Source organism: Tachypleus tridentatus, chromosome 12, assembly GCF_004210375.1.
Source record: "Tachypleus tridentatus isolate NWPU-2018 chromosome 12, ASM421037v1, whole genome shotgun sequence".
NCBI lineage: Eukaryota > Metazoa > Arthropoda > Merostomata > Xiphosura > Limulidae > Tachypleus > Tachypleus tridentatus.
This window is the reverse complement of record NC_134836.1, coordinates 116748475-116856095: the sequence shown is the minus strand read 5'-3', so window position 1 is coordinate 116856095 and position 107621 is coordinate 116748475. Positions and strand designations below refer to the sequence as shown.

At 38.3% G+C, this 107621-nt stretch overlaps 1 protein-coding gene across 1 annotated transcript; it reads left to right on the top strand.

Annotated features, from left to right (window-relative positions):
* The first annotated feature begins 17535 nt into the window (after nt 1–17535).
* On the top strand, nt 17536–82942 carry LOC143235740 (calcitonin gene-related peptide type 1 receptor-like). The gene is made up of 8 exons (XM_076473946.1): nt 17536–17737; nt 45628–45762; nt 47359–47447; nt 72509–72621; nt 75384–75513; nt 79287–79443; nt 81434–81564; nt 82853–82942. Exons 1-8 carry the CDS (start codon nt 17536–17538, stop codon nt 82940–82942), a joined length of 1047 nt encoding a protein of 348 aa, XP_076330061.1.
* The last annotated feature ends 24679 nt before the right edge of the window (nt 82943–107621 follow it).

Sequence of the window (107621 nt, the reverse complement as noted above, 5' to 3'; positions counted from 1 at the left end):
GCACCATCCAGTAGTAGTGAGGAGGTGCTTCCATCTTATAGCAGAGAGGAAGTGTCCATCTCTGCAGCAGTGGGGAGTGCAACCATCTCAGTAGTGGTGGGGAGGTGGCTCATCCGAAATGGGAAGTAGTGGGGAGGCGCTCCATCCAGCAGTGGTGGTGGGGAGGTGTCCATCTCAGAAGTAGTGGGGAGGTCAGCCTCCAGCAGTCAGCAGTACCATCTTGTAGCAGTGAGGAGGTGTCCATCCCATCCAGGCAGTGAGGATAAGTGCCCATCCTTGCAGTAGCAGTGAGGTGTCCATCCTGGTAGCAGTGCAGGAGGATAAGTCCATCCTTGTAGTAGTGGGGAGGTGTCCATCCTTGCAGGCAGTGGGGATAAGTGTCCATCCAGGTAGCAGAGGGAGAGTGTCCATCTCAGTAGTGAGTGAGGTGTTCCATCTGCAGGCAGTGAGTGAGGTGTCCATCCTGTAGCAGCAGTGAGGAGGTGCTCATCCTTGTAGCAGTGATGAGGCGCTGCATCTCAGGAAGAAGTAGGAACCAAGGTTCCTTGTAGCAGTGGGGAGGCAAGCATCATCTTGCAGCAGTGGGGAGGCACTCATCCAGAAGTAGTGAGGAGGTGTCCATCCAGGCAGCAGTGGGGAGGTGTCCATCCTTGTAGCAGTGGGAAGGTGTCCATCCTCGTAGTAGTGAGGAGGTGCCCCATCCTTATAGTGGGAGGTGCTCCATCCTGGTAGTAGTGAGGAGGTGTCCATCCTGGTAGCAGTGAGGAGGTGCTCATCCTTGTAGCAGTGAGGAGGCACCCATCCTTGTGGCAGTGGGGGAGACGTCTCATCCTGTAGTGGGGAAGTGTCCATCCCTTAGTAGTAAGTGGGGAGGTGTCCATCTAGGCAGTGGGGAGGTGTCCATCTTGCAGTAGTGAAATGTGCTCCATCTTGTAGTAGTGGGGAGGTGTCCATCCTGTAGCAGTGGGGAGGTGTCTGTCCTTGGTAGTAGTGGGAAGGTGTCCATCCTTGTAGTGGGAGGTGTCCATCAGTAGCAGTGGGAGGTGTCTACTTTGTAGTGAGTGAGGAGGCACCCATCCAGTAGTAGTGAGGGTGTCCATCCTGTAGTAGTGGGGAGGCAACCCATCCTGGTAGTAGTGGGAGGCGTCCATCTGTAGTAGAAGTGGGGAGGTGTCCATCTTGCAGTAGTGGGGAGGTGCGCCATCCAGAGTAGTGGGGAGGCACCATCCTTGTAGCAGTGGGGAGGCGTCCATCTTGCAGCAGTGGGGAGGTGCTCCATCCTGTAGCAGTGGGAGGTGCCTCCTGTAGCAGTGGGGAGGTGTCTCATCCCTTGCAGTAGTGAGGAGGTGTCCATCTCAGTAGCAGTGGGGAGGTGTTCCATCTTGTAGCAGTGGGGAGGTGTCCATCTTGTAGTAGTGGGGAGGTGTCCATCCTTGTAGTAGTGGGGAGGTGTCCATCTCAGTAGCAGTGGGGAGGTGTCCATCCAGTAGCAGTGGGGAGGTGTCCATCCTTGTAGCAGAGGGAGGCCCCATCTCAGCAGTGAGGAGGTGTCCATCTGTAGCAGTGAGGAGGTGTCCATCCTTGTAGCAGTGAGGAGGCAACCATCCTGCAGCAGTGAGGAAGTGCTGCATCCTTGTAGCAGCAGGAAGGTGTCCATCCAGGTAGTGGGGAGGTGCAGCATCCTGTAGCAGTGGGGAGGCAGCTCCATCCTTGCAGTAGTGAGGAGGCGTCCATCTCTGCAGTAGCGGGGAGGTGTCCATCTGTGCAGTAGTGGAAGGTGTCCATCTTGTAGCAGTGAGGAGGTGTCCATCCTGTAGTAGTGGGGAAGTGTCCATCCATGTAGCAGTGGGGAGGCAACCATCTCAGTAGCAGTGAGGAAGTGCTGTATCTCTGTAGCAGTAGGAAGGTGTCCATCCAGGTAGTGGGGAGGCAGCATCCTTGTAGCAGTGGGGAGGTGTCCATCTCAGCTAGAAAGAGGAGGTGCCCATCTTGTAGCGGGGAGGTGTCCATCCTTGCAGTGAGGAGGTGTCCATCCTGGTGGCAGGAGGAGGTGTCCATCCTTGCAGTAGCGGGAGGTGTCCCATCTTGCAGCAGTGTGGAGGTGCCTGATCCAGCAGTAGTGGGGAGGTGTCTCCTCTTGCAGTAGAGTGAGAAGTGCTCCATCCAGTAGTAGTGAGGAGGTGTCCATCCTCAGTAGCGGGGAGGTGCTCCATCTTGCAGTAGTGGAGGAGGTGCCTGATCTTGTAGTAGTGGGGAGGTGTCTCCTGTAGCAGTGAGGAAGTGTCCATCTCAGTAGTGCGGAGGTGCTCCATCTCAGTAGTGAGGAGGTGTCCATCTTGTAGTAGTGCGGAGGTGTCCATCTCAGTAGCAGTGGGAGGTGCTCCATCTTATAGCAGAGAGGAAGTGTTCCATCTTGTAGTAGTGGGGAGGTGCAACCATCTGTAGTAGTGGGGAGGTGCTCCATCCAAGGTGGCAGTGAGGAGGTGTCCATCTCTTGTAGCAGTGAGGAGGTGCCCATCTTGCAGTAGTGGGAGGTGCTCCATCTTGTAGTAGTGGGAGGTGTCATCCTTGGCAGTGAGGAAGTGTCCATCCTGTAGTAGCAGGGAGGCCCATCCATAGTAGCGGGGAGGTGTCCATCTCTGCAGCAGTGGGGAGGTGCCCATCCTTGTAGTAGTGGGGAGGTGTCCTCCTGCAGTAGCAGTGAGGAAGTGTCCATCTTGTAGTAGTGGGAGGTGTCCATCTTGTAGTGCAGTGGGGGGAGGTGCTTCATCTGTAGTGAGTGAGGAGGTGTCCATCTTGCAGTAGTGAGGAGGTGTCCATCTTGTAGCAGTGAGGAGGTGTCCATCTTGTAGTAGTGGGGAGGTGTCCATCTTGTAGTAGTGGGGAGGTGTCCATCCTGTAGTAGAGGGAGGTGTCCATCTTGCAGTAGTGAGGAGGTGTCCATCTGTAGCAGTGAGGAGGTGTCCATCCATGCAGTAGTAAGGAGGTGCGCCATCTGTAGCAGTGAGGAAGGCTGCATCTTGTAGTAGCAGGAAGGTGTCCATCCAGTGAGGCAGTAGGGGCAGTAGTGCACATCTCAGGTCCATCTTGTAGTAGTGAGGAGGTGTCCATCTTGTAGCAGTGGGGAGGTGCCCATCCTAGGTGTGCAGTGGGAGGTGTCCATCCTTGTAGTAGTGAGGAGGTGTCCATCTCTCAGCAGCAGTGGGGAGGTGCTCCATCTTGTAGTAGTGGGAGGTGTCTGACCCAGTGAGTCCATCCCATCTTGGTAGCAGTGGGAGGTGCTCCATCTTGTGGCAGTGAGGAGGTGTCCATCTTGCAGTAGTAGTAGGAGGTGCTCCACTCCTGTGCAGTAGTGGGGAGGCACCCATCTCAGTAGTGGGGAGGTGCCCATCTTGTAGTAGTGGGGAGGTGTCCATCTTGTAGTAGTGAGGAGGTGCTCCATCCTGTGGCAGTGAGGAGGGCTCCATCCTGTAGCAGTGAGGAGGTGTCCATCTCTGTAGTGCAGTGGGGAGGTGCTCCATCTGCAGCAGTGGGGAGGTGTCCATCCTAGTAGTAGTGGGGAGGTGTCCCATCTTGTAGTAGTGGGAGGTGTCCATCCTTGCAGTGGGAAGGTGCTCATCTTGTAGTAGTGGGAGGTGCTCCATCTTGGTAGTAGGGAGGCAACCATCTCAGGCAGTAGTGTGGAAGGGTGCCCATCCTGTAGCAGTGAGGAGGTGCTCCATCTTTGCAACAGTGAGGAGGTGCTCCATCCTGTAGCAGTGAGGAGAAGTGCCTCCATCCTGTGCAGTGGTGGGGAGGTGCCCATCCTGTAGCAGTGGGGAAGGCCCAGACTGTAGCAGTGGGGAGGTGCTCCATCTCTGTAGCAGTGGGGAGGCTCCATCCATAGTCAGGGGAGGAGCAACCATCCTTGTAGCAGTGGGAGGTGCTCATCCTTGCAGTGCAGTGAGGAGGTGTCCATTCTGTAGCAGTGAGGAGGTGTCCATCTTGGTAGCAGTGGGGAGGTGTCCATCTTGCAGTAGTGAGGAGGTGTCCATCTGCAGTAGCAGTGGGAGGTGTCCATCCTTGCAGTAGTGTGGAGGTGTCCATCCTGTAGTAGTGGGAAGGCACCCATCCTGGTAGCAGTGGGGAGGTGCTCATCCTTGTAGTGCAGTGGGGAGGTGTCCATCTTTGTAGCAGTGGAGAGGCACCATCCTGGTAGTAGTGGGAGGTGTCCATCCAGTAGTGGGGAGGTGTCCATCTTTGCAGTAGTGGGGAGGCACCATCCCAGGCAGTGGGGAGGTGCCTCATCCTGGTAGCAGTGGGAAGGTGTCCATCCTTGTAGTGTGAGGAGGTGTCCATCCTTGTGCAGTGAGGAGGTGGCTCCATCCTGCAGCAGTGAGGTGCCCATCCTGCAGTAGTGGGGGTGCTCATCCAGTAGTGAGTGAGGCACTCCATCCAGCAGTGTGGGAGGTGTCCATCCAGTAGTGGGGGAGAGTGTCCATCCTTGCAGTAGGGGAGGTGTCCATCCTTGTAGTAGTGGGGAGGCAACCATCCTTGTAGTGGTGGGGAGGCAACCATCCAGCAGCAGGGAGGTGCATCCTTGTAGTAGTGGGAAGGTGTCCATCCTTGTAGTAGTGGGGAGGTCTCATCCTGTAGCAGTGGGAAGGTGTCCATCCAGGGCAGTAGGGGGTAGGAGGGCCTCATCCTGTAGTGGCAGTGAGGAGGTGCTCATCTTGTAGCAGTGGGAGGAGGTGCCCATCCTTGCAGCAGTGGGAGGTGCTCATCCTGTAGCAGTGGGGAGGTGTCCATCCTGTAGCAGTAGGGAGGCGCTCATCCTTGTAGTAGTGGGGAGGCAACCATCCTTGTAGCAGTGTGGGGGTGCTCATCCAGTAGCAGTGGGGAGGTGCTGTAACCTGTAGCAGTGGGGAGGCAACCATCCTGTAGCAGTGAAGGGAGGTGCTCCATCCTGAGCAGTGAGGAGGTGTCCATCTTGTAGTAGTGGAAGAGGTGTCCCATCCTGTAGCAGTGGGGAGGTGTCCATCCTGTGTAGTGTGAGGAGGTGTCCATCCTGTAGCAGTGAGGAGGTGCTCCATCCTTGTAGTAGTGGGGAGATGTCCATCCTTGCAGTAGTGGGGGAAGTGTCCATCCTGTAGTAGTGGGGAGGCAACCATCTCAGTGGTGGGGAGGTGCAACCATCCAGGAGGTGCTCCATCTTGTAGCAGTGGGAAGGCTGCATCCAGTAGTAGTGGGAGGTGCTCCATCTCAGTAGTGGGGGAGGCGTCCATCCTGTAGCAGTGGGGAGGTGTCCATCTCAGTAAAAAGTGGGGAGGTGCTCATCTTGTAGTAGTGGGGAGGTCCTCTGTAGCAGTGAGGAAGTGCTTCCATCTTGTAGCAGTGGGAGGTGTCCATCTTGTAGCAGTGAGGAGGTGCTCCATCTTAGTAGCAGTGGGAGGTGTCCATCTGTAGTAGTGAGGAGGTGTCCATCTTGTAGCAGTGAGGAGGTGTCCATCCTGTAGCAGTGAGGAGGTGTCCATCCAGTAGCAGTGGGAGGTGTCCATCCAGCAGTAGTGGGGAGGTGTCCATCTTGTAGTAGTGGGGAGGTGTCCATCTTAGTGCAGTGGGGAGGTGTCCATCCTTGTAGCAGTGGGGAGGTGTTCCATCTCAGGTAGCAGTGAGGAGGTGTCCATCTCAGTAGCAGTGGGAGGTGTCCATCCTGCAGTATGCAGTGAGAGAGGTGCTCCATCTCTGCAGCAGTGAGGAGGTGTCCAGTGAGGTGTCGCATCCTGTAGCAGTGAGGAGGTGTCCATCCAGCAGTGCAGTGGGGAGGTGTCCATCCAGTAGTGGGAGGTGCAACCATCCTTGTAGCAGTGGGGAGGTGCTCCATCCTTGCAGTGGGGAGGTGTTCCATCTGGTAGTGAGGAGGTGCCCCATCCAGTAGTGCAGTGAGGAGGTGTTCCATCTCAGGCAGTGGGGAGGTGGTCCATCCAGTAGCAGTGGGGAGGTGTCCATCCAGTAGTAGTGAGGAGGTGTCTCCCTTGGTAGCAGTGAGGAGGTGCCCATCCTAGTAGCAGTGGAAGGCACCCATCCTGTAGTATCTGGGAGGTGCTCATCCTGTAGTAGTGGGAGGTGTCCATCTTTGCAGTGTGAGAGGCACCCATCCTGTAGCAGTGGGGAGGTGTCCATCCTTGTAGTAGTGGGAGGTGCCCTCTTGTAGTAGTGGGAGGTGTCCATCTTGCAGTAGTGGGGAGGCATCCATCCAGGCAGTGGGAAGGTGTCCATCCTTGTAGCAGTGGGGAGGTGCCCATCTCAGTAGTGGGAGGTGTCCATCATCTGTAGCAGTGGGGAGGTGTCCATCCAGTAGTAGAGTGAGAGGTGCTCCTCTCTGTAGCAGTGAGGAGGTGCTCCATCTTGCAGCAGTGGGAGGTGCTCCATCTCTGTAGCAGTGAGGAGGTGTCCATCCAGTAGTGGGGAGGTGTCCATCCTGTAGCAGTGAGGAGGTGTCCATCTTGTAGTGTAGTGAGGAGGTGTCCATCCAGTAGTAGTGAGGAGGTGTCCATCTTGTAGCAGTGGGGAGGTGTCCATCTCAGTAGCAGGGGAGGTGTCCATCCAGTAGTGGGAAGGTGTCCATCCTGTGCAGTGAGGAGGTGTCCATCCTTGTAGCAGTGAGGAAGTGTCCATCTTGTAGTAGTGAGGAGGTGTCCATCCAGCAGTGAGGAGGTGTCCATCCTTGTAGCAGTGAGGAGGTGCTCCATCTTAGTGAGGAGTGGGGAGGTGCTCCATCTGAGTAGGAGGAGGTCTCCATCTTGTAGTAGTGAGGAGGTGTCCATCTCTTGTAGCAGTGGGGAGGTGCAACCATCCTTAGTAGTGTGGGGAAGTGTCCATCCTGTAGTAGTGGGGAGGTGTCCATCTGTAGCAGTGAGGAGGTGCCCCTTCAGTAGTAGTGAGGAGGTGTCCATCTGTAGCAGTGGGGTGGCACCATCCCAGTAGTAGTGGGGAGGTGTCCATCTTGTAGTGAGTGAGGAGGTGCCTCCCAGTAGCAGTGAGGAGGTGTCCATCCTTGTAGTAGTGGGAGGTGCCCTCCATGTAGCAGTGAGGAGGTGCCCATCCTGTAGCAGTGGGAGGTGTCCATCCAGTAGTGTGGGGAGGTGTCCATCCTGTAGTAGTGGGAGGTGCTCCATCCTTGTAGTAGGGGGAGGTGCATCCATCCTGTAGCAGTGTCCAGGTGCTCATCCAGTAGTTGTGTGGAGGTGCAACCATCCTCAGCAGTGAGGAGGTGTCCATCTTGTAACAGTGAGGAGGTGCCTCATCCTTGTGTAGCAGTGAAGAGGTGCTCATCCTTGCAGTGGTGGGAGGTGTCCATCTTGCAGCAGTGGGAGGTGCTCAGATTGTAGTAGTGGGAGGTGTCCATCTTGTAGCAGTGGGGGAGGTGCTCATCTTATAGTTGTGGGGAGGTGCAACCATCCTTGCAGTAGTGTTCGAGGTGCTCATCCTTGTAGCAGTGAGGAGGTGTCCATCTTGCAACAGTGAGGAGGTGTCCATCCTTGTAGCAGTGGGGAGGTGTCCATCCTTGTAGTAGTGAGGAGGTGTCCATCTTTGTAGTAGTGGGGAGGTGTCCATCTCTGTAGTAGTGTGGAGGTGTCCATCTTGTAGTAGTGGGAAGGCACCCATCCTTGTAGTATCCCGGGAGGTGCTTCCATCTCAGTAGTGGGAGGTGTCCATCTTTGTAGCAGTGGAGAGAGGCACCATCCTGTAGTAGTGGGAGGTGCCATCCTGTAGTAGTGGGAGGTGCCCCTTTGTAGTAGTCGGAGGTGTCCATCTCTGTAGTAGTGGGAGGCATCCATCCTGCAGTAGCAGTGGGGAGGTGCTCATCCTGTAGCAGTGGGAAGGTGTCCATCCTGTAGCAGTGAGGAGGTGTCCATCCTTGTAGCAGTGAGGAGGTGCTCCATCCTCAGGCAGCAGGAGGAGGTGCTCCATCCTTGTAGTAGTGGGGAGGTGCTCATCCTTGTAGTAGTGAAAAGGCACTCATCCTTGCAGCAGTGGGGAGGTGTCCATCTCAGTAGTAGTGGGGAGGTGTCCCATCCTTGTAGTGGGGAAGTGTTCCATCCTGTAGTAGTGGGGAGCCGCAACCATCCAGTAGTGGTGAGGAGGCAACCATCCAGCAGCACCAGGAAGCTGCATCCATGCAGGCAGTGGGAAGGTGTCCATCCCTGTAGTAGTGGGGAGGTGCTCATCCTTGTAGTAGTGGAAGGTGCCCATCCTGTAGTAGTGGGAGGGCTCCATCTCAGTAGCAGTGAGGAGGTGCTCCATCCTTGCAGTGGTGGGGAGGTGCTCCATCCTGGTAGTAGTGGGAGGGTGCTCATTTGCAGGCAGTGGGGAGGTGTCCATCCTTGTAGCAGTGGGAGGTGCTCATCTGTAGTAGTGGGGAGGTGCAACCATCCTGTAGCAGTGTGGAGGTGCTCATCCTGTAGCAGTGGGAGGTGCTCCATCTTGTAGTGTAGTGGGGAGGTGCAACCATCCTTGTAGTAGTGGGGCAGGTGCTCCATCTCAGTAGTGAGGAGGTGTCCATCCTGCAGTAGTGAAGAGGTGTCCATCCTTGTAGCAGTGGGGAGGCTCCATCTCAGTGAAGTGAGGAGGTGTCCATCCTTGTAGCAGTGAGGAGGTGCTCCATCTTGTAGCAGTGAGGAGGCACCATCTTGTAGTAGTGGGGAGGTGTCCATCCTTGTAGTAGTGGGGAAGTGTCCATCCAGTAGTAGTGGGAGGCAATCCATCTTGTAGTGGTGGGGAGGCAACCATCTCAGTAGTAATGAGGAAGGCTGCATCCTTGCAGTAGTGGGAAGGTGTCCATCCTTGTAGTAGTGGGGAGGTGCTCATCTTGTAGTGCAGTGGGGAGGCACCATCCTTGTAGTAGTGGGGAGGTGCTCCATCTTGCAGCAGTGGGGAGGTGCTCCATCCTGTAGTAGTGGGGAGGTGCCTCCTGTAGCAGTGAGGAGGTGCTCCATCCAGTAGCAGGGGAGGTGTCCATCCAGGCAGTGAGGAGGTGTCCATCCTAGCAGTGGGGAGATGTCCATCCTTGCAGCAGTGGGGAAGGTGTCCATCTTGTAGTAGTGGGGAGGCAACCATCTCAGTGGTGGGGAGGTGGGAACCATCCATGTCAGCAATTAGGAAGTGCCCATCTTGTAGTAGTGGGGAGGTGTCCATCCTCGTAGCAGTGGGAGGTGCTCCATCCTTGCAGTAGTGGGAGGCACCCATCCTGTAGCAGTGGGGAGGTGCTCCATCTTGTAGCAGTGGGGAGGTGCTCCATCTTGTAGTAGTGGGGAGGTGCTCTCCTTGTAGTAGTGAGGAGGTGCTCATCTCAGTAGCAGTGGGGAGGTGTCCATCTTGTAGTAGTGAGGAGGTGTCCATCTTGTAGCAGTGGGGAGGTGTCCATCTCTGTAGCAGTGAGGAGGTCCATCCTTGCAGCAGTGAGGAGGTGTCCATCCTGTAGCAGTGAGGAGGTGTCCATCCATGCAGCAGTGGGAGGTGTCCATCTTGCAGTAGTGGGGAGGTGCCCATCTTGTAGTAGTGGGGAGGTGCTCCATCCAGTAGTAGTGGGAGGTGCTCCATCCTGTAGTAGTGGGGAGGTGCTCCATCTTGTAGTAGTGGGGAGGTGTCCATCCAGTAGCAGTGAGGAGGTGTCCATCTTGTAGTAGTGAGGAGGTGTCCATCTTGTAGTAGTGGGGGTGGCAACCATCTCAGTAGTGGGGAGGTGTCCATCTTTGTAGTAGTGAGGAGGTGCATCCCTCTGTAGCAGTGAGGAGGTGTCCATCTTGTAGTAGTGGGAAGGCACCCATCCTCAAGTAGTGGGAGGTGCTCATCTGTAGTAGTGGGAGGTGCCCATCTTAGCAGTGAAGAGGCACCCATCCTTGTAGTAGTGGGAGGTGTCCATCCTGTAGTAGTGGGGAGGTGCCTCTTTGTAGTAGTGAGAGGTGTCCATCTTAGTAGTGGGAGGCGTCCATCCCCAGGTAGCAGTGGGAAGGTGTCCATCCTGTAGCAGTGGGGAGGTGCTCCATCTGTAGTAGTGGGGAGGCACCCATCTCAGTAGCAGTGGGGAGGTGTCCATCTCTTGTAGCAGTGAGGAGGTGCCATCTGCAGCAGTGAGGAGGTGCTCATCTGTAGCAGTGGGGAGGTGTCCATCCAGCAGTGAGGAGGTGCTCCATCCTGTAGCAGTGGGGAGGTGTCCATCTTGTAGCAGTGAGGAGGTGTCCATCTTGCAGCAGTGAGGAGGTGTCCATCCAGTAGCAGTGAGGAGGTGTCCATCTCAGTAGTGGGGAGGTGTCCATCTCAGTAGTGGGGAGGTGTCCATCTTGTAGTAGAGGGGAGGTGTCCATCCTGAAGCAGTGAGGAGGTGTTCCATCTTGTAGGCAGTGAGGAGGTGTCCATCTTGTAGCAGTGAGGAGGTGTCCATCTTGTAGTAGTGAGGAGGTGCCCATCTTGTAGTAGTGAGGAAGGCTCCATCTTGTAGCAGTGGGGAGGTGCCCATCTTGTAGTAGTGGGGAGGTGTCCATCCAGTAGCAGTGAGGAGGTGTCTCATCCTGTAGTAGTGAGGAGGTGTTCCATCCTTGTAGCAGTGGGGAGGCAACCATCCTGGTAGTGCAGTGGGGAAGTGTCCATCTCTGTAGCAGTGGGGAGGTGCCCCATCCTGGTAGTAGCAGTGAGGAGGTGTCCTCCTTGCAGTAGTGAGGAGGTGTCCATCCAGTAGTGGGGAGGTGCAACCATCCTGTAGCAGTGGGGAGGTGCCCCATTTGCAGCAGTAGAGGAGGTGTCCATCTTGTAGCAGTGAGGAGGCCCATCTTGTAGTAGTGGGGAGGTGCCATCCTTGTAGCAGTGAGGGAGGTGCTCCATCCTTGGTAGTAGTGGGAGGTGCCCATCTTGTAGTAGTGGGGAGGTGCTCCATCTCTGCAGTGGGGAGGTGCTTCCATCTCAGTAGTAGGGGGAGGTGGCAACCATCTCTTGGCAGTAGCAGTGTCTCAGGTGCTCATCCTGTAGTAGTGGGGAGGTGCTCCATCTTGTAGCAGTGGGGAGGCAACCATCCTTGTAGCAGTGAGGAGGTGTCCATCCAGTAGTAGTGGGGGTGGTGTCCATCTTTGTAGTAGGGAGGAGGCACAACCATCCTTGCAGTAGTGTTTAGGTGCTTCCATCCTGTAGTAGTGAGGAGGTGTCCATCTTGTAGTAGTGAGGAGGTGTCCATCCTAGTGCAGTGGGGAGGTGTCCATCCTTGTAGTAGTGAGGAGGTGTCCATCCTGTGCAGTAGTGGGAGGTGTCCATCCTTGTAGTAGTGGGAGGTGTCCATCCAGTAGTAGTGGGAGGTGTCCATCTTTGCAGTAGTGGGAAGGCAATCCATCTCAGTAGCCAGTCTCCGGGAGGTCCTCCATCCTGTAGCAGTGGGGAGGTGTCCATCTTTGTAGTAGTGGAGAGGCACCCATCCTGTAGCAGTGGGGAGGTGCCACATCCTGTAGTAGTGGGGAGGTGCCCTCTTGTAGCAGTGGGAGGTGTCCATCTTGTAGTAGTGGGGAGGCACCCATCTTGTAGCAGTGGGGAGGTGCTCCATCCCAGTAGCAGTGGGAAGGTGTCCATCCAGGCAGTGAGGAGGTGTCCATCCTTGCAGCAGTGAGGAGGTGCTCCATCCTGGCAGTGAGGAGGAGGTGCTCCATCTCAGTAGTAGTGGGAGGTGCTCATCCAGTAGTAGCAGTGAAAAGGCACTCCATCCTAGTAGTGGGGGAGGTGTCCATCTCTTGTAGTAGTGGGGAGATGTCCATCTTGTAGTAGTGGGGAGGTTCCATCTCAGTAGTAGTGGGGGAGCTGCAACCATCTCAGTGGTAAGGAGGCAACCATCCTGCAGCAGGAGGAAGTGCTCCATCTCTTGCAGTGGGAAGGTGTCCATCCTTGCAGTAGTGGGGAGGTGCCCATCCTGTAGCAGTGGGAAGGTGTCCATCCTTGTAGCAGTGGGAGGGCTCCATCCTGTAGCAGTGAGGAGGTGCCCATCCTTGCAGTGGTGGGGAGGTGTCCATCCTGTAGTAGTGGGCAGGTGCTCATCCTGTAGCAGTGGGGAGGTGTCCATCCTTGCAGTGGGGAGGGTGCTCATCCTCAGGTAGCAGGGGGAGGTGCAACCATCCTGTAGTAGTGTCTCAGGTGCTCCATCCCAGCAGCAGTGGGGAGGTGCTGCATCTCTCAGTAGCAGGGGGAGGCAACCATCTTATGTAGTAGCGTTTAGGTGCTCATCCTGTAGTGCAGTGAGAGGTGTCCATCTTGTAGTAGTGAAGAGGTGTCCCATCCTGTAGTAGTGGGGAGGTGTCCATCTTGTAGTAGTGAGGAGGTGCCCATCCTGCTTGCAGTGAGGAGGTGCTCCATCCTGCAGTGCAGTGAGGAGGTAATCCATCCTTGTAGTAGTGGGGAGATGTCCATCCTGTAGTAGTGGGGAAGTGTCCATCCTTGTAGTAGTGGGAGCCGCAACCATCTTGCCAGCAGTGGTGGGGAGGCAAACCATCCTGTAGCAATTAGGAAGGTGCTGCATCTTAGCAGTGGGAAGGTGTCCATCCTGTAGTAGTGAGGGGCACCCCATCCTGCAGTAGTGGGGAGGTGCTCATCCTTGTAGTAGTGAGGAGGTGTCCATCCTGCAGTAGTGGGAGGTGCCTCCATCCAGTAGCAGTGAGCAGGTGCTCCATCCTGGTAGTAGTGGGGAGGTGTCCATCTTTGTAGTAGTGGGGAGATGTCCATCTTGTAGTAGTGGGGAAGTGTCCATCCTTGTAGTAGTGGGGAGCCGCAACCATCCCTGTAGTGGTGGGGAGGTGCAACCATCTTGTAGTAGGAGGGAAGCATCCAGTAGTGGGAAGGTGTCCATCCTGTAGCAGTGGGGAGGTGCCCATCCTGTAGTAGTGAGGAAGGCTCCATCCTTGTAGCAGTGGAAGGTGCTCCATCTCCAGCAGTGGGGAGGTGCCATCCATCCTCAGCAGTGGGAAGGTGTCCATCCAGGTAGTGTGGGAGGTCCTCCATCCTTGTAGCAGTGGGAGGTGTCCATCCTGTAGCAGTGGGGAGGTGTCCATCTTGTAGCAGTGGGGAGGTGTCCATCCTGTAGCAGTGGGGAGGTGTCCATCTTGTAGCAGTGGGAAGGTGTCCATCCTAGTAGTGGGGGGTGTCCATCCTGTAGTAGTGGGGAGGTGTCCATCTTGTAGTAGTGAGGAGGCACCCATCCTTGTAGCAGTGGGGAGGTGTCCATCCAGTAGTAGTGGGGAGGCATCCATCCTTGTAGTAGCTGGGAGGCGTCCATCCTTGTAGCAGTGGGGAGGTGTCCATCCTTGTAGTAGTGGGGAGGTGTCCATCTTGTAGTAGTGGGAAGGTGTCCATCCTGTAGCAGTGGGGAGGTGCTCATCCTGTAGTAGTGGGGGGAGCAATCCATCCTGTAGTAGTGGGAGGTGTCCATCCTGCAGCAGTGGGGAGGTGCTCCATCCTTGTAGTAGCTGGGAGGTGCCTCCTTGTAGCAGTGAGGAGGTGCTCATCTGCAGCAGTGGGGAGGTGTCCATCCTCAGTAGCAGTGAGGAGGTGTCCATCCTGTAGCAGTGGGGAGGTGTCCATCCTTGCAGTAGTGAGGAGGTGTCCATCCTTGTAGCAGTGAAAAGGTGTCCATCCAGGAGTGGGGAGGTGTCCATCTTGTAGTAGTGGGAGGTGCTCCATCTTGTAGTAGTGGGGAGGTGTCCATCTTGTAGTAGTGGGAGGTCTCCCATCCATCTGTAGTAGAGGGAGGTGCTCCATCTTGTAGCAGTGAGGAGGTGTCCATCTCAGTAGTAGTGAGGAGGTGTCCATCTTGTAGTGAGGAGGTGCCCATCCTTGTAGTAGTGAGGAAGTGTCCATCCAGTAGCAGTGGGGAGGTGCCCATCTGTAGTAGTAGTGAGGAGGTGCTCCTTCTTGTAGTAGTGGAGGAGGTGTTCCATCTTGTAGTAGTGGGGGAGGTGCAACCATCTTGTGTAGTAGTGGGGAAGTGTCCATCTTGTAGTAGTGGGGAGGTGCTCCATCTTGTAGTAGTGAGGAGGTGCTCCTTCCTGTAGTGCAGTGAGGAGGTGTTCCATCCTGTAGCAGTGAGGAGGTGTCCATCTTTGTAGTAGTGGGAGGTGTCTCTCTTGTAGTAGTGAGGAGGTGCTCCATCCTTGTAGTAGTGGGAGGTGTCCATCTTGTAGTAGTGGGAGGTGTCCATCCTTGTGCAGTGGGAGGTGCTCCATCCAGGTAGTGGGGAGGCAACCATCCTGCAGCAGTGTCCAGGTGCTCCATCTTGCAGCAGTGGGGAGGTGCTGTGTCTCAGAAGTTGTGCGGAGGTGCAACCATCTTGTGCAGTAGTGGGAAGGTGCTCCATCTTGTAGTAGTGGGAGGTGTCCATCTTGTAGTAGTGGGGAGGTGCTCCATCTTGTAGTAGTGAGGAGGTACTCCATCCTTGTAGCAGTGGGGAGGTGTCCATCTCTTGTAGTAGTGGGGAGGCAACCCATCCAGTAGCTGGGAGGTGTCCATCCTTGCAGTAGTGGGAGGTGTCCATCTTGTAGCAGTGGGGAGGTGTCCATCTTGTAGTAGTGGGGAGCCGCAACCATCCCAGCAGTGGTGGGGAGGTGCAACCATCCTGCAGCAATGAGGAGGCTGATCCTGTAGCAGTGGGAAGGTGTCCATCTTGTAGTAGTGAGGGGGGTACCCATCCTGTAGTAGTGGGAGGTGCTCATCCTTGTAGTAGTGAGGAGGTGCTCCATCTTGTAGCAGTGGGGAGGTGCTCCATCTCTTGCAGTAGTGAGAGGTGCTCCATCTTGTAGTAGTGGGGAGGTGCTCATCCAGTAGTAGTGAGGGGGGCACCCATCCTGGTAGTGTGGGGAGGTGCTTCCATCTTGTAGTAGTGGGAGGTGCTCATCCTGTAGTCAGGGGAGGTGCAACCATCCTTGTAGTAGTGTTTCAGGTGCTCCATCTTGTAGCAGTGAGGAGGTGCTCCATCTTGTAGTAGTGAGGAGGTGTCCATCCTGTAGTAGTGGGGAGGTGTCCATCTTGTAGTAGTGAGGAGGTGTCCATCCTTGTAGTAGTGAGGAGGTGCCCATCCTTGTAGTGTGGGAGATGTCCATCTTGTAGTAGTGGGGAGGTGCAACCATCTTGTAGTAGTGGGGAGGTGCAACCATCTTGTAGTAGTGAGGAAGTGCTGCCATCTCAGTAGCAGTGGGAGGTGCTCCATCCTAGAGCAGTGAGGAGGCACTCCATCCTGTAGTAGTGGGGAGGTGTCCATCTTGTAGTAGTGGGGAGATGTCCATCTTGTAGTGGGGAAGTGTCCATCCTGTAGTAGTGGGGAGGTGCAACCATCCTTGTAGTGGTGGGGAGGTGCACCATCCTTGTAGTAGTGAGGAAGTGCTCCATCTGTAGTAGTGGGAAGGTGTCCATCCTGTAGTAGTGGGGAGGTGCTCCATCCTGTAGTAGTAGGAAGGCTCCATCCTTGTAGTAGTGGGAGGTGTCCATCCTTGTAGTAGTGGGGAGGTGCTCCATCCTTGTAGTAGTGGGGAAGGTGCTCCATCTTTGTAGTAGTGGGGAGGTGCTCCATCCTTGTAGTAGTGGGGAGGTGCTCCATCCTGTAGCAGTGGGGAGGTGTCCATCCTTGTAGTAGTGGGGAGGTGCTCCATCTTGTAGTAGTGGGGAGGTGCCTCCTAGTAGCAGTGAGGAGGTGCTCCATCCTTGTAGTAGTGGGAGGTGTCCATCTTAGTAGCAGTGAGGAGGTGTCCATCTTGTAGTAGTGAGGAGGTGTCCATCCTTGTAGTAGTGAGGAGGTGCTCCATCTTGTAGTAGTGAGGAGGTGTCCATCTTGTAGTAGTGGGGAGGTGTCCATCTTGTAGTAGTGGGAGGTGTCCATCTTGTAGTAGTGGGAGGTGTCCATCCTTGTAGTAGTGAGGAGGTGTCCATCTTGTAGTAGTGAGGAGGTGCTCCATCTTGTAGTAGTGAGGAGGTGTCCATCTTGTAGTAGTGAGGAGGTGTCCATCCAGTAGTAGTGAGGAAGGTGCTCCATCTTGTAGTAGTGGGGAGGTGTCCATCTTGTAGTAGTGAGGAGGTGCTCCTCTTGTAGTAGTGAGGAGGTGTTCCATCTTGTAGTAGTGGGGAGGTGCACCATCTTGTAGTAGTGGGAGGTGCTCCATTTTGTAGTAGTGGGGAGGTGCCCCTCCTTGTAGTAGTGGGGAAGTGCTCCATCTTGTAGTAGTGGGAGGTGTCCATCTTGTAGTAGTGAGGAGGTGCTCCTCCTTGTAGTAGTGAGGAGGTGTCCATCTCAGTAGTAGTGGGGAGGTGCAACCATCTTGTAGTAGTGGGAGGTGTCCATCTTGTAGTAGTGGGGAGGTGTCCCATCCTTGTAGCAGTGAGGAGGTGCTCCATTTTGTAGTAGTGGGGAGGTGCTCCCTCTTGTAGTAGTGAGGAGGTGCTCCATCTTGTAGTAGTGGGAGGTGCTCCATCTTGTAGTAGTGTGGGAGGTGTCTGTCTCAGTAGTGAGGAGGTGTCCATCTTGTAGTAGTGAGGAGGTGTCCATCCTTGTAGTAGTGAGGAGGTGTCCATCCTTGTAGTAGTGGGGAGGTGTCCATCTGTAGTAGTGAGGAGGTGCTCCTCTTTGTAGTAGTGAGGAGGTGTCCATCTTGTAGTAGTGGGGAGGTGCTCCATCTTGTAGTAGTGGGGAGGTGTCCATCTTGTAGTAGTGGGGAGGTGTCCCTCCAGTAGTGGGGAGGTGTCCATCTTGTAGTAGTGGGAGGTGTCCATCTTGTAGTAGTGAGGAGGTGCCCATCTTGTAGTAGTGAGGAGGTGTCCATCTTGTAGTGTAGGGGGAGGTGCACCATCTTGTAGTAGTGGGGAGGTGCTCCATCTTGTAGTAGTGGGAGGTGCTCCATCCCTGTAGTAGTGAGGAGGTGCTCCATCTTGTAGTAGTGGGAGGTGCTCTCTTGTAGTAGTGAGGAGGTGCTCCATCTTGTAGTAGTGGGAGGTGCTCCATCTTGTAGTAGTGGGAGGTGTCCATCTTGTAGTAGTGGGGAAATGCACCATCTTGTTATAGTGGGGAGGTGCTTCATCTTGTAGTAGTGAGGAGGTGTTCCATCTTGTAGTAGTGGGGAGGTGCTCCATCTTGCTGGAAGTAAAACTCCTCATCTCCAAGTTGCGCTCAGTGCGTGGCATGACAGATTATTGCAGGAAGTTCAAATAAATGAGATCAGTGACTGTGTTTTCGAAAAGGAATGGTCCAATTACCCCTAACGCTGATAATCCACACAACACTGTAATCCATGGTAAGTTTACGTGGTGTTCAACCGTAACATGCGGGTTCTGGGGTGCCAAGTAGGTGCAATTGTGGCGATTAAATGAGTCATTTAACTTAAATGTGGCCTCATCGCTCCAGGCAATCTTGTTTAGAAACTCTGCAGTTTCTGCAGATTTTGCCTGGTACCACTAACAGCATTCAACTCTCCGGTCAGGATCACCTTCATTGAGGGCGTGGAATAATGCCGGAATAAAACTATTCCAATAAATGCACTTCAATATGCGATGGACGCTCGATTTTGGGCTTCCTGTCTCACGGGCTGTATCCCGAACAGATTTTCTTGGAGATCGCTGGAGACTTTTCAACAGCTCTGCTTTTCGTGTGTGACTGATGGACGACAGCGATCTTCCAGAACGCCCTTTACGGACATCTTGAACAGTTCCATTTGTTTCAAACTTATCTCTGATGCGAGTAATGGTGATTCACGTTGGTGTGTCTGTTTGAAACTTTTTTCTGAACCGTCTTTGCACTTCAGCTACTTCCTCGCAATTCCAGTAACACTTTAAGATGAATTTCCTTTTCTCAAAGCTTTGTCTTGTTTCTGCGAATACTCCAAATGAGTTACACCTGTAGAAAAAGAAAGTTTGAGTGAGTTATAATCATTCAAAGTGTGTATATATTTATTTTTTTGGCACCCTGTATTTCTCTGGCTCATTTAGCATGTATGAAGGAATTTTTTGCTTTTGAAAATGAAACCATTAAAAATATATGTATTTATGTGGCACATTCATTGTTTAATTCCAAAAAAATTGTGCTAAACAACCTCGTGTGATCAGAATTGTTTAAAAGACCCTATTCTTCAGTCATTTGACCAGTACGTTTATCCTTCAGTCATTTGACCACTACGTTTATCCTTCAGTCATTTGACCACTACGTTTATCCTTCAATCATTTGACCAGTACGTTTATCCTTCAGTCACTTGACCAGTACGTTTACCCTTCAGTCATTTGACCAGTACGTTTATCCTTCAGTCACTTGACCAGTACGTTTATCCTTCAGTCACTTGACCCGTACGTTTATCCTTCAGTCATTTGACCAGTATGTTTACCCTTCAGTCACTTGACCAGTACCTTTATCGAAAGACCAAATGAAATCTATTCGTTCTCTTTAAGACCTTTTACTCTTTGTTCATTACAAAAACAAACGAAAAAAAACACGTTCCACATTCTAAAGCTACAAGTGCGTCATAAAAGTAACTGCTAGCTCTCACTCCAGGAAAAGACAAAACTAATTACAACAGCTACTATTTACTGTGGTACATCCGTTCAAAATTAGGGTTAGACCTCTGTAGATATCTTTTATGTAGTGTTACGAAGAAAATCCTGAAAAACCCGAAACCACATTAAACAGTTCGTGTTTCTGTATGAAAACTCGACCAAATCTTAAATGAGAATAAGTGTTAACTGTTGAATTCGACAGGTTTATACGAAAGTCTCGTATTGGTTTTTGTAGTACGGAAAAATAAATAAAAAATTAATAAAAACAGATATAAAACGTTTATGTTTTTATATGTATATATAAATACCAAGATCCTTATCTAGTTGGTTTGATATTAAAACATCCTTATATAGGTGTTTTAATATTACAAATAACTCAAAATATAAAGAAATGTCTTCACAGATGTTTATCTAAATTTGTGTTTTGAATGACAATATGAACGAGCCATATGAAATTTTTCATACATAATTTACCAATTTTTGTTATGGCTTTCCATACAAACATAAAAACACTTTGGTAAAACGATTAGGATTTCTAAATGTATTATGTTACGATGAAACAACACTGTTACTCTAATATACATCAGAAGTGGACACTACCATTTGCAATACGAAGAGTTTATTGTGAATGGAGCTTGGCAGAATGGTGAGTCGGTCTTTTTATAAATGTCGTTAGTAGACAGTCAACATTGCTGTCAAAACTTATAAACACACCCGAAAGTTGTTTCCTACCAAACAGTCAACATCACTGTCCATACTTATAACCGAAAGGTGTTTCCTACCAGACAGTCAACATCACTGTCAACACTTATAACCGAAAGGTGTTTCCTACCAGACAGTCAACATCACTGTCCACACTCATAACCGAAAGGTGTTTCCTATCAGACAGTCAACATCACTGTCCACACTTATAACCGAAAGGTGTTTCCTACCAGACAGTCAACATCACTGTCCACACTCCTAACCGAAAGGTGTTTCCTACCAGACAGTCAACATCACTGTCCACACTTATAACCGAAAGGTGTTTCCTACCAGACAGTCAACATCACTGTCCACACTTATAACCGAAAGGTGTTTCCTACCAGACAGTCAACATCACTGTCTATACTTATAACCGAAAGGTGTTTCCTACCAGACAGTCAACATCACTGTCCACACTCATAACCGAAAGGTGTTTCCTACCAGACAGTCAACATCACTGTCCACACTTATAACCGAAAGGTGTTTCCTACCAGACAGTCAACATCACTGTCCACACTTATAACCGAAAGGTGTTTCCTACCAGACAGTCAACATCACTGTCCACACTTATAACCGAAAGATTTTTCGTACTGTCGAGATTCACTTCTCGAACTTTATACGTACAGATATAGTTTACTAGTTATTAATTATAATTACCAAATAGTAGTTTATAATATGTCCAATTTAATATTTACCATTCCACTTATTTACTGCATGCTCTGTACCATGAAAATAAAAACACGTGTCATTATTGGATTGGAGCTCAATGGTTGACTAATTGTTTGACGACTTCAAGTGACGTCAATACTGAGCCCTCCACTCAACATGAAGTATCTGCCAGACGTAATAGGAAAGCCAAAGTAATGGGAAACTCGAGCTTTATTGAACAAAAATAAAACAACACAGTGTAAACTGACACTTCAAACATTTGTTAGTGTTGTACACAGTGTAGACTGATGCTTCAAACATTTGTTTGTATTTTACACAGTGTAGACTGACGGTTCAGTCATTTGTTTGTATTTTACACCGTGCAGACTGACACTTCAAACATTTGTTAGTGTTGTAAACAGTGTAGACTGATGCTTCAAACATTTGTTTGTATTTCACACAGTGTAGACTGTCGTTTCAGTCATTTGTTTGTATTTTACACAGTGTAGACAGTCGGTTTAATTATTTATTTGTGCTTAAAACAATATAGACTGTCGGTTCAATCATTTGTTTGTGTTTTACTTGTACACAAATATTCACTATAATTTATACACAGTGTAGTGTGTCGGTTCAAATATTTACTGTAACTTGTATACAGTATATTTACTATAATTTATACACAATGTAGTGTGTCGGTTCAAATATTTACTGTAACTGGTATACAGTATATTTACTATAATTTATACACAATGTAGTGTGTCGGTTCAAATATTTACTGTAACTTGTATACAGTATATTTACTATAATTTATACACAGTGTAGTGTGTCGGTTCCAATATTTACTGTAACTTGTATACAGTATATTTACTATAATTTATACACAATGGAGTGTGTCGGTTCAAATATTTACTGTAACTTGTACACAGTATATTTACTATAATTTATACACAATGTAGTGTGTCGGTTCAAATATTTACTGTAACTTCTACACAGTATATTTACTATAATTTATACACAGTGTAGTGTGTCGGTTCAAATATTTACTGTAACTTGTATACAGTATATTTACTGTAACTGGTATACAGTATATTTACTATAATTTATACACAATGTAGTTTGTCGGTGCAAATATTTACTGTAACTTGTATACAGTATATTTACTATAATTTATACACAGTGTAGTGTGTCGGTTCAAATATTTACTGTAACTTGTATACAATACATTTACTATAATTTATACACAATGTAGTGTGTCGGTTCAAATATTTACTGTAACTTGTACACAGTATATTTACTATAATTTATACACAGTGTAGTGTGTCGGTTCAAATATTTACTGTAACTTGTACACAGTATATTTACTATAATTTATACACAGTGTAGTGTGTCGGTTCAAATATTTACTGTAACTTGTACACAGTATATTTACTATAATTTATACACAGTGTAGTGTGTCGGTTCCAATATTTACTGTAACTTGTACACAGTATATTTACTATAATTTATACACAGTGTAGTGTGTCGGTTCAAATATTTACTGTAACTTGTACACAGTATATTTACTATAATTTATACACAGTGTAGTGTGTCGGTTCAAATATTTACTGTAACTTGTACACAGTATATTTACTATAGTTTATACACAGTGTAGTGTGTCGGTTCAAATATTTACTGTAACTTGTACACAGTATATTTATTATAATTTATACACAGTGTAGTGTGTCGGTTCAAATATTTACTGTAACTTGTACACAGTATATTTACTGTAACTGGTATACAGTATATTTACTATAATTTATACACAATGTAGTGTGTCGGTTCAAATATTTACTGTAACTGGTATACAGTATATTTACTATAATTTATACACAATGTAGTGTGTCGGTTCAAATATTTACTGTAACTTGTATACAGTATATTTACTATAATTTATACACAGTGTAGTGTGTCAGTTCAAATATTTCAAGTTCAAGTTACAGTATATTTACTGTAACTGGTATATAGTATATTTACTATAATTTATACACAATGTAGTGTGTCGGTTCAACTATTTACTGTAACTTGTATACAGTATATTTACTATAATTTATACACAATGTAGTGTGTCGGTTCAAATATTTACTGTAACTTCTACACAGTATATTTACTATAATTTATACACAGTGTAGTGTGTCGGTTCAAATATTTACTGTAACTTGTATACAGTATATTTACTGTAACTGGTATACAGTATATTTACTATAATTTATACACAATGTAGTTTGTCGGTGCAAATATTTACTGTAACTTGTATACAGTATATTTACTATAATTTATACACAGTGTAGTGTGTCGGTTCAAATATTTACTGTAACTGGTATACAATATATTTACTATAATTTATACACAGTGTAGTGTGTCGGTTCAAATATTTACTGTAACTGGTACACAGTATATTTACTATAATTTATACACAGTGTAGTGTGACGGTTCAAATATTTACTGTAACTTGTATACAGTATATTTACTATAATTTATACACAGTGTAGTGTGACGGTGCAAATATTTACTGTAACTTGTATACAGTATATTTACTATAATTTATACACAGTGTAGTGTGACGGTGCAAATATTTACTGTAACTTGTATACAGTATATTTACTATAATTTATACACAATGTAGTTTGTCGGTTCAAATATTTACTGTAACTTGTAGACAGTATATTTACTATAATTTATACACAATGTAGTGTGTCGGTTCAAATATTCACTGTAACTTGTACACAGTATATTTACTATAATTTATACACAGTGTAGTGTGTCGGTGCAAATATTTACTGTAACTTGTACACAGTATACTTACTATAATTTATACACAGTGTAGTGTGTCGGTTCAAATATTTACTAGAGTTTTGTATCAATTATTGGAGTCCGTCTGATACGGTACAGTACTAATTATACGGTACAGTACTAATTATACGGTTCAGTAATTATCACAATACCTCTATAGTTATCCCGTTGGTGATCGAAATGACATTTATTTGTTTTTTACTTGCTTTATTTTATATTACTCAAAAGTTATGTAACTGATATTAAGTTCTTATAGTAACAGTGTAACTGTTTTCTTTTGGCCATATTAACCATGTGATCTGTTTTATATTAGCTACAGTACTACGTAACCTTTTTATTGGTTTTAGTAACTAAGTAATCCGTTACAAGGAGACTATACGTGACTTTGATAATTCTGCAACTGTTTCCTTAGTTACTGCAGTTGTTACGTTGCTGTGTTTTTCAGTTACCACTGCTACTGTGTAACAGTTTTATTTTTTTTATACGTTTAGTTTGGTTGTTATCAGTTCTCTCTCTGACGCTGGGATCTAAACCCAATTTACAGCTTTCAAACTAAACGTTGTTATAGTTAGAAGTTATGTATTTAGTTGTTTGTTTACAATGAAGTACAAAACTACCTAATGAGCTATCTGTGCTCTCTCAACCACGGGTATCGAAACCCAGTTTTTAGCGGTGTGAGTCCGCAGACCCGTTGCTGTGCCACTGTGAGGAGGTAGCAGAAGTTATCTAACAGCATTTTTACTTGCTGTGGTAGATATACAGTTTTGACTCTTTTACGATGGTAGTTATATTGTCATATTTCAGTTACTGTCGTAACCATGGAAACATTTTCTTATTTTAGAATAGTTCCATTTATTTATGTTCTGCTATTTTGTTTCTATTTCAGAATCACTAAAAATATAATCAATAAACATCATTATCCATATTAAAACCTATACTGTGGAAGTGTAGGATAATATTTGTAATTATTTCATTCACTTTTAACCTTTATTAGTAGTTCACACACTACGAGTCTGTATGTGTTTATTAGTAGTTCGTGCATTTTGAACCCTGACGGTGATATAAGATTTTGTTTTCATACACTATTAAAAAGTTGAAATTAGTGCTCAGAGACTTTGTTTTTACTTACACCCATTACCAGCACTGTGTGTGTTTAAATTAAAAATGTTTTCTCGTAAAGATCAAAACTGCTCTGGAAAGGCTAGGATTAACATAACCTCCAGCTAGTTTAGATTGTTTGTGGATTCTTTGTTTTTTGTTTTTTGCCCACTAGTTATCAAGTTTTTCGGAAAGAAACCTTAGGGAGTTTCGAAGTTTTAACTGCTTCTGATGTGAATTGCCTATGACTAATTATTCACCAACTAAGGATTCACCAGCGAGAACATTGTATCGAACGTGACTCTTGTAATATTATTGTCTCTTTTTTGTGTTCCATAAGAACGTTATATCAGTAATGTATAATTATACTAAAAGTGACATTGCCCTACGTGTAACAAGACTATGCACGTGGCAAAACTATGCGCGTGACTTTCCTTATTATAGATTAAACAATCGTTTAAAAAAAAATAAAGTCAAGAGTAGATTTATATTACAAACTGAGCTACCCAACTAGAGTTAAAACCTTTTTATCCTAATGTGGTGCACGTGTCTTCTGTTATTTTAAATAATCAAAGAGTAATTACTTTGACATTAAAAGTTTCTAAATGAAAAATAAACAAAAACTGAGTTTTGAGAAACTCTGATAATTATTTTTTTATTGTTTTCATCATCGAATATCAATAACAACAGTAAATTAATTGATTTGTTTTTGTTGTGTTTTTTTTTTTACTTTTGTTTGAACATGTTAGGCGTTGTACTGTGTTTGTAATGCTTGAATTATAACTTCGAGGGCTCAACGTTTGCGTCCCGTTGCCGTAGAAATGTGCTATTCACTTTGTGGTCGTGGGTAAGCTATAGAAGTGACTGTCAAATTTCCTCCTATTTAGCAAGAAAATAACAGCCTAACTGGTAGCTGAGGGTGTTCTTATATTGCTTCCTTTCCTCTACTCTATGACTTCAAAATTACGAACAACTACGCATGTTTAGCCATTTTGAATCGAAACTTCTAAACTGGGTTCGTATTTGTGTGTTTGGTTTATTTTGAATTTGGCGCAAAGCTACACAAGGAGTACATGCGCTAGCCGTCCATACTTTTGCAGTGTAAGACTAGACAGTAGGCTGCTAGTCATCACCACTCACCGTCAACTCTTGAGCTACTCTTTTACCAACTAACAGTGGGATTGGCCGTCCTATTATAGCGCCCCCACAGCTGAAAGGGTGAGCATACTTGGTGTGACGGGGACTCAAACACTCGACCATCAGATTACAAGTCGAGTGCCTTATCCATACCGTGCCCTTCTTAATTGAATACTTTGTTTTAGTGCAAAGCTACACAAGAACTAAGGAGAAGCTTTCCTCGCGGGGATGAGACAACGAATTTTAACATGATTAGCTGTTAGCTGAGCCACTAAGGTATAAATCAGCTACATTTTTAATTTTGTGAAAATAAACACAACAAAACTGTTAAAAATTAGTTTATTTAATGTGCAAGTTACTTTTATAGTAACTATTATTCATATGACCACTAAACTGGTCTTCTCTTAACGCGATACGTTCGCATGCTCATACTTGACTTTGGTACGAAACCCCAGCAGCATGTCTGCGGAGTTACAACATCAGAAATCCGGTTTCGATACCTGTAGAGGGCAGAGCACATATAATCCACTACATAACTTTGTGTTTATTGTAAAACAAATAAGCAAACTTCTGTACAATTTGCCCCTTAGTGACACAGCGATATGTATGTCTGCGGACTTATACTGCTAGAAATTGGGTTTCGATACCCGTGATAAGCAGATCATCACAGATAGCGCTTTGTGTAGCTCCGTGTTCGATAACAAACAACAGGCCCTGGATGGCCAGGTGGTTAAGGCACTCGACTCGTAATCCGAAGGTCGCAGGTTCGAATCCCCTTCGCACCAAACATGCTTGCCCTTTCAGCCGTGGGAGCGTTATAATATGACGATCAATTCCATTATTCGTTGGTAAAAGAGCAGCCCGAGAGGTGGCGGTGGGTGGTGATGACTAGCTGCCTTCTATCTAGTCTTACACTGCTAAATTAGGGACGGCTAGCGCAGATAGCCCTCCTGTAGCTTTGCGCGAAATTCGAAACAAATCAATCCAAACAAGAACTTTACAAACTATTGAATATCATTTAGTACTAAAAGCCCACTTCCGTCATATTCACCTTGTTTGTTGTGAAAATATAGTTCTCCGACATTTGTTTGTTTGTAGTTAAATAAAGCTACACAGAGGGCTACTTGTGTTCTGCCCACCACAGGGGTAAAAACTCGGTTCCTAACATTGCAAATTTCTGAACATAAAGATCTCCGTTGTTATGATACATTAACGAATTTCTTTCCCTTAAAACAGTGACGGTTTTCTTAATAGTTTAATTAATGAAATACGAAATACTTTAATAAGTTACTACCATTGTTTTAAAACGTCTTTCAAATTGGTTTTCATTAACTTCAAGTTTATTTTAAGGTTTCACAAAACTCTGTTTTTGGAGGGCTACCGACTTCGCAAGCTTAGAAAGAAAACATGAACTTGTTTTCCAAGAACATCCGAAAAGGTTCGATTCCACGCGGTGACCACAACACACATAAATAAGCATTACTATGAATGTTTATTATAACCTTTCTAAGTAACGTGACCACCAATATATCTATAGTATTCGAGACCGTCAGTTACCTCTAAATTAATTTCAAATCTTTAAAAAAAAACAAAAAACTTTTTCAATATTATTGTTGATATGTTTTAACTGAGCGGAAACGAGAAACGAAATTTCCAGAGAAATCGATCGCGGGTTGACCGCACCTAATTTTAAACAACTGTCCAGTGGGAAGGAAGCGTGTCATTAGTACACGCCGCCACAAGAGATCTGTCTGTATTTGAAACAAATAACAGAACTGATTGTTACTTTCATCAATGGGGCGTCTTCAGCAACTTCGCGGTACGAACCTTGGACCTTTTTATTCTTTTATAAAAAGAGCCAACCTTCATTTAAAGATTTAACGGATAACTGGTTGCGGAGCTGTCTTTTACAACTTGTTTGTTAATATCCCACGTGATGGCACTTCTATCACAAGAGATGGAAACCTGTCTGTTACGACTTGGTTGTAAGTGCCCCACGTTATGACATTTCTAGTACGACACTTTGATATTGTTCTACGAGTACAAGATCTCACACATAATTCCAAGGTGTATCCGTGTCGGTTGCGTTTTTACAAAGTCAATGCTTAAATACTGGAAATGGAAGCTCTCAGACTATGAAATCGCGAAAGTGCACGAGGGGGTAGGCCAGATTTTTTTTGTTCACGTTTATTTATGTTATTTTTTAGAGAGAGTTTGGTGGTTTCAAAAACCAAAAAGCTGCTAGAAAAATAACACGACTAACTTCTATTTATCTTCCCAGGTGGCGTTTTTAAGCAGCCGTAACACGTAAGTCTTATGCAGCGCGGTTTTCCCGAGTAACTTTTCAAATCCTGAATTACTGGAAGGACTTTATTGATTTTGGTTTTGTTTTTTAGCTTCAGGGGGTTGGGGCTCATTATGACAAAGTATGGGGAGCCACTCTCTTAGTTATGAGATTCTTTCTGTTTCTTTCATAATACTATTTTCCTCGTTGTTCACCCCTCAAATAATCCAGTGTTTTGCGAACACTTGCTTAAAAGTACACACATTTACATACAGTTTCTCTTTCAGAAAGTACTAATATTATAGGTCCGGCAAGAGCAGATGGTTAGGGCGTTCGACTCGTAATCTGAGGGTCGAGGGTTCGAATCCCAGTCGCACCAAACATGCTCGCTCTTTCAGCCGTGGAAGCGTTATAATGTTTCGGTCACTCCCAGTATTCGTTGGTAAAAGAGTATCTCAAGAGTTGGCGGTGGGTGGTGATGACTAGCTTCCTTTCCTTCTAGTCTTATAGTGCTAACTTAGGGACAACTGGCGCTGGTAGCCCGCGTGTAGCTTTGCGCGAAATTCAAACACAAACGAAATAGACGAAGTAACTAATTAATTACTTTTCTCCTGAAGTAATTTTGATTGGCTAATCCATAAGTGTTAAAGGTTATGATACTATAAACCGGTAGTGACATTAATAAATAATCTTTGGTTTCACCTTACGAAAGTTATCGTTATTTTAACAAAGCAGAACACTTTTGTTCTTTTAAAGTTCACGAGCACTTCGGTTTAAACACTGATTTATTCACTGCTGCTACATCGCACCTGGAATTTAAGGCTAACTGATAATGATGACTTTCGACTTAGTTTACAAATTATAAACACATAATGGGCATGCTAAGGCTCATGCTATGTTGGAAAGTATTGATAGTAAACACTGTTTGTGTGTTTTTATTTAGCCGTCTACCATGGAAAATATTCACTATAATGATACTGCTGAGAGTCATCCTTTTTACCATAGAAACATTAAAAAGTAGATCATGCCATTTACCATAGAAACATTAAAAATTAGATCATGCCATTTACCATAGAAACATTAAAAATTAGATCATGCCATTTACCATAGAAACATTAAAAATTAGATCATGCCATTTACCATAGAAACATTAAAAATTGCATCATGCCATTTACCATAGAAACATTAAAAATTAGATCATGCCATTTACCATAGAAACATTAAAAATTAGATCATGCCATTTACCATAGAAACATTAAAAATTAGATCATGCCATTTACCATAGAAAGATTGATAGTTAGTTCATGTCCTTTACCATAGGAACAATGATACTGTAGTTAGTTCATGTCCTTTACCATAGAAACATTGATAGTTAGTTCATGTCCTTTTCCATAGAAATTATAAATATTACATTGTTTATTTTGCGACAATCAGAGAATGGACACCTCGATGATTTCCAATGAACCAACTCATTTTTAAGCAAGTTTTAAAACTGTATAAATATAAATACATTTTCCATTCTCTGTTGTCAGCACTTCAGCTTCACCCTTTTCCTTGATATGACTTATTGTGTATCATTCATCTATACAGAGGTCTCACCAGGTACATAAGTCTGCAGTCTTTTAACGCTAAAAACCTAGTTTCGATACCCGTGAAGTGCACGCGACAGACGCTTCCTAATTTCCTTCCTATTACTCAAAACCGTTTGCTGTCACCTTTGTCAACAGTTTTTAGAATCTAAACGACTTTGTATTTCCGCTTCCTAATAAGTTAGCTGAATTACTTCAGTGTTTCTGACATCAGTCTGGCTCGCTTATAACAAATGTTTCCAAACTGAACTCTTTAAAGACGTTCCGGAGTATATTTCTGTCATTTCTTGATAGGTATGTTCTGTCAAGATTATCTAACAAGCTGTCTTACTTTAATCGGGTAATATTAATTTCTAATCCCACGATACTCGCTCTTTTTAAACACAGTGCATAATTTTCTTTTCGGTGCTTCTATTTCATTAGTGTTTATTCAGAAGCACAGCACACGAGAGGTTTTCTGGTGTTTATTGTAGAATATATCCGTTTCCGAGACGAGAGCTGTGGTACGTTTCAGATTTTTGTGCGTTTAAATTGTGTTCATATTTTTCCTTACGATCACGTGGTTGTCATACACAACACGTGTCTCTGGCACTCTACAAAAATTGTTTTCTCCAGATAGTTTCAAACTGTTCAGTTTTTACTGTTTTGTTGAGGCGGTTGCTGAAAACCAATTTGGTTTGATAGCGTTCGATAAAATGTTCTGAAAAAAATTCTGCTCTTCCAATGGGGATCGCAATGCACAACCATAACATCATAAAAATATGTGATGAAGATGTAACGTTACAGAAACATGTGATGAAGATGTAACATTACAGAAACATGTGATGAAGATGTAACGTTATAAAATCCACTGTTGTAGTGCAACATTATAGAAACATGTAATGAAGATGTAGCGTTACAAAAACCACTGATGGAGTGCAACATTATAGAAACATGTAATGAAGATGTAGCGTTATAAAAACCACTGATGTAGTGCAACATTATAGAAACATGTAATGAAGATGTAACGTTATAAAACCACTGATGGAGTGCAACATTATAGAAACGTGATGAAGATGTAGCGTTACAAAACCACTGATGGAGTGCAACATTATGGAAACATGTGATGAAGATGTAACGTTATAAAACCACTGATGGAGTGCAACATTATAGAAACGTGTGATGAAGATGTAACGTTACAAAAACACGTGAGGTGGATGTAACATTATAAAAACACGTGAGGTAGATGTAACATTATAAAAACACGTGAGGTAGATGCAACGTAATAAAATACGTGATGAAGATGTAACATTATAAAAGAAGTAATGTACTGTAACATCTCAAGCACGTGAAGACGATGTAAATGAAACATCATAACAAAGTCGAAATTCTGAAGAGTTAAAACTCACTTCCTAGTTTGTTTATTTCTCATGAAGGAGGAAAAATTCATTTCAAAAACTAATATTTTGATGTATAGATATGAACTTTACATAAGGATTTGAAAACAGCGACACAATTGAATCTTTCTTTTTACACTTTTTTCAGAATTTACTTTTAACCAAAATCGTGTTTTCATTCAACAACTAAACGTTTCGTTTCGAGAAGTTACAATCACGTTTCATCATTCCTCGAGAACACATTCATGACATAATCACCCACTTACACTAATGGCAAGTTAACATATTGATGACGTAATGACAAGTTAACTTCTACACACACAAGTGGAACTCATCCCATCTATATAAATTCAACACTGGACACCAAAACTCTATCTTTTCTTACACAGTTCAAAAGCAATATTCACCATAAAAACACTAGCATATGGCCTCTTACACTCCTCGGAACTCAGTCCATAACCTCGAACAAACAAACCAGTTCATTGGAAACCTTGTTAATACGCTTTCAATATTATTTTCAACTGATTATATAGATGCAAAAACATTAACATAACAAAGCATTACTTTCAATTTTTTACCAGTTATTGTATAAAAATTCTCACACAATCGTCAGTTTTTTGTTTGTTTTGTTTATTTCGCGCAAAGCTACACGAGGGCTATCTGCGCTAGCCGTCCCTAATTTAGCATTGTAAGACAAGAGGGAAGGCAGCTAGTCATCACCACCTACAACCAATTCTTGGGATACTCTTTTACCAACGAATAGTGGGATTGACTGTCACATAATAACGCCACCACGGCTGAAAGGGCGAGCATGTTTGGTTCGACGGGGGTTCCAACTCACGACCTTCATAATCTTCAGAACAAAAAACATCGAAACCCAACTCATAAACGCAATAAACACTAATACACCAAATAACAACACAACATTTCATGGTAGTTTACCATCCATTCCTGAAATCAGTCCAAATATACGTGACACTTGGATAAAACTTGCCAGTAAACTTGCTGTTGACTAAGTTTGCTGAGAAACCTGAACCTAAAATCAAATGATTGTTTAATACAAATTACGTAGAATCAAACAGTACCATCGTTGTTTATAGAGTAAACACTGTAAAAACTGTCCAGAATTCTACATTGTAAAAACTAGATACAAACTGGTAACCAGATTCACTGTACGCAATAAAAAGAAAGAAAAGGAAAACCTACCATGTTTACCACTTTTGGAACTCGGACAACCACAGTATATCTATACAAAAAACTCATTTTGAACTAAGAACTAAACATTAACAAAATAGAGGAAACTTTATTTAGTTAAACAAAACAGTTCTGCTCTAAATCAACACTTCAGACTACCAAGATATCCCTACTACATTGTTAATCAGTTTCTGGTCATGTGATCTCTTTGTTCCATACTGTGTATATATATATATATACTGTGTCTATTTTAACCACTGTACCTGATGATGGTATAATATTGTTGAAACAGTGTACGTTTGTTTGTATGTTAAACAGGTAATAAAGTTTTCTTCGTTACCAATTCAAGCCCGCCACGGCCAGTTGGTTAGGGTGCTCGACTCGTTATCTGAGGATCGCGGATTCGAATCCCCGTTACACCAAACATGCTTGCCCTTTCAGCCGTGGGAGCATTATAATGTAACGATCAATCTCACTATTCGTTGGTAAAAGAGTAGCCCAAGAGTTGGCGGAGGTGTTGATGACTAACTGCCTTCTCTCTGGTTTTATACTGCTAAATTAGGGACGACTAGCCCTTGTGTAGCTTTGCATGAAATTCAAAAAACAAACCCATTCAAGTCCTTGTCATACTTGGTTTCTCAAGTAATTAGTGTGTGCGTGTGTTTTATTATAGCCACATCAGGCTGTCTGCTGAGTCGACCGAGCTCCGAGAAGAATCGAACCCCTGATGTTAGTGTTATAATCCGTAGAGTTACCGCTGTACCAGCACGTGACAAGTAATTAATTATTATGTTTAATTGTTTTTTATTTATGCAAGCTAATTACGCTAATGCCATCCATTTAATCTATTTAAAGTAAATAAAATTTATAATCATTTTAGAAAACCTGATAAATTTAATTATTTTGTAATAAAACATTTAAAGAAATTAAACTGTATTAAATACCAAATCTTCTCACAGTTCTGTTGATTTATTTGTGGTTTTTATCTTGAATTTTGAGATGTATGCAAAGAATTCACATTTCATTATAACAGCTGGGATAATTTTAAACGTCACGAGATAGTGATTGCTTTCTTTATTGGTGTTATATGGTGTCAGCTCTTATCCATGATTGGTCAACCTGTCCAGGCGAAGAGTTTCAGTTTAAGCAGCTTGACTTGAGAATCGATTCTATCCTAGATTTGAAAAACAGTAAATAACATTTAGGTTGTTTCTTCGAATGAAATATTCACCGTCACTAAAATGCATTCAGTCAGTGTGTGTGTGTTCCGCATGAGTAGACACGAGCTGAAACAAACATTAGTTCACGAGTGAAAGTGCCTGCACGCTATCTATTTTCCTACAAACAAGTTGATATTCTATATGCCACGTGAACAATTCTGAACGACTGGCCAATCTCAGTAGCAGCTGTTTCATGATATTCTACAAACGTCTCATGCTGTATGCTTCTACATATACAAACCCTAATCATATCGCACCTTACAGGCTTTCACGGAACGTTCTCTGTTTGACATGTCCGCTGTTCCGTGTGTTGACAAATTGCTAGTATTTTCTTGTGGAACTGTGAAAGTACAAAGTAACGCTTTCTAAGTGGTGGTCATTATAGAAATACACCAAGTACAACAATGTAATTCTCTCTAAGTTGTGGTCATTATATAAATAAACCAATTACAACAATGTAATTCCCCCTAAGTGGTGGTCATTATAGAAATAAACCAATTACAACAATGTACTTCCCTCTAAGTGGTGGTCATTATAGAAATAAACCAATTACAATAATGTAATTCCCCCTAAGTGGTGGTCATTATAGAAATAAACCAATTACAACAGTGTAATTCTCCCATAGGTGGTGGTCGTTAAAGAAATAAACCAATTACAACAATGTAATTCTCCGCTAAGTGGTGGTCATTATAGAAATAAAACAATTACAACAATGTAATTCCCTCTAAGTGGTGGTCATTATAGAAATAAACCAATTACAATAATGTAATTCTCCCCTAAGTGGTGGTCATTATAGAAATAAACCAATTACAACAATGTAATTCCCTCTAAGTGGTGGTCGTTATAGAAATAAACCAATTACAACAATGTAATTCTCCTCTAGATGGTGGTCGTTATAGAAATAAACCAATTACAACAATGTAATTCCCTCTAAGTGGTGGTCGTTATAGAAATGAACCAATTAGAACAATGTAATTCTCCCCTAAGTGGTGGTCGTTATAGAAATAAACCAATTACAACAATGTAATTCTCCCCTAAGTGGTGGTTCGTTATAGAAATAAACCAATTACAACAATGTAATTTTCCCCTAAGTGGTGGTCGTTATAGAAATAAACCAATTACAACAATGTAATTCCCTCTAAGTGGTGGTCGTTATAGAAATAAACCAATTACAACAATGTACTTCCCTCTAAGTGGTGGTCATTATAGAAATAAACCAATTACAATAATGTAATTCCCCCTAAGTGGTGGTCATTATAGAAATAAACCAATTACAACAGTGTAATTCTCCCATAGGTGGTGGTCGTTAAAGAAATAAACCAATTACAACAATGTAATTCTCCGCTAAGTGGTGGTCATTATAGAAATAAAACAATTACAACAATGTAATTCCCTCTAAGTGGTGGTCATTATAGAAATAAACCAATTACAATAATGTAATTCTCCCCTAAGTGGTGGTCATTATAGAAATAAACCAATTACAACAATGTAATTCCCTCTAAGTGGTGGTCGTTATAGAAATAAACCAATTACAACAATGTAATTCTCCTCTAGGTGGTGGTCGTTATAGAAATAAACCAATTACAACAATGTAATTCCCTCTAAGTGGTGGTCGTTATAGAAATGAACCAATTAGAACAATGTAATTCTCCCCGAAGTGGTGGTCGTTATAGAAATAAACCAATTACAACAATGTAATTTTCCCCTAAGTGGTGGTCGTTATAGAAATAAACCAATTACAACAATGTAATTCCCTCTAAGTGGTGGTCGTTATAGAAATAAACCAATTACAACAATGTAATTCCCTCTAAGTGGTGGTCATTATAGAAATAAACCAATTACAATAATGTAATTCCCCCTAAGTGGTGGTCATTATAGAAATAAACCAATTACAACAGTGTAATTCTCCCATAGGTGGTGGTCGTTAAAGAAATAAACCAATTACAACAATGTAATTGTCCGCTAAGTGGTGGTCATTATAGAAATAAAACAATTACAACAATGTAATTCCCTCTAAGTGGTGGTCATTATAAAAATAAACCAATTACAATAATGTAATTCTCCTCTAAGTGGTGGTCATTATAGAAATAAACCAATTACAACAATGTAATTCCCTCTAAGTGGTGGTCGTTATAGAAATAAACCAATTACAGCAATGTAATTCTCCTCTAGGTGGTGGTCGTTATAGAAATAAACCAATTACAACAATGTAATTCCCTCTAAGTGGTGGTCGTTATAGAAATGAACCAATTACAATAATGTAATTCTCCACTAAGTGGTGGTCGTTATAGAAATAAACCAATTACAACAATGTAATTTTCCCCTAAGTGGTGGTCGTTATAGAAATAAACCAATTACAACAATGTAATTCCCTCTAAGTGGTGGTCGTTATAGAAATGAATCAATTAGAACAATGTAATTCTCCCCTAAGTGGTGGTCGTTATAGAAATAAACCAATTACAACAATGTAATTCTCCCCTAAGTGGTGGTCGTTATAGAAATAAACCAATTACAACAATGTAATTCTCCCCTAAGTGGTGGTCGTTATAGAAATAAACCAATTACAACAATGTAATTCTCCCCTAAGTGGTGGTCGTTATAGAAATAAACCAATTACAACAATGTAATTCTCCCCTAAGTGGTGGTCGTTATAGAAATAAACCAATTACAACAATGTAATTCTCCCCTAAGTGGTGGTCGTTATAGAAATAAACCAATTACAACAATGTAATTCCCTCTAAGTGGTGGTCGTTATAGAAATAAACCAGTTACAACAATGTAATTCTCCCCTAAGTGGTGGTCGTTATAGAAATAAACCAATTACAACAATGTAATTCTCCCCTAAGTGGTGGTCGTTATAGAAATAAACCAATTACAACAATGTAATTTTCCCCTAAGTGGTGGTCGTTATAGAAATAAACCAATTACAACAATGTAATTCCCTCTAAGTGGTGGTCGTTATAGAAATGAATCAATTAGAACAATGTAATTCTCCCCTAAGTGGTGGTCGTTATAGAAATAAACCAATTACAACAATGTAATTCTCCCCTAAGTGGTGGTCGTTATAGAAATAAACCAATTACAACAATGTAATTCCCTCTAAGTGGTGGTCATTATAGAAATAAACCAATTACAACAATGTAATTCTCTACCTAATTGGTGGTCGTTATAGAAATAAACCAATTACAACAATGTAATTCCCTCTAAGTGGTGGTCGTTATAGAAATGAACCAATTAGAACAATGTAATTCTCCCCTAAGTGGTGGTCGTTATAGAAATAAACCAATTATAACAATGCATCTTCTTATAAATGAAGGTGAATATAGAATCTGACCAGCTGAAACAAATATTGTATTGTACTGTATTGTAAGCCACCAATATGAAAGTGATCTAGCTCTACGACTTTGATTACAATACAATAAGGCCCCGGCATGGCCAGGTGGTTAAGGCACTTGACTCGTAATCTGAAAGTGGCGAGTTCGAATCCCCGTCACACAAAACATGCTCGCCCTTGCAGCCGTGGGAGCGTTATAATGTGACGGTCAATCACACTATTCGTTAGTAAAAGAATAGCTCAATAGTTGGCGGGGATGGTGATGACTAGCTGCCTTCCCTCTAATCTTACACTGCTAAATTAGGGCGAATAGCTTTGTGCGAAAGTTAGAACAAACCAGTCAATACTAAAAAATATCTTAAACCAACTTCGTAGGAAGTTAAAAATACCCTGAGTTTTCCAAAACTGAGGAAACGTCACGTTGTCTTTATCTTACTCTTATAATAAATAGTTTTTATAGAATTTAACGGGTGCTCCAAGCCTGGTCAATATTCGCTACTCCTTTCAATTGCTATTGATGTGGGAAAGACCGTTCTACAGGGGTAATGAAATAATATATCTGTGGAAAACAAAATAATTTAAGGAGAAATGTATATTTCCCGACCACTTAGCATACTATTAATGGAAATGACAAGAACAAAACAAACAAAATAGTAGCATTTAATATGTTACATCGCAGGGTAACCAAAGTAAATATTCATGATATTACAGGGTAATGTAACGAAACTAAGTCTTTAATACGCTACAATATACAGTGGCATACCTAAATCTTCAACATACTACAATGTAGAGTTACAGAACCAAATATTAAATATGCTACAATGTGCAGTAACAGAACTAAATATTAAATATCCAACAACGTAGAGAAATAAAATTAAATATTAAATATGCTACAATATATAGTAACATAACTAAATATTAAATGTCCAACAACGTAGAGAAATAAAATTAAATATTAAATATGCTACAATATATAGTAACATAACTAAATATTAAATATGCTACAATGTGCAATAACATCACTAAATATTAAATATGCTACAATGTACAGTAACATAACTAAATATTAAATATGCTACAATGTACAGTAACATAACTAAATATTAAATATGCTACAATGTACAGTAACATAACTAAATATTAAATATGCTACAATGTACAGTAACATAACTAAATATTAAATATGCTACAATATACAGTAACATAACTAAATATTAAATATGCTACAATATACAGTAACATAACTAAATATTAAATATGCTACAATATACAGTAACATAACTAAATATTAAATATGCTACAATATACAGTAACATAACTAAATATTAAATATGCTACAATATACAGTAACATAACTAAATATTAAATATGCTACAATATACAGTAACATAACTAAATATTAAATATGCTACAATATACAGTAACATAACTAAATATTAAATATGCTACAATATACAGTAACATAACTAAATATTAAATATGCTACAATATACAGTAACATAACTAAATATTAAATATGCTACAATATACAGTAACATAACTAAATATTAAATATGCTACAATATACAGTAACATAACTAAATATTAAATATGCTACAATATACAGTAACATAACTAAATATTAAATATGCTACAATATACAGTAACATAACTAAATATTAAATATGCTACAATATACAGTAACATAACTAAATATTAAATATGCTACAATATACAGTAACATAACTAAATACTCCAGATATTTAGTGTACATTTTTCCCCCGAAGATAAACCTATATATTTCAGTCTATTTCGTAAAGCTTCTAAATCAAACATTTTACGGAAATTAAAGTTATAGTATATGTTTATATACCTGTCTTACCTACCTATATTGTAATAGACTAAACGTCTGAATATATTTTTATGTTACCAGATGTATTTTAAATTTAATAGTCGAGGGAACGAAGAATGACAAAGTCACTTTTACTATAATTGTTTTAATTTGCATTTAATTGTAGTTTCTCTAGTGTAATTTACTAACAAATCCAAGAATGTGTCATAAAAGTAATCACAATATGTTACTTTTACAATATTCTTATTAACAAAATATTTTAAAAAAGAAACATTTTCTCCAAATATGGTTGTATTTCAGGATCAAAGTATTAAACAAATAATTCCACGGGTAATTACTACCCTGAATATTTGACCACGTATTGGTTCTATTTGTTTACTATCAATAACATAAGCATCATGGATATATGGATAACTGTTATTAATAAGGTTTCTTTACATGTTTATATTTACCTTATAATCATCACACAAACGTTTCATTTCTTTGGTTTTCTATCTGTCATTCCTCTCCTATTTAATGTTTAGATCTAATTTGTTTAAGAAAGTTTTTTTTCTCTCTAAGATGTTTTCCACACACGTAGTTATGGTTTCCACTTTATAATTTTAATTTCTTCAGTTCTTTTGTCAATGTAATCGTTTCCTTCTTATTTGGATTCTGGACATTTCCACATCTATCTTTTTTTCTTTCGTCACAACATTGGTTATCATTCAACTACCTCATTGTCTCACTTATTTGACTATTATTGGGTGGAAGTCCTAGCAACGTTTGTGATGCTGTTGGAGATTCCTCATTCTTCCTTCCTATATATTTAAAACTCCGAATTATCGACTTCACTACCACCGTAATGATTAGTTGTTGCATTATTAATTAAGTCCAGTGTCAGGAACTGACCAAACACGTTTGAAAATGATATACTTAAAGGAATAATCAATAATTAGTGAGATTAATTGGAATGTTTGTGATATCTTATTTGTTTTTAGGCCCACCATAGCTTGGTGGTTAGGGTGCTCGACTCGCAAATCGCGGGTTCGAATCTGTTCTCCCAACATGATCGATTTATTGTGGCCATCTGAACGTTATAATGTGACAGTGCATAAATTGGTTAAACCGAATACATTTAAAACGTTGGTAGATTTTACACTTTCTGGTTTGTGAACCTAGGTTAATATAATCACATCCAACATATCAGTTCGTTTTGTTAAGATACTTTACGCTATGGCTTCATAACTTTCATGTTATATCAGTTGTGTTCTCGTCCGTTGTCAGGTGAAACAAAAACTTGTCTGTAACAAATAATAAAACACTGAACTTTTATTTTTGTTTTGCTAACACAATAAACATCAAAAGTGCAAAAGTGAGAAGAGTTTTTACTAGGATACGTCAAGTTAACATAAGGGTACCAATACTAAAAAGAAATATACATAATGTTTCTAATAATTCTATCATTACGAAATTAGATGTAGGGCTCCACTTCCCTCATGTCATCCCATGTCACTGTGTAAAGTTGTGCTGATTTAATTGTTATTTTTTCCGAAATCAGATATGAAATTAGATAGGGCGACCAGCCCCCTCATATCATCCCCCATCGCTGTGTCAAGTTGTGTTGATTTGGTAGGTTGTTTTTTTCGAAATCAGATATGGAATTAGATAGGGGATCCAACCCTCCCTCGTGACCTTTCTCATATCATCCTATACCACTGTGTCAAGTTGTGTTGATTTGGTAGGTTGTTTTTTTCGAAATCAGATATGGAATTAGATAGGGGATCCAACCCTCCCTCGTGACCTTTCTCATATCATCCTATACCACTGTGTCAAGTTGTGTTGATTTGGTAGGTTGTTTTTTTCGAAATCAGATATGGAATTTGATAAGGGATCCAACCCTCCCTCGTGACCTTTCTCATATCATCCTATACCACTGTGTCAAGTTGTGTTGATTTGGTAAGTTGTAGAAACTAAGCCTAACGCAGATGGTTAAGAAATACCAAGATTTCTCAATTAAGCCTAACGCAAACTTTACCAGCGAGAGTCGAGAAAAACCTAATTAAATGGAATAAAAAAAAACTACCTGTAGTTCAGTTATTTTAATAATTTCTTAAATTAAGAAACAAACAGATAAAAACAAGGACCGATTTACGATGCTGGGAAGTAGTAAATTTGAAATATCTTCGGTCATCTTTTTGCCTGTTATTTTTTTAGAGTTTTACAGTTTTTACGAAAATATATTTGATTTTTTGAAATAATGTGCGAACTTTATTTTCGATGAAAAATGATTATCTTTATTATTTCTACGACAACGTAAACTATCGATTTTTCAATAATATGTAAAATTAATATGTTTAATATCCATAATTATAGAAACTATTGTTTTTCCGTTGGAAATAAATACTTCAGGAGTTTGGAACGTTTTGATATTCGTCGGTTAGTTAAGGTTAGTTAATCAGCTATTACAAGCTTTTAATATCTTAAGAAAGTTTTACAAAACTTTAATATTCATCACAACTAATTCTAGGTTGTAGACAACAAATAAAACATGCATTTTATCCGTTGCGATCTAATTTAACACAAGCTATATTCCTGTTTTATAACACAAGTGTTCGTTTCTCTACTTTCGACAATTCGTGTCAGATCTAAATCCTTAACACTTGCTCATTCCTAACTTATCTTAAACTGAATTTCAGTTTTTTTTAATGAAACAAAATATAGGATTAAATTATTCCTGGCTAAGAGGAACATAACATTTTTACTATCTTGGCTTAACGTAGGCAGAGCATACCGAACTGAAAAAAAAAAAAAGAGTACTCTTAGTTTTTTTTCTGAACCAATCACAGAACACGATACAAATCATGTTAGCCTAGCCTAGCTCTATTTTGTATCGAGTTGTGCCACTTGATAATACACTTATCAAAATCGTCTGCGTGTGCATCTCTAAAAGGAAATCTCTGTTCTGACGAATTGTTTTTTTATGAAAGTTGTTCTTACCAAACAGTGAAAAAACATGTTTAGGATTTGTGATATCTTAATACCGGCTGTCTTAAGCCATCATTTTATTTTATACTAATTACTTAATTTACACCAACAACCCTGGATAATTAATTGAATATCACCGACAAGATACGAGGCTTTCGGGACTTTGTTTTTTTGTTTGCTTACTTTTTGTTAACTTCACATCCTATAGCATAATACAGTTGGATCTGACTTTTTATTGTGTAGGTTACAAAACTAGGTCATCACTAAATCCTAAAACAAACAGAAAAAAAAACGTTAAGACTAGCAGGAAATGATCCAGTGTCGTAGATTTCGTAAAAGCGTCAAAATGTTGGCGCCAGTTATTAATGAATAATGATAAACGCTAGCACTAAAAGTTTCCCGATTACATTAACCGCACAAACTAGTTTTAGAACTAGTTATTATCACCTCTTAAGTTAAAACAAATTAGTAATAGAAGTCCTGGATTATTTTTGAGATTGTCTGTTGGTTCAGTTTTCCTGAACTTGTGGAGATTGTGATCTGATCCTCACAGGGATCGTATCCCGATTTTTAGCGTTATAAGTCCACAAGGTCACCGATTAGTCACGAGGTGGGTTACGCTTTCACTTTGATAAGAAACTATTTTAAAATAGCCATGTCAAAAGTCAAACAAATTAAACATGTGTAGTCTTCAGATACCTTGTATAAGTCAATCGTTTTAAAGACTTCTACGAAATTTTGGTTTGGTTTGAATTTCGCGCATAGCTACACGAGGGATATATGTGTAAGCTGTCCCTAATTTAGTAGTGTGAGACTAGAGGGAAGACAACTATTCATCACCACCCACCGCCAGCTCTTGGGCTACTCTTTTACCAACAAATAGTGGGATTGATCTAACATTATATCGCCCCCACGGTTGAAAGGGCGAGCATGTTTGGTGTGACGGGGATTCGACCCCGCAATCTTCGGATTACGAGTCGAGTGCCTTAATCATCTGGCTATGCCGAGCCATTTTACGAAATTTACCACAATAAAAAAGTAAAATTCTAGTGCTCTTGACAAGAACTATTTTCTTTGGTAAAAAAAATAATTGATTTATGTAAATTGTTACGTATTAAACTTTATCCCGGATGAGTGTACGCTTTATTATATTACATATTACGATTTCAAACAGCTGCGGATTTAAATTTGAATATAGAAGCTAATTGAATATCAGCATGTGTTAAATTTATTATATTCGCCAAAAGATTGATAATTTTCTTTCTTAACATAAGTATATTTTAACATACAAACAACAATACAATTTATAATAGCGGTTATTACAAATACTGACATATATGTACAAAAATGTTACAAACGTATACACAATATTTAGGCGATAAGTCTACGGATTTATAATGCTAAAATCAAGGGTTCGATTCCCCTCGGTAGACTCAGCAGATAGCCCGATTTGGTTTTGCTATAAGAAAACACACACACACACACAATATTTAGTCTTATATCGGGTCTGGAACTGAATATTTTATCGACGTTCCACGATGAGCGAATTAATTCCGAGTTGATATTGTCACGTTTCGCTTAATAGCTGTAGCTCTCTATTCTTGGCTAATCTCATACCGTTTACAAGCTGAATTTTTTCAGACAAAGACATATAATGTTCTCGTAGAAATACTAACGCCCCAAGGTAATTCACTGAAGTTAAACGGTCTGTAATGCTCGAAACCCATAAACGTTACTGGTCAAATATCTATAGTTTTCTGATTAGTAAGCATTTGTTACAACTATTGTTTCAAAGGCTTATGTTTATCGTATACTAACTATAGCAAATCAACAATATTGTACTGTCTCTTGACGCGTCGATTTACAATCTTTCAGGTTGAGGTTCTAATAGTTCAGTTGGCAACAATGTAAAATATATATTGTCGATTCTTACACTCGAGAATCTTCTGCAAATTTAGTGAATAGGTGAAACTTTCACAATACAAATTTAACAGTATACGTTTCATGCATTTCTAAATATATTAAACTGAAACAAACATAGATATTAAAATAAATAAATAATAGTAAATCCGTTACACAATGAATAATAATCTTCAACAATTCTCAACCATTATTTTTTTAATTGTTATAAAAATTAATGGCAAACTCAGATTTGTTTAGTGAAATATCCCCTTTCTTGCTGTTTATTAATCCCACTCCCTAACACAGTAGTTGCTTATTGGTAAGAGCTTAATGGTTTATAGCGTAAGACTTTGTACTAACCTATTCAACGGCCTTATGTTTAACATAGAGGTTCCTCAAATGTAGTAAGAACATTTTCTGTCATAAGTTTTGAACACCTAACGTCCTGATGTTTTTTCTTTCGCAGCTTTACTTCGTTATTATTTTGTTTTTACTTCGTAAAAGCTAAACAGTTAAACTGGTTATGCTGATTACTATTACACTTCAGTTTTATTGTCTTAATTGTTAGTGATTTTGTCTGATTACAAAGGTTTCTGTGGTTTAGCCACTCAGGATTGAGTTTAACTAACCAACGTTGATCTTACCTCACCACAGTTGATCTTAGTTCAACAGGGTTGACCTGGTCTACCAGGGTTGAAATACAACCCACCATCTGCTTCATCTCGACATGTCATATTCATGGCGAGTTACAGATTCATACCATCATCAGCTCTTCCCCTCTAGTGGGTAAAAGACTTGACTTCAAATCCTACAAATCATTTTGTGTACCATTCGTTATACTCATTGTCAGTTCTGTATATGTTTCTATATAATTCGGAGTTTCGTTCCTGTTCATTACATATGTTTATATATAATTCGGAGTTTCGTTTATGTTCATTACATATGTTTCTATATAATTCGGAGTTTCGTCTCTGTTGATTACATGTGCTTTTATATAATTCGGAGTTTCGTCCCTGCTCATTACATATATTTCTATATAATTCGGAGTTTCGTCCCTGTTGATTACATGTGCTTCATATAATTCGGAGTTTAGTCCCTGTTCATTACATATGTTTCTATATAATTCGGAGTTTCGTCCCTGTTTATTAAATATGTTTCTATATAATTCGGAGTTTCGTCCCTGTTCATTACATATGTTTCTATATACTTCGGAGTTTCGTCCCTGTTGATTGCATATGTTTCTATATAATTCGGAGTTTTGTCCCTGTTGATTACATGTTTCTATATAATTCGTAGTTTCGTCCCTGTTTATTAAATATGTTTCTATATAATTCGTAGTTTCGTCCCTGTTTATTAAATATGTTTCTATATAATTCGTAGTTTCGTCCCTGTTTATTAAATATGTTTCTATATAATTCGGAGTTTCGTCCCTGTTGATTACATATGTTTCTATATAATTCTTAGTTTCGTCCCTGTTGATTACATATGTTTCTATATAATTCAAAGTTTCATATTTGGTGATTACATGTGCTTCTATATAATTCGGAGTTTCGTCCTTGTTGATTACATATGTTTGTATATAATTCGGAGTTTCGTCCCTGTTGATTACATGTGCTTTCATATAATTCGGAGCTTCGTCCCTATTGATTACATATGTTTTTATATAATTCGGAGTTTCGTTCCTTTTCATTACATATGTTTCTATATAATTCGTAGTTTCGTCCCTGTTGATTAGATATGTTTCTATGTAATTCGGAGTTTCGTCCCTGTTCATTACATATGTTTCTATATAATTCCGAGTTTCGTCCCTGTTGATTACATATGTTTATATATAATTCGGAGTTTCGTCCCTGTTCATTACATATTTTTCTATATAATTCGGAATTTCGTCCCTGTTGATTACATATGTTTCTATATAATTCGTAGTTTCGTCCCTGTTGATTACATATGTTTCTATATAATTCGGAGTTTCGTGTCTGTTGATTGCATGTGCTTCTATATAATTCGGAGTTTCGTCCCTGTTCATTACATATGTTTCTATATAATTCGGAGTTTCATTCCTGTTGATTACTTATGTTTCTATATAATTCGGAGTTTCGTTTATGTTCATTACGTATGTTTCTATATAATTCGGAGTTTCGTTCCTGTTCATTACATATGTTTCTATATAATTCGTAGTTTCGTTCCTGTTGATTACATATGTTTCTATGTAATTCGGAGTTTCGTCCCTGTTGATTACATATGTTTATATATAATTCGGAGTTTCGTCCCTGTTTATTAAATATGTTTCTATATAATTCGGAGTTTCGTCCCTGTTCATTACATATGTTTCTATATAATTTGGAGTTTCGTCCCTGTTGATTACATGTTTCTATATAATTCGTAGTTTCGTCCCTGTTGATTACATATGTTTCTATATAATTCAAAGTTTCGTGTCTGTTGATTACACGTGCTTCTATATAATTCGGAGTTTCGTCCCTGTTGATTACATATATTTCTATATAATTCGGAGTTTCGTCCCTGTTCATTACATATTTTTCTATATAATTCGGAATTTCGTCCCTGTTGATTACATATGTTTCTATATAATTCAAAGTTTCGTGTCTGTTGATTACACGTGCTTCTATATAATTCGGAGTTTCGTCCCTGTTGATTGCATGTTTCTATATAATTCGTAGTTTCGTCCCTGTTCATTACATATGCTTCTATATAATTCGTAGTTTTGTCCCTGCTAATTACGATTGTGTTCTTTGAGTACACAGAAACTAAAATAATCTAGTTTAGTCCTGGAATCCATTTTTACCGTGACTCTAGCTTTTTCACACACCAGTGTTAGAGTTTTCTGATACTTATTCACTGTCTTTGGTTTATTTCTACATCGTATAAAAACTGTAGTCCAATCTCTTCAAAGCTACCGTTGTATGTGTTTCTCTGTTTCTTTTTTAACAGGACCTGCTTGTCCTACGATATGGGATGAATTCTACTGTTGGCCAACGACCCCTGCCGGAGAACTGGTATCAAGACCTTGTCACGAAATTTTTGACCATCATGATGTTCCTATAGATCTAAATCCCAAGGAAGGAGGTAAGCTTTGTTTGACTTCTCAAAATAATTCGATTTTTAATACTCCTTGAAAATGATAACTAAACATAAAAGGTTCAACATATAAATCTCCAAATGTTGATAAATCTGATAAATATCCACAAGAATTCCCCATTCTACCATCGAGAGAGAAGTTACCTACAGAGAAAACAATAGTTCAGTTACCAAAGGTTGTCCAACCATAGATAGAAGACTGTCTGTTACAGAATAAAAACTACAGATATGAACAGTTTACATACTCTCTGGTCTGTAAAAACACGTTTTATTATTCTAATTATCAGACGTTTCCCAAAATCCAAAATTATCAGTATTTTTTTTGTATCCATTTGCTCACAAAAAGTGGAAAAAACAACAAATGAAAATCAAATTTAATCATGACTGGTGAACAATGAGATGGAGAGAGATTTCAAATATCGTTTTCCTCATATTTCTTAAACGATGTGTAAAACAGCAAATACTAACCATGGATGAGAGATAGGAACAGTAGACCTTTTAGAAAACAAGGAACATATTTCTTTACATATAAAAGTACAACAGAGTTCTTAGCTACTACATGGAACCAATGTTGATGTCAGTTGCGAATCGTGGACAATAAATAAACAAATGAAAAAAATCCCCTTTTGCGATCGGAATATGGTTCTGTGTAGAATGATTAGTTTCCTGTAAAGACCGGAAAACAAATGAAAAAAATTCTACAACAAACACGAACAAAAATAGAATCGACAACTAAAGTACGTGGAAGACAAATAGCATTATCTGATCATGTAGTGAGTATAGATGGAACGGAACACTTGATAACAAGTGGGAAATATGTGGGAGAACATCTGGGACAGTTTAACAATTTAATGACACAAGGAGAGTGTCAGTGATATAATCACTAGTGGTTGAGATGGCAGATGTAGTCAGAAGTGTCCAAGGATCAGTGATGTTGTCGCAAGTGACTGAGAGAGTCAATGGTATAGTCACCATTAACTAAGAGGGTGACTAGTGTAGTCACAAGTGACTGAGATGGCAACGGATGTAGTCACAGGTGTATAAGGTGGGTGACTGTAATCCAAGTGTCTAGGTCAGAGAAAGGTGGAGAGTCAGGATGACCTACACTACAGAGTACCAGACTTGATTGTGATATATATATGTCATATTGCTTTAGACTCTCTCTCCTCAGAAACATTCCTGTGGACACCCATGATACTAACACCAGTATTTATTTCATTTTTGAGTATCGTGTTCCCCTAACACGATGCTTTCTAAATAAGTTATTCTATCGAAAGTTATTTTAACAAATAAAGAAATAGACTCGTTGGCATCTTTGCTTAACAGTGTATTTTGTTATATAAGTAAATACAATGAGTTAACTGAACTCGCAGTTCTATCCTAGTTGATTTTGACTAAAGAAGATTTGATGTTTAAACAGAACAGGTCTTTAAAATATATTATTTCAACAATAGTAAATATTCTTACCCGTTGTAAAAACAGATATCCAGTAAAATATATGATAACAAATGTTAAGTGGTTACGTCAAGTGTCTATCGTTTCTTGAATATTTTTTTTTAACTTATCTCAAGTGACTTCTTTCAGCCCATGCCTTTAGACTCTGTGACGACACTGGTCAGTGGACTTGGGGGAACTGGACTAACTACACCCAATGTGTCCACCTCTTGCATCAGGTAAAAAATGTGAAGAGAGAATTTTAATGACAAGTAATTTCACTTTAGTTTCAAAGTTCAGAAACCATTTTATATGAATGTATATTTCTCTAATGAACCTGATCAAAACCTTCTTATATGATAAACTAAATTAATGAACAATTAAAACTTACGACAAGAGTAAACGGTGCGTTTAGTGTGAAACTTCAAATCAACGTGGCCACCAGTGTAACTAACTAAGTTCACTTTTCTTAGATGTCTATTATCAGAGAAGGTAATTAAATATACATTTCCTACATTTTTACTTATAAAGATTAGAATCCTTCATCAGTTGGGTGCCCTCGCTGTTAACGACGTTTTCGGCAGTAAACCCACTAATATCTTACGAGGTTCAGTCAGCTTAGGATATTTAGATTGCTTTCAAATATCTGTACTATACTAACGATGCAATACAATCTTAATAATGAAAGTATACTACTAAAAACAATATTGATAAATAATAACATTTAGACGTGTTAGAATTCCCAACCAGTACTATCAATGAATTTTAGAAAATTAAAAAAAAAAAAAAAAACATAAATAGTATCTGGATCAGAACTCATGGCTAAAAAGTACCTGATTGTAAAGAACGGTTAAGACTAAATGTTTTAATCAAGTTAGTTTGAATTAGAATATCTAACAAATCTAAGATATTTGTTTCGTATTCATCAGGGTAGCTACTGCGCTTATCAGATGATAATGTAATAAAAGATAAATATCTCTAAATCTATCTACTTTTCTTTCTTGGGTCATACGTCTGTTTAGCAAACTTTTCATGTTGTTCAACTGTGGCAGAACATTTAGGACGTTTTGTTCCCAGGCCGAATATAGGACATGTTAACTTGTAAACATGACAATAAAACTACTCTGATGCTTTACATTTGTCACATGAACATTCGTAAAGGACTGGTGTTTTACACTTATTACATGACTCTTCAGAACGGCTTGATGTTTACATTTATTACATGACTTTTCGAAACGGACTGATGTCTTACACTTGTTACACGACTCTTCAAAAGGGACTGGTATGTTACATTTATTACCTGATTCTTTAGAACGGACTGGTGTGTTACATTTATTACATGACTCTTCAGAAGAGACTGATGTTTTACATTGATTACATGACTTTTCAGAAGGGACTGGTGTGTTACATTTATTACATGACTTTTCAGAACAGACTGATGTTTTACATTGATTACATGACTCTTCAGAAGGGACTGGTGTGTTACATTTATTACATGACTCTTCAGAACAGACTGACGTTTCAAATGTTTTACATAACACTTCAAAGAGAATATTAAACGTATCAGAAAGAAAACAGATCGATTGTTACAAGTTTCAAGTAAAAAGAAAGCAGATCGATTGTTACACGTTTCAAGTAAAAAGAAAACAGATCGATTGTTACACGTTTCAAGTAAAAAGAAAACAGATCGATTGTTACACGTTTCAAGTAAAAAGAAAACAGATCGATTGTTACAAGTTTCAAGTAAAAAGAAAACAGATCGATTGTTACAAGTTTCAAGTAAAAAGAAAACAGATCGATTGTTTCAAGTTTCAAGTAAAAAGAAAACAGATCGATTGTTACAAGTTTCAAGTAAAAAGAAAACAGATCGATTGTTTCAAGTTTCAAGTAAAAAGAAAACAGATCGATTATTACAAGTTTCAAGTAAAAACAAAACAGATCGATTGTTACACGTTTCAAGTAAAAAGAAAACAAATCGATTGTTACAAGTTTCAAGTAAAAGGAAAAACAGTTCGATTGTTTCAAGTTTCAAGTAAAAAGAAAACAGATCGATTGTTACACGTTTCAAGTAAAAAGAAAACAGATCGATTGTTACACGTTTCAAGTAAAAAAAAACAGATCGATTGTTACAAGTTTCAAGTAAAAAGAAAACAGATCGATTGTTACAAGTTTCAAGTAAAAAGAAAACAGATCGATTGTTACACGTTTCAAGTAAAAAGAAAACAGATCGATTGTTTCAAGTTTCAAGTAAAAAGAAAACAGATCGATTATTACAAGTTTCAAGTAAAAAGAAAACAGATCGATTGTTACAAGTTTCAAGTAAAAAGAAAACAGATCGATTGTTACAAGTTTCAAGTAAAAAGGAAAACAGATCGATTGTTTCAAGTTTCAAGTAAAAAGAAAACAGATCGATTGTTACACGTTTCAAGTAAAAAGAAAACAGATCGATTGTTACACGTTTCAAGTAAAAAGAAAACAGATCGATTGTTACAAGTTTCAAGTAAAAAGGAAAACAGTTCGATTGTTTCAAGTTTCAAGTAAAAAGAAAACAGATCGATTGTTACACGTTTCAAGTAAAAAGAAAACAGATCGATTGTTACACGTTTCAAGTAAAAAGAAAACAGATTGATTGTTACAAGTTTCAAGTAAAAAGGAAAACAGAAGCAAATTGTTACAGGTTTGAAGATCAAATTACAAAACAGAAAACCATATAGTTTAGTGCATTACTCACATATTATATGTAATGAAATGATCTAATGTATTGTTTGATTGTTAAATTCTAGACCAAACCTACTCGAGGATTAACTGCCGTTCCTAATGTAAGATTAATAAAAATGAAGGAAAGCAACTAATCCACATCACCCATCACCAGTTTTTGGGATCACGTTTCACTCCACCGCCCCCACTGCTGAAAGAACAAGCATTTTCAGTAACGAGTTTCGATCCCGTGGCCTAATGTAACAACTTCGGCCCATAACAGCTGCATTGCTTACCTTAACGTTTCCAGAAGCATGGCCTTGTTCTTAATGTAACAATTCTGTCCGAAACGAAAGTTCTAGCGCCGTGTGTGATTTACTTTATAAAGTATTTCATCACCATAGTGCTAATAACAAGTTGTAACACCTAACGTTATCACTGTCTTAATAACAAGTTGTAACACCTAAAGTTATTACTGTCTTAATAACAAGTTGTAACACCTAACGTTACTACTGTCTTAATAACAAGTTGTAACACCTAACGTTATTAGTCTTAATAACAAGTTGTAACACCTAACGTTATTAGTCTTAATAACAAGTTGTAACACCTAAAGTTATTACTGTCTTAATAACAAGTTGTAACACCTAAAGTTATTATAGTCTTAATAACAAGTTGTAACACCTAAAGTTATTATAGTCTTAATAACAAGTTGTAACACCTAAAGTTATTACTGTCTTAATAACAAGTTGTAACACCTAAAGTTATTATAGTCTTAATAACAAGTTGTAACACCTAAAGTTATTATAGTCTTAATAACAAGTTGTAACACCTAAAGTTATTATAGTCTTAATAACAAGTTGTAACACCTAAAGTTATTATAGTCTTAATAACAAGTTGTAACACCTAAAGTTATTACTGTCTTAATAACAAGTTGTAACACCTAAAGTTATTATAGTCTTAATAACAAGTTGTAACACCTAACGTTATTAGTCTTAATAACAAGTTGTAACATCTAACGTTATTACTGTCCTAATAACAAGTTGTAACACCTAACGTTATTAGTCTTAATAACAAGTTGTAACATCTAACGTTATTACTGTCTTAATAACAAGTTGTAACACCTAACGTTATTAGTCTTAATAACAAGTTGTAACACCTAAAGTTATTACTGTCTTAATAACAAGTTGTAACACCTAACGTTATTACTGTCTTAATAACAAGTTGTAACACCTGACGCTATTACTGTCGTAATAACAAGTTGTAACACCTAACGTTATTACTGTCGTAATAACAAGTTGTAACACCTAACGTTATTACTGTCTTAATAACAAGTTGTAACACCTAAAGTTATTACTGTCCTTATAACAAGTTGTAACACCTAACGTTACCATAGTGTTAATAACAAGTTGTAACACCAGACGTTACCATAATATGAACAAAAAGTTGTAACACCAGTTGTTACTATAGTCTGAACAACAAGTTGTAACACCAGACGTTACCATAGTCTGAACAAAAAGTTGTAACACCAGTTGTTACTATAGTCTGAACAACAAGTTGTAACACCAGACGTTACTATAGTTTTAATAACAAGTTGTAACACATAAAGTTATTACTGTCTTAATAACAAGTTGTAACACCTAACGTTATTATAGTCTTAATAACAAGTTGTAACACCTAAAGTTATTACTGTCTTAATAACAAGTTGTAACACCTAACGTTACTACTGTCTTAATAACAAGTTGTAACACCTAAAGTTATTACTGTCTTAATAACAAGTTGTAACACCTAACGTTACCATAGTGTTAATAACAAGTTGTAACACCTAACGTTATTACTGTCTTAATAACAAGTTGTAACACCTAACGTTATTATAGTCTTAATAACAAGTTGTAACACCTAAAGTTATTACTGTCTTAATAACAAGTTGTAACACCTAACGTTACTACTGTCTTAATAACAAGTTGTAACACCTAAAGTTATTACTGTCTTAATAACAAGTTGTAACACCTAACGTTACTACTGTCTTAATAACAAGTTGTAACACCTAAAGTTATTACTGTCTTAATAACAAGTTGTAACACCTAACGTTACCATAGTCTTAATAACAAGTTGTAACACCTAACGTTATTACTGTCTTAATAACAAATTGTAACACCTAAAGTTATTACTGTCTTAATAACAAGTTGTAACACCTAAAGTTATTACTGTCTTAATAACAAGTTGTAACACCTAACGTTATTACTGTCTTAATAACAAGTTGTAACACCTAACGTTACTACTGTTTTAATAACAAGTTGTAACACCTAAAGTTATTACTGTCTTGATAACAAGTTGTAACACCTAACGTTACTACTGTTTTAATAACAAGTTGTAACACCTAAAGTTATTACTGTCTTAATAACAAGTTGTAACACCTAACGTTACTACTGTTTTAATAACAAGTTGTAACACCTAAAGTTATTACTGTCTTAATAACAAGTTGTAACACCTAACGTTATTACTGTCTTAATAACAAGTTGTAACACCTAACGTTACCATAGTGTTAATAACAAGTTGTAACACCTAACGTTATTACTGTCTTAATAACAAGTTGTAACACCTAACGTTACCATAGTGTTAATAACAAGTTGTAACACCTAACGTTATTACTGTCTTAATAACAAGTTGTAACACCTAAAGTTATTACTGTCTTAATAACAAGTTGTAACACCAGACGTTACCATAGTGTTAATAACAAGTTGTAACACCTAACGTTACCATAGTGTTAATAACAAGTTGTAACATTTAACGTTACCATAGTGTTAATAACAAGTTGTAACACCAGTTGTTACTATAGTGTTAACAACAAGTTGTAACACCAGTCGTTACTATAGCCTAAATAACTTCCAATAACCAAAGATTTTCCTGAAGCACGTGCTGTAAATCACGTGAAACCGTCCTTTACCGTCAGAGACGAATGTAACTGATGAAACTTTAACGTCCTTGTACGAGGGAAAGTAAATGATAATGTTACGGCTCGTGGATTCCGATGAAACAGATCTTTTGTCTTTGTTTAAATACACCAATCAGATCTAGAGAGGGGTGTTGCATATATCACGTGTCGCTAAATTAATGGTGTAATTTTATATCCTTAAAGGCAATACTTTAACAGAGCACCAAACATTTTTACAGCACGTGATCTCTTTGGAACGTGCTCTGACTCACGATTCTTTAATACACGTTTCATTAAAATAACAAATTGACCATTGATTCATGTTATAATAAAATGTTACATAAAGAACGACTGAAGACCGAACGTATTATCCTGTAATGTGTGATATAATAAACTGTTTTTTTGTTACAATAATTTGGGCCTTATTATACAATGTAATAAAATTAGTTGTTCGCTAATAATAAGTGTCGTTTTGCAAGAACTCCTGTTTATCATGTAATAAACTGGTTTGAAATTAGTTAACATTTCTCATCCGATGAATATGTTTATTATATATGAATAAAATTTCAATGAAACGAATACAGCATGTAAATTGTCTGTGTCATTTGACACTATGACCGTCTGGTGGCGCTTTTATCTAAAACTGGCACTCTGTACTTCGCTTGTTGAATTTTATAAAATAGTCGTGTGGCTAATATTTCTTTTCCCAGCACAGTATGTCCTTCTTATAGCAAGCCACTTACGGCTAACTGCCGTGTGCACCGTGGAGACTCGAACCATTTATCTTAGCACTGTAAATCCGAAGGCTTACCACTGTCCCACCGGGGGACTCTCCCAAGAGAAGTGTCCAAATGTGTTTCTCATCTGTTTGCTCGGGTAACTTCTGAATGTCTACCGTAAAGTATTCTAATCTTGTGGCTTAAGTTAATACTTCCAATAAAATGTATGAATTGCTAAACAATTCTTTCTCGGTGACTCAGCGATAGGCTTAAGGAGGGTGTAATTTGGAGTTCGAAACTCGCGACTGGCATGTCACAGATATCCCCTTCCGTAGCTAAGAGCATAACAATAAACTAGGTCAATTATCAAGTAAGTGAATCACCGTTGTTATTCTGAATTTAACTGTGTTGTTTCCGTGTGCTGTGTGGCGCCCTCTGTCGTAATATGTTACTCCTTTGCTACATGTTAAACAGACAATTAATGTGTAAGAATATTACAATACTTACTGTATTGTAAATTTATAGTGAGCATTTATAAACTATTTTCTAAGTATTTAGTCTCCAAATAAACTTCTAACTTAAATATTAGGTTGTAAACGTTTAAAATTATATGAATACTTGAATATGTAGAATTGCAGAAATCAGTTCAACCACAATATTTATAACAAGTTTATTTTGGTTTAGAATTTTCGAACAAAGTAACAACAAAGGCTATCTGTTCGTGGCCGACCCTACTTTTAATCTTGTCATCAGAGGGAACACAGTTAGTCATCGCTATCCACCATTAACACTTTAGTTACTCCTGTCTGAACGAAGAGTGAAACATGAAACTTACAGTAAATCCATTGCTTCAATGTGTTGATCGCATTTCATGAAACGGGTTGCAAACCGAGAATCTTCGTCTTTAAAGCCACGGCAAATTAACTAAAAGACCACACCCGGCCTTACTTGCGACTCAGACTAGAAACGTTTATTGCAACAAAGAGAAATGTATCCTTCTATAAATCTAATGACAACTGTAATCACAGTACTTAGTACGGCATGGCCAGGTGGATAGGGTGCTTAATTAGTAATGTGAGGATCGAGGGTTCGAATCTCCCTTACCCCAAACATACTTATCCTTCCAGCCATTGAGGCGTTATAATGATACGTTTAATGACACTATTCATTGATGAAAAAGTAGCCCAAGAGTTGGCGGTTGGTGGTGATGACTAGCTACCTTCTCTATAGTCTTACACTGCTAAATTAAGGACGGTTATAACATACAGCCCTCGTATAGCTTTGCGCGAAATTCAAAAGAAACAAACGAGCCATAGTACTTTAATTAATTTGACTTTTTTTTTCTGAAAGACAAATTACAGAGGCATAGTGTAGAATATTACCGTAAATTATGGTTTTTGTTGTTGTTCTAAGTTCATAGTTACTTAGAACGAATTTCAACACCATCGAGCGATAACTTTTAAATAGTATTGTTGTCTTAAATATTATTGCTTTTTGAAAGCGTAGAGGTTATTTCTTTTTTATGTATATTTGTCTACTAAATATAATTAATATTTTCGCTTGCTCATTGTAAACCACACCTTTTGAACAAACTAAATAATTATTCGTCCATGGCGACTGTTTTTTTAGCTACTTTACTAGAAGCTTTATAAGTGTAGCAACTAATTAACTTGTGAGCAAATGTTTTTGTTGTACCAAAAATACGTCAAGAAAACATTTACTAAGAAACGGTTAAAACAGATCTCTTCTCGAGCTGAGATATTTCACACCGACGAAACGTTCCATTGAGTTTGTGTTTTTACTTCAACGTCACTTTAAACAGATAGTCAGGTTCATTTAATTTTAACCGTTGATTAAGGTTAAACTTGAAAAAATGTGTTTTTAATAATTGGTTACATTTAATAAGACACAATAGTCAGTTACACCTCACAACTTAATTACAGTTAATAAAGATACAATGGTTGGTTACATTTAATAAGAATACAATATTTGGTTAAAGCTGTTAAGGGCACAACTAGTGGTTACATTTAATAAGAATACAATATTTGGTTAAAGCTGTTAATAGTACAACTAATGGTTACAGCTAATAAGAATACAATATTTGGTTAAAGCTATTAATGGTACAACTAATGGTTACAGCTAATAAGAATACAATATTTGGTTAAAGCTATTGAGGGTACAATTAATGGTTACAGCTAATAAGAATACAATATTTGGTTAAAGCTATTAATGGTACAACTAATGGTTACAGCCAATAAGAATACAATATTTGATTAAAGCTATTAATGGTTCAACTTATGGTTACAGTTAATAAACTGGGAATAATCAAACTGAAGAACAACTCGAGGTTTTGATAAGTTAGCAAAATTATAGATTTTAATTTTAACAGCTCTGAAACAGTATGGACTGGATCACACACTTCTTGATAACTAGAGAACAGTATGGACTGGATCACACAGTTCTTGATAACTAGAGAACAGTATGGACTGGATCACACACTTCTTGATAACTAGAGAACAGTATGGACTGGATCACACAGTTCTTGATAACTAGAGAACAGTATGGACTGGATCACACACTTCTTGATAACTAGAGAATAGTATGGACTGGATCACACACTTCTTGATAACTAGAGAACAGTATGGACTGGATCACACACTTCTTGATAACTAGAGAACAGTATGGACTGGATCACACACTTATTGATAACTAGAGAACAGTATGGACTGGATCACACACTTCTTGATAACTAGAGAACAGTATGGACTGGATCACACACTTCTTGATAACTAGAGAACAGTATGGACTGGATCACACACTTCTTGATAACTAGAGAATAGTATGGACTGGATCACACACTTCTTGATAACTAGAGAACAGTATGGACTGGATCACACAGTTCTTGATAACTAGAGAACAGTATGAACTGGATCACACACTTCTTGATAACTCGAGAACAGTGTGAAACTGGATCACCAAATTTCTTGATAACTGGATCACGAAATTGTTACTTCGACAACAACTGATAACTGGGTTGCCACAGTTGTTGAGCTACCTGTGATCACCTGTTACAGGTGAGAAGCTGTATTACCACAGTTGCCTATAGCCTGACACTTATTGAAAATGTGTGAAATGTTTCAGTAAACTTATGAAGATTTCATATAGCATGTTACAGAGCATTCAAAATTATACTGGCTCTCATTATAATTATAACGATGAAAGTGATAAATATGAACGGCTAACGTAGATAGGCCAGGTGGTTAAAGCACTCGACTCGTAAACTGAGGATCGCAGGTTCGAATCTCGGTCGCGCCAAATATGCTCTCCCTTTCAGCTGTGAGAACGTTATATCGTGACGGTCAATCCCACTATTCGTTGGTAAAAGAATAGCCCAAGAGTTGGCGGTGGGTGGTGATGACTAGCAGCCTACTCTCTAGTCTTTCACTGCTAGATTAGAGATGGTTCGCGCAGATAGCCCTCGTATAGCTTCGGTTTTGTTTTGAATTTCGCGCAAAGCTACATGAGGGCTATCTGCGCTAGCCGTCCCTAATTTAGCAGTGTAAGGCTAGAGAGAAGGCAGCTAGTCATCACCACCCACCGCCAATTCTTTGGCTACCCTTTTTATCAACGAATAGTGGGATCGACTGTCACATTATAACGTTTCCACGGCTGAAATGGAGAGCATGTTCGGTGTAACGAGGATTCGAACCCGTGACCCTTAGATTACGAATCGAGTGCCTTAACCACGTGGCCATGCCGGGCCTGCAGCTACGGATAGCAAGACAAATCACATGCAGAAAAATAATAATGAAATGCGTCACAAACCGAAACGTTACACAGATTCTAACAAGAAAAAACCACCACTTGAAGGATGATAATTTTTTCGGAAGCTGATAATTTTCCTTCCTCTCAACAGCAGCTCCAGTAACACCAGTTCTTACACAGAGGTACACACGAAGTAAGAAACGATCCAAGATGAAAGAGATTTACGTACTCTTATTTTCTGCAGAAAACCACTTGTTCATGACAGCTACTTTTCTCTCATCCTTGTAAAAAAAAAACTAGTAAAAGCCAATGGTCTAGACGGAGATCCAAAATTCAAGGTTCGATTCCCCTGGTTTGGACACATGAAAGTTCCACTCAAAGTACTACTAAATGCATTAGAATCCACGTGTATATTAAACCTGAGGTATATATAATCCGATATCCCACCTCCACTGTGGTACAATGGTATGTCTGTGGACATATACTTCTAGAAACCGGGTTTCGATAGCTGTAGTGGGCAGAGTACAGACAGCCCTTTGTGTAGTTTTGTGCTTAATAACAAAGAGACAATAATCGGATGTTAATACATCTGTTCATCAGTGTAAGTAACTGACTTTAGCTGACCATGGTACACGTATTGTTGTGTGGTATGGAATAACTCTTACAAATACTTATTAGTACCTTTAGCTTTAGTACAAGAGCCCCTTCTAACGTCTTACCATGCTACCAAAAATGTGTTCGACACGAAAACCTGGAACAAATTTCGGCAGTTTTCCACATTAGAAGTCCCGGGCGTAGCCCATCAGCAGTTTTCCATATTAGAAGTCCCGGGCGTAGCCCATCGGCAGTTTTCCACATTAGAAGTCCCGGGCGTAGCCCAACGTCTGAATTGCAGATCGAAAAATCTAAGGTTCGACATTCGATGCAGCTGAACACTCCCCACCTTTTAAGTGTGGGCGCGTGATGAAAATGACAGTCATTCCTGTTATTTTGTACAAGGAGTAGAACAAACCCCTAAAGTCCGCTGGCCAGATCAAATGGTCAGTAGTTTTAACCTGTGTGCGCACAAAGTTCAGTTCAGGTTCACAGTTCCGAATTCATAGTATAAGAATTGCAGTAAAGACCGAAACCCTAGTAAAACCACAACTGCTGTTCTTCAAGGTTACCTTTATTTTAATTAGGGTTTAGGAATTATTCCGCGTATAAAAAAGTATCCTTTTCAGTATATGGTAAGAAACTTAAACTTAGCTGATATTTATAGCTAGCTAGACTACTAACATTTCACGAAAAGTGAGAGTGGAGGGAATTATGCTGAAAAACTCATCCCTTGTTAGCATGGCATTCTCTTTCCTCTGAGAAACTCATCGCTTGTTAGCATGGCATTCTCTTCCCTCTGAGAAACTCATCCCTTGTTAGCATGGCATTCTCTTCCCTCTGAGAAACTCATCGCTTGTTAGCATGGCATTCTCTTCCCTCTGAGAAACTCATACCTTGTTAGCATGGCATTCTCTTCCCTCTGAGAAACTCATCGCTTGTTAGCATGGCATTCTCTTCCCTCTGAGAAACTCATCCCTTGTTAGCATGGCATTCTCTTCCCTCTGAGAAACTCATCCCTTGTTAGCATGGCATTCTCTTCCCTCTGAGAAACTCATCCCTTGTTAGCATGGCATTCTCTTCCCTCTGAGATGCTTATATTCGCTCGTTATTAAAACCTTTTAAAAATGCCATGCGTTATTATTATACATTGTATAACGGACTTTAAAATGTGTGGAAATGTTTCGGAATAAAACGTAGGTTCTAACTGAGGGAAACTTAAGACGTGTTCGGTACCGTGGGGAACACCCAGTAACGTCGGGTAATAACTTCACGTCAGTCTTGATTTTTGGTGACTTTAAGCAACAAAAAGTCCTTATTTTATTTGTTCTCTTCCGAAATTTTTCAACCAATAGGAAGTAACTGTTGGTGATGGTGTGAGGCTCGTGAAACGAGACGAAAACGAAAGTGCTGATAAAAACTGACTGACGAAAGCTCGAACTTTAGTAACACAGAAAATAAGAACAATAAAAAACACCACTTGGCTAGATGAATGTTGAGTCTGAGGAACGTATTGTACCCCATTATCTGTGACTGTGCTGAGAGTCGTGTTCAAAAATGTCGAAAAAACCGTTCAGAATAACCGGTACAGTGGCTCAAAAAGTCAGTAAATATATGTATGAAACTGTTATTATTATAAAGGCCTGAGAAAAGATCTATTTCAGACCGAGTAAACTTCCTTAAAAAAACAATGTTTTAAGGATTATTTTCGTGTTCAAGTTCCTTTATGGTGGGCCCATAGAGTGAACTTTAAAATTTCAGCAAAGGTCAAGAGGTCACAGCACGAATTGTGTTTTTTCTCTTCTCATACGAAATCACTTAATTGCATGTATTAGGTTAAAAAGAGAAATTTCTAATTTATTACTGAGTGTGAAATAAAACTTCCAATATCTTCCTTTACTGGATGAAATTCTAAAGACATCGAGCCTCAACCAAGATCAACTAATTCTATTATTAATCAACTAATATTATGTTTTTCAGTTGACAGTTAAAAATCAACTAATTCTGTCATTGATGTAACTGGTCAACTACTAACATTGTATCTTCACCTAGTAATTATTACACAACAAACCTGGTCAGCTACTAGCGTTTTTACAATATTGTGTCAATTATCAAATTATGTAAATGGTCTGGTGAACTACTGACGTTTCACCATATCGTATTAACTATCAGTTGATCCAACTGGTCAACTACTGACGTTTTTACCATATCGTGTTAATTATCACTTGATGTAACTAGTCAAATACTGATGCTATAGCATATCGTATTAACTATCAGTTGATCCAACTGGTCAACTACTGACGTTGTTACCATATCGTGTTAATTATCACTTGATGTAACTGGTCAACTACTGGCGTTTTACCATATCGTATTAATTATCAGTTGATCTAACTGGTCAACTGCTGATGTTTTATTATATTGTATTAATTATCCGTTGATGTAACTGATACTGACGTTTTACCTTATCGTGTTTATTATCAGTTGATGTAACTGGTCAACTACTGATGTTTTACTATATCGTGTTAATTTTCACGTGATCTAACTGGTCAACTGCTAACGTTTTCACCATATCGTGTTAATTATCAGTTGATTTAACTAAACAACTGCTGACGTTTTACCCTTTTGTGTTATTTATCAGTTAATATAACTAGTCAACTACAGACGTTTTAGCGTATCGTGTTAATTATCAGTTGATGTAACCGATCAACTTCTGATGTTTTACAATATATCTCCAGTTATCAATAAATCATTCAAGTTAAATATTGACATCTTAAACCTACAGGGTTAACTTACATATTTGTTGGTTAGTTAACCGGAATCAGACCCAGATTATATTATATGTGTTTATGTATTAAACATTTACAACATCAGAAATAACGTTCAATTTACAGTTACAGAACTGTTCCAAGTGAAACATTGGTTGTGTTATATCACAGTGAAGTGTGGGTGAGTTGTGTTTCGTCGTAGTAGAGTATGGTTGAGTTGCTGAGTTACATCACAGTAAAATATTATGAGTTATTGGGTTACATCACAGTAAAGTGTGGGTGAGTGGTTGGGTTAAAGTGTTGGCGATTTATTGGGTTACATCACAGTGAAATATGGGTGTGTTTTGGGGTTACGTCACAGTAAAATGTGATTTGGATTTTTAAGTTCTTTCTGTCAGTTAGCCATCAAACAACCACTAGTTGTATGTAACATAGCAAGGCAAACATTTCCTCGTTGTTGCTTAGCAGTTTGTGAGAAAAAAAACATACAAAGAAATGTCTCTCTGAATACAAATTACCCTAAGTTATATGTTTAAATAACTTTCATAGAAGTTTCAGAGTACATTTGTCAAGACGGCATTTTATTTTAAGAATCCTTTTGTTTATTTGGTTAATTGTCTGAAGAAACTCCTGGGCTGTTTTCCAGGTTCCGACTCCAGCCACTAGGTGTATAGTGTTGTTGTTGTTGTTTTGAATTAAGCACAAAGCTATACATTGGGTTATCTGTGCTCTGCCCGCCACGGGTATCGAAACCCGGTTTTTAACGTTGTAAGTCCGCAGAAAGTGTATAGTGATTTTCTGGATTCAGTTTATCGTTTCTACCCCAAAATGTGAAATATTCAAAATATTCAATGTCGTTACTTGTGCTTTCTTTAGGACTATCAAAACATGCTGAGATGTGAAAACGTAAACAAAACAAAGCGTTTGTGAAAGGTAAAAAGGAAGCACTGAAACAGTTAATCAGGTAGTTAATGTACTCAACTCGTAATCTGAGGGTCGTGGGTTCCAATCCCCGTCTCACCAAACATGCTTGCCCTTTTAGCCGTGGGGGCGTTATACTGTGACGGTCAATCCCACTATTAGTTGGTAAAAGAGTAGCCCAAGAGTTGGCGGTGGGTGGTGATGACTAGCTGCCTTCCCTCTAGTCTTACACTACTAAATTAGGGATGGTTAGCGCAGATAGCCCTCGAGTAGCTTTGCGCGAAATTCAAAACAAAACAGACGAAAACACTAAAACACAATTTTTAACCAAAATGTTAAGATCTTTAGAGCTATTGTTTTCGTTTGTTTTTAAAAAAAACCGTTATTATAAATACATGAATCTATTAAAACATAAAGAATATGTCTGTGGACTCACACTGTTAGAAATCGGGTTTCGATACCCTTTGTAGGCAGATCCAGATAGCCCACTGTGCAAACTTGAGCTCAATTCCAAACAACTCAGTTCTTCACTTCAGAGCCTTAAAGTAACTAAGAAGTATATTTCCATAACTGAACAACGAATGACAAAGAAACTGTCTGAAGTTATATTTTTATACGTCTCTGATTTTGAAACTGAAGACAAATTAAAAGAAGTGTGAGGAACAAACGTTTTCAGTTATGTGGTTTTTGTTGCGAGGTGTAAATCTAATGGCTTACAGTATCTCGTAACTTTCAAACGTTTTTAAAGACTCTTAATGAAATCTCAAATTAACAATGACAGCTGAACTCATGGTTATTTCTTTTATCACAAGATGTTTTAATAACTACCTAGGCTGTCTTTCATGTGTACAACTCCGTAATGGTACGTTTTGTTTGGCTTTTAGATGCAGTTTTCTCACGCCTCATTAAACTGTTTTACTTTCACCAAAACATGAGAAAATAATTATGCAGGCGACATTTGAAAAATAAGTAACTGAGTATGCGCAATAGCAGCGTATAAGAGCAGAACATAACTAATGAAACAATGCGTTCCAATCGTTATAACAACGAGTTTATGGATGACGTAACTTTACATATTTATTTAATTTAGAGCTAATATAAATCTAGATGACGTAGCGTTACATATTCATTTAACTTGTAACGAAAAGACTTTTAGGTGGTGTAGTGTTACACATTTATATAATTTGTAACCAAGAAACTTCTAGATGATGTAAAGGTTCACATTTATTTAACTTGTGACTAAGAAACTTGTAGATGATGTAAAGGTTCACATTTATTTAACTTGTGACTAAGAAACTTTTAGATGATGTAAAGGTTCACATTTATTTAACTTGTGACTAAGAAACTTCTAGATGATGTAAAGGTTCACATTTATTTAACTTATGACTAAGAAACCTTTAGATGATGTAAAGGTTCACATTTATTTAACTTATGACTAAGAAACTTCTAGATGATGTAAAGGTTTACATTTATTTAACTTGTGACTAAGAAACTTCTAGATGATGTAAAAGTTCACATTTATTTAACTTACGACTAAGAAACCTTTAGATGATGTAAAGGTTCACATTTATTTAACTTGTGACTAAGAAACTTGTAGATGATGTAAAGGTTCACATTTATTTAACTTGTGACTAAGAAACCTTTAGATGATGTAAAGGTTCACATTTATTTAACTTGTGACTAAGAAACCTTTAGATGATGTAAAGGTTCACATTTATTTAACTTGTGACTAAGAAACTTGTAGATGGTGTAAAGGTTAACATTTATTTAACTTGTGACCAAGAAACTTGTAGATGATGTAAAGTTTCACATTTATTTAACTTATGACTAAGAAACTTTTAGATGATGTAAAAGTTCACATTTATTTAACTTGTGACTAAGAAACTTTTAGATTATGTAAAGGTTCACATTTATTTAACTTGTGACTAAGAAACTTTTAGATGATGTAAAGGTTCACATTTATTTAACTTGTGACTAAGAAACTTCTAGATGATGTAAAGGTTCACATTTATTTAACTTATGACTAAGAAACTTTTAGATGATGTAAAGGTTCACATTTATTTAACTTGTGACTAAGAAACTTTTAGACGATGTAAAGGTTTACATTTATTTAACTTGTGACTAAGAAACTTGTAGATGATGTAAAGGTTCACATTTATTTAACTTGTGACTAAGAAACTTGTAGATGATGTAAAGTTTCACATTTATTTAACTTATGACTAAGAAACTTTTAGATGATGTAAAAGTTCACATTTATTTAACTTGTGACTAAGAAACTTCTAGATGATGTAAAGGTTCACATTTATTTAACTTATGACTAAGAAACCTTTAGATGATGTAAAGGTTCACATTTATTTAACTTGTGACTAAGAAACCTTTAGATGATGTAAAGGTTCACATTTATTTAACTTGTGACTAAGAAACTTTTAGACGATGTAAAGGTTTACATTTATTTAACTTGTGACTAAGAAACTTGTAGATGATGTAAAGGTTCACATTTATTTAACTTGTGACTAAGAAACTTGTAGATGATGTAAAGTTTCACATTTATTTAACTTGTGACTAAGAAACTTTTAGATGATGTAAAGTTTCACATTTATTTAACTTGTGACTAAGAAACTTTTAGATGATGTAAAGGTTTACATTTATTTAACTTATGACTAAGAAACTTTTAGATGATGTAAAAGTTCACATTTATTTAACTTGTGACTAAGAAACTTTTAGATGATGTAAAGGTTCACATTTATTTAACTTGTGACTAAGAAACTTTTAGATGATGTAAAAGTTCACATTTATTTAACTTGTGACTAAGAAACTTTTAAATGATGTAAAGGTTTACATTTATTTAACTTGTGACTAAGAAACTTTTAGATGATGTAAAGGTTCACATTTATTTAACTTGTGACTAAGAATCTTGGGCAGATGTCTACTACAATCTTAAGTTATTAAGCTATTTTAGTAGGTGTCCCCTACAGTTTTAAGTTATTTTTGAGTAGATGTCCCCTGGACCATAAGCTTTTTTTAAAAAAAACTTGAGACGTTTTCCAGACGAATACAAAATCTTTTCAAGGTCCAGGAATTACACAACGCCTCCTATCTCATCGCTAAAAATTAAACCACGTCAATTTATTTTTAGATGAATCCTTTAACCTTTCATGACACGTAATCCATTTACAAAAATTATCAAACATCTCTTTCTCACCACTCACGAACATTTTATTTATAAAAGTCATTCTATAACCCCATTCGGATTTGAGATGAAATATTTAAATAGTTATTAGTTCGAAACAAATAACAATAAAAAAAATTTAAAGCCTCGTTTAAATTGTCGTGTAGACTTAAAGCCGCCATGTCCAGAGACAGATATTTTTATACAAAGCCTGACTGTTAGAAACCTTTCAAGATTAAGCTATTAGAAAGCACTTACGTGCTAACATACCTAAATAGTAATATGTACGTTTCTCTTATGAAGGTTTTTAGCTATTAATTCTTTGTAAAATTGTTCTTTACTGAACCGATATTGTCGACTTGTTGTAAAAAAATCCGATTAATACTTCTATCAAATATATCTGTAACACCGTACTTCTGTTCTAATATTTGTAACACCGTACTTCTGTTCTAATATCTGTAACAGAAGTACGGTAATATTAGAACAGAAGTACGGTGTTACAGATATATTTGTATATATATTCTAATATCTGTAACACCGTACTTCTGTTCTAATATCTGTGACACCGTACTTCTGTTCTAATATCTGTAACACCGTACTTCTGTTCTAATATTTGTAACACCGTACTTTTTCTGTCCGTTTGTTTTGTTTCGTACCTACTCGAGAGGACCCCGCATGATTTTGTTCGTAGGGACGTCACTTTAAACACTGTAAACTTGTATTCTGTTAGCTTGATGCTTCGACAAGAGTGACAAACGTTAGGTTAAGGCACTCGACTCGTAATCTGAGGGTCGCGGGTTCGAATCCCCATCACACCAATCATGCTCGCCCTTTCAGTAGTGGGGGCATTATAATGTGACGGTCAATCCCACTACTCGTTGGTAAAATAATAGCCCAAAAGTTGGCGGTGGGTGGTTATGACTAGCTGCCTTCCCCCTAGTCTTGCACTGCTAAATTAGGGACGGCTAGCGCAGATAGCTCTCTTGTAGCTTTGCACGAATTTCAAAACAAACAAACAAACTCACTCGAGGGCTATCTGCGTCAGCTGTCACTAATTTTTAACTGATAAAAAGAAGGAAGGGTGCTAATCAGCAAAATACCCACCGCCAACTTTAGAACTGCTCTTAATGTGATAAATTACCACAGATGAAAGGGCAAACATGTTTAGAGGCGGGTTTCGATCTCTCAGACAGCGAATCAAATACCTTAACCATCAGGCCATAACAGACCTCTAGTGTCTAACAATCTTAATAAGTTTCTTAATATGCAAGTCTTAAAGCGCCAAATCCTCTCATTAAACCTATGACACCAGTAAAACTATTGTCACTTTAGTAAGCTATAACCCCCTGGTGGTAAGACTTACGCGAAATTTGCCATTTAAGAATTGAAAATACATATTCCAACGTGGATTCATTCATTTGTTTTTAATTTCTATATAATATAGTATCCAAAAGCTTTAAGTGTTATTTGTAACGAGTGAGTATCTATTGACTGAATAGGTTGTTTAGGTTTGTTGTTGTTGTTGTTGTATTTTCTAAACATACTCGCTTTTTCCCTTCCCAAACTCTAATTAACCGTATCTAAATAAACAGTGCGTAATGAAGAAAAAATGATAATGTGGGGTTTCATGTCCGCACTGATCCTCTTTAATTGGGGCGCGGGAAATAATAAAATCCAATTAGAGTGAGCTATATACTTAGAACGAAACTAAACAATAACATCGCCATCAGTGTAGCTAATTAAATATACTTTTATTACGTTTCTCCTTTAAAAGATTGGTGTTAATTACAAAGCTACATAATGGGCTATCTGTACACTGCCAGCCACGAGTATCGAAATCCCATTTCTAGCAGTATAAATCAACAGACATACCACTTTGCCACTGGAGAACTTAAAAAAGATTTGAAAGCATTGTTTCATCAGCTTGGTATCCTCGTTGATAACGATATTTTCGGCCGTAAACCCAATAATATCTAAAAAGATTGGGCCCGCTTAAGATATTATGACTAATCCTAACTAATTGTACTAGCCTAACAATTAAAAGATATATATATAATAAAAGTGTAGTGATAAACAACAAATGATAATAAAAATTAATTACATGCGATATGCAAACTAGAATAACCAATATTATCAATGAAGTCAACAATATATAAAATAGCTTTTTTTTCTTTCTTAGATAACTGACAAACACTAGTTTTGCTCTTCGACCACAGTGGTGAATTGTGCTCTCTCTAATACTGCACTTTACCAAAGAAACCATATTACACGTCCCCCCCCAACTATATTACGTCAAAGGATACTCTAATTGTAACACTTAAACCTATAGGTTAAGTTTAAACCGTTTGAGTTGGTAGCATCAGTTTTCCCACAGTGTAAATAAAACCCATTAGGTTCTACAAAAATAAAACACGAGGCTTAACACGACGAATAAGGTAAATATAAACTAATGTGACAATACTAAAAATGTAATGTCAAATTTAGCTACTATTAAACATATACATATAACTACGTCTTAAATTGATAACTGTTAAGACCAGCGGTGACCAATTTCAATAAAACTGTTGAGTTTCACCCTAAATAATACTTTAAAGAATTAAAGAGTAGACATGAAAATTTAAAGAGGTCGTGACAGTCTGTAAACCTTGTGAACAGATAGATAACCTTAGCAAGAAAATCGTTGAATTTTCCAAGAGAAATTAACGAACTTTGTGTTTAATTTTCGCAAGTAAAAAACAAAACCAGTTTTCTAACCTGTAAATAATACCAAGGCTTCTCTCTAAGTTCTGACGTCAAATCACTTTTCTACAACCAGTTGTATCCGGCGGTTCTCTATTCTGCAGCCAGTTGTATCCGACGGTTCTCTGAACTCTTTCGCTTTTGGGCAAAACGATTTTCGATAACGATATCGCAGCAGGAAAGGGTTGAAAGGGCTGAAAGGGCTGCTTGTCTTTGATGATATTTATATTTTTTTCTTGCTGTCAGCCTGAATATGAAACTTCTTTCTTTCCTCCTAAAGTTTTGCTTGCGTATTAGACTTTTCCATTAAGTGTTCACCCTAACTGAAGCGTGTTTCGCTGATGAATTCCAAGAAATAAATTTTAAAATATATATATATATAAAACCAAAAAGCACTCGGCCATTATTTATCACTCGCGTCGTCTCGTTACCGGGGTGGTGGAGTGGGGGACGGGGTATCACAGTGGCTACTGAGAATGTCTGTGCTATAAATAATTGAACTCCATATTTCACTTAGAGTGTCTCGATGTACAATTTTAATTGCCAATAAATGATTTTTGCAGCTTGTCTTTCATATCGACACGAAACGTTAATGTTTCCAGTTGGCTGAAACGTTTGATTGATGAAGAAACATCATCAAGAAGAAAGTGATTTTTATTTCCTTCTTTCTTTTCAGATAAGTTAAATTTTTTGCTGGTAGTTCAGAAGAACATTAGAACGTTAGAAACCCTGAATTTTTATCTTTGTATTTTCCTGTTGTACGACAGCAAGCCTAATGAAAACGGTTCGATTCTCCGCAGTGGCCACAGCAAACAGTACAATATAGCTCTCTCTGAAAGAACAAGTAACTCCCACCTTATGATGATATAACAAACAGTGAACCTATTTTTACTATTGCATCAACGTAAATAACTTGAGCCGATGTTTGAGTCAGTATAAGTAATCTGGGTAGGTTTCGAATCAGTATAAGTAATCTGAACAGGTTTCGAGTCAGTATAAGTAATTTAAGTAGGTTTTGAGCCACTATAAGTAATCTGAATAGGTTTCGAGTCAGTACAAGTAATCTGAATAGGTTTCGAGTCATTATAAGTAATCTGGGTAGGTTTCGAGTCAGTATAAGTAATCTGAATAGGTTTCGAGTCAGTATAAATAATCTGAATAGGTTTCGAGTCACTATAAGTAATATGGGTAGGTTTCGAGTCAGTATAAGTAATCTGGGTAGGTTTCGAGTCATTATAAGTAATCTGGGTAGGTTTCGAGTCAGTATAAGTAATCTGGGTAGGTTTCGAGTCAGTATAAGTAATCTGGGTAGGTTTCGAGTCAGTATAAGTAATCTGGGTAGGTTTCGAGTCATTATAAGTAATCTGGGTAGGTTTCGAGTCAGTATAAGTAATCTGAATAGGTTTCGAGTCACTATAAATAATCTGAATAGGTTTCGAGTCATTATAAGTAATCTGGGTAGGTTTCGAGTCAGTATAAGTAATCTGGGTAGGTTTCGAGTCAGTATAAGTAATCTGGGTAGGTTTCGAGTCAGTATAAGTAATCTGGGTAGGTTTCGAGCCAGTATAAGTAATCTGAATAGGTTTCGAGTCATTATAAGTAATCTGGGTAGGTTTCGAGTCAGTATAAGTAATCTGAATAGGTTTCGAGTCAGTATAAATAATCTGAATAGGTTTCGAGTCATTATAAGTAATCTGGGTAGGTTTCGAGTCAGTATAAGTAATCTGGGTAGGTTTCGAGTCAGTATAAATAATCTGAATAGGTTTCGAGTCATTATAAGTAATCTGGGTAGGTTTCGAGTCAGTATAAGTAATCTGGGTAGGTTTCGAGTCAGTATAAGTAATCTGGGTAGGTTTCGAGTCAGTATAAGTAACTTGAGCTGGTTTTTAATTCGGTTTAAGTAACTTGATTAGGTTTTTAAGTTCCTCAGTATTCAGTAAGATAAAAAAGATTCTGAAAATTTTTGACTTGAAGCGTTATTGTCATCGCCGAGGTAGCTTCCAGCCTCAACAAGGAAAACAGTCTAAGTGTTTAAGAAATCAAAAACGACCAACTCACGAGACAGTGATGAGTAACAGAACAAACATTCTGTAATAAAGGGTGTTTGTGGACAGCTGAAATAGCTCAAGAAAATAATATGCAGTAATCGTTAGTGGCTGCGAACACCAATAGAAGTTCAATGATACGGTAATTGGTAGATAACACGAACCTTAAAACAATTTAATCTTAAACAATGCGCAGGAAGCTCCAAACAATTCATCTGGGCAACTATTATTCTGCCCACAAACAACTAGCTGCAGTTGTTAATAGAAAGAAGTGACTACAATGGTCCAAAGACCATCGGCATTAAACTGTTGAAAGATAGTTTGTTTGTTTTGAACTTTGCGCAAAGCTACACAAGGAATATCTGCGCCAGCCGTCTCTAATTTAGTAGTGTAAGACGAGAGGGAAAGCAGCTAGTCATTACCAACTACCGCTAACTCTTTTACTAGCGAATAGAGGGATTGACCGTAGCATTATAACGCTCCTACAGATCAAAGGGCGAGCACGGTTTTTGTGACAGGGATTCGAAACCGCGACCCTCAAATTATGGATCGATCGCCTTGACCACCTGACTTTGCCGGACTGTTGACAGATGGAAATATATCACATGGTCAGATGAATCTCGATATAGATAGAAGAATCAAAGTTTGGAGCTCACTCCATTAACCTTTGTATCCCTCATACACTGTTTCCTTTCCGCAAATTACTAGAGGTGGAATAATGGTGTGGGGCGTATTTACATGGCACTAACTGGTATCCATTGTCTTTATGTATGATCTCATCAAATCATACGAATATCTGGGCATCCTCGATTAACATTTTGATCTTCAGGATGATGGGTATTTTGAAGATTACAATGCATCATCCGTCACATCCATCATATCGCGACTGTCCGTAATTGATTGGAAGAGTAGGAGGAAGAGTTTTACCATCCTCATTGCCATCCATAATCACCATATCTCAACCGAACTGAAAATTAGAGCATGTTATCCAAGCATAATTAACACAAATTACAAAGTACATCTTTTTTCACAGTTACAGACATATGTCTATAGAACGGGGAGCAACCATCACAATGTTATTATTATACACTTACAAGCATCTTTCTTGTATGTCAGTTGAACCTTATTATTGATGTTAACTTTCGTTAAAACTTCACTATGTGAGTTTCCTTGTAGGTATTCCTTCAAATGTTTGTTCATTAAATTATTAAATTCAAATAAATAGTGTAGTTTGAACCGTACTGTGTGTTTACAGTGTTGTCTTAATAGAGCGTTGTTTGTTTGCAGTGTTGTATTTTAATAAAGTATTGTATGTTTAGAGTGTTGTGTGTTTGCAGTAATGTGTCTTAATAGAGTGCCTCCCGATAGTACAGCGGTATGTCTCCGGATTTACAACGCTAAAATCAGGGGTTCGATTCCACTCGGTGTGCTGAGCAGATAGCCCGATGTGGCTTTGCTATAAGAAAAACACAAACTTAATAGAGTATTATATGATCACAGTTCTATGTGTTTACAGCGTACTATATGCTTACAGTGTTGTCTGTTTAGAGAGTGTTGCGTGTTTATATATTTCTTGAATTGAGGTAAAACTACATAAAAATGTCATTTTAAGTATTTTTGGTTTACACATAAATTTCACGTCTGGATTTCAAACTGACGAATATCGTTTCATCTAAAAAACTTTCGTCCAAACAAACGACTATTTCCAGGCGAAAAGTTTCCTGTTTTCCTGGAAACTTTATTGTAACCTGATAGACACTGTCTCCGAACAGAAACGACATCATGAGAAAAAAAATTGTTTGTTTTATTGCAAGCTTCCAGAACTATAGAACGAGGTCCCCTTGATCCGCCCTCGAGTATCGAACTTCGATTGTTATCATCCCAAGCTCACTTAGTTACCACTGTGTCACCATGTGGGGGGGGGGGGACTTTTCAATGGATTTGTTTGTTTGTTTGTTTGGAATTTCGCACAAAGCTACTCGAAGGCTATCTGTGCTAGCCGTCCCTAATTTAGCAGTGTAAGACTAGAGGGAAGGCAGCTAGTCATTACCACCCACCGCCAACTCTTGGGCTACTCTTTTACCAACGAATAGTGCGATTGACCGTCACATTATAACGCCCCCACGGCTGGGAGGGCGAGCATGTTTAGCGCGACGCGGGCGCGAACCCGCGACCCTCGGATTACGAGTCGCACGCCTTACGCGCTCGGCCACTTTTCAATGGAGAAAGATTCATCTGTAAATGTTAAAAGTCTCAGCTCTTTCTCTTTCAAAATAAATATACAATCCCTTTCGTTCTACCTTCTTGGAACTTATTTTTCTGTCGGACGTGATTTTAAATGTTTAATTAATCCGGTGTGACACAAACAAGCGTAAAATACATTATTTTGAGGATTTCAGGTTTACCTAACACTGATATTTTGTCGTTCTGTCTGATACAGTTCGATCGCTTGAAATTTATTTAATCGTGCATGAATAACAGAAAATTGTCCAGATTTTTTTTCTAAAACTTCTCGTGTCTTGTAATACGACGTGAATTTTTAAAATGAAGTGACAAAGTAATAATAATATGTAAATTAGTAGGACTCCAGCTTATACCGTTCGATATCAGTTACACAACCTTCGTTGTTTCTAATTTTATCTTGGATTAATAAAAAGTTCCAAATAATGAGAGACTTAGAACATAAAATTAGTACATCTTAGCAACGTGTTGACAGCTGCCATTGGCTAAATATAATTGATGACGCGTAAAAGTGGTGGAACCCGATATCACTGTATTTTTTTATTTAATTAGCCTGGTTTTCTCTAGATGATTATACCGTTCAAGACACTGATATATCAAAAGGAAATGTTAGTTTTTAATCAAATCTCTAGCATGCTTTAATTAACAGGTTGTGTCAAAATGTGGTAATACGGTTCGTGTGCTAACGTGCAGTTTCTTCCTTTTATCAACAGGAAGCTGGAGATTTATCCTACAGCCAGGTGGCGGTAACGTACATCTTGTTCGTCTGCTCGCTGTTATCCCTGGTGGCCCTCCTACTAACTTCGTTTATCTTCTGTTATTTCAAGTGAGAGTTGATACAATAGACGGAAGAAAGAATGGATGGACAGATACAGAGACAGACGGACAAATAATTAGTATATTAGTAGTAAACCTTGCAGCCCGCACATATATTTCAATGTCTTCTAATATTAACTAAACACCAAAGTCTTGCTCAAACCCAAATATCGATTTTGGGTTTTTATTCCGGTTTTTTTTTTTTTTTAGAAAATACTTTAAATATGAAAACCCGAACCTAAACTTACAAAATTTTGAATTATCTCATAACTATAAATGCTGGATAATAATGTTTCAGGAACATTGACTAACTCTTATATTGAAGTAACAAATCCTATTGGCTGGACCACATCGACCTACTTTTATAATAAAACATCAAATTCTATTGACTGGTTTACATCGACCTACTTTTATAATAAAACATCAAATTCTATTGGCTAGTTTACATCAACCTACTGTTATAACAAAACAACAAATTCTACTGGCTGACACCCATTATACCTACACTTATAATAAAACACCAAATTATATTGGTTAGTCCCACACCGACTTACACTAAAAATTTAACAATAAACCCTATTGGCAAGTACCACATCGACCTACTCTTATATTAAAATAACAAATCCTATTGGTCAGTACCACAACGATCTACTCTTATAATAAAACAAAAAATCCTATTAGCTAGCAATACATCGACCTACACTTGCAATAAAATAATAAATTCTATTAGTGGAGCCATATGGAAATACTCTTATAATAAAATAACAAATTATATTGGCTGGTCCATATCGGCCTACTCTTATAATAAAGCAACAAATCCTATTGGTTAGTCCCACAACGACCTATACTTATGATGAAGCAATAAATCCCATTGGTAAGCATCACATCGATCTACTCTTATAATAAAGCAACAAATCCTATTGGTCAGTCCCATAGCGACATATTCGTATAATAAAACAACAAATCCTATTGCCTGACACTATATCGACCTATACAAATAGTAATACAACAAATTCTATTGGCTGGTGCCACACTGCCATACCCTTATAATTGTTTCTTGATTTTTTTCTCGAAAAGCTACACGACAATAGTGGTTCTCAAAAAGAGACGTGTTTTAAAAACTCAATGCTAGGATTAAAACGTTAATTTCAAGATAAACTATCAGGTAAAATTTAAATAATTATTTGTCATTGTTTCATCAATCAAGGCGCAACCTCAACCGTCCTTAATTTAACAGTGTAAGACTAGATGGAAGACAGCTAGTCATCACCACCCACCACTCCTTTACCAACGAAAGTGGTTAAGGCACTCGACTCGTAATCTGAGGAACGCGGATTCGAATCCCCGTCACACCAAACATGCTTGCCCTTGTGGGGACGTTATAAGTGAGGTCAATCCCACTCTTTTACCAACGAATAGTTGAAAAGGCGAAAGGGCTGAAAGGGCGAACATGTCTGGTGTGACGGGATTTCGAACCCGCGATCCTCAGATTACGAGTCGAGTGCCTTAACCACCTGGCCTATACAATTTTAAGATTTATAGTTTACCTTTAGTATTGTTTCAGTAATCTCTAAGTTCGGCCACAGAGGCATTCACGATACTTGATTCTCGACTGACACTCACATATGTTTCAATATCTTTCACTTCAACAGTGGTTTTTAATCATATAACAAGTGTGTTTTTTTCGTTAGTTAAACTTCGTAAACTTGTTAAATAAAAGACTACCTGATCCAGTTTTATCATTTCTCTTTCACTGTTATTTTCACACACACACACGAGTATATAAAACTTTCTGTTCAGAGATGAGTGTAAAAAAATAGTTTATTAAGCTACCGTTAACAATACCGCGAAATATTTCAAATCTGATAGGAAGCCTAATTGGACAGGCTCGTATTGGATAATACGAAGTATATATAATTGAACTGTATATAACTCTTACGTTTGGATCGCTCGTGGTTACAGTACAAACATTCGTAGCATCATCATAGTTCGAGTTTGTAGCACAAAAAAATACACGGATCACATCAGAATAACGTTAATGAAACGCAACCACCTCCAGAAGGTTGCACTTTGATCGATGAACTAAATGACAAATAATTATTTAAATTTTACCTGATAGTTTATCTTGAAATTAACGTTTTAATCCTAGCATTAAGTTTTTAAAACACGTCTCTTTTTGAGAACCACTATTGTTCCTTTTACGTTAAAAATTCAAACTCTCTTTGTAGAAACATACCTGTAGGTGCTTTATTTTTTAAGGGTCAATGAACAACAGGCTTTGAGGGGTGCTACACTTACTGACGCTTTGACAGAATGTGTATTTAAATCTATAAGCCTAAATCTAGTTAGTTTTATTGTCAAAACTTACTACGAACTACTTTGCTAATTATTTATCATTATGTTTGTAATAACGACGTTGAGTTACTGAAATACTATTCCTATTTAAATTATAATAAAACTGAGCTTGTAAATTACAAAAAATATTCCAACCCAGACATAGTAATTCCTAAATGTGTTGGAAGTTTCATAAGTCGCCGTTTATTAAACAAATACGAATTAATATACTGTTAGTCCTATGTATAAATATCTAGTTAAAAACTTCAATTGTTTCAAAATATGTTGCTTTCATGTTAGTATAAAAATAAATTTGTAAAATATTTGTGTGAATTGTAACATTTCGCAGATTGAAGTAATATTTTACTTCGAGAGAGGGCGACCTAAAATCTGCCTTAACTGAATGAAGAACAAAATTTTTTTTGTTAATTATTTCAGATCCCTTCAATGTTCCCGCCTGCGAGTGCACCAAAACCTGGTGGTAGCTCTTATTATCCACTCGATCTTGCTTATTATAATCTCATCCCCAGGCGTTCTGTGCAGGCATTCTTTGACGTATGTTGACATTGTAAGTACGTTTCTCTGGGAACCACATTTATCCCAACATATGGTGGAATATTTAATTAAGTTTGTTTAAAGTAATGATACTGTCAGTGTTCTCGTACTCGGTTCTAGGTATCTGACGTGGTGGTTATTTGGCATATGCATAACTAGGCACAAGACTTGTACCATGGTTATTATCTGCCATGATATGGTTCTTGATGTATGATGTAGCTAGTTGTCCCCAGAGATTTATGGCAAGAGATCCTCCAGACTTCCCATAATGTATCTAATACTGGAAGCCATCTAGGTGTAAAATGCACATGCGCTAACATTTGACAAAGGTTTTACTGACAACATTTGACTCAAGACATTTAGCACTGGCGTAAACACTACAAAATGAGTGTATTGTCCAGAGAAAAGGATATCATAAACAGGGTACGCCCTAATAGAAAATTGTTATATCTCCTCCACAGAGGATTGCCCTAGATATCACTGGATCACCTCCATAGTTTATGCAAGGTCATTACTGTATACTTACTGCTATCAATTATTTCACTAAATGGGCCACAGCTTACTCAATGTCTCATACTTCAGTGTGCTCCTAGCTTCTGTGTTGATGGATTACTGGATTGCTTGGTTTTTAGATATAGAATGTCCACAGGGTTCAGGAGCTCATTTCAACAGTAAACTGTTCTCTGAATTATATGGAGTGCTGGATATGGTGAAGATGTGCGCTTTGCCATGCCACATCTAGTCCAATGGATCTTACAAGCCATCAAACACGTTTACAAAGTTTATTAACACTGGCTTAACTGATTGGGAGTAATATTCACTACAAATAACGATGGTGTGAAGAGCAACTAGTCTTAGATAAATAGGATCTTTGTTGAGCACGCTTGTATTCAGGAGGAACATTCGTCTCCTGTTCATTGTACTATACAATACATCACTCGGCGTTTCCAAAAACATGGGAAGTGTTTAAAATCTGTATTAGTTGACAGAAACGAGTTTGCACTTTAACAGCTACAAGAGACCACCAAACATCAGAATAGAAGAAATAGACGTACCAGTATAAAGACTGGGTGTGACTTTGAAATGTGCATAAAAGTACCTCACTTCTATAGGAGCTGTTTCCTATCAAGCCATGGTTAGCCACAAAAGCATTTTGCAGCTAATCTGTTATCATTGGTTCATTTGTTTCAACATCTGATTCCTAGTCAAGCCGGTGTATAAACGGATCATCCTTTAAGTTGTTTCAACATCTGATTCCTGGTCAAGCCGGAATATAAAAGGATCATCCTTTAAGTTGTTTCAACATCTGATTCCTGGTCAAGCCAATGTATAAAAGGATCATCCTTTAAGTTGTTTCAACATCTGATTCCTGGTCAAGCCAGTGTATAAAAGGATCATCCTTTAAGTTGTTTCAACATCTGATTCCTGGTTAAGCCGGTGTATAAAAGGATCATCCTTTAAGTTGTTTCAACATCTGATTCCTGGTTAAGCCGGTGTATAAAAGGATCATCCTTTAAGTTGTTTCAACATCTGATTCCTGGTCAAGCCGGTGTATAAAAGGATCATCCTTTAAGTTGTTTCAACATCTGATTCTTGGTCAAGGCAGTGTATAAGAGGATAATCTGTATCATATAAACCCAGCTCATCTACGTGATCCATGCACTTTTGCGCACCAGTATCCATTATGTCTTGCACATCAATGAGTGAATCTGTTGGAGTAGAAATGCATACCTCTACAATTCCAACAGTTGCACAAGCCACCGTTATCAATCCTATGTGATGACAATTTAAACTGTAACGTCCTAGTTTGGCCGAATTTTGCCAATGATTGATTATTTCATAATGCCAGAAGGAAATATTTTGAATTTCTCGGTTCACAGATAGCAGCAGATTGCAGTACCACAGCTACAGAGATACATCTTTAAATTAAAACATTTAAGTTGTGTCTTGTGTCTCAGAATTTGGTTTGTAATGTTGTGTATTAAACTTTGTATCCTGTATTTTGTATTGTATTAGCTTGTAACGTGTAAATACAAACACTGTGTTTTTCAATGAAGGACTGACTTTGTAACTTTTCTTATTCAGAAACCTTTACTTACGTATTTTGTACTGTTTTTATAACTTTTGAATTATATCTTTGCTGAAGGTATTCTTTTTGTACTTGTATCACCAATTCTGTGTTAAAGGGTTATTTTATACATCATTGTAGAAGTATTGACTTATATTTGGCATCAGAAAGGTAATTTTGCACATGTGTTTTTGATGCTTTTTCCATTATTTAGTATTGTGTTTCATATTTAATTTGGTGTAACTCAAAAAGGTGAAATTCTTAGTTCTCTTATCACGAAATACTTATTGAAATTATTACCGTTGTTAGAGAGCATTAAAGGGGCTTATCAATATTAAAGGTTTATTTTTACGATGAAAAATTGTACTGCATAACATTATTAAAAAGTATATGTTGTCATTTTTGGTATATATTTAATCTATATTAAAAGGTTGTGGCATCTGCATTTCCGTGTAAATGTTTCTTTAAAGGAGCGAGGGAAAACTATGCTGATTTCTTCACTACCCAGATAAAATTAGTTGGTTTTTAGCTTTAAAATTAGAATGAGCCAGCCTGAAAGTAAAAGGAAAAATTTAGTATATCATAAAATTTTCCAAAATCTTTATCTGTTTATATGCATGCAGGTTCCTCACGACAAGACGGTCAAACAAGTCATTAAGTTCCTTACCTTCTAGATACCTATTGATCTGTGTCATTCACCACAGGTAACACTCTGACTGCCTATATGGAAAATAGCTGTAAACTTGCACTTACTGTGTGAATTAGATAGAAGTTTTTTTTCTTTGGTACCTCAGGTGATATCTCATGGTTACAACCTTCCTTTTTTTAATGAGAGGGAGTGGCTAGTCACGTGGGTAGTGTTATTTGTCCTGGAAAACTTTTATGTTATAGTTTTGAGTAAATAACATCATGGAATAACTTAAATATATAGAATTATATAGAATAATGTCTAGAACAAGCTTACAAAGAATAACAAATACAGAAACCTCTCTCTCCATAAAAGGAAATTGTTCTTTGTTCTTAGGAAATGCATGCACTGTGGTTTTGTAGTATCAAGTAAAGACTCTTGTGACTACATTTATGTGTAGTCACAAACTTGACCTCAAGAAATTAAAATTTTCTTCACACTATTTCCTGATCAAATATTCCAGCTTAATGAACCCATCTTATTTATTCTTGATGGAAAAAGAATCGTTTAACCTGAAAAATACTACATATATTTCATTAACACTCCTACGAAAAGTTGGGCCTAATAGGCCCCAGAGCAACTTGAAAGGTTATTAATATTAGGCTAATAATTTTGTATTTAAATGAAATTGCCATTTAAATCCAATAATGAATGGATTAACGAGATTCCCACTGTCCCTATCTACTATCTAGCGAAACCACAGCCAGGGGAACGGGCTTGGAGAAATCAGGACTAGAAACGTCTTTTCGTAGGAGTGTTAAGTGAGTGATGAAAGGAGATTGGTGAAAATTGAAGATTTATAATAACTTAAGATACGAGGTAACTTAGGAGACTGTGTTTTCCTTATTTGTGAATAGTGTAAAAAAATTTTCTACCATCAAGATATTTTATAATATTACCTCATGAGGTTGCTATTGGAACAAAAGCTCCAAAAAAAAAGTAGAACAGCATAATAAACAATTTTTGATTCTAATAGGGTAAATATATCCAACTACACTATGCTTTATATTTTCTCCAATTTTACTCACAGGACTGGTTGTGTAAAACGATATTATCCCTCAAAATGTACGCCGCCATGGCGAGCATAAACTGGATGTTTGTAGAAGGTCTGCTTCTGCACAGTCGGATCACTGTATCCGTGTTCGACAAAGGTGCTCCATTCAAGCTGTACTACCTGATAGGCTGGGGTAAGTGGTCCTGTCTTATCTCATTTCCATCATTTCTGTAAAATCTCTTGTCCTATTAAAACACATCTCAAGTACCATTCTGTTGAGCACGTATATCAAATGCTATGTTACTCCATACACATCTCTTATGCCCGGGCATGGCCAGGTGGTTAAGGCACTCAATTCGTAACCTGAGGGTCACGAGTTTGAATTCCCATCACACCAGACATGCTCGCCCTTTCAGCGGTGAGTCGTTATAATGTTACAATCAATCCCATCATTCGTTGTGTAACTTTGCGCAAAATGCAAAACAAACCAAACCACAAACCATACACATCTCAACAGTCCAATGTGGTTTTCATCCAAAACAAACTGCACTATCACCCCATCTACCATGTTACTGAGTTCATATATATAAACAAGTATGCCATAAGCCAGCTGTAACTAATGAGTCGACTTATGCTCCTTCCAACTTGGCTTTTGTGTTTTTAGTCTGCTAATTAACTCTCATTGCTAATTACTATGATACTTCTTCTTGAAATGGCCGCCTGATTAGAGCGTGCCCTAGTGGTTAACTTGAGAGACTGTTCATCTAAAGAACAATTTTTGGCGTCTCATTTTGCTGACAAACAAGTCACGCTCCGTACTTTTGGCCCGTGAATATGTTGTACAAGTAAAGGCCACACTATGTTCTCTACTTTCAGTGCTCTGTGAATTTCGTGTTTGACGTTACTGTGTAAATTCTTTACATCTTCTGTCATCATTAATAAGCCTTTAACACTAAAACCTTGTAACTAATTAATAATTAAACTTAGGTGATAGCATAGTTTCTTTTACACCAAAACAGTATTGAGCTGTCTCGTGAGTCCATCACGAGGAATATAACCCGGATGTTAGTATTTGTATAATTTATGTTTTTGGTGTGAATCCAATCTCCATTGCAGCTCGGCATTTCCAGGTGATTAGGGCGCTCGACTTGTAATCTGAGAGTCGCGGATTCGAATCCCCGTCACACCGAACATGCTCGCTCTTTCAGCTGAGTGTACGTTATAATGTACCGTCAATCCAACTGTTCGTTAATGAAAGAGTAGCCAAAGATTTGGCGGTGGGTGGTGATGATTAGTTGCTTTCCCTGTAGTCTTAAATTACTAAGTCCCCCGTTGGGAAAGCGGTAATTCTTTGGATTTACAACGTCAAAATGAGGGGTTATCAGTGATGTCGAGAAACCCACTTGTTGAGAAATTTATATGCAAAAACGGCTCGTTTGGGTTGAGAATTCGCTCTTCTATGTAAAATATTTTCTCACCCCAAACGAGCCGTTTTTGCATATAAAAATGAGGGGTTAGATTCCTCTTGATGGGCACAGCAGATTGCCCGATGTAGTTTTGATATAAGAAAAATGCACATATACTGCTAAATTAGGGTCAGTTTTGTGCGAAATTCAAAACAAAACAAACCAGTCTCCATTCACTTTCCTCATAAACTGGGACTTTAAAAGTTTTATCAAACTGACATCCCGCTGTTGTCCGAGGGATGTGGTAGTATATGCAACTAATTTTGTCAACTCCTAACACCGACTGCCACACACTTACTATAAATCAGTGATGGAGTTTACCTAATAAGCGTGAACTTTAACCTGTCTCAACAGCAACAGGATTCGCCTTGCTGATCACATTTGAATAAAAACGAGCTATATATATATATAATAGGGGGCCCTAACTGACCGCTAGATGACCATTACAGATGTGAGCACACCAAACAACCTGTACTTTAATGTTGTATAGTTCCCAGGTGTGAGCACGTTAAGCAACTGGTACTTTAATATTGTATATTTCACAAATGTAAGAAAATTAAACAGCCGGTACCTTAATGTCGCATATTTCACAAATGTTAGCACATTAAACAACTGGTACTTTAATGTTGTATGTTTCCCAGATGTTAACACGTTAAACAACTGGTACTTTAATGTTGTGTGATATTCATCACCAGTACACTGTTTCATTAATTCCAGGTTTTCCCCTGTTGTTTATCATTTCCTGGTCAATACCCATGTCTCTCTTTCTGGAGACGCCATGTTGGAAAGGATACGGGAAAACGACTTATATATGGGTTGTTACTGGACCCATGATAACAGCTCTCCTGGTGAGTACCCATGTTTTATTATTCCTACTTGACCCATGATAACAGCTCTCCTGGTGAGTACCCATGTTTTATTATTCCTACTTGACCCTTGACAACAGCTCTCCTGGTGAGTACCCATGTTTTATTATTCCTACTTGACCCTTGACAACAGCTATCCTGGTGAGTACCCATGTTTTATTATTCCTACTGGACCCATGATAACAGCTATCCTGGTGAGTATCCATGTTTTATTATTCCTACTGAACCCACGATAATAGCTATCCTGGTGAGTACCCATGTTTTATTATTCCTACTGGACCCATGATAACAGCTATCCTGGTGAGTATCCATGTTTTATTATTCCTACTGAACCCACGATAATAGCTATCCTGGTGAGTACCCATGTTTTATTATTCCTACTGGACCCATGATAACAGCTATCCTGGTGAGTACCCATGTTTTATTATTCCTACTGAACCCATGATAATAGCTATCCTGGTGAGTATCCATGTTTTATTCTTCCTACTGGACCCTTGATAACAGCTATTCTGGTGAGTACCCATGTTTATTCTTCCTACTGAACCCATGATAATAGCTATCCTGGTGAGTATCCATGTTTTATTCTTCCTACTGGCCCCATGATAATGGTTCTTCTGATGAATACTCATGTTTATTCTTCCTACTGGACCCATGATAATGGTTCTTCTGATGAATACTCATGTTTATTCTTCCTACTGGACCCATGATAACGGTTCTTCTGATGAATACTCATGTTTATTCTTCCTACTGGACCCATGATAATGGTTCTTCTGGTGAGTACTCATGTTTATTCTTCCTACTGTACCCATGATAATGGTTTTTATGGTGACTACCCATGTTTATTCTTCCTACTGGACCCATGATAATGGTTCTTCTGGTGAGTACCCATGTTTATTTTTCCTACTGGACCATAATAACGATTCTTCTGATGCGTATACCCATGTTTCATACTGCCACTAATACAATTTCATTGACATAGATATAAAAATATTAAGACAAAAACAACTAAATCATTTATAGGTTAGTGACTGTGTCTGATACATCTTGATAGACAAAGGAATGGGCTAAGTGTGGGTTATCATTACTCATGTGTGGCTATTCCAGCACGAGGAATGGTCAAAGCGTGGGTTATCAAGTGAGTATATAATGTTCTAAGTAAATATTTGTTCACCACTTCAAGATCTCTGTTTTTCTGCATGCTAGATGGTTTTATTATTTTCAGCTATAACTCGACTGATGTTTCTTTGTGTGTTGTTGTTGTTGTTTATAGATCAACACTGTCTTCTTAGTCAACATCGTGCGTATCCTGGTGACAAAATTGCGAATGAGCGTCTCCATAGAAACTACACAAGTCAGGTAATTCTTTTTACTTATCTCTCGAATTTGACATAAAATATTTTTGGAACTCGTAGAATATTCTGCTAGCCGTATAGCATACTAGAGTTTTAACCTCACTAGTGGTAGAGTTCACTTAACATACAGTCAACACTCCTTAATATTGGTAGAATTTACCCAGCGTACAGTCAACAATTCTTAACATTGGTAGAATTTACCCAGCGTACAGTCAACAGTTCTTAATATTGGTAGAATTTACCCAGCGTACAGTCAACAGTTCTTTATATTGGTAGAATTTACCAGGCGTACAATCAACAGTCCTTAATATTGGTAGAATTTACCCAGTGTACGGTCAACAATCCTTTATATTGGTTGAATTTACCAAGCGTACAGTCAACAGTCCTTAATATTGGTAGAATTTACCCAGTGTACAGTTAACAATCCTTAATATTGGTAGAATTTACCCAGCGTACAGTCAACAATCCTTTATATTGGTAGAATTTACCCAGCGTACAGTCAACAGTCCTTAATATTGGTAGAATTTACCCAGCGTACAGTCAACTGTCCTTAATATTGGTAGAATTTAACCAGCGTACAGTCAACAATCCTTTATATTGGTAGAATTTACCCAGCGTACAGTCAACTGTCCTTAATATTGGTAGAATTTACCCAGCGTACAGTCAACAGTCCTTAATATTGATAGAATTTACCCAGCGTACAGTCAACTGTCCTTAATATTGGTAGAATTTACCCAGCGTACAGTCAACAGTCCTTAATATTGGTAGAATTTCCTTAGCGTACAGTCAACAGTCCTTAATATTGGTAGAATTTACCCAGCGTACAGTCAACAGTTTTTAATATTGTTTGAATTTACCAAGCGTACAGTCAACAGTCCTTAATATTGGTAGAATTTACCAAGCGTTCAACAGTCCTTAATATTGGTGGAATTTACGCAGCGAACAGTCAAAAATCCTTTATATTGGTTGAATTTACCCAGCGTACAGTCAACAGTCCTTAACATTGGTAGGATTTACCCAGCGTACAGTCAACAATCCTTTGTATTGGTAGAATTTACCCAGCGTACAGTCAACAATCCTTTATATTGGTAGAATTTACCAAGCGTACAGTCAACACTCCTTAATACTAGTGGAATTTACCCAACGTACAGTCAACAGTCCTTAATATTGGTAGAATTTACCCAGCGTACAGTCAACAATCCTTTATATTGGTAGAATTTACCAAGCGTACAGTCAACACTCCTTAATACTGGTGGAATTTACCCAACGTACAGTCAACAATCCTTTATATTGATAGAATTTACCCAGCGTACAGTCAACAGTCCTTAATATTGGTAGAATTTACCCAGCGTACAGTCAACACTTCTTAATACTGGTGGAATTTACCCAACGTACAGTCAACAGTCCTTAATATTGGTAGAATTTAACCAGCGTACAGTCAACAATCCTTTATATTGGTAGAATTTAACCAGCGTACAGTCAACAATCCTTTATATTGGTAGAATTTACCAAGCGTACAGTCAACAATCCTTTATATTGGTAGAATTTACCCAGCGTACAGTCAATAGTCCTTAATATTGGTAGAATTTACCCAGCGTACAGTCAACAGTTTTAATATTGTTTGAATTTACCCAGCGTACAGTCAACAGTCCTTAACATTGGTAGGATTTACCCAGCGTACAGTCAACAATCCTTTGTATTGGTAGAATTTACCCAGCGTACAGTAAACAATCCTTTATATTGGTAGAATTTACCAAGCGTACAGTCAACAATCCTTTATATTGGTAGAATGTACCAAGCGTACAGTCAACACTCCTTAATACTGGTGGAATTTACCCAACGTACAGTCAACAATCCTTTATATTGGTAGAATTTAACCAGCGTACAGTAAACAATCCTTTATATTGGTAGAATTTAACCAGCGTACAGTCAACAATCCTTTATATTGGTAGAATTTACCAAGCGTACAGTCAACACTCCTTAATACTGGTGGAATTTACCCAACGTACAGTCAACAATTCTTTATATTGGTAGAATTTACCCAGCGTACAGTAAACAATCCTTTATATTGGTAGAATTTACCCAGCGTACAGTCAACAGTCCTTAATATTGGTAGAATTTACCCAGCGTACAGTCAACTGTCCTTAATATTGGTAGAATTTACCCAGCGTACAGTCAACAGTCCTTAATATTGGTAGAATTTACCCAGCGTACAGTCAACTGTCCTTAATATTGGTAGAATTTACCCAGCGTACAGTCAACAGTCCTTAATATTGGTAGAATTTAACCAGCGTACAGTCAACAATCCTTTATATTGGTAGAATTTAACCAGCGTACAGTCAATAATCCTTTATATTGGTAGAATTTACCAAGCGTACAGTCAACAATCCTTTATATTGGTAGAATTTACCCAGCGTACAGTCAATAGTCCTTAATATTGGTAGAATTTACCCAGCGTACAGTCAACAGTTTTTAATATTGTTTGAATTTACCCAGCGTACAGTCAACAGTCCTTAACATTGGTAGGATTTACCCAGCGTACAGTCAACAATCCTTTGTATTGGGAGAATTTACCCAGCGTACAGTCAACACTCCTTAATACTGGTGGAATTTACCCAACGTACAGTCAACAATCCTTTATATTGGTAGAATTTAACCAGCGTACAGTCAACAATCCTTTATATTGGTAGAATTTAACCAGCGTACAGTCAACAATCCTTTATATTGGTAGAATTTACCAAGCGTACAGTCAACACTCCTTAATACTGGTGGAATTTACCCAACGTACAGTCAACAATCCTTTATATTGGTAGAATTTACCCAGCGTACAGTAAACAATCCTTTATATTGGTAGAATTTACCCAGCGTACAGTCAACAGTCCTTAATATTGGTAGAATTTACCCAGCGTACAGTCAACTGTCCTTAATATTGGTAGAATTTACACAGCGTACAGTCAACAGTCCTTAATATTGGTAGAATTTACCCAGCGTACATTCAACTGTCCTTAATATTGGTAGAATTTACCCAGCGTACAGTCAACAGTCCTTAATATTGGTAGAATTTAACCAGCGTACAGTCAACAATCCTTTATATTGGTAGAATTTAACCAGCGTACAGTCAATAATCCTTTATATTGGTAGAATTTACCAAGCGTACAGTCAACAATCCTTTATATTGGTAGAATTTACCCAGCGTACAGTCAATAGTCCTTAATATTGGTAGAATTTACCCAGCGTACAGTCAACAGTTTTTAATATTGTTTGAATTTACCCAGCGTACAGTCAACAGTCCTTAACATTGCTAGGATTTACCCAGCGTACAGTCAACAATCCTTTATATTGGAAGAATTTACCAAGCGTACAGTCAACACTCCTTAATACTGGTGGAATTTACCCAACGTACAGTCAACAATCCTTTATATTGGTAGAATTTAACCAGCGTACAGTCAACAATCCTTTATATTGTTAGAATTTAACCAGCGTACAGTCAACAATCCTTTATATTGGTAGAATTTACCAAGCGTACAGTCAACAATCCTTTATATTGGTAGAATGTACCAAGCGTACAGTCAACACTCCTTAATACTGGTGGAATTTACCCAACCTACAGTCAACAATCCTTCATATTGGTAGAATTTACCCAGCGTACAGTCAACAGTCCTTAATATTGGTAGAATTTACCCAGCGTACAGTCAACTGTCCTTAATATTGGTAGAATTTACCCAGCGTACAGTCAACAGTCCTTAATATTGGTAGAATTTAACCAGCGTACAGTCAACAATCCTTTATATTGGTAGAATTTAACCAGCGTACAGTCAACAATCCTTTATATTGGTAGAATTTACCAAGCGTACAGTCAACAATCCTTTATATTGGTAGAATTTACCCAGCGTACAGTCAACAGTCCTTAATATTGGTAGAATTTACCCAGCGTACAGTCAACAGTTTTTAATATTGTTTGAATTTACCAAGCGTACAGTCAACAGTCCTTAATATTGGTAGAATTTACCAAGCGTTCAACAGTCCTTAATATTGGTGGAATTTACGCAGCGAACAATCACAAATCCTTTATATTGGTTGAATTTACCCAGCGTACAGTCAACAGTCCTTAACATTGGTAGGATTTACCCAGCGTACAGTCAACAATCCTTTGTATTGGTAGAATTTACCCAGCGTACAGTCAACAATCCTTTATATTGGTAGAATTTACCAAGCGTACAGTCAACACTCCTTAATACTAGTGGAATTTACCCAACGTACAGTCAACAGTCCTTAATATTGGTAGAATTTACCCAGCGTACAGTCAACAATCCTTTATATTGGTAGAATTTACCAAGCGTACAGTCAACACTCCTTAATACTGGTGGAATTTACCCAACGTACAGTCAACAATCCTTTATATTGATAGAATTTACCCAGCGTACAGTCAACAGTCCTTAATATTGGTAGAATTTACCCAGCGTACAGTCAACTGTCCTTAATATTGGTAGAATTTACCCAGCGTACAATCAACAGACCTTAATATTGGTAGAAATTAACCAGCGTACAGTCAACAATCCTTTATATTGGTAGAATTTAACCAGCGTACAGTCAACAATCCTTTATATTGGTAGAATTTACCAAGCATACAGTCAACAATCCTTTATATTGGTAGAATTTACCCAGCGTACAGTCAATAGTCCTTAATATTGGTAGAATTTACCCAGCGTACAGTCAACAGTTTTAATATTGTTTGAATTTACCCAGCGTACAGTCAACAGTTCTTAACATTGGTAGGATTTACCCAGCGTACAGTCAACAATCCTTTGTATTGGTAGAATTTACCCAGCGTACAGTAAACAATCCTTTATATTGGTAGAATTTACCAAGCGTACAGTCAACAATCCTTTATATTGGTAGAATTTACCAAGCGTACAGTCAACACTCCTTAATACTGGTGGAATTTACCCAACGTACAGTCAACAGTCCTTAATATTGGTAGAATTTACCCAGCGTACAGTCAACTGTCCTTAATATTGGTAGAATTTAACCAGCGTACAGTCAACAATCCTTTATTTTGGTAGAATTTACCCAGCGTACAGTCAACTGTCCTTAATATTGGTAGAATTTACCCAGCGTACAGTCAACTGTCCTTAATATTGGTAGAATTTACCCAGCGTACAGTCAACAGTCCTTAATATTGGTAGAATTTAACCAGCGTACAGTCAACAATCCTTTATATTGGTAGAATTTAACCAGCGTACAGTCAACAGTCCTTTATATTGGTAGAATTTACCAAGCGTACAGTCAACAATCCTTTATATTGGTAGAATTTACCAAGCGTACAGTCAACACTCCTTAATACTGGTGGAATTTACCCAACGTACAGTCAACAATCCTTTATATTGATAGAATTTACCCAGCGTACAGTCAACAGTCCTTAATATTGGTAGAATTTACCCAGCGTACAGTCAACTGTTTTAATATTGGTAGAATTTACCCAGCGTACAGTCAACAGTCCTTAATATTGGTAGAATTTAACCAGCGTACAGTCAACAATCCTTTATATTGGTAGAATTTAACCAGCGTACAGTCAACAATCCTTTATATTGGTAGAATTTATCAAGCGTACAGTCAACAATCCTTTATATTGGTAGAATTTACCCAGCGTACAGTCAATAGTCCTTAATATTGGTAGAATTTACCCAGCGTACAGTCAACAGTTTTAATATTGTTTGAATTTACCCAGCGTACAGTCAACAGTCCTTAACATTGGTAGGATTTACCCAGCGTACAGTCAACAATCCTTTGTATTGGTAGAATTTACCCAGCGTACAGTCAACAAACCTTTATATTGGTAGAATTTACCAAGCGTACAGTCAACACTCCTTAATACTGGTGGAATTTACCCAACGTACAGTCAACAATCCTTTATATTGGTAGAATTTAACCAGCGTACAGTCAACAATCCTTTATATTGGTAGAATTTAACCAGCGTACAGTCAACAATCCTTTATATTGGTAGAATTTACCAAGCGTACAGTCAACACTCCTTAATACTGGTGGAATTTACCCAACGTACAGTCAACAATCCTTTATATTGGTAGAATTTACCCAGCGTACAGTCAACAGTCCTTAATATTGGTAGAATTTACCCAGCGTACAGTCAACAGTCCTTAATATTGGTAGAATTTAACCAGCGTACAGTCAACAATCATTTATATTGGTAGAATTTACCCAGCGTACAGTCAACTGTCCTTAATATTGGTAGAATTTATCAAGCGTACAGTCAACTGTCCTTAATATTGGTAGAATTTACCCAGCGTACAGTCAACAGTCCTTAATATTGGTAGAATTTAACCAGCGTACAGTCAACAATCCTTTATATTGGTAGAATTTAACCAGCGTACAGTCAACAGTCCTTTATATTGGTAGAATTTACCAAGCGTACAGTCAACAATCCTTTATATTGGTAGAATTTACCAAGCGTACAGTCAACACTCCTTAATACTGGTGGAATTTACCCAACGTACAGTCAACAATCCTTTATATTGATAGAATTTACCCAGCGTACAGTCAACAGTCCTTAATATTGGTAGAATTTACCCAGCGTACAGTCAACTGTTTTAATATTGGTAGAATTTACCCAGCGTACAGTCAACAGTCCTTAATATTGGTAGAATTTAACCAGCGTACAGTCAACAATCCTTTATATTGGTAGAATTTAACCAGCGTACAGTCAACAATCCTTTATATTGGTAGAATTTACCAAGCGTACAGTCAACAATCCTTTATATTGGTAGAATTTACCCAGCGTACAGTCAATAGTCCTTAATATTGGTAGAATTTACCCAGCGTACAGTCAACAGTTTTTAATATTGTTTGAATTTACCCAGCGTACAGTCAACAGTCCTTAACATTGGTAGGATTTACCCAGCGTACAGTCAACAATCCTTTGTATTGGTAGAATTTACCCAGCGTACAGTCAACAAACCTTTATATTGGTAGAATTTACCAAGCGTACAGTCAACACTCCTTAATACTGGTGGAATTTACCCAACGTACAGTCAACAATCCTTTATATTGGTAGAATTTAACCAGCGTACAGTTAACAATCCTTTATATTGGTAGAATTTAACCAGCGTACAGTCAACAATCCTTTATATTGGTAGAATTTACCAAGCGTACAGTCAACACTCCTTAATACTGGTGGAATTTACCCAACGTACAGTCAACAATCCTTTATATTGGTAGAATTTACCCAGCGTACAGTAAACAATCCTTTATATTGGTAGAATTTACCCAGCGTACAGTCAACAGTCCTTAATATTGGTAGAATTTACCCAGCGTACAGTCAACTGTCCTTTATATTGGTAGAATTTACCCAGCGTACAGTCAACAGTCCTTAATATTGGTAGAATTTACCCAGCGTACAGTCAACTGTCCTTAATATTGGTAGAATTTACCCAGCGTACAGTCAACAGTCCTTAATATTGGTAGAATTTACCCAGCGTATAGTCAATAGTCCTTAATATTGGTAGAATTTACCCAGCGTACAGTCAACAGTTTTTAATATTGTTTGAATTTACCCAGCGTACAGTCAACAGTCCTTAACATTGCTAGTATTTACCCAGCGTACAGTCAACTGTCCTTAATATTGGTAGAATTTATCCAGCGTACAGTCAACTGTCCTTAATATTGGTAGAATTTACCCAGCGTACAGTCAACAGTCCTTAATATTGGTAGAATTTAACCAGCGTACAGTCAACAATCCTTTATATTGGTAGAATTTAACCAGCGTACAGTCAACAATCCTTTATATTGGTAGAATTTAACCAGCGTACAGTCAACAATCCTTTATATTGGTAGAATTTACCAAGCGTACAGTCAACAATCCTTTATATTGGTAGAATTTACCCAGCGTACAGTCAATAGTCCTTAATATTGGTAGAATTTACCCAGCGTACAGTCAACAGTTTTAATATTGTTTGAATTTACCCAGCGTACAGTCAACAGTCCTTAACATTGGTAGGATTTACCCAGCGTACAGTCAACAATCCTTTGTATTGGTAGAATTTACCCAGCGTACAGTCAACAAACCTTTATATTGGTAGAATTTACCCAGCGTACAGTCAATAGTCCTTAATATTGGTAGAATTTACCCAGCGTACAGTCAACAGTTTTTAATATTGTTTGAATTTACCCAGCGTACAGTCAACAGTCCTTAACATTGGTAGGATTTACCCAGCGTACAGTCAACAATCCTTTGTATTGGTAGAATTTACCCAGCGTACAGTCAACAAACCTTTATATTGGTAGAATTTACCAAGCGTACAGTCAACACTCCTTAATACTGGTGGAATTTACCCAACGTACAGTCAACAATCCTTTATATTGGTAGAATTTACCCAGCGTACAGTAAACAATCCTTTATATTGGTAGAATTTACCCAGCGTACAGTCAACAGTCCTTAATATTGGTAGAATTTACCCAGCGTACAGTCAACTGTCCTTAATATTGGTAGAATTTACCCAGCGTACAGTCAACAGTCCTTAATATTGGTAGAATTTACCCAGCGTACAGTCAACTGTCCTTAATATTGGTAGAATTTACCCAGCGTACAGTCAACAGTCCTTAATATTAATAGAATTTACCCAGCGTATAGTCAATAGTCCTTAATATTGGTAGAATTTACCCAGCGTACAGTCAACAGTTTTTAATATTGTTTGAATTTACCAAGCGTACAGTCAACAGTCCTTAACATTGCTAGTATTTACCCAGCGTACAGTCAACAATCCTTTGTATTGGTAGAATTTACCCAGCGTACAGTCAACAATCCTTTATATTGGTAGAATTTACCAAATGTACAGTCAACACTCCTTAATACTGGTGGAATTTACCCAACGTACAGTCAACAGTCCTTAATATTGGTAGAATTTACCCAGCGTACAGTCAACTGTCCTTAATATTGGTAGAATTTAACCAGCGTACAGTCAACAGTCCTTAATATTAGTAGAATTTAACCAGCGTACAGTCAACAATACTTTATATTGGTAGAATTTAACCAGCGTACAGTCAACAATCCTTTATATTGGTAGAATTTACCAAGCGTACAGTCAACAATCCTTTATATTGGTAGAATTTACCAAGCGTACAGTCAACACTCCTTAATACTGGTGGAATTTACCCAACGTACAGTCAACAATCCTTTATATTGATAGAATTTACCCAGCGTACAGTCAACAGTCCTTAATATTGGTAGAATTTACCCAGCGTACAGTCAACTGTCCTTAATATTGGTAGAATTTACCCAGCGTACAGTCAACAGTCCTTAATATTGGTAGAATTTAACCAGCGTACAGTCAACAATCCTTTATATTGGTAGAATTTAACCAGCGTACAGTCAACAATCCTTTATATTGGTAGAATTTACCAAGCGTACAGTCAACAATCCTTTATATTGGTAGAATTTACCCAGCGTACAGTCAATAGTCCTTAATATTGGTAGAATTTACCCAGCGTACAGTCAACAGTTTTTAATATTGTTTGAATTTACCCAGCGTACAGTCAACAGTCCTTAACATTGGTAGGATTTACCCAGCGTACAGTCAACAATCCTTTGTATTGGTAGAATTTACCCAGCGTACAGTCAACACTCCTTAATACTGGTGGAATTTACCCAACGTACAGTCAACAATCCTTTATATTGGTAGAATTTAACCAGCGTACAGTCAACAATCCTTTATATTGGTAGAATTTAACCAGCGTACAGTCAACAATCCTTTATATTGGTAGAATTTACCAAGCGTACAGTCAACACTCCTTAATACTGGTGGAATTTACCCAACGTACAGTCAACAATCCTTTATATTGGTAGAATTTACCCAGCGTACAGTAAACAATCCTTTATATTGGTAGAATTTACCCAGCGTACAGTCAACAGTCCTTAATATTGGTAGAATTTACCCAGCGTACAGTCAACTGTCCTTAATATTGGTAGAATTTACCCAGCGTACAGTCAACAGTCCTTAATATTGGTAGAATTTACCCAGCGTACAGTCAACTGTCCTTAATATTGGTAGAATTTACCCAGCGTACAGTCAACAGTCCTTAATATTGGTAGAATTTAACCAGCGTACAGTCAACAATCCTTTATATTGGTAGAATTTAACCAGCGTACAGTCAATAATCCTTTATATTGGTAGAATTTACCAAGCGTACAGTCAACAATCCTTTATATTGGTAGAATTTACCCAGCGTACAGTCAATAGTCCTTAATATTGGTAGAATTTACCCAGCGTACAGTCAACAGTTTTTAATATTGTTTGAATTTACCCAGCGTACAGTCAACAGTCCTTAACATTGCTAGGATTTACCCAGCGTACAGTCAACAATCCTTTGTATTGGTAGAATTTACCCAGCGTACAGTCAACAATCCTTTATATTGGAAGAATTTACCAAGCGTACAGTCAACACTCCTTAATACTGGTGGAATTTACCCAACGTACAGTCAACAATACTTTATATTGGTAGAATTTAACCAGCGTACAGTCAACAATCCTTTATATTGGTAGAATTTAACCAGCGTACAGTCAACAATCCTTTATATTGGTAGAATGTACCAAGCGTACAGTCAACACTCCTTAATACTGGTGGAATTTACCCAACCTACAGTCAACAATCCTTTATATTGGTTGAATTTACCCAGCGTACAGTCAACAGTCCTTAATATTGGTAGAATTTACCCAGCGTACAGTCAACTGTCCTTAATATTGGTAGAATTTACCCAGCGTACAGTCAACAGTCCTTAATATTGGTAGAATTTAACCAGCGTACAGTCAACAATCCTTTATATTGGTAGAATTTAACCAGCGTACAGTCAACAATCCTTTATATTGGTAGAATTTACCAAGCGTACAGTCAACAATCCTTTATATTGGTAGAATTTACCCAGCGTACAGTCAACAGTCCTTAATATTGGTAGAATTTCCTTAGCGTACAGTCAACAGTCCTTAATATTGGTAGAATTTACCCAGCGTACAGTCAACAGTTTTTAATATTGTTTGAATTTACCAAGCGTACAGTCAACAGTCCTTAATATTGGTAGAATTTACCAAGCGTTCAACAGTCCTTAATATTGGTGGAATTTACGCAGCGAACAGTCAAAAATCCTTTATATTGGTTGAATTTACCCAGCGTACAGTCAACAGTCCTTAACATTGGTAGGATTTACCCAGCGTACAGTCAACAATCCTTTGTATTGGTAGAATTTACCCAGCGTACAGTCAACAATCCTTTATATTGGTAGAATTTACCAAGCGTACAGTCAACACTCCTTAATACTAGTGGAATTTACCCAACGTACAGTCAACAGTCCTTAATATTGGTAGAATTTACCCAGCGTACAGTCAACAATCCTTTATATTGGTAGAATTTACCAAGCGTACAGTCAACACTCCTTAATACTGGTGGAATTTACCCAACGTACAGTCAACAATCCTTTATATTGATAGAATTTACCCAGCGTACAGTCAACTGTCCTTAATATTGGTAGAATTTACCCAGCGTACGGTCAACAATCCTTTATATTGGTTGAATTTACCAAGCGTACAGTCAACAGTCCTTAATATTGGTAGAATTTACCCAGCGTACAGTCAACAATCCTTTATATTGGTAGAATTTACCAAGCGTACAGTCAACACTCCTTAATACTGGTGGAATTTACCCAACGTACAGTCAACAATCCTTTATATTGATAGAATTTACCCAGCGTACAGTCAACAGTCCTTAATATTGGTAGAATTTACCCAGCGTACAGTCAACTGTCCTTAATATTGGTAGAATTTACCCAGCGTACAATCAACAGACCTTAATATTGGTAGAAATTAACCAGCGTACAGTCAACAATCCTTTATATTGGTAGAATTTAACCAGCGTACAGTCAACAATCCTTTATATTGGTAGAATTTACCAAGCGTACAGTCAACAATCCTTTATATTGGTAGAATTTACCCAGCGTACAGTCAATAGTCCTTAATATTGGTAGAATTTACCCAGCGTACAGTCAACAGTTTTAATATTGTTTGAATTTACCCAGCGTACAGTCAACAGTTCTTAACATTGGTAGGATTTACCCAGCGTACAGTCAACAATCCTTTGTATTGGTAGAATTTACCCAGCGTACAGTAAACAATCCTTTATATTGGTAGAATTTACCAAGCGTACAGTCAACAATCCTTTATATTGGTAGAATTTACCAAGCGTACAGTCAACACTCCTTAATATTGGTGGAATTTACCCAACGTACAGTCAACAGTCCTTAATATTGGTAGAATTTACCCAGCGTACAGTCAACTGTCCTTAATATTGGTAGAATTTAACCAGCGTACAGTCAACAATCCTTTATTTTGGTAGAATTTACCCAGCGTACAGTCAACTGTCCTTAATATTGGTAGAATTTACCCAGCGTACAGTCAACTGTCCTTAATATTGGTAGAATTTACCCAGCGTACAGTCAACAGTCCTTAATATTGGTAGAATTTAACCAGCGTACAGTCAACAATCCTTTATATTGGTAGAATTTAACCAGCGTACAGTCAACAGTCCTTTATATTGGTAGAATTTACCAAGCGTACAGTCAACAATCCTTTATATTGGTAGAATTTACCAAGCGTACAGTCAACACTCCTTAATACTGGTGGAATTTACCCAACGTACAGTCAACAATCCTTTATATTGATAGAATTTACCCAGCGTACAGTCAACAGTCCTTAATATTGGTAGAATTTACCCAGCGTACAGTCAACTGTTTTTAATATTGGTAGAATTTACCCAGCGTACAGTCAACAGTCCTTAATATTGGTAGAATTTAACCAGCGTACAGTCAACAATCCTTTATATTGGTAGAATTTAACCAGCGTACAGTCAACAATCCTTTATATTGGTAGAATTTATCAAGCGTACAGTCAACAATCCTTTATATTGGTAGAATTTACCCAGCGTACAGTCAATAGTCCTTAATATTGGTAGAATTTACCCAGCGTACAGTCAACAGTTTTTAATATTGTTTGAATTTACCCAGCGTACAGTCAACAGTCCTTAACATTGGTAGGATTTACCCAGCGTACAGTCAACAATCCTTTGTATTGGTAGAATTTACCCAGCGTACAGTCAACAAACCTTTATATTGGTAGAATTTACCAAGCGTACAGTCAACACTCCTTAATACTGGTGGAATTTACCCAACGTACAGTCAACAATCCTTTATATTGGTAGAATTTAACCAGCGTACAGTCAACAATCCTTTATATTGGTAGAATTTAACCAGCGTACAGTCAACAATCCTTTATATTGGTAGAATTTACCAAGCGTACAGTCAACACTCCTTAATACTGGTGGAATTTACCCAACGTACAGTCAACAATCCTTTATATTGGTAGAATTTACCCAGCGTACAGTCAACAGTCCTTAATATTGGTAGAATTTACCCAGCGTACAGTCAACAGTCCTTAATATTGGTAGAATTTAACCAGCGTACAGTCAACAATCATTTATATTGGTAGAATTTACCCAGCGTACAGTCAACTGTCCTTAATATTGGTAGAATTTATCAAGCGTACAGTCAACTGTCCTTAATATTGGTAGAATTTACCCAGCGTACAGTCAACAGTCCTTAATATTGGTAGAATTTAACCAGCGTACAGTCAACAATCCTTTATATTGGTAGAATTTAACCAGCGTACAGTCAACAGTCCTTTATATTGGTAGAATTTACCAAGCGTACAGTCAACAATCCTTTATATTGGTAGAATTTACCAAGCGTACAGTCAACACTCCTTAATACTGGTGGAATTTACCCAACGTACAGTCAACAATCCTTTATATTGATAGAATTTACCCAGCGTACAGTCAACAGTCCTTAATATTGGTAGAATTTACCCAGCGTACAGTCAACTGTTTTTAATATTGGTAGAATTTACCCAGCGTACAGTCAACAGTCCTTAATATTGGTAGAATTTAACCAGCGTACAGTCAACAATCCTTTATATTGGTAGAATTTAACCAGCGTACAGTCAACAATCCTTTATATTGGTAGAATTTACCAAGCGTACAGTCAACAATCCTTTATATTGGTAGAATTTACCCAGCGTACAGTCAATAGTCCTTAATATTGGTAGAATTTACCCAGCGTACAGTCAACAGTTTTAATATTGTTTGAATTTACCCAGCGTACAGTCAACAGTCCTTAACATTGGTAGGATTTACCCAGCGTACAGTCAACAATCCTTTGTATTGGTAGAATTTACCCAGCGTACAGTCAACAAACCTTTATATTGGTAGAATTTACCAAGCGTACAGTCAACACTCCTTAATACTGGTGGAATTTACCCAACGTACAGTCAACAATCCTTTATATTGGTAGAATTTAACCAGCGTACAGTTAACAATCCTTTATATTGGTAGAATTTAACCAGCGTACAGTCAACAATCCTTTATATTGGTAGAATTTACCAAGCGTACAGTCAACACTCCTTAATACTGGTGGAATTTACCCAACGTACAGTCAACAATCCTTTATATTGGTAGAATTTACCCAGCGTACAGTAAACAATCCTTTATATTGGTAGAATTTACCCAGCGTACAGTCAACAGTCCTTAATATTGGTAGAATTTACCCAGCGTACAGTCAACTGTCCTTATATTGGTAGAATTTACCCAGCGTACAGTCAACAGTCCTTAATATTGGTAGAATTTACCCAGCGTACAGTCAACTGTCCTTAATATTGGTAGAATTTACCCAGCGTACAGTCAACAGTCCTTAATATTGGTAGAATTTACCCAGCGTACAGTCAATAGTCCTTAATATTGGTAGAATTTACCCAGCGTACAGTCAACAGTTTTTAATATTGTTTGAATTTACCCAGCGTACAGTCAACAGTCCTTAACATTGCTAGGATTTACCCAGCGTACAGTCAACTGTCCTTAATATTGGTAGAATTTACCCAGCGTACAGTCAACTGTCCTTAATATTGGTAGAATTTACCCAGCGTACAGTCAACAGTCCTTAATATTGGTAGAATTTAACCAGCGTACAGTCAACAATCCTTTATATTGGTAGAATTTAACCAGCGTACAGTCAACAATCCTTTATATTGGTAGAATTTAACCAGCGTACAGTCAACAATCCTTTATATTGGTAGAATTTACCAAGCGTACAGTCAACAATCCTTTATATTGGTAGAATTTACCCAGCGTACAGTCAATAGTCCTTAATATTGGTAGAATTTACCCAGCGTACAGTCAACAGTTTTTAATATTGTTTGAATTTACCCAGCGTACAGTCAACAGTCCTTAACATTGGTAGGATTTACCCAGCGTACAGTCAACAATCCTTTGTATTGGTAGAATTTACCCAGCGTACAGTCAACAAACCTTTATATTGGTAGAATTTACCCAGCGTACAGTCAATAGTCCTTAATATTGGTAGAATTTACCCAGCGTACAGTCAACAGTTTTAATATTGTTTGAATTTACCCAGCGTACAGTCAACAGTCCTTAACATTGGTAGGATTTACCCAGCGTACAGTCAACAATCCTTTGTATTGGTAGAATTTACCCAGCGTACAGTCAACAAACCTTTATATTGGTAGAATTTACCAAGCGTACAGTCAACACTCCTTAATACTGGTGGAATTTACCCAACGTACAGTCAACAATCCTTTATATTGGTAGAATTTACCCAGCGTACAGTAAACAATCCTTTATATTGGTAGAATTTACCCAGCGTACAGTCAACAGTCCTTAATATTGGTAGAATTTACCCAGCGTACAGTCAACTGTCCTTAATATTGGTAGAATTTACCCAGCGTACAGTCAACAGTCCTTAATATTGGTAGAATTTACCCAGCGTACAGTCAACTGTCCTTAATATTGGTAGAATTTACCCAGCGTACAGTCAACAGTCCTTAATATTGGTAGAATTTACCCAGCGTATAGTCAATAGTCCTTAATATTGGTAGAATTTACCCAGCGTACAGTCAACAGTTTTTAATATTGTTTGAATTTACCAAGCGTACAGTCAACAGTCCTTAACATTGCTAGTATTTACCCAGCGTACAGTCAACAATCCTTTGTATTGGTAGAATTTACCCAGCGTACAGTCAACAATCCTTTATATTGGTAGAATTTACCAAATGTACAGTCAACACTCCTTAATACTGGTGGAATTTACCCAACGTACAGTCAACAGTCCTTAATATTGGTAGAATTTACCCAGCGTACAGTCAACTGTCCTTAATATTGGTAGAATTTAACCAGCGTACAGTCAACAGTCCTTAATATTAGTAGAATTTAACCAGCGTACAGTCAACAATACTTTATATTGGTAGAATTTAACCAGCGTACAGTCAACAATCCTTTATATTGGTAGAATTTACCAAGCGTACAGTCAACAATCCTTTATATTGGTAGAATTTACCAAGCGTACAGTCAACACTCCTTAATACTGGTGGAATTTACCCAACGTACAGTCAACAATCCTTTATATTGATAGAATTTACCCAGCGTACAGTCAACAGTCCTTAATATTGGTAGAATTTACCCAGCGTACAGTCAACTGTCCTTAATATTGGTAGAATTTACCCAGCGTACAGTCAACAGTCCTTAATATTGGTAGAATTTAACCAGCGTACAGTCAACAATCCTTTATATTGGTAGAATTTAACCAGCGTACAGTCAACAATCCTTTATATTGGTAGAATTTACCAAGCGTACAGTCAACAATCCTTTATATTGGTAGAATTTACCCAGCGTACAGTCAATAGTCCTTAATATTGGTAGAATTTACCCAGCGTACAGTCAACAGTTTTTAATATTGTTTGAATTTACCCAGCGTACAGTCAACAGTCCTTAACATTGGTAGGATTTACCCAGCGTACAGTCAACAATCCTTTGTATTGGTAGAATTTACCCAGCGTACAGTCAACACTCCTTAATACTGGTGGAATTTACCCAACGTACAGTCAACAATCCTTTATATTGGTAGAATTTAACCAGCGTACAGTCAACAATCCTTTATATTGGTAGAATTTAACCAGCGTACAGTCAACAATCCTTTATATTGGTAGAATTTACCAAGCGTACAGTCAACACTCCTTAATACTGGTGGAATTTACCCAACGTACAGTCAACAACCTTTATATTGGTAGAATTTACCCAGCGTACAGTAAACAATCCTTTATATTGGTAGAATTTACCCAGCGTACAGTCAACAGTCCTTAATATTGGTAGAATTTACCCAGCGTACAGTCAACTGTCCTTAATATTGGTAGAATTTACCCAGCGTACAGTCAACAGTCCTTAATATTGGTAGAATTTACCCAGCGTACAGTCAACTGTCCTTAATATTGGTAGAATTTACCCAGCGTACAGTCAACAGTCCTTAATATTGGTAGAATTTAACCAGCGTACAGTCAACAATCCTTTATATTGGTAGAATTTAACCAGCGTACAGTCAATAATCCTTTATATTGGTAGAATTTACCAAGCGTACAGTCAACAATCCTTTATATTGGTAGAATTTACCCAGCGTACAGTCAATAGTCCTTAATATTGGTAGAATTTACCCAGCGTACAGTCAACAGTTTTTAATATTGTTTGAATTTACCCAGCGTACAGTCAACAGTCCTTAACATTGCTAGGATTTACCCAGCGTACAGTCAACAATCCTTTGTATTGGTAGAATTTACCCAGCGTACAGTCAACAATCCTTTATATTGGAAGAATTTACCAAGCGTACAGTCAACACCCTTAATACTGGTGGAATTTACCCAACGTACAGTCAACAATACTTTATATTGGTAGAATTTAACCAGCGTACAGTCAACAATCCTTTATATTGGTAGAATTTAACCAGCGTACAGTCAACAATCCTTTATATTGGTAGAATTTACCAAGCGTACAGTCAACACTCCTTAATACTGGTGGAATTTACCCAACCTACAGTCAACAATCCTTTATATTGGTTGAATTTACCCAGCGTACAGTCAACAGTCCTTAATATTGGTAGAATTTACCCAGCGTACAGTCAACTGTCCTTAATATTGGTAGAATTTACCCAGCGTACAGTCAACAGTCCTTAATATTGGTAGAATTTAACCAGCGTACAGTCAACAATCCTTTATATTGGTAGAATTTAACCAGCGTACAGTCAACAATCCTTTATATTGGTAGAATTTACCAAGCGTACAGTCAACAATCCTTTATATTGGTAGAATTTACCCAGCGTACAGTCAACAGTCCTTAATATTGGTAGAATTTCCTTAGCGTACAGTCAACAGTCCTTAATATTGGTAGAATTTACCCAGCGTACAGTCAACAGTTTTTAATATTGTTTGAATTTACCAAGCGTACAGTCAACAGTCCTTAATATTGGTAGAATTTACCAAGCGTTCAACAGTCCTTAATATTGGTGGAATTTACGCAGCGAACAGTCAAAAATCCTTTATATTGGTTGAATTTACCCAGCGTACAGTCAACAGTCCTTAACATTGGTAGGATTTACCCAGCGTACAGTCAACAATCCTTTGTATTGGTAGAATTTACCCAGCGTACAGTCAACAATCCTTTATATTGGTAGAATTTACCAAGCGTACAGTCAACACTCCTTAATACTAGTGGAATTTACCCAACGTACAGTCAACAGTCCTTAATATTGGTAGAATTTACCCAGCGTACAGTCAACAATCCTTTATATTGGTAGAATTTACCAAGCGTACAGTCAACACTCCTTAATACTGGTGGAATTTACCCAACGTACAGTCAACAACCTTTATATTGATAGAATTTACCCAGCGTACAGTCAACTGTCCTTAATATTGGTAGAATTTACCCAGCGTACGGTCAACAATCCTTTATATTGGTTGAATTTACCAAGCGTACAGTCAACAGTCCTTAATATTGGTAGAATTTACCCAGCGTACAGTCAACAGTCCTTAATATTGGTAGAATTTAACCAGCGTACAGTCAACAATCCTTTATATTGGTAGAATTTAACCAGCGTACAGTCAACAATCCTTATATTGGTAGAATTTACCAAGCGTACAGTCAACACTCCTTTACTGGTGGAATTTACCCAACGTACAGTCAACAATCCTTTATATTGGTAGAATTTACCCAGCGTACAGTCAACAATCCTTTATATTGGTAGAATTTACCCAGCGTACAGTCAACAGTCCTTAATATTGGTAGAATTTACCCAGCGTACAGTCAACTGTCCTTAATATTGGTAGAATTTACCCAGCGTACAGTCAACAGTCCTTAATATTGGTAGAATTTACCCAGCGTACAGTCAACTGTCCTTAATATTGGTAGAATTTACCCAGCGTACAGTCAACAGTCCTTAATATTGGTAGAATTTAACCAGCGTACAGTCAACAATCTTTATATTGGTAGAATTTAACCAGCGTACAGTCAACAATCCTTTATATTGGTAGAATTTACCAAGCGTACAGTCAACAATCCTTTATATTGGTAGAATTTACCCAGCGTACAGTCAATAGTCCTTAATATTGGTAGAATTTACCCAGCGTACAGTCAACAGTTTTTAATATTGTTTGAATTTACCCAGCGTACAGTCAACAGTCCTTAATATTGCTAGAATTTACCCAGCGTACAGTCAACAATCCTTTGTATTGGTAGAATTTACCCAGCGTACAGTCAACAATCCTTTATATTGGTAGAATTTACCAAGCGTACAGTCAACACTCCTTAATATTGGTAGAATTTACCCAGCGTACAGTCAACAATACTTTATATTGGTAGAATTTAACCAGCGTACAGTCAACAATCCTTTATATTGGTAGAATTTAACCAGCGTACAGTCAACAATCCTTTATATTGGTAGAATTTACCAAGCGTACAGTCAACACTCCTTAATACTGGTGGAATTTACCCAACGTACAGTCAACAATCCTTTATATTGGTAGAATTTACCCAGCGTACAGTCAACAGTCCTTAATATTGGTAGAATTTACCCAGCGTACAGTCAACTGTCCTTAATATTGGTAGAATTTACCCAGCGTACAGTCAACAGTCCTTAATATTGGTAGAATTTAACCAGCGTACAGTCAACAATCCTTTATATTGGTAGAATTTAACCAGCGTACAGTCAACAATCCTTTATATTGGTAGAATTTACCAAGCGTACAGTCAACAATCCTTTATATTGGTAGAATTTACCCAGCGTACAGTCAACAGTCCTTATATTGGTAGAATTTCCTTAGCGTACAGTCAACAGTCCCAATATTGGTAGAATTTACCCAGCGTACAGTCAACAGTTTTAATATTGTTTGAATTTACCAAGCGTACAGTCAACAGTCCTTATATTGGTAGAATTTACCAAGCGTACAGTCAGTCCTTAATATTGGTGGAATTTACGCAGCGTACAGTCAAAAATCCTTTATATTGGTTGAATTTACCCAGCGTACAGTCAACAGTCCTTAACATTGGTAGGAATTTACCCAGCGTACAGTCAACAATCCTTTGTATTGGTAGAATTTACCCAGCGTACAGTCAACAATCCTTTATATTGGTAGAATTTACCAAGCGTACAGTCAACACTCCTTAATACTAGTGGAATTTACCCAACGTACAGTCAACAGTCCTTAATATGGTAGAATTTACCCAGCGTACAGTCAACAATCCTTTATATTGGTAGAATTTACCAAGCGTACAGTCAACACTCCTTAATACTGGTGGAATTTACCCAACGTACAGTCAACAATCCTTTATATTGATAGAATTTACCCAGCGTACAGTCAACTGTCCTTAATATTGGTAGAATTTACCCAGCGTACGGTCAACAATCCTTTATATTGGTAGAATTTACCAAGCGTACAGTCAACAGTCCTTAATATTGGTAGAATTTACCCAGCGTACAGTCAACAGTCCTTAATATTGGTAGAATTTAACCAGCGTACAGTCAACAATCCTTTATATTGGTAGAATTTAACCAGCGTACAGTCAACAATCCTTTATATTGGTAGAATTTACCAAGCGTACAGTCAACAATCCTTTATATTGGTAGAATTTACCCAGCGTACAGTCAATAGTCCTTAATATTGGTAGAATTTACCCAGCGTACACTCAACAGTTTTAATATTGTTTGAATTTACCCAGCGTACAGTCAACAGTCCTTAACATTGGTAGGATTTACCCAGCGTACAGTCAACAATCCTTTGTATTGGTAGAATTTACCCAGCGTACAGTCAACAATCCTTTATATTGGTAGAATTTACCAAGCGTACAGTCAACAATCCTTTATATTGGTAGAATTTACCAAGCGTACAGTCAACACTCCTTAATATTGGTAGAATTTACCCAACGTACAGTCAACAGTCCTTAATATTGGTAGAATTTACCCAGCGTACAGTCAACTGTCCTTAATATTGGTAGAATTTAACCAGCGTACAGTCAACAATCCTTTATATTGGTAGAATTTACCCAGCGTACAGTCAACTGTCCTTAATATTGGTAGAATTTACCCAGCGTACAGTCAACTGTCCTTAATATTGGTAGAATTTACCCAGCGTACAGTCAACAGTCCTTAATATTGGTAGAATTTAACCAGCGTACAGTCAACAATCCTTTATATTGGTAGAATTTAACCAGCGTACAGTCAACAGTCCTTTATATTGGTAGAATTTACCAAGCGTACAGTCAACAATCCTTTATATTGGTAGAATTTACCAAGCGTACAGTCAACACTCCTTAATACTGGTGGAATTTACCCAACGTACAGTCAACAATCCTTTATATTGGTAGAATTTACCCAGCGTACAGTCAACAGTCCTTAATATTGGTAGAATTTACCCAGCGTACAGTCAACTGTTTTAATATTGGTAGAATTTACCCAGCGTACAGTCAACAGTCCTTAATATTGGTAGAATTTAACCAGCGTACAGTCAACAATCCTTTATATTGGTAGAATTTAACCAGCGTACAGTCAACAATCCTTTATATTGGTAGAATTTACCAAGCGTACAGTCAACAATCCTTTATATTGGTAGAATTTACCCAGCGTACAGTCAATAGTCCTTAATATTGGTAGAATTTACCCAGCGTACAGTCAACAGTTTTTAATATTGGTTGAATTTACCCAGCGTACAGTCAACAGTCCTTAATATTGGTAGAATTTACCCAGCGTACAGTCAACAATCCTCCTTTTACCCAGTATTGGTAGAATTTACCCAGCGTACAGTCAACAAACCTTTATATTGGTAGAATTTACCAAGCGTACAGTCAACACTCCTTTATATTGGTAGAATTTAACCAGCGTACAGTCAACAGTCCTTAATATTGGTAGAATTTACCCAGCGTACAGTCAACTGTCCTTAATATTGGTAGAATTTACCCAGCGTACAGTCAACAGTCCTTTATATTGGTAGAATTTAACCAGCGTACAGTCAACAATCCTTTATATTGGTAGAATTTACCCAACGTACAGTCAACAATCCTTTATATTGGTAGAATTTAACCAGCGTACAGTCAACAATCCTTTATATTGGTAGAATTTAACCAGCGTACAGTCAACAATCCTTTATATTGGTAGAATTTACCAAGCGTACAGTCAACACTCCTTAATACTGGTAAAATTTACCCAACGTACAGTCAACAATCCTTTATATTGGTAGAATTTACCCAGCGTACAGTAAACAATCCTTTATATTGGTAGAATTTACCCAGCGTACAGTCAACAGTCCTTAATATTGGTAGAATTTACCCAGCGTACAGTCAACTGTCCTTAATATTGGTAGAATTTACCCAGCGTACAGTCAACAGTCCTTAATATTGGTAGAATTTACCCAGCGTACAGTCAACTGTCCTTAATATTGGTAGAATTTACCCAGCGTACAGTCAACAGTCCTTAATATTGGTAGAATTTACCCAGCGTATAGTCAATAGTCCTTAATATTGGTAGAATTTACCCAGCGTACAGTCAACAGTTTTTAATATTGTTTGAATTTACCCAGCGTACAGTCAACAGTCCTTAACATTGCTAGTATTTACCCAGCGTACAGTCAACAATCCTTTATATTGGTAGAATTTACCCAGCGTACAGTCAACAGTCCTTAACATTGGTAGGATTTACCCAGCGTACAGTCAACAATCCTTTGTATTGGTAGAATTTACCCAGCGTACAGTCAACAGTCCTTAATAATATGGTGGAATTTACCCAGCGTACAGTCAACAATCCTTTATATTGGTAGAATTTACCCAGCGTACAGTCAACAATCCTTTATATTGGTAGAATTTACCCAGCGTACAGTCAACAATCCTTTATATTGGTAGAATTTACCAAGCGTACAGTCAACACTCCTTAATACTGGTAGAATTTAACCAGCGTACAGTCAACAATCCTTTATATTGGTAGAATTTACCCAGCTGTCACAGTCAACAACCTTTATATTGGTAGAATTTACCCAGCGCATAACAGTCAAGCGTACAGTCCTCCTAATATTGGTAGAATTTACCCAGCGTACAGTCAACAGTCAACAGTTTTAATATTGTTTGAATTTACCCAGCGTACAGTCAACAGTCCTTAACATTGGTAGGATTTACCCAGCGTACAGTCAACAATCCTTTGTATTGGTAGAATTTACCCAGCGTACAGTCAACACTCATTAATACTGGTGGAATTTACCCAACGTACAGTCAACAATCCTTTATATTGGTAGAATTTAACCAGCGTACAGTCAACAATCCTTTATATTGGTAGAATTTAACCAGCGTACCGTCAACAATCCTTTATATTGGTAGAATTTACCAAGCGTACAGTCAACACTCCTTAATACTGGTGGAATTTACCAAGCGTACAGTCAACAATCCTTTTATATTGGTAGAATTTACCCAGCGTACAGTCAACAATCCTTTATATTGGTAGAATTTACCCAGCGTACAGTCAACAGTCCCAGCGTACAGTCAACTGTCCTTATATTGGTAGAATTTACCCAGCGTACAGTCAACAGTCCTTAATATTGGTAGAATTTACCCAGCGTACAGTCAACAGTCCTTAATATTGGTAGAATTTACCCAGCGTACAGTCAACTGTCCTTAATATTGGTAGAATTTACCCAGCGTACAGTCAACAGTCCTTAATATTGGTAGAATTTAACCAGCGTACAGTCAACAATCCTTTATATTGGTAGAATTTAACCAGCGTACAGTCAACAATCCTTTATATTGGTAGAATTTACCAAGCCGTACAGTCAACAATCCTTTATATTGGTAGAATTTTCACCCAGCGTACACTGATATTGTCAACAGTCCTTTATATTGGTAGAATTTACCCAGCGTACAGTCAACAACAATCCTTAATATTGTTAGAATTTACCCAGCGTACAGTCAACAGTCCTTAACATTGGTAGAATTTACCCAGCGTACAGTCAACAGTCCTTAATATTGGTAGAATTTACCCAGCGTACAGTCAACAATCCTTTATATTGGTAAGAATTTACCAGCGTACAGTCAACACTCCTTAATATTGGTAGAATTTACCCAACGTACAGTCAACAATACTTTATATTGGTAGAATTTAACCAGCGTACAGTCAACAATCCTTTTATATTGGTAGAATTTACACCAGCGGTACAGTCAACAGTCCTTATATTGGTAGAATGTACCAAGCGAGCAATACGTAACTGGAACGAA

What these genes read in the sequence shown, in the direction of transcription:
- LOC143235740 (XM_076473946.1), top strand. Translation starts at nt 17,536, where the DNA reads ATGGACGCTCGATTTTGGGCTTCCTGTCTCACGGGCTGTATCCCGAAC. An exon ending in TTTATCTTCTGTTATTTCAA is followed by an intron (nt 72,622 to 75,383) that starts GTGAGAGTTGAT and finishes TAATTATTTCAG; the next exon opens with ATCCCTTCAATGTTCCCGCC. An exon ending in CCATGATAACAGCTCTCCTG is followed by an intron (nt 81,565 to 82,852) that starts GTGAGTACCCAT and finishes TGTTGTTTATAG; the next exon opens with ATCAACACTGTCTTCTTAGT.